General features: G+C 42.8%; 1 protein-coding gene across 1 annotated transcript; it reads left to right on the top strand.

Moving 5' to 3' along the window:
* Positions 1-59,293: 59,293 nt before the first annotated feature.
* LOC137383007 (solute carrier family 2, facilitated glucose transporter member 11-like) lies at positions 59,294-142,546 on the top strand. The gene is made up of 12 exons (XM_068055595.1): positions 59,294-59,603; positions 77,204-77,302; positions 77,406-77,566; positions 81,514-81,638; positions 83,045-83,174; positions 92,664-92,812; positions 95,809-95,996; positions 97,511-97,621; positions 108,970-109,071; positions 129,972-130,047; positions 132,288-132,415; positions 140,451-142,546. The coding sequence occupies exons 1-12, from the start codon at positions 59,589-59,591 to the stop codon at positions 140,598-140,600; spliced, it is 1,434 nt and encodes a 477-aa protein (XP_067911696.1). The 5' UTR covers positions 59,294-59,588; the 3' UTR covers positions 140,601-142,546.
* Positions 142,547-142,960: the final 414 nt, after the last annotated feature.

Genomic DNA, 142,960 nt, shown 5'->3' with positions numbered 1-142,960 from the left:
TGATTTCCTGTTCGGGGTTCAGTGATTTTGTAAAGTGATTTCCCGTTCGGGGTTCAGTGATTTTGTAAAGTGATTTCCCATTCAAGGTTTGGTGATTTTATAAAGTGATTTCCTGTTCAGGGTTCGGTGAGTTGGTAAAGTGATTTCCTGTTCAAAGTTTGGTGATTTTGTAAAGTGATTACCTGTTCGGGATTCGGTGATTTTGTAAATTGATTTCCCGTTCAAGGTTCGGTGATTTTATAAAGTGATTTCCTGTTCGGGGTTGGGTGATTTTGTAAAATGATTTTCTGTTGATGGTTCAGTGATTTTGTGAAATGATTTCCCATTCGGGGTTCGGTGAGTTTGTAAAGTGTTTTCCTGTTCAGCGTTCGGTGATTTTGTAAAATGATTTTCTGTTGATGGTTCAGTGATTTTGTAGAATGATTTTCTGTTGATGGTTCAGTGATTTTGTAAAGTGATTTCCTGTTCGGGGTTCTGTGATTTTGTAAAGTGATATCCTGTTCGGGGTTCGGTGATTTTGTAAAATGATTTTCTGTTGATGGTTCGGTGATTTTGTAAAGGGTTTTCCTGTTCAAGGTACAGTGATTTTGAAAAGTGATTTTCTGTTCGAGGTTCAATGATTTTGTAAAGAGATTTCCTGTTCGGGGTTTGGTGATTTTGTTAAGTGATTTCCCATTTGGGGTTTCGTGATATTGTAAAGTGATTTCCTGTTTGGCGTTCAGTGATTTTGTAAAGTGATTTCCTGATCAAGGTTTGGTGATATTATAAAGTGATTTTCTGGTCAGGGTTCGGTGAGTTTGTAAAGTGATTTCCTGTTCGTGGTACGGTGATTTTGTAAAGTGATTTTCTGTTAGGAGTTCGATTATTTTGTAAAGTGATTTTCTGTTAGGAGTTCGATTATTTTGTAAACTGATTTTCTGTTCGGGGTTCAGTGATTTTGTAAAGTGATTTCCTGTTCAAGGTTCGGTGATTTTGTAAAGTGATTTCCTGTACGGGGTTTGGTGATTTTGTAAAGTGATATCCTGTTCGGGGCTCGGTGAGTTTGTAAAGTGATTTCCTGTTCAAGGTACAGTGATTTTGTAAAGTGATTTTCTGTTCGGGGTTCAATGATTTTGTAAAGTGATTTCCTGTTCAGGGTTCTGTGATTTTGTAAAGTGATTTCCTGTTCGGGGTTCAGTGATTTTGTAAAGTGATTTCCTCTTCGGGGTTTAGTGATTTTGTAAAGTGATTTTCCGTTCGGTGTTCGATTATTTTGTAAACTGATTTTCTGTTCGGGGTTCGGTGATTTTGTAAAGTGATTTCCTGTTCAGGGTTCGGTGAGTTGGTAAAGTGATTTCATGTTCAAGGTTCGGTGATTTTGTAAAGTGATTTCCTGTACGGGGTTTGGTGATTTTGTAAAGTGATATCCTGTTCAGGGTTCGGTCAGTTTGTAAAGTGATTTCCCGTTCAAGGTTCGGTGAGTTGGTAAAGTGATTTCCTGTTCAGGGTTCGGTGAGTTGGTAAAGTGATTTCCTGTTCAAAGTTCCGTGATTTTGTAAAGTGATTACCTGTTCGGGATTCGGTGATTTTGTAAATTGATTTCCCGTTCCAGGTTCGGTGATTTTATAAAGTGATTTCCCGTCCGGGGTTCGGTGATTTTGTAAAGTGATTTCCTGTTCAGGGTTCGGTGAGTTGGTAAAGTGATTTCCTGTTCAAAGTTCGGTGATTTTGTAAAGTGATTTCCCGTTCGGGGTTCGGTGATTTTGTAAAGTGATTTCCCGCTCAAGGTTCGGTGATTTTATAAAGTGATTTCCTGTTCAGGGTTCGGTGAGTTGGAAAAGTGATTTCCTGTTCAATGTTCGGTGATTTTGTAAAGTGATTACCTGTTCGGAATTCGGTAATTTTGTAAAGTGATTTCCTGTTCAAGATTCAGTGATTTTGTAAAGTGATTACCTGTTCGGGATTCGGTGATTTTGTAATGTTATTTCCTGTTCAAGGTTCAATGATTTTGTAAAGTGATTTCCTCTTCGGGGTTTAGTGATTTTGGAAAGTGATTTTCCGTTCGGTGTTCGATTATTTTGTAAACTGATTTTCTGTTCGGGGTTCGGTGATTTTGTAAAGTGATTTCCTGTTCAGGGTTCGGTGAGTTGGTGAAGTGATTTCATGTTCAAGGTTCGGTGATTTTGTAAAGTGATTTCCTGTACGGGGTTTGGTGATTTTGTCAAGTGATTTCCTGTTCAGGGTTCGGTCAGTTTGTAAAGTGATTTCCCGTTCAAGGTTCAGTGAGTTGGTAAAGTGATTTCCTGTTCAGGGTTCGGTGAGTTGGTAAAGTGATTTCCTGTTCAAAGTTCGGTGATTTTGTAAAGTGATTACCTGTTCGGGATTCGGTGATTTTGTAAATTGATTTCCCGTTCAAGGTTCGGTGATTTTATAAAGTGATTTCCCATTCGGGGTTCGGTGATTTTGTAAAGTGATTTCCTGTTCAGGGTTCGGTGAGTTGGTAAAGTGATTTCCTGTTCAAAGTTCGGTGATTTTGTAAAGTGATTACCTGTTCGGGATTCGGTAATTTTGTAAAGTGATTTCCTGTTGAAGGTTCAGTGATTTTGTAAAGTGATTACCTGTTCGGGATTCGGTGATTTTGTAAAGTGATTTCCTGTTCAAGGTTCAATGATTTTGTAAAGTGATTTCCTGTTCGGGGTTCGGTGATTTTGCAATTTGATTTCCTGTTCGGGATTAGGTGATTTTGTATCGTGATTTTCTATTCGGGGTTCGGTGAGTTGGTAAAGTGATTTCCTGTTCAAGGTTCAGTGATTTTGTAAAGTGATTTCCTGTTCGGGGTTCGGTGATTTTGAAAAGTGATATCCTGTTCGGGGTTTGGTGAGTTTGTAAAGTGATTTCCTGTTCAAGGTACAGTGATTTTGAAAAGTGATTTTCTGTTCGAGGTTCAATGATTTTGTAAAGTGATTTCCTGTTTGGGGTTTGGTGATTTTGTAAAGTGATTTCCTGTTCGGGCTTCATTGATTTTGTAAAGTGATTTCCTGTTCAAGATTCAGTGATTTTGTTAAGTGATTTCTTGTTCGACGTTCAGTGATTTTGTTTCGTGATTTCCTGTTCTAGGTTCAGTGATTTTGTAAAGTGAGTTCCTGTTCGGGGTTCAGTGTCTTTGTAAAGTGATTTCCTGTTCAGGGTTCAATGATTTTGGAAAGTGATTTCCTGCTCAGGGTTCTGTGAGTTTGTAAAGTGATTTCCTCATCAAGGTTCAGTGATTTTGTAAAGTGATTTCCTGTTCGGGGTTCAGTGATTTTGGAAAGTGATTTCCTGTTCGGGATTCGGTGACTTTGTAAAGTGATTTCCTCTTCGGGGTTCAGTGATTTTGTAAAGAGATTTCCCGTTCGGTGTTCGGTGATTTTATTCAGTGATTTCCCATTCGGGGTTTAGTGATTTTGTGAAGTGATTTCCCGTTCGGCGTTCAGTAATTTTGTAAAGTGATTTCCTGGTGAAGGTTTGGTGATTTTGTAAAGTGATTTCCTGGTGAAGGTTTGGTGATTTTGTAAAGTGATTTTCTGTTTGGGATCGATGATTTTGTAAAGTGATTTCCTGTTCGGGGTTCGGTGATTTTGGAAAGTGATTTCCTGGTCGGGGTACAATGATTTTGTAAAGTGATTTCCTGTCCAAGGTTCGGTGATATTGCAAAGTGATTTTCTGTTGATGGTTCAGTGATTTTGAAATTATTTCCCATTCGGTGTTCGGTGAGTTTGTAAAGTGATTTCCTCTTCGGGGTTCATTGATTTTGTGAAGTGATTTCCTGGTGAAGGTTTGGTGAGTTTATAAAGTGATTTTTTGTTCAGGGTTCAGTGAGTTTGTAAAGTGATTTCCTGTTCATGGTTCGGTGATTTTGTAAAGTGGTTTTCTGTTCGGGGTTCGATGATTTTGTAAAGTGATTTTCTGTTCGGGGTTCGATGATTTAGTAAAGTGATTTCCTCTTCAAGGTTCGGTGATTTTGTAATGTGATTTCCTGTTCGGGGTTCAGTGATTTTGTAAAGTGATTTCCTGCTCAGGGTTCTGTGAGTTTGTTAAGTGATTTCCCATTCGGGGTTCGGTGATTTTGTTCAATGATTTCCCGTTCGCGGTTGAGTGATTTTGTAAAGTGATTTCCCGTTCGGCGTTCAGTAATTTTGTAAAGTGATTTCCTGGTCGGGGTTCGGTGATTTTGTAAGGTGATTTCCTGTTCGGGCTTCAATAATTTTGTAAAGTGATTGACTGTTCAATGATCAGTGATTTTGTAAAGTGATTTTCTGTCGATGGTTCAGTGATTTTGTAAAGTGATTTCCTGTTCGGTGTTCAGTGAGTTTGTGAAGTGATTTCCTGGTGAAGGTTTGGTGATTTTATAGTGATTTTTTGTTCAGGGTTCAGTGAGTTTGTAAAGTGATTTGTTGTTCGTGGTTCGGTGATTTTGTAATGTGATTTCCTGTTCAAGGTTCATTGATGTTGTAAAATGATTTCCTGTTCAAGGTTCAGTGATTTTGTAAAGTGATTTCCTGGTCAAGGTTTGGTCATATTCTAAAGTGATTTTCTGGTCAGGGTTCGGTGAGTTTGTAAAGTGATTTCCTGTTCGTGGTTCGGTGATTTTGTAAAGTGATTTTCTGTTAGGAGTTCGATTATTTTGTAAAGTGATTTTCTGTTAGGAGTTCGATTATTTGGTAAACTGATTTTCTGTTCGGGGTTCGGTGATTTTGTAAAGTGATTTCCTGTTCAAGGTTCAGTGATTTTGTAATGTGATTTCCTGTACGGGGTTTGGTGATTTTGTAAAGTGATATCCTGTTCGGGGTTCGGTGAGTTTGTAAAGTGATTTCCTGTTCAAGGTACAGTGATTTTGTAAAGTGATTTTCTGTTCAGGGTTCAATGATTTTGTAAAGTGATTACCTGTTCAGGGTTCTGTGATCTTGTAAAGTGATTTCCTGTTCGGGGTTCAGTGATTTTGTAAAGTGATTTCCTCTTCGGGGTTTAGTGATTTTGTAAAGTGATTTTCCGTTCGGAGTTCGATTATTTTGTAAACTGATTTTCTGTTCGGGGTTCGGTGATTTTGTAAAGTGATTTCCTGTTCAGGGTTCGGTGAGTTGGTAAAGTGATTTCCTGTTCAAGGTTCGGTGATTTTGTAAAGTGATTTCCTGTACGGGGTTTGGTGATTTTGTAAAGTGATATCCTGTTCAGGGTTCGGTCAGTTTGTAAAGTGATTTACCGTTCAAGGTTCGGTGAGTTGGTAAAGTGATTTCCTGTTCAGGGTTCGGTCAGTTTGTAAAGTGATTTACCGTTCAAGGTTCGGTGAGTTGGTAAAGTGATTTCCTGTTCAAAGTTTGGTGATTTTGTAAAGTGATTACCTGTTCGGGATTCGGTGATTTTGTAAATTGATTTCCCGTTCAAGGTTCGGTGATTTTATAAAGTGATTTCCCGTTCGGGGTTCAGTGATTTTGTAAAGTGATTTCCCGTTCAGGGTTCGGTGAGTTGGTAAAGTGATTTCCTGTTCAAGGTTCAGTTATTTTGTAATGTGATTTCCTGTACGGGGTTTGGTGATTTTGTAAAGTGATATCCTGTTCAGGGTTCGGTGAGTTGGTAAAGTGATTTCCTGTTCAAAGTTCGGTGATTTTGTAAAGTGATTTCCTGTTCAGGGTTCGGTGAGTTGGAAAAGTGATTTCCTGTTCAATGTTCGGTGATTTTGTAAAGTGATTACCTGTTCGGGATTCGGTGATTTTGTAAATTGATTTCCCGTTCAAGGTTCGGTGATTTTATAAAGTGATTTCCCGTTCGGGGTTCGGTGATTTTGTAAAGTGATTTCCTGTTCAAGGTTCAGTGATTTTGTAAAGTGATTACCTGTTTGGGATTCGGTGATTTTGCAATTTGATTTCCTGTTCGGGATTAGGTGATTTTGTAAAGTGATTTCCTGTTCAAGGTTCAGTGATTTTGTAAAGTGATTTCCTGTTCGGGGTTCGGTGATTTTGCAATTTGATTTCTTGTTCGGGATTAGGTGATTTTGTATCGTGATTTTCTATTCGGGGTTCGGTGAGTTGGTAAAGTGATTTCCTGTTCAAGGTTCAGTGATTTTGTAAAGTGATTTCCTGTTCGGTGTTCGGTGATTTTGAAAAGTGATATCCTGTTCGGGGTTTGGTGAGTTTGTAAAGTGATTTCCTGTTCAAGGTACAGTGATTTTGAAAAGTGATTTTCTGTTCGAGGTTCAATGATTTTGTAAAGTGATTTCCTGTTTGGGGTTTGGTGATTTTGTAAAGTGATTTCCTGTTCGGGCTTCATTGATTTTGTAAAGTGATTTCCTGTTCAAGATTCAGTGATTTTGTTAAGTGATTTCTTGTTCGACGTTCAGTGATTTTGTTTCGTGATTTCCTGTTCAAGGTTCAGTGATTTTGTAAAGTGAGTTCCTGTTCGGGGTTCAGTGTCTTTGTAAAGTGATTTCCTGTTCAGGGTTCAATGATTTTGGAAAGTGATTTCCTGCTCAGGGTTCTGTGAGTTTGTAAAGTGATTTCCTCATCAAGGTTCAGTGATTTTGGAAAATGATTTCCTGTTCGGGATTCGGTGACTTTGTAAAGTGATTTCCTCTTCGGGGTTCAGTGATTTTGTAAAGAGATTTCCCGTTCGGTGTTCGGTGATTTTATTCAGTGATTTCCCATTCGGGGTTTAGTGATTTTGTAAAGTGATTTCCCGTTCGGCGTTCAGTAATTTTGTAAAGTGATTTCCTGGTGAAGGTTTGGTGATTTTGTAAAGTGATTTCCTGGTGAAGGTTTGGTGATTTTGCAAAGTGATTTTCTGTTTGGGATCGATGATTTTGTAAAGTGATTTCCTGTTCGGGGTTCGGTGATTTTGGAAAGTGATTTCCTGGTCGGGGTACAATGATTTTGTAAAGTGATTTCCTGTCCAAGGTTCGGTGATATTGCAAAGTGATTTTCTGTTGATGGTTCAGTGATTTTGAAAATTATTTCCCATTCGGGGTTCGGTGAGTTTGTAAAGTGATTTCCTCTTCGGGGTTCATTGATTTTGTGAAGTGATTTCCTGGTGAAGGTTTGGTGAGTTTATAAAGTGATTTTTTGTTCAGGGTTCAGTGAGTTTGTAAAGTGATTTCCTGTTCATGGTTCGGTGATTTTGTAAAGTGGTTTTCTGTTCGGGGTTCGATGATTTTGTAAAGTGATTTTCTGTTCGGGGTTCGATGATTTAGTAAAGTGATTTCCTCTTCAAGGTTCGGTGATTTTGTAATGTGATTTCCTGTTCGGGGTTCAGTGATTTTGTAAAGTGATTTCCTGCTCAGGGTTCTGTGAGTTTGTTAAGTGATTTCCTCTTCAAGGTTCGGTCATTTTGTAAAGTGATTTCCTGTTCGGGGTTCAGTGATTTTGTCAAGTGATTTCCCGTTCGGGATTCGGTGATTTTGTTCAATGATTTCCCATTCGCGGTTGAGTGATTTTGTAAAGTGATTTCCCGTTCGGCGTTCAGTAATTTTGTAAAGTGATTTCCTGGTCGGGGTTCGGTGATATTGCAAAGTGATTTTCTGTTGATGGTTCAGTGATTTTATTCAGTGATTTCCCATTCGGGGTTTGGTGATTTTGTAAAGTGATTTCCTGGTGAAGGTTTGGTGATTTTGTAAAGTGATTTTCTGTTTGGGATCGATGATTTTGTAAAGTGATTTCCTGTTCGGGGTTCGGTGATTTTGGAAAGTGATTTCCTGGTCGGGGTACAATGATTTTGTAAAGTGATTTCCTGTCCAAGGTTCGGTGATATTGCAAAGTGATTTTCTGTTGATGGTTCAGTGATTTTGAAAATTATTTCCCATTCGGGGTTCGGTGAGTTTGTAAAGTGATTTCCTCTTCGGGGTTCATTGATTTTGTGAAGTGATTTCCTGGTGAAGGTTTGGTGAGTTTATAAAGTGATTTTTTGTTCATGGTTCGGTGATTTTGTAAAGTGGTTTTCTGTTCGGGGTTCGATGATTTTGTAAAGTGATTTTCTGTTCGGGGTTTGATGATTTAGTAAAGTGATTTCCTCTTCAAGGTTCGGTGATTTTGTAATGTGATTTCCTGTTCGGGGTTCAGTGATTTTGTAAAGTGATTTCCTGCTCAGGGTTCTGTGAGTTTGTTAAGTGATTTCCTCTTCAAGGTTCGGTGATTTTGTAAAGTGATTTCCTGTTCGGGGTTCAGTGATTTTGTAAAGTGATTTCACGTTCGGGGTTCGGTGATTTTGTTCAATGATTTCCCGTTCGCGGTTGAGTGATTTTGTAAAGTGATTTCCCGTTCGGCGTTCAGTAATTTTGTAAAGTGATTTCCTGGTCGGGGTTCGGTGATTTTGTAAGGTGATTTCCTGTTCGGGGTTCAATGATTTTGTAAAGTGATTGACTGTTCAATGATCAGTGATTTTGTAAAGTGATTTTCTGTCGATGGTTCAGTGATTTTGTAAAGTGATTTCCTGTTTGGTGTTCAGTGAGTTTGTGAAGTGATTTCCTAGTGAAGGTTTGGTGATTTTATAAAGTGATTTTTTGTTCAGGGTTCAGTGAGTTTGTAAAGTGATTTGTTGTTCGTGGTTCCGTGATTTTGTAATGTGATTTCCTGTTCAAGGTTCATTGATGTTGTGAAATGATTTCCTGTTCAAGGTTCAGTGATTTTGTAAAGTGATTTCCTGGTCAAGGTTTGGTCATATTCTAAAGTGATTTTCTGGTCAGGGTTCGGTGAGTTTGTAAAGTGATTTCCTGTTCGTGGTTCGGTGATTTTGTAAAGTGTTTTTCTGTTCAGGGATCGGTGATTTGGTAAAGTGATTTTCTGTTCAGGGTTCGGTGATTTTGTAATGTGATTTCCTGTTTGGGATTCAGTGATTTTGTAAAGTGATTTCCTGCTCAGGGTTCTGTGAGTTTGTTAAGTGATTTCCTCTTCAAGGTTCGGTGATTTTGTAAAGTGATTTCCTGTTCGGTGTTCAGTGATTTTGTAAAGTGATTTCCCGTTCGGGGTTCGGTGATTTTGTTCAATGATTTCCCGTTAGCGGTTTAGTGATTTTGAAAAGTGATTTCCCGTTCGGCGTTCAGTAATTTTGTAAAGTGATTTCCTGGTCGGGGTTCAGTGATTTTGTAAAGTGATTTCCTGTTCGGGGTTCAATGATTTTGTCAAGTGATTGACTGTTCAATGATCGGTGATTTTGTAAAGTGATTTTCTGTCGATGGTTCAGTGATTTTGTAAAGTGATTTCCTTTTCGGGGTTCGGTGATTTTGGAAAGTGATTTCCTGGTCGGGGTACAATGATTTTGTAAAGTGATTTCCTGTCCAAGGTTCGGTGATATTGCAAAGTGATTTTCTGTTGATGGTTCAGTGATTTTGAAAATTATTTCCCATTCGGGGTTCGGTGAGTTTGTAAAGTGATTTCCTCTTCGGGGTTCATTGATTTTGTGAAGTGATTTCCTGGTGAAGGTTTGGTGAGTTTATAAAGTGATTTTTTGTTCAGGGTTCAGTGAGTTTGTAAAGTGATTTCCTGTTCATGGTTCGGTGATTTTGTAAAGTGGTTTTCTGTTCGGGGTTCGATGATTTTGTAATGTGATTTTCTGTTCAGGGTTCGGTGATTTTGTAATGTGATTTCCTGTTCGGGATTCAGTGATTTTGTAAAGTGATTTCCTGCTCAGGGTTCTGTGAGTTTGTTAAGTGATTTCCTCTTCAAGGTTCGGTGATTTTGTAAAGTGATTTCCTGTTCGGGGTTCAGTGATTTTGTCAAGTGATTTCCCATTCGGGGTTCGGTGATTTTGTTCAATGATTTCCCGTTCGCGGTTGAGTGATTTTGTAAAGTGATTTCCCGTTCGGCGTTCAGTAATTTTGTAAAGTGATTTCCTGGTCGGGGTTCGGTGATTTTGTAAGGTGATTTCCTGTTCGGGGTTCAATGATTTTGTAAAGTGATTGACTGTTCAATGATCAGTGATTTTGTAAAGTGATTTTCTGTCGATGGTTCAGTGATTTTGTAAAGTGATTTCCTGTTCGGTGTTCAGTGAGTTTGTGAAGTGATTTCCTGGTGAAGGTTTGGTGATTTTATAAAGTGATTTTTTGTTCAGGGTTCAGTGAGTTTGTAAAGTGATTTGTTGTTCGTGGTTCGGTGATTTTGTAATGTGATTTCCTGGTCAAGGTTTGGTCATATTCTAAAGTGATTTTCTGGTCAGGGTTCGGTGAGTTTGTAAAGTGATTTCCTGTTCGTGGTTCGGTGATTTTGTAAAGTGTTTTTCTGTTCGGGGTTCGATGATTTTGTAAAGTGATTTTCTGTTCAGGGATCGGTGATTTGGTAAAGTGATTTTCTGTTCAGGGTTCGGTGATTTTGTAATGTGATTTCCTGTTCGGGATTCAGTGATTTTGTAAAGTGATTTCCTGCTCAGGGTTCTGTGAGTTTGTTAAGTGATTTCCTCTTCAAGGTTCGGTGATTTTGTAAAGTGATTTCCTGTTCGGGGTTCAGTGATTTTGTAAAGTGATTTCCCGTTCGGGGTTCGGTGATTTTGTTCAATGATTTCCCGTTTGCGGTTTAGTGATTTTGAAAAGTGATTTCCTGTTCGGCGTTCAGTGATTTTGTGAAGTGATTTCCTGGTCGGGGTTCAGTGATTTTGTAAAGTGATTTCCTGTTCGGGGTTCAATGATTTTGTCAAGTGATTGACTGTTCAATGATCGGTGATTTTGTAAAGTAATTTTCTGTCGATGGTTCAGTGATTTTGTAAAGTGATTTCCTGTTCGGGGTTCAGTGATTTTGTGAAGTGATTTCCTGGTGAAGGTTTGGTGATTTTATAAAGTGATTTTTTGTTCAGTGTTCAGTGAGTTTGTAAAGTGATTTCCTGTTCAAGGTTCGTTGATTTTGTAATGTGATTTCCTGTTCAAGGTGCATTGATGTTGTAAAATGATTTCCTGTTCAAGGTTCAGTGATTTTGTAAAGTGATTTCCTGGTCAAGGTTTGGTCATATTATAAAGTGATGTTCTGGTCAGGGTTCGGTGAGTTTGTAAAGTGATTTCCTGTTCGTGGTTCGGTGATTTTGTAAAGTGATTTTCTGTTCGTGGTTCGATGATTTTGTAAAGTGATTTTCTGTTCGGGGTTCGGTGAGTTGGTAAAGTGATTTCCTGTTCAGGGTTCGGTGATTTTGTTCAGTGATTTCCCGTTCGGGTTTTAGTGATTTTGTAAAGTGATTTCCCGTTTGGCATTCGGTGATTTTGTAAAGTGATTTCCTGTACGGGGGTCAGTGGATTTGTGAAGTGATTTCCTGGTGAAGGTTTGGTGATTTTGTAAAGTGATTTTTTGTTCAGGGTTCAGTGAGTTTGTAAAGTGATATCCTGTTCAGGTTTTGGTGATTTTGTAAAGTGATTTCCTGTTCAAGTTTCAGTGATTTTGTGAAGTGATTTCCTGATCAAGGTTCAGTGATTTTGTAAAGTGATTTCCTGGTGAAGGTTTGGTGATTTTGTAAAGTGATTTTCTGTTTGGGATCGATGATTTTGTAAAGTGATTTCCTGTTCGGGGTTCGGTGATTTTGGAAAGTGATTTCCTGGTCGGGGTACAATGATTTTGTAAAGTGATTTCCTGTCCAAGGTTCGGTGATATTGCAAAGTGATTTTCTGTTGATGGTTCAGTGATTTTGAAAATTATTTCCCATTCGGGGTTCGGTGAGTTTGTAAAGTGATTTCCTCTTCGGGGTTCATTGATTTTGTGAAGTGATTTCCTGGTGAAGGTTTGGTGAGTTTATAAAGTGATTTTTTGTTCATGGTTCGGTGAATTTGTAAAGTGGTTTTCTGTTCGGGGTTCGATGATTTTGTAAAGTGATTTTCTGTTCGGGGTTCGATGATTTAGTAAAGTGATTTCCTCTTCAAGGTTCGGTGATTTTGTAATGTGATTTCCTGTTCGGGGTTCAGTGATTTTGAAAAGTGATTTCCTGTTCGGCGTTCAGTAATTTTGTAAAGTGATTTCCTGGTCGGGGTACAGTGATTTTGTAAAGTGATTTCCTGATCGGGGTTCAATGATTTTGTCAAGTGATTGACTGTTCAATGATCGGTGAATTTGTAAAGTGATTTTCTGTCGATGGTTCAGTGATTTTGTAAAGTGATTTCCTGTTCGGGGTTCGGTGATTTTGGAAAGTGATTTCCTGGTCGGGGTACAATGATTTTGTAAAGTGATTTCCTGTCCAAGGTTCGGTGATATTGCAAAGTGATTTTCTGTTGATGGTTCAGTGATTTTGAAAATTATTTCCCATTCGGGGTTCGGTGAGTTTGTAAAGTGATTTCCTCTTCGGGGTTCATTGATTTTGTGAAGTGATTTCCTGGTGAAGGTTTGGTGAGTTTATAAAGTGATTTTTTGTTCAGGGTTCAGTGAGTTTGTAAAGTGATTTCCTGTTCATGGTTCGGTGATTTTGTAAAGTGGTTTTCTGTTCGGGGTTCGATGATTTTGTAAAGTGATTTTCTGTTCGGGGTTCGATGATTTAGTAAAGTGATTTCCTCTTCAAGGTTCGGTGATTTTGTAATGTGATTTCCTGTTCGGGGTTCAGTGATTTTGTAAAGTGATTTCCTGCTCAGGGTTCTGTGAGTTTGTTAAGTGATTTCCTCTTCAAGGTTCGGTGATTTTGTAAAGTGATTTCCTGTTCGGGGTTCAGTGATTTTGTCAAGTGATTTCCCATTCGGGGTTCGGTGATTTTGTTCAATGATTTCCCGTTCGCGGTTGAGTGATTTTGTAAAGTGATTTCCCGTTCGGCGTTCAGTAATTTTGTAAAGTGATTTCCTGGTCGGGGTTCGGTGATTTTGTAAGGTGATTTCCTGTTCGGGGTTCAATGATTTTGTAAAGTGATTGACTGTTCAATGATCAGTGATTTTGTAAAGTGATTTTCTGTCGATGGTTCAGTGATTTTGTAAAGTGATTTCCTGTTCGGCGTTCAGTAATTTTGTAAAGTGATTTCCTGGTCGGGGTTCAGTGATTTTGTAAAGTGATTTCCTTTTCGGGGTTCAATGATTTTGTCAAGTGATTGACTGTTCAATGATCGGTGAATTTGTAAAGTGATTTTCTGTCGATGGTTCAGTGATTTTGTAAAGTGATTTCCTGTTCGGGGTTCGGTGATTTTGGAAAGTGATTTCCTGGTCGGGGTACAATGATTTTGTAAAGTGATTTCCTGTCCAAGGTTCGGTGATATTGCAAAGTGATTTTCTGTTGATGGTTCAGTGATTTTGAAAATTATTTCCCATTCGGGGTTCGGTGAGTTTGTAAAGTGATTTCCTCTTCGGGGTTCATTGATTTTGTGAAGTGATTTCCTGGTGAAGGTTTGGTGAGTTTATAAAGTGATTTTTTGTTCAGGGTTCAGTGAGTTTGTAAAGTGATTTCCTGTTCATGGTTCGGTGATTTTGTAAAGTGGTTTTCTGTTCGGGGTTCGATGATTTTGTAAAGTGATTTTCTGTTCGGGGTTCGATGATTTAGTAAAGTGATTTCCTCTTCAAGGTTCGGTGATTTTGTAATGTGATTTCCTGTTCGGGGTTCAGTGATTTTGTAAAGTGATTTCCTGCTCAGGGTTCTGTGAGTTTGTTAAGTGATTTCCTCTTCAAGGTTCGATGATTTTGTAAAGTGATTTCCTGTTCGGGGTTCAGTGATTTTGTCAAGTGATTTCCCATTCGGGGTTCGGTGATTTTGGAAAGTGATTTCCTGGTCGGGGTACAATGATTTTGTAAAGTGATTTCCTGTCCAAGGTTCGGTGATATTGCAAAGTGATTTTCTGTTGATGGTTCAGTGATTTTGAAATTATTTCCCATTCGGGGTTCGGTGAGTTTGTAAAGTGATTTCCTCTTCGGGGTTCATTGATTTTGTGAAGTGATTTCCTGGTGAAGGTTTGGTGAGTTTATAAAGTGATTTTTTGTTCAGGGTTCAGTGAGTTTGTAAAGTGATTTCCTGTTCATGGTTCGGTGATTTTGTAAAGTGGTTTTCTGTTCGGGGTTCGATGATTTTGTAAAGTGATTTTCTGTTCGGGGTTCGATGATTTAGTAAAGTGATTTCCTCTTCAAGGTTCGGTGATTTTGTAAAGTGATTTCCTGTTCGGGGTTCAGTGATTTTGTAAAGTGATTTCCCGTTCGGGGTTCGGTGATTTTGTTCAATGATTTCCCGTTCGCGGTTTAGTGATTTTGAAAAGTGATTTCCCGTTCGGCGTTCAGTAATTTTGTAAAGTGATTTCCTGGTCGGGGTACAGTGATTTTGTAAAGTGATTACCTGATCGGGGTTCAATGATTTTGTCAAGTGATTGACTGTTCAATGATCGGTGAATTTGTAAAGTGATTTTCTGTCGATGGTTCAGTGATTTTGTAAACTGATTTCCTGTTCGGGGTTCGGTGATTTTGGAAAGTGATTTCCTGGTCGGGGTACAATGATTTTGTAAAGTGATTTCCTGTCCAAGGTTCGGTGATATTGCAAAGTGATTTTCTGTTGATGGTTCAGTGATTTTGAAAATTATTTCCCATTCGGGGTTCGGTGAGTTTGTAAAGTGATTTCCTCTTCGGGGTTCATTGATTTTGTGAAGTGATTTCCTGGTGAAGGTTTGGTGAGTTTATAAAGTGATTTTTTGTTCAGGGTTCAGTGAGTTTGTAAAGTGATTTCCTGTTCATGGTTCGGTGATTTTGTAAAGTGGTTTTCTGTTCGGGGTTCGATGATTTTGTAAAGTGATTTTCTGTTCGGGGTTCGATGATTTAGTAAAGTGATTTCCTCTTCAAGGTTCGGTGATTTTGTAATGTGATTTCCTGTTCGGGGTTCAGTGATTTTGTAAAGTGATTTCCTGCTCAGGGTTCTGTGAGTTTGTTAAGTGATTTCCTCTTCAAGGTTCGGTGATTTTGTAAAGTGATTTCCTGTTCGGGGTTCAGTGATTTTGTCAAGTGATTTCCCATTCGGGGTTCGGTGATTTTGTTCAATGATTTCCCGTTCGCGGTTGAGTGATTTTGTAAAGTGATTTCCCGTTCGGCGTTCAGTAATTTTGTAAAGTGATTTCCTGGTCGGGGTTCGGTGATTTTGTAAGGTGATTTCCTGTTCGGGGTTCAATGATTTTGTAAAGTGATTGACTGTTCAATGATCAGTGATTTTGTAAAGTGATTTTCTGTCGATGGTTCAGTGATTTTGTAAAGTGATTTCCTGTTCGGTGTTCAGTGAGTTTGTGAAGTGATTTCCTGGTGAAGGTTTGGTGATTTTGTAAACTGATTTCCTGTTCGGGGTTCGGTGATTTTGGAAAGTGATTTCCTGGTCGGGGTACAATGATTTTGTAAAGTGATTTCCTGTCCAAGGTTCGGTGATATTGCAAAGTGATTTTCTGTTGATGGTTCAGTGATTTTGAAAATTATTTCCCATTCGGGGTTCGGTGAGTTTGTAAAGTGATTTCCTCTTCGGGGTTCATTGATTTTGTGAAGTGATTTCCTGGTGAAGGTTTGGTGAGTTTATAAAGTGATTTTTTGTTCAGGGTTCAGTGAGTTTGTAAAGTGATTTCCTGTTCATGGTTCGGTGATTTTGTAAAGTGGTTTTCTGTTCGGGGTTCGATGATTTTGTAAAGTGATTTTCTGTTCGGGGTTCGATGATTTAGTAAAGTGATTTCCTCTTCAAGGTTCGATGATTTTGTAATGTGATTTCCTGTTCGGGGTTCAGTGATTTTGTAAAGTGATTTCCTGCTCAGGGTTCTGTGAGTTTGTTAAGTGATTTCCTCTTCAAGGTTCGGTGATTTTGTAAAGTGATTTCCTGTTCGGGGTTCAGTGATTTTGTCAAGTGATTTCCCATTCGGGGTTCGGTGATTTTGTTCAATGATTTCCCGTTCGCGGTTGAGTGATTTTGTAAAGTGATTTCCCGTTCGGCGTTCAGTAATTTTGTAAAGTGATTTCCTGGTCGGGGTTCGGTGATTTTGTAAGGTGATTTCCTGTTCGGTGTTCAATGATTTTGTAAAGTGATTGACTGTTCAATGATCAGTGATTTTGTAAAGTGATTTTCTGTCGATGGTTCAGTGATTTTGTAAAGTGATTTCCTGTTCGGCGTTCAGTAATTTTGTAAAGTGATTTCCTGGTCGGGGTTCAGTGATTTTGTAAAGTGATTTCCTGTTCGGGGTTCAATGGTTTTGTCAAGTGATTGACTGTTCAATGATCGGTGAATTTGTAAAGTGATTTTCTGTCGATGGTTCAGTGATTTTGTAAAGTGATTTCCTGTTCGGGGTTCGGTGATTTTGGAAAGTGATTTCCTGGTCGGGGTACAATGATTTTGTAAACTGATTTCCTGTCCAAGGTTCGGTGATATTGCAAAGTGATTTTCTGTTGATGGTTCAGTGATTTTGAAAATTATTTCCCATTCGGGGTTCGGTGAGTTTGTAAAGTGATTTCCTCTTCGGGGTTCATTGATTTTGTGAAGTGATTTCCTGGTGAAGGTTTGGTGAGTTTATAAAGTGATTTTTTGTTCAGGGTTCAGTGAGTTTGTAAAGTGATTTCCTGTTCATGGTTCGGTGATTTTGTAAAGTGGTTTTCTGTTCGGGGTTTGATGATTTTGTAAAGTGATTTTCTGTTCGGGGTTCGATGATTTAGTAAAGTGATTTCCTCTTCAAGGTTCGGTGATTTTGTAATGTGATTTCCTGTTCGGGGTTCAGTGATTTTGTAAAGTGATTTCCTGCTCAGGGTTCTGTGAGTTTGTTAAGTGATTTCCTCTTCAGGGTTCGATGATTTTGTAAAGTGATTTTCTGTTCGGGGTTCGATGATTTAGTAAAGTGATTTCCTCTTCAAGGTTCGGTGATTTTGTAATGTGATTTCCTGTTCGGGGTTCAGTGATTTTGTAAAGTGATTTCCTGCTCAGGGTTCTGTGAGTTTGTTAAGTGATTTCCTCTTCAAGGTTCGATGATTTTGTAAAGTGATTTCCTGTTCGGGGTTCAGTGATTTTGTCAAGTGATTTCCCATTCGGGGTTCGGTGATTTTGTTCAATGATTTCCCGTTCGCGGTTGAGTGATTTTGTAAAGTGATTTCCCGTTCGGCGTTCAGTAATTTTGTAAAGTGATTTCCTGGTCGGGGTTCGGTGATTTTGTAAGGTGATTTCCTGTTCGGGGTTCAATGATTTTGTAAAGTGATTGACTGTTCAATGATCAGTGATTTTGTAAAGTGATTTTCTGTCGATGGTTCAGTGATTTTGTAAAGTGATTTCCTGTTCGGCGTTCAGTAATTTTGTAAAGTGATTTCCTGGTCGGGGTTCAGTGATTTTGTAAAGTGATTTCCTGCTCAGGGTTCTGTGAGTTTGTTAAGTGATTTCCTCTTCAGGGTTCGATGATTTTGTAAAGTGATTTTCTGTTCAGGGTTCGATGATTTAGTAAAGTGATTTCCTCTTCAAGGTTCGGTGATTTTGTAATGTGATTTCCTGTTCGGGGTTCGGTGATTTTGTAAAGTGATTTCCTGCTCAGGGTTCTGTGAGTTTGTTAAGTGATTTCCTCTTCAAGGTTCGGTGATTTTGTAATGTGATTTCCTGTTCGGGGTTCAGTGATTTTGTAAAGTGATTTCCTGCTCAGGGTTCTGTGAGTTTGTTAAGTGATTTCCTCTTCAAGGTTCGGTCATTTTGTAAAGTGATTTCCTGTTCGGGGTTCAGTGATTTTGTCAAGTGATTTCCCATTCGGGGTTCGGTGATTTTGTTCAATGATTTCCCGTTCGCGGTAGAGTGATTTTGTAAAGTGATTTCCCGTTCGACGTTCAGTAATTTTGTAAAGTGATTTCCTGGTCGGGGTTCGGTGATTTTGTAAGGTGATTTCCTGTTCGGGGTTCAATGATTTTGTAAAGTGATTGACTGTTCAATGATCAGTGATTTTGTAAAGTGATTTTCTGTCGATGGTTCAGTGATTTTGTAAAGTGATTTCCTGTTCGGTGTTCAGTGAGTTTGTGAAGTGATTTCCTGGTGAAGGTTTGGTGATTTTATAAAGTGATTTTTTGTTCAGGGTTCAGTGAGTTTGTAAAGTGATTTGTTGTTCGTGGTTCGGTGATTTTGTAATGTGATTTCCTGGTCAAGGTTTGGTCATATTCTAAAGTGATTTTCTGGTCAGGGTTCGGTGAGTTTGTAAAGTGATTTCCTGTTCGTGGTTCGGTGATTTTGTAAAGTGTTTTTCTGTTCGGGGTTCGATGATTTTGTAAAGTGATTTTCTGTTCAGGGATCGGTGATTTGGTAAAGTGATTTTCTGTTCAGGGTTCGGTGATTTTGTAATGTGATTTCCTGTTCGGGATTCAGTGATTTTGTAAAGTGATTTCCTGCTCAGGGTTCTGTGAGTTTGTTAAGTGATTTCCTCTTCAAGGTTCGGTGATTTTGTAAAGTGATTTCCTGTTCGGGGTTCAGTGATTTTGTAAAGTGATTTCCCATTCGGGGTTCGGTGATTTTGTTCAATGATTTCCCGTTCACGGTTTAGTGATTTTGAAAAGTGATTTCCCGTTCGGCGTTCAGTGATTTTGTGAAGTGATTTCCTGGTCGGGGTTCAGTGATTTTGTAAAGTGATTTCCTGTTCAAGGTTCAGTGATTTTGTAAAGTGATTTCTTGGTCAAGGTTTGGTCATATTATAAAGTGATGTTCTGGTCAGGGTTCGGTGAGTTTGTAAAGTGATTTCCTGTTCGTGGTTCGGTGATTTTGTGAAGTGTTTTTCTGTTCGGGGTTCGATGATTTTGTAAAGTGATTTTCTGTTCAGCGATCGGTGATTTGGTAAAGTGATTTTCTGTTCGGGGTTCGGTGAGTTGGTAAAGTGATTTCCTGTTCAGGGTTCGGTGATTTTGTTCAGTGATTTCCCGTTCAGGTTTTAGTGATTTTGTAAAGTGATTTCCCGTTCGGCATTCGGTGATTTTGTAAAGTGATTTTCTGTTCGGGGGTCAGTGGATTTGTGAAGTGATTGCCTGGCGAAGGTTTGGTGATTTTGTAAAGTGATTTCCTGTCCAAGGTTCGGTGATATTGCAAAGTGATTTTCTGTTGATGGTTCAGTGATTTTGAAAATTATTTCCCATTCGGGGTTCGGTGAGTTTGTAAAGTGATTTCCTCTTCGGGGTTCATTGATTTTGTGAAGTGATTTCCTGGTGAAGGTTTGGTGAGTTTATAAAGTGATTTTTTGTTCAGGGTTCAGTGAGTTTGTAAAGTGATTTCCTGTTCATGGTTCGGTGATTTTGTAAAGTGGTTTTCTGTTCGGGGTTCGATGATTTTGTAAAGTGATTTTCTGTTCGGGGTTCGATGATTTAGTAAAGTGATTTCCTCTTCAAGGTTCGGTGATTTTGTAATGTGATTTCCTGTTCGGGGTTCAGTGATTTTGTAAAGTGATTTCCTGCTCAGGGTTCTGTGAGTTTGTTAAGTGATTTCCTCTTCAAGGTTCGATGATTTTGTAAAGTGATTTCCTGTTCGGGGTTCAGTGATTTTGTCAAGTGATTTCCCATTCGGGGTTCGGTGATTTTGGAAAGTGATTTCCTGGTCGGGGTACAATGATTTTGTAAAGTGATTTCCTGTCCAAGGTTCGGTGATATTGCAAAGTGATTTTCTGTTGATGGTTCAGTGATTTTGAAATTATTTCCCATTCGGGGTTCGGTGAGTTTGTAAAGTGATTTCCTCTTCGGGGTTCATTGATTTTGTGAAGTGATTTCCTGGTGAAGGTTTGGTGATTTTATAAAGTGATTTTTTGTTCAGGGTTCAGTGAGTTTGTAAAGTGATTTCCTGTTCATGGTTCGGTGATTTTGTAAAGTGGTTTTCTGTTCGGGGTTCGATGATTTTGTAAAGTGATTTTCTGTTCGGGGTTCGATGATTTAGTAAAGTGATTTCCTCTTCAAGGTTCGGTGATTTTGTAAAGTGATTTCCTGTTCGGGGTTCAGTGATTTTGTAAAGTGATTTCCCGTTCGGGGTTCGGTGATTTTGTTCAATGATTTCCCGTTCGCGGTTTAGTGATTTTGAAAAGTGATTTCCCGTTCGGCGTTCAGTAATTTTGTAAAGTGATTTCCTGGTCGGGGTACAGTGATTTTGTAAAGTGATTTCCTGATCGGGGTTCAATGATTTTGTCAAGTGATTGACTGTTCAATGATCGGTGAATTTGTAAAGTGATTTTCTGTCGATGGTTCAGTGATTTTGTAAACTGATTTCCTGTTCGGGGTTCGGTGATTTTGGAAAGTGATTTCCTGGTCGGGGTACAATGATTTTGTAAAGTGATTTCCTGTCCAAGGTTCGGTGATATTGCAAAGTGATTTTCTGTTGATGGTTCAGTGATTTTGAAAATTATTTCCCATTCGGGGTTCGGTGAGTTTGTAAAGTGATTTCCTCTTCGGGGTTCATTGATTTTGTGAAGTGATTTCCTGGTGAAGGTTTGGTGAGTTTATAAAGTGATTTTTTGTTCAGGGTTCAGTGAGTTTGTAAAGTGATTTCCTGTTCATGGTTCGGTGATTTTGTAAAGTGGTTTTCTGTTCGGGGTTCGATGATTTTGTAAAGTGATTTTCTGTTCGGGGTTCGATGATTTAGTAAAGTGATTTCCTCTTCAAGGTTTGGTGATTTTGTAATGTGATTTCCTGTTCGGGGTTCAGTGATTTTGTAAAGTGATTTCCTGCTCAGGGTTCTGTGAGTTTGTTAAGTGATTTCCTCTTCAAGGTTCGGTGATTTTGTAAAGTGATTTCCTGTTCGGGGTTCAGTGATTTTGTCAATGATTTCCCATTCGGGGTTCGGTGATTTTGTTCAATGATTTCCCGTTCGCGGTTGAGTGATTTTGTAAAGTGATTTCCCGTTCGGCGTTCAGTAATTTTGTAAAGTGATTTCCTGGTCGGGGTTCGGTGATTTTGTAAGGTGATTTCCTGTTCGGGGTTCAATGATTTTGTAAAGTGATTGACTGTTCAATGATCAGTGATTTTGTAAAGTGATTTTCTGTCGATGGTTCAGTGATTTTGTAAAGTGATTTCCTGTTCGGTGTTCAGTGAGTTTGTGAAGTGATTTCCTGGTGAAGGTTTGGTGATTTTGTAAACTGATTTCCTGTTCGGGGTTCGGTGATTTTGGAAAGTGATTTCCTGGTCGGGGTACAATGATTTTGTAAAGTGATTTCCTGTCCAAGGTTCGGTGATATTGCAAAGTGATTTTCTGTTGATGGTTCAGTGATTTTGAAAATTATTTCCCATTCGGGGTTCGGTGAGTTTGTAAAGTGATTTCCTCTTCGGGGTTCATTGATTTTGTGAAGTGATTTCCTGGTGAAGGTTTGGTGAGTTTATAAAGTGATTTTTTGTTCAGGGTTCAGTGAGTTTGTAAAGTGATTTCCTGTTCATGGTTCGGTGATTTTGTAAAGTGGTTTTCTGTTCGGGGTTCGATGATTTTGTAAAGTGATTTTCTGTTCGGGGTTCGATGATTTAGTAAAGTGATTTCCTCTTCAAGGTTCGGTGATTTTGTAATGTGATTTCCTGTTCGGGGTTCAGTGATTTTGTAAAGTGATTTCCTGCTCAGGGTTCTGTGAGTTTGTTAAGTGATTTCCTCTTCAAGGTTCGGTGATTTTGTAAAGTGATTTCCTGTTCGGGGTTCAGTGATTTTGTCAAGTGATTTCCCATTCGGGGTTCGGTGATTTTGTTCAATGATTTCCCGTTCGCGGTTGAGTGATTTTGTAAAGTGATTTCCCGTTCGGCGTTCAGTAATTTTGTAAAGTGATTTCCTGGTCGGGGTTCGGTGATTTTGTAAGGTGATTTCCTGTTCGGTGTTCAATGATTTTGTAAAGTGATTGACTGTTCAATGATCAGTGATTTTGTAAAGTGATTTTCTGTCGATGGTTCAGTGATTTTGTAAAGTGATTTCCTGTTCGGCGTTCAGTAATTTTGTAAAGTGATTTCCTGGTCGGGGTTCAGTGATTTTATAAAGTGATTTCCTGTTCGGGGTTCAATGATTTTGTCAAGTGATTGACTGTTCAATGATCGGTGAATTTGTAAAGTGATTTTCTGTCGATGGTTCAGTGATTTTGTAAAGTGATTTCCTGTTCGGGGTTCGGTGATTTTGGAAAGTGATTTCCTGGTCGGGGTACAATGATTTTGTAAAGTGATTTCCTGTCCAAGGTTCGGTGATATTGCAAAGTGATTTTCTGTTGATGGTTCAGTGATTTTGAAAATTATTTCCCATTCGGGGTTCGGTGAGTTTGTAAAGTGATTTCCTCTTCGGGGTTCATTGATTTTGTGAAGTGATTTCCTGGTGAAGGTTTGGTGAGTTTATAAAGTGATTTTTTGTTCAGGGTTCAGTGAGTTTGTAAAGTGATTTCCTGTTCATGGTTCGGTGATTTTGTAAAGTGGTTTTCTGTTCGGGGTTTGATGATTTTGTAAAGTGATTTTCTGTTCGGGGTTCGATGATTTAGTAAAGTGATTTCCTCTTCAAGGTTCGGTGATTTTGTAATGTGATTTCCTGTTCGGGGTTCAGTGATTTTGTAAAGTGATTTCCTGCTCAGGGTTCTGTGAGTTTGTTAAGTGATTTCCTCTTCAGGGTTCGATGATTTTGTAAAGTGATTTTCTGTTCGGGGTTCGATGATTTAGTAAAGTGATTTCCTCTTCAAGGTTCGGTGATTTTGTAATGTGATTTCCTGTTCGGGGTTCAGTGATTTTGTAAAGTGATTTCCTGCTCAGGGTTCTGTGAGTTTGTTAAGTGATTTCCTCTTCAAGGTTCGATGATTTTGTAAAGTGATTTCCTGTTCGGGGTTCAGTGATTTTGTCAAGTGATTTCCCATTCGGGGTTCGGTGATTTTGTTCAATGATTTCCCGTTCGCGGTTGAGTGATTTTGTAAAGTGATTTCCCGTTCGGCGTTCAGTAATTTTGTAAAGTGATTTCCTGGTCGGGGTTCGGTGATTTTGTAAGGTGATTTCCTGTTCGGGGTTCAATGATTTTGTAAAGTGATTGACTGTTCAATGATCAGTGATTTTGTAAAGTGATTTTCTGTCGATGGTTCAGTGATTTTGTAAAGTGATTTCCTGTTCGGCGTTCAGTAATTTTGTAAAGTGATTTCCTGGTCGGGGTTCAGTGATTTTGTAAAGTGATTTCCTGCTCAGGGTTCTGTGAGTTTGTTAAGTGATTTCCTCTTCAGGGTTCGATGATTTTGTAAAGTGATTTTCTGTTCAGGGTTCGATGATTTAGTAAAGTGATTTCCTCTTCAAGGTTCGGTGATTTTGTAATGTGATTTCCTGTTCGGGGTTCGGTGATTTTGTAAAGTGATTTCCTGCTCAGGGTTCTGTGAGTTTGTTAAGTGATTTCCTCTTCAAGGTTCGGTGATTTTGTAATGTGATTTCCTGTTCGGGGTTCAGTGATTTTGTAAAGTGATTTCCTGCTCAGGGTTCTGTGAGTTTGTTAAGTGATTTCCTCTTCAAGGTTCGGTCATTTTGTAAAGTGATTTCCTGTTCGGGGTTCAGTGATTTTGTCAAGTGATTTCCCATTCGGGGTTCGGTGATTTTGTTCAATGATTTCCCGTTCGCGGTTGAGTGATTTTGTAAAGTGATTTCCCGTTCGACGTTCAGTAATTTTGTAAAGTGATTTCCTGGTCGGGGTTCGGTGATTTTGTAAGGTGATTTCCTGTTCGGGGTTCAATGATTTTGTAAAGTGATTGACTGTTCAATGATCAGTGATTTTGTAAAGTGATTTTCTGTCGATGGTTCAGTGATTTTGTAAAGTGATTTCCTGTTCGGTGTTCAGTGAGTTTGTGAAGTGATTTCCTGGTGAAGGTTTGGTGATTTTATAAAGTGATTTTTTGTTCAGGGTTCAGTGAGTTTGTAAAGTGATTTGTTGTTCGTGGTTCGGTGATTTTGTAATGTGATTTCCTGGTCAAGGTTTGGTCATATTCTAAAGTGATTTTCTGGTCAGGGTTCGGTGAGTTTGTAAAGTGATTTCCTGTTCGTGGTTCGGTGATTTTGTAAAGTGTTTTTCTGTTCGGGGATCGGTGATTTGGTAAAGTGATTTTCTGTTCAGGGTTCGGTGATTTTGTAATGTGATTTCCTGTTCGGGATTCAGTGATTTTGTAAAGTGATTTCCTGCTCAGGGTTCTGTGAGTTTGTTAAGTGATTTCCTCTTCAAGGTTCGGTGATTTTGTAAAGTGATTTCCTGTTCGGGGTTCAGTGATTTTGTAAAGTGATTTCCCATTCGGGGTTCGGTGATTTTGTTCAATGATTTCCCGTTCACGGTTTAGTGATTTTGAAAAGTGATTTCCCGTTCGGCGTTCAGTGATTTTGTGAAGTGATTTCCTGGTCGGGGTTCAGTGATTTTGTAAAGTGATTTCCTGTTCAAGGTTCAGTGATTTTGTAAAGTGATTTCTTGGTCAAGGTTTGGTCATATTATAAAGTGATGTTCTGGTCAGGGTTCGGTGAGTTTGTAAAGTGATTTCCTGTTCGTGGTTCGGTGATTTTGTGAAGTGTTTTTCTGTTCGGGGTTCGATGATTTTGTAAAGTGATTTTCTGTTCAGCGATCGGTGATTTGGTAAAGTGATTTTCTGTTCGGGGTTCGGTGAGTTGGTAAAGTGATTTCCTGTTCAGGGTTCGGTGATTTTGTTCAGTGATTTCCCGTTCAGGTTTTAGTGATTTTGTAAAGTGATTTCCCGTTCGGCATTCGGTGATTTTGTAAAGTGATTTTCTGTTCGGGGGTCAGTGGATTTGTGAAGTGATTGCCTGGCGAAGGTTTGGTGATTTTGTAAAGTGATTTTTTTGTTCAGGGTTCAGTGAGTTTGTAAAGTGATATCCTGTTCAGGTTTTGGTGATTTTGTAAAGTGATTTCCTGTTCAAGTTTCAGTGATTTTGTGAAGTGATTTCCTGATCAAGGTTCAGTGATTTTGTAAAGTGATTTCCTGCTCGGGGTTCTGTGATTTTGTAAAGTGATTTCCTGCTCGGGGTTCTGTGATTTTGTAATGTGATTTCCTGCTCGGGGTTCAATGATTTTGTAAAGTGATTGACTGTTCAATCATCGGTGATTTTGTAAAGTGATTTTGTGCTGATGGTACAGTGATTTTGCAAAATGATTTCCTGTTCGGTGTTCGGTGACTTGGTAAAGTGATTTCCTCTTCGGGGTTCAGTGATTTTGTAAAGAGATTTCCCGTTTGGGGTTCGGTGATTTTGTAAAGTGATTTCCCGTTCGGCATTCGGTGATTTTGTAAAGTGATTTCCCTTTCTGGGTTCGGTGATTTTGTCAAGTGACTTCCTGTTCAAGGTTTGGTGATTTTATAAAGTGATTTCCTGTTCAGGGTTCGGTGAGTTGGTAAAGTGATTTCCTGTTCAAGGTTCAGTGATTTTGTAAAGTGATTACCTGTTCAGTGTTCGGTGACTTTGTAAAGTGAGTTCCTGTTCGGGGTTCAGTGATTTTGTAAAGAGATTTCCTGTTCGGGGTTCGGTGATTTTGTTAAGTGATTTCCCATTCGGGGTTTCGTAATATTGTGAAGTGATTTCCCGTTTGGCGTTCGGAGATTTTGTCAAGTGATTTCCTGTTCGGAGTTCAGTGATTTTGTAAAGTGATTTCCTGTTCGGTGTTCAGTGAGTTTGTGAAGTGATTTCCTGGTGAAGGTTTGGTGATTTTATAAAGTGATTTTTTGTTCAGGGTTCAGTGAGTTTGTAAAGTGATTTCCTGCTCGGGGTTCTGTGATTTTGTAAAGTGATTTCCTGCTCGGGGTTCTGTGATTTTGTAATGTGATTTCCTGGTCAAGGTTTGGTCATATTCTAAAGTGATTTTCTGGTCAGGGTTCGGTGAGTTTGTAAAGTGATTTCCTGTTCGTGGTTCGGTGATTTTGTAAAGTGTTTTTCTGTTCGGGGGTCAGTGGATTTGTGAAGTGATTGCCTGGCGAAGGTTTGGTGATTTTGTAAAGTGATTTTTTTGTTCAGGGTTCAGTGAGTTTGTAAAGTGATATCCTGTTCAGGTTTTGGTGATTTTGTAAAGTGATTTCCTGTTCAAGTTTCAGTGATTTTGTGAAGTGATTTCCTGATCAAGGTTCAGTGATTTTGTAAAGTGATTTCCTGCTCGGGGTTCTGTGATTTTGTAAAGTGATTTCCTGCTCGGGGTTCTGTGATTTTGTAATGTGATTTCCTGCTCGGGGTTCAATGATTTTGTAAAGTGATTGACTGTTCAATCATCGGTGATTTTGTAAAGTGATTTTGTGCTGATGGTACAGTGATTTTGCAAAATGATTTCCTGTTCGGTGTTCGGTGACTTGGTAAAGTGATTTCCTCTTCGGGGTTCAGTGATTTTGTAAAGAGATTTCCCGTTTGGGTTTCGGTGATTTTGTAAAGTGATTTCCCGTTCGGCATTCGGTGATTTTGTAAAGTGATTTCCCTTTCTGGGTTCGGTGATTTTGTCAAGTGACTTCCTGTTCAAGGTTTGGTGATTTTATAAAGTGATTTCCTGTTCAGGGTTCGGTGAGTTGGTAAAGTGATTTCCTGTTCAAGGTTCAGTGATTTTGTAAAGTGATTACCTGTTCAGTGTTCGGTGACTTTGTAAAGTGAGTTCCTGTTCGGGGTTCAGTGATTTTGTAAAGAGATTTCCTGTTCGTGGTTCGGTGATTTTGTTAAGTGATTTCCCATTCGGGGTTTCGTGATATTGTGAAGTGATTTCCCGTTTGGCGTTCGGAGATTTTGTCAAGTGATTTCCTGTTCGGAGTTCAGTGATTTTGTAAAGTGATTTCCTGTTCGGTGTTCAGTGAGTTTGTGAAGTGATTTCCTGGTGAAGGTTTGGTGATTTTATAAAGTGATTTTTTGTTCAGGGTTCAGTGAGTTTGTAAAGTGATTTCCTGCTCGGGGTTCTGTGATTTTGTAAAGTGATTTCCTGCTCGGGGTTCTGTGATTTTGTAATGTGATTTCCTGGTCAAGGTTTGGTCATATTCTAAAGTGATTTTCTGGTCAGGGTTCGGTGAGTTTGTAAAGTGATTTCCTGTTCGTGGTTCGGTGATTTTGTAAAGTGTTTTTCTGTTCGGGGTTCGATGATTTTGTAAAGTGATTTTCTGTTCAGGGATCGGTGATTTGGTAAAGTGATTTTCTGTTCAGGGTTCGGTGATTTTGTAATGTGATTTCCTGTTCGGGATTCAGTGATTTTGTAAAGTGATTTCCTGCTCAGGGTTCTGTGAGTTTGTTAAGTGATTTCCTCTTCAAGGTTCGGTGATTTTGTAAAGTGATTTCCTGTTCGGGGTTCAGTGATTTTGTAAAGTGATTTCCCGTTCGGGGTTCGGTGATTTTGTTCAATGATTTCCCGTTTGCGGTTTAGTGATTTTGAAAAGTGATTTCCCGTTCGGCGTTCAGTGATTTTTGTGAAGTGATTTCCTGGTCGGGGTTCAGTGATTTTGTAAAGTGATTTCCTGTTCGGGGTTCAATGATTTTGTCAAGTGATTGACTGTTCAATGATCGGTGATTTTGTAAAGTAATTTTCTGTCGATGGTTCAGTGATTTTGTAAAGTGATTTCCTGTTCGGGGTTCAGTGATTTTGTGAAGTGATTTCCTGGTGAAGGTTTGGTGATTTTATAAAGTGATTTTTTGTTCAGTGTTCAGTGAGTTTGTAAAGTGATTTCCTGTTCAAGGTTCGGTGATTTTGTAATGTGATTTCCTGTTCAAGGTGCATTGATGTTGTAAAATGATTTCCTGTTCAAGGTTCAGTGATTTTGTAAAGTGATTTCCTGGTCAAGGTTTGGTCATATTATAAAGTGATGTTCTGGTCAGGGTTTGGTGAGTTTGTAAAGTGATTTCCTGTTCGTGGTTCGGTGATTTTGTAAAGTGTTTTTCTGTTCGGGGTTCGATGATTTTGTAAAGTGATTTTCTGTTCGGGGTTCGGTGAGTTGGTAAAGTGATTTCCTGTTCAGGGTTCGGTGATTTTGTTCAGTGATTTCCCGTTCGGGTTTTAGTGATTTTGTAAAGTGATTTCCCGTTCGGCATTCGGTGATTTTGTAAAGTGATTTCCTGTACGGGGGTCAGTGGATTTGTGAAGTGATTTCCTGGTGAAGGTTTGGTGATTTTGTAAAGTGATTTTTTGTTCAGGGTTCAGTGAGTTTGTAAAGTGATATCCTGTTCAGGTTTTGGTGATTTTGTAAAGTGATTTCCTGTTCAAGTTTCAGTGATTTTGTGAAGTGATTTCCTGATCAAGGTTCAGTGATTTTGTAAAGTGATTTCCTGGTGAAGGTTTGGTGATTTTGCAAAGTGATTTTCTGTTTGGGATCGATGATTTTGTAAAGTGATTTCCTGTTCGGGGTTCGGTGATTTTGGAAAGTGATTTCCTGGTCGGGGTACAATGATTTTGTAAAGTGATTTCCTGTCCAAGGTTCGGTGATATTGCAAAGTGATTTTCTGTTGATGGTTCAGTGATTTTGAAAATTATTTCCCATTCGGGGTTCGGTGAGTTTGTAAAGTGATTTCCTCTTCGGGGTTCATTGATTTTGTGAAGTGATTTCCTGGTGAAGGTTTGGTGAGTTTATAAAGTGATTTTTTGTTCATGGTTCGGTGATTTTGTAAAGTGGTTTTCTGTTCGGGGTTCGATGATTTTATAAAGTGATTTTCTGTTCGGGGTTCGATGATTTAGTAAAGTGATTTCCTCTTCAAGGTTCGGTGATTTTGTAATGTGATTTCCTGTTCGGGGTTCAGTGATTTTGTAAAGTGATTTCCCGTTCGGGGTTCGGTGATTTTGTTCAATGATTTCCTGGTCGGGGTTCAGTGATTTTGTAAAGTGATTTCCTGATCGGGGTTCAATGATTTTGTCAAGTTATTGACTGTTCAATGATCGGTGATTTTGTAAAGTGATTTCCTGTTCGGGGTTCGGTGATTTTGGAAAGTGATTTCCTGGTCGGGGTACAATGATTTTGTAAAGTGATTTCCTGTCCAAGGTTCGGTGATATTGCAAAGTGATTTTCTGTTGATGGTTCAGTGATTTTGAAAATTATTTCCCATTCGGGGTTCGGTGAGTTTGTAAAGTGATTTCCTCTTCGGGGTTCATTGATTTTGTGAAGTGATTTCCTGGTGAAGGTTTGGTGAGTTTATAAAGTGATTTTTTGTTCAGGGTTCAGTGAGTTTGTAAAGTGATTTCCTGTTCATGGTTCGGTGATTTTGTAAAGTGGTTTTCTGTTCGGGGTTCGATGATTTTGTAAAGTGATTTTCTGTTCGGGGTTCGATGATTTAGTAAAGTGATTTCCTCTTCAAGGTTCGGTGATTTTGTAATGTGATTTCCTGTTCGGGGTTCAGTGATTTTGTAAAGTGATTTCCTGCTCAGGGTTCTGTGAGTTTGTTAAGTGATTTCCTCTTCAAGGTTCGATGATTTTGTAAAGTGATTTCCTGTTCGGGGTTCAGTGATTTTGTCAAGTGATTTCCCATTCGGGGTTCGGTGATTTTGGAAAGTGATTTCCTGGTCGGGGTACAATGATTTTGTAAAGTGATTTCCTGTCCAAGGTTCGGTGATATTGCAAAGTGATTTTCTGTTGATGGTTCAGTGATTTTGAAATTATTTCCCATTCGGGGTTCGGTGAGTTTGTAAAGTGATTTCCTCTTCAGGGTTCATTGATTTTGTGAAGTGATTTCCTGGTGAAGGTTTGGTGAGTTTATAAAGTGATTTTTTGTTCAGGGTTCAGTGAGTTTGTAAAGTGATTTCCTGTTCATGGTTCGGTGATTTTGTAAAGTGGTTTTCTGTTCGGGGTTCGATGATTTTGTAAAGTGATTTTCTGTTCGGGGTTCGATGATTTAGTAAAGTGATTTCCTCTTCAAGGTTCGGTGATTTTGTAAAGTGATTTCCTGTTCGGGGTTCAGTGATTTTGTAAAGTGATTTCCCGTTCGGGGTTCGGTGATTTTGTTCAATGATTTCCCGTTCGCGGTTTAGTGATTTTGAAAAGTGATTTCCCGTTCGGCGTTCAGTAATTTTGTAAAGTGATTTCCTGGTCGGGGTACAGTGATTTTGTAAAGTGATTTCCTGATCGGGGTTCAATGATTTTGTCAAGTGATTGACTGTTCAATGATCGGTGAATTTGTAAAGTGATTTTCTGTCGATGGTTCAGTGATTTTGTAAACTGATTTCCTGTTCGGGGTTCGGTGATTTTGGAAAGTGATTTCCTGGTCGGGGTACAATGATTTTGTAAAGTGATTTCCTGTCCAAGGTTCGGTGATATTGCAAAGTGATTTTCTGTTGATGGTTCAGTGATTTTGAAAATTATTTCCCATTCGGGGTTCGGTGAGTTTGTAAAGTGATTTCCTCTTCGGGGTTCATTGATTTTGTGAAGTGATTTCCTGGTGAAGGTTTGGTGAGTTTATAAAGTGATTTTTTGTTCAGGGTTCAGTGAGTTTGTAAAGTGATTTCCTGTTCATGGTTCGGTGATTTTGTAAAGTGGTTTTCTGTTCGGGGTTCGATGATTTTGTAAAGTGATTTTCTGTTCGGGGTTCGATGATTTAGTAAAGTGATTTCCTCTTCAAGGTTCGGTGATTTTGTAATGTGATTTCCTGTTCGGGGTTCAGTGATTTTGTAAAGTGATTTCCTGCTCAGGGTTCTGTGAGTTTGTTAAGTGATTTCCTCTTCAAGGTTTGGTGATTTTGTAAAGTGATTTCCTGTTCGGGGTTCAGTGATTTTGTCAAGTGATTTCCCATTCGGGGTTCGGTGATTTTGTTCAATGATTTCCCGTTCGCGGTTGAGTGATTTTGTAAAGTGATTTCCCGTTCGGCGTTCAGTAATTTTGTAAAGTGATTTCCTGGTCGGGGTTCGGTGATTTTGTAAGGTGATTTCCTGTTCGGGGTTCAATGATTTTGTAAAGTGATTGACTGTTCAATGATCAGTGATTTTGTAAAGTGATTTTCTGTCGATGGTTCAGTGATTTTGTAAAGTGATTTCCTGTTCGGTGTTCAGTGAGTTTGTGAAGTGATTTCCTGGTGAAGGTTTGGTGATTTTATAAAGTGATTTTTTGTTCAGGGTTCAGTGAGTTTGCAAAGTGATTTGTTGTTCGTGGTTCGGTGATTTTGTAATGTGATTTCCTGGTCAAGGTTTGGTTATATTCTAAAGTGATTTTCTGGTCAGGGTTCGGTGAGTTTGTAAAGTGATTTCCTGTTCGTGGTTCGGTGATTTTGTAAAGTGTTTTTCTGTTCGGGGTTCGATGATTTTGTAAAGTGATTTTCTGTTCAGCGATCGGTGATTTGGTAAAGTGATTTTCTGTTCAGGGTTCGGTGATTTTGTAATGTGATTTCCTGTTCGGGATTCAGTGATTTTGTAGAGTGATTTCCTGCTCAGGGTTCTGTGAGTTTGTTAAGTGATTTCCTCTTCAAGGTTCGGTGATTTTGTAAAGTGATTTCCTGTTCGGGGTTCAGTGATTTTGTAAAGTGATTTCCCGTTCGGGGTTCGGTGATTTTGTTCAATGATTTCCCGTTCGCGATTTAGTGATTTTGAAAAGTGATTTCCCGTTCGGCGTTCAGTGATTTTGTGAAGTGATTTCCTGGTCGGGGTTCAGTGATTTTGTAAAGTGATTTCCTGTTCGGGGTTCAATGATTTTGTCAAGTGATTGACTGTTCAATGATCGGTGATTTTGTAAAGTGATTTTCTGTCGATGGTTCAGTGATTTTGTAAAGTGATTTCCTGTTCGGGGTTCAGTGATTTTGTGAAGTGATTTCCTGGTGAAGGTTTGGTGATTTTATAAAGTGATTTTTTGTTCAGTGTTCAGTGAGTTTGTAAAGTGATTTCCTGTTCAAGGTTCGGTGATTTTGTAATGTGATTTCCTGTTCAAGGTTCATTGATGTTGTAAAATGATTTCCTGTTCAAGGTTCAGTGATTTTGTAAAGTGATTTCCTGGTCAAGGTTTGGTCATATTATGAAGTGATGTTCTGGTCAGGGTTCGGTGAGTTTGTAAAGTGATTTCCTGTTCGTGGTTCGGTGATTTTGTAAAGTGTTTTTCTGTTCGGGGTTCGATGATTTTGTAAAGTGATTTTCTGTTCGGGGTTCGGTGAGTTGGTAAAGTGATTTCCTGTTCAGGGTTCGGTGATTTTGTTCAGTGATTTCCCGTTCGGGTTTTAGTGATTTTGTAAAGTGATTTCCCGTTCGGCATTCGGTGATTTTGTAAAGTGATTTCCTGTTCGGGGGTCAGTGGATTTGTGAAGTGATTGCCTGGTGAAGGTTTGGTGATTTTGTAAAGTGATTTTTTGTTCAGGGTTCAGTGAGTTTGTAAAGTGATAGCCTGTTCAGGTTTTGGTGATTTTATAAAGTGATTTCCTGTTCAAGTTTCAGTGATTTTGTGAAGTGATTTCCTGATCAAGGTTCAGTGATTTTGTAATGTGATTTCCTGTTCGGGGTTCAGTGATTTTGTAAAGTGATTTCCTGCTCAGGGTTCTGTGAGTTTGTTAAGTGATTTCCTCTTCAAGGTTCGATGATTTTGTAAAGTGATTTCCTGATCGGGGTTCAGTGATTTTGTCAAGTGAGTTCCCATTCGGGGTTCGGTGATTTTGTTCAATGATTTCCCGTTCGCGGTTGAGTGATTTTGTAAAGTGATTTCCCGTTCGGCGTTCAGTAATTTTGTAAAGTGATTTCCTGGTCGGGGTTCGGTGATTTTGTAAGGTGATTTCCTGTTCGGGGTTCAATGATTTTGTAAAGTGATTGACTGTTCAATGATCAGTGATTTTGTAAAGTGATTTTCTGTCGATGGTTCAGTGATTTTGTAAAGCGATTTCCTGTTCGGTGTTCAGTGAGTTTGTGAAGTGATTTCCTGGTGAAGGTTTGGTGATTTTATAAAGTGATTTTTTGTTCAGGGTTCAGTGAGTTTGTAAAGTGATTTGTTGTTCGTGGTTCGGTGATTTTGTAAAGTGGTTTTCTGTTCGGGGTTCGATGATTTTGTAAAGTGATTTTCTGTTCGGGGTTCGATGATTTAGTAAAGTGATTTCCTCTTCAAGGTTCGGTGATTTTGTAATGTGATTTCCTGTTCGGGGTTCAGTGATTTTGTAAAGTGATTTCCTGCTCAGGGTTCTGTGAGTTTGTTAAGTGATTTCCTCTTCAAGGTTCGGTGATTTTGTAAAGTGATTTCCTGTTCGGGGTTCAGTGATTTTGTCAAGTGATTTCCCATTCGGGGTTCGGTGATTTTGTTCAATGATTTCCCGTTCGCGGTTGAGTGATTTTGTAAAGTGATTTCCCGTTCGGCGTTCAGTAATTTTGTAAAGTGATTTCCTGGTCGGGGTTCGGTGATTTTGTAAGGTGATTTCCTGTTCGGGGTTCAATGATTTTGTAAAGTGATTGACTGTTCAATGATCAGTGATTTTGTAAAGTGATTTTCTGTCGATGGTTCAGTGATTTTGTAAAGTGATTTCCTGTTCGGTGTTCAGTGAGTTTGTGAAGTGATTTCCTGGTGAAGGTTTGGTGATTTTATAAAGTGATTTTTTGTTCAGGGTTCAGTGAGTTTGCAAAGTGATTTGTTGTTCGTGGTTCGGTGATTTTGTAATGTGATTTCCTGGTCAAGGTTTGGTCATATTCTAAAGTGATTTTCTGGTCAGGGTTCGGTGAGTTTGTAAAGTGATTTTCTGTTCGTGGTTCGGTGATTTTGTAAAGTGTTTTTCTGTTCGGGGTTCGATGATTTTGTAAAGTGATTTTCTGTTCAGCGATCGGTGATTTGGTAAAGTGATTTTCTGTTCAGGGTTCGGTGATTTTGTAATGTGATTTCCTGTTCGGGATTCAGTGATTTTGTAAAGTGATTTCCTGCTCAGGGTTCTGTGAGTTTGTTAAGTGATTTCCTCTTCAAGGTTCGGTGATTTTGTAAAGTGATTTCCTGTTCGGGGTTCAGTGATTTTGTAAAGTGATTTCCCGTTCGGGGTTCGGTGATTTTGTTCAATGATTTCCCGTTCGCGATTTAGTGATTTTGAAAAGTGATTTCCCGTTCGGCGTTCAGTGATTTTGTGAAGTGATTTCCTGGTCGGGGTTCAGTGATTTTGTAAAGTGATTTCCTGTTCGGGGTTCAATGATTTTGTCAAGTGATTGACTGTTCAATGATCGGTGATTTTGTAAAGTGATTTTCTGTCGATGGTTCAGTGATTTTGTAAAGTGATTTCCTGTTTGGGGTTCAGTGATTTTGTGAAGTGATTTCCTGGTGAAGGTTTGGTGATTTTATAAAGTGATTTTTTGTTCAGTGTTCAGTGAGTTTGTAAAGTGATTTCCTGTTCAAGGTTCGGTGATTTTGTAATGTGATTTCCTGTTCAAGGTTCATTGATGTTGTAAAATGATTTCCTGTTCAAGGTTCAGTGATTTTGTAAAGTGATTTCCTGGTCAAGGTTTGGTCATATTATGAAGTGATGTTCTGGTCAGGGTTCGGTGAGTTTGTAAAGTGATTTCCTGTTCGTGGTTCGGTGATTTTGTAAAGTGTTTTTCTGTTCGGGGTTCGATGATTTTGTAAAGTGATTTTCTGTTCGGGGTTCGGTGAGTTGGTAAAGTGATTTCCTGTTCAGGGTTCGGTGATTTTGTTCAGTGATTTCCCGTTCGGGTTTTAGTGATTTTGTAAAGTGATTTCCCGTTCGGCATTCGGTGATTTTGTAAAGTGATTTCCTGTTCGGGGGTCAGTGGATTTGTGAAGTGATTGCCTGGTGAAGGTTTGGTGATTTTGTAAAGTGATTTTTTGTTCAGGGTTCAGTGAGTTTGTAAAGTGATATCCTGTTCAGGTTTTGGTGATTATATAAAGTGATTTCCTGTTCAAGTTTCAGTGATTTTGTGAAGTGATTTCCTGATCAAGGTTCAGTGATTTTGTAATGTGATTTCCTGTTCGGGGTTCAGTGATTTTGTAAAGTGATTTCCTGCTCAGGGTTCTGTGAGTTTGTTAAGTGATTTCCTCTTCAAGGTTCGGTGATTTTGTAAAGTGATTTCCTGATCGGGGTTCAGTGATTTTGTCAAGTGATTTCCCATTCGGGGTTCGGTGATTTTGTTCAATGATTTCCCGTTCGCGGTTGAGTGATTTTGTAAAGTGATTTCCCGTTCGGCGTTCAGTAATTTTGTAAAGTGATTTCCTGGTCGGGGTTCGGTGATTTTGTAAGGTGATTTCCTGTTCGGGGTTCAATGATTTTGTAAAGTGATTGACTGTTCAATGATCAGTGATTTTGTAAAGTGATTTTCTGTCGATGGTTCAGTGATTTTGTAAAGTGATTTCCTGTTCGGTGTTCAGTGAGTTTGTGAAGTGATTTCCTGGTGAAGGTTTGGTGATTTTATAAAGTGATTTTTTGTTCAGGGTTCAGTGAGTTTGCAAAGTGATTTGTTGTTCGTGGTTCGGTGATTTTGTAATGTGATTTCCTGGTCAAGGTTTGGTTATATTCTAAAGTGATTTTCTGGTCAGGGTTCGGTGAGTTTGTAAAGTGATTTCCTGTTCGTGGTTCGGTGATTTTGTAAAGTGTTTTTCTGTTCGGGGTTCGATGATTTTGTAAAGTGATTTTCTGTTCAGCGATCGGTGATTTGGTAAAGTGATTTTCTGTTCAGGGTTCGGTGATTTTGTAATGTGATTTCCTGTTCGGGATTCAGTGATTTTGTAGAGTGATTTCCTGCTCAGGGTTCTGTGAGTTTGTTAAGTGATTTCCTCTTCAAGGTTCGGTGATTTTGTAAAGTGATTTCCTGTTCGGGGTTCAGTGATTTTGTAAAGTGATTTCCCGTTCGGGGTTCGGTGATTTTGTTCAATGATTTCCCGTTCGCGATTTAGTGATTTTGAAAAGTGATTTCCCGTTCGGCGTTCAGTGATTTTGTGAAGTGATTTCCTGGTCGGGGTTCAGTGATTTTGTAAAGTGATTTCCTGTTCGGGGTTCAATGATTTTGTCAAGTGATTGACTGTTCAATGATCGGTGATTTTGTAAAGTGATTTTCTGTCGATGGTTCAGTGATTTTGTAAAGTGATTTCCTGTTCGGGGTTCAGTGATTTTGTGAAGTGATTTCCTGGTGAAGGTTTGGTGATTTTATAAAGTGATTTTTTGTTCAGTGTTCAGTGAGTTTGTAAAGTGATTTCCTGTTCAAGGTTCGGTGATTTTGTAATGTGATTTCCTGTTCAAGGTTCATTGATGTTGTAAAATGATTTCCTGTTCAAGGTTCAGTGATTTTGTAAAGTGATTTCCTGGTCAAGGTTTGGTCATATTATAAAGTGATGTTCTGGTCAGGGTTCGGTGAGTTTGTAAAGTGATTTCCTGTTCGTGGTTCGGTGATTTTGTAAAGTGTTTTTCTGTTCGGGGTTCGATGATTTTGTAAAGTGATTTTCTGTTCGGGGTTCGGTGAGTTGGTAAAGTGATTTCCTGTTCAGGGTTCGGTGATTTTGTTCAGTGATTTCCCGTTCGGGTTTTAGTGATTTTGTAAAGTGATTTCCCGTTCGGCATTCGGTGATTTTGTAAAGTGATTTCCTGTTCGGGGGTCAGTGGATTTGTGAAGTGATTGCCTGGTGAAGGTTTGGTGATTTTGTAAAGTGATTTTTTGTTCAGGGTTCAGTGAGTTTGTAAAGTGATATCCTGTTCAGGTTTTGGTGATTTTATAAAGTGATTTCCTGTTCAAGTTTCAGTGATTTTGTGAAGTGATTTCCTGATCAAGGTTCAGTGATTTTGTAATGTGATTTCCTGTTCGGGGTTCAGTGATTTTGTAAAGTGATTTCCTGCTCAGGGTTCTGTGAGTTTGTTAAGTGATTTCCTCTTCAAGGTTCGGTGATTTTGTAAAGTGATTTCCTGATCGGGGTTCAGTGATTTTGTCAAGTGATTTCCCATTCGGGGTTCGGTGATTTTGTTCAATGATTTCCCGTTCGCGGTTGAGTGATTTTGTAAAGTGATTTCCCGTTCGGCGTTCAGTAATTTTGTAAAGTGATTTCCTGGTCGGGGTTCGGTGATTTTGTAAGGTGATTTCCTGTTCGGGGTTCAATGATTTTGTAAAGTGATTGACTGTTCAATGATCAGTGATTTTGTAAAGTGATTTTCTGTCGATGGTTCAGTGATTTTGTAAAGCGATTTCCTGTTCGGTGTTCAGTGAGTTTGTGAAGTGATTTCCTGGTGAAGGTTTGGTGATTTTATAAAGTGATTTTTTGTTCAGGGTTCAGTGAGTTTGTAAAGTGATTTGTTGTTCGTGGTTCGGTGATTTTGTAAAGTGGTTTTCTGTTCGGGGTTCGATGATTTTGTAAAGTGATTTTCTGTTCGGGGTTCGATGATTTAGTAAAGTGATTTCCTCTTCAAGGTTCGGTGATTTTGTAATGTGATTTCCTGTTCGGGGTTCAGTGATTTTGTAAAGTGATTTCCTGCTCAGGGTTCTGTGAGTTTGTTAAGTGATTTCCTCTTCAAGGTTCGGTGATTTTGTAAAGTGATTTCCTGTTCGGGGTTCAGTGATTTTGTCAAGTGATTTCCCATTCGGGGTTCGGTGATTTTGTTCAATGATTTCCCGTTCGCGGTTGAGTGATTTTGTAAAGTGATTTCCCGTTCGGCGTTCAGTAATTTTGTAAAGTGATTTCCTGGTCGGGGTTCGGTGATTTTGTAAGGTGATTTCCTGTTCGGGGTTCAATGATTTTGTAAAGTGATTGACTGTTCAACGATCAGTGATTTTGTAAAGTGATTTTCTGTCGATGGTTCAGTGATTTTGTAAAGTGATTTCCTGTTCGGTGTTCAGTGAGTTTGTGAAGTGATTTCCTGGTGAAGGTTTGGTGATTTTATAAAGTGATTTTTTGTTCAGGGTTCAGTGAGTTTGCAAAGTGATTTGTTGTTCGTGGTTCGGTGATTTTGTAATGTGATTTCCTGGTCAAGGTTTGGTCATATTCTAAAGTGATTTTCTGGTCAGGGTTCGGTGAGTTTGTAAAGTGATTTTCTGTTCGTGGTTCGGTGATTTTGTAAAGTGTTTTTCTGTTCGGGGTTCGATGATTTTGTAAAGTGATTTTCTGTTCAGCGATCGGTGATTTGGTAAAGTGATTTTCTGTTCAGGGTTCGGTGATTTTGTAATGTGATTTCCTGTTCGGGATTCAGTGATTTTGTAAAGTGATTTCCTGCTCAGGGTTCTGTGAGTTTGTTAAGTGATTTCCTCTTCAAGGTTCGGTGATTTTGTAAAGTGATTTCCTGTTCGGGGTTCAGTGATTTTGTAAAGTGATTTCCCGTTCGGGGTTCGGTGATTTTGTTCAATGATTTCCCGTTCGCGATTTAGTGATTTTGAAAAGTGATTTCCCGTTCGGCGTTCAGTGATTTTGTGAAGTGATTTCCTGGTCGGGGTTCAGTGATTTTGTAAAGTGATTTCCTGTTCGGGGTTCAATGATTTTGTCAAGTGATTGACTGTTCAATGATCGGTGATTTTGTAAAGTGATTTTCTGTCGATGGTTCAGTGATTTTGTAAAGTGATTTCCTGTTTGGGGTTCAGTGATTTTGTGAAGTGATTTCCTGGTGAAGGTTTGGTGATTTTATAAAGTGATTTTTTGTTCAGTGTTCAGTGAGTTTGTAAAGTGATTTCCTGTTCAAGGTTCGGTGATTTTGTAATGTGATTTCCTGTTCAAGGTTCATTGATGTTGTAAAATGATTTCCTGTTCAAGGTTCAGTGATTTTGTAAAGTGATTTCCTGGTCAAGGTTTGGTCATATTATAAAGTGATGTTCTGGTCAGGGTTCGGTGAGTTTGTAAAGTGATTTCCTGTTCGTGGTTCGGTGATTTTGTAAAGTGTTTTTCTGTTCGGGGTTCGATGATTTTGTAAAGTGATTTTCTGTTCGGGGTTCGGTGAGTTGGTAAAGTGATTTCCTGTTCAGGGTTCGGTGATTTTGTTCAGTGATTTCCCGTTCGGGTTTTAGTGATTTTGTAAAGTGATTTCCCGTTCGGCATTCGGTGATTTTGTAAAGTGATTTCCTGTTCGGGGGTCAGTGGATTTGTGAAGTGATTGCCTGGTGAAGGTTTGGTGATTTTGTAAAGTGATTTTTTGTTCAGGGTTCAGTGAGTTTGTAAAGTGATATCCTGTTCAGGTTTTGGTGATTTTATAAAGTGATTTCCTGTTCAAGTTTCAGTGATTTTGTGAAGTGATTTCCTGATCAAGGTTCAGTGATTTTGTAATGTGATTTCCTGTTCGGGGTTCAGTGATTTTGTAAAGTGATTTCCTGCTCAGGGTTCTGTGAGTTTGTTAAGTGATTTCCTCTTCAAGGTTCGGTGATTTTGTAAAGTGATTTCCTGATCGGGGTTCAGTGGTTTTGTCAAGTGATTTCCCATTCGGGGTTCGGTGATTTTGTTCAATGATTTCCCGTTCGCGGTTGAGTGATTTTGTAAAGTGATTTCCCGTTCGGCGTTCAGTAATTTTGTAAAGTGATTTCCTGGTCGGGGTTCGGTGATTTTGTAAGGTGATTTCCTGTTCGGGGTTCAATGATTTTGTAAAGTGATTGACTGTTCAATGATCAGTGATTTTGTAAAGTGATTTTCTGTCGATGGTTCAGTGATTTTGTAAAGTGATTTCCTGTTCGGTGTTCAGTGAGTTTGTGAAGTGATTTCCTGGTGAAGGTTTGGTGATTTTATAAAGTGATTTTTTGTTCAGGGTTCAGTGAGTTTGTAAAGTGATTTGTTGTTCGTGGTTCGGTGATTTTGTAATGTGATTTCCTGGTCAAGGTTTGGTCATATTCTAAAGTGATTTTCTGGTCAGGGTTCGGTGAGTTTGTAAAGTGATTTCCTGTTCGTGGTTCGGTGATTTTGTAAAGTATTTTTCTGTTCGGGGTTCGATGATTTTGTAAAGTGATTTTCTGTTCAGGGATCGGTGATTTGGTAAAGTGATTTTCTGTTCAGGGTTCGGTGATTTTGTAATGTGATTTCCTGTTCGGGATTCAGTGATTTTGTAAAGTGATTTCCTGCTCAGGGTTCTGTGAGTTTGTTAAGTGATTTCCTCTTCAAGGTTCGGTGATTTTGTAAAGTGATTTCCTGTTCGGGGTTCAGTGATTTTGTAAAGTGATTTCCCGTTCGGGGTTCGGTGATTTTGTTCAATGATTTCCCGTTCGCGATTTAGTGATTTTGAAAAGTGATTTCCCGTTCGGCGTTCAGTGATTTTGTGAAGTGATTTCCTGGTCGGGGTTCAGTGATTTTGTAAAGTGATTTCCTGTTCGGGGTTCAATGATTTTGTCAAGTGATTGACTGTTCAATGATCGGTGATTTTGTAAAGTGATTTTCTGTCGATGGTTCAGTGATTTTGTAAAGTGATTTCCTGTTCGGGGTTCAGTGATTTTGTGAAGTGATTTCCTGGTGAAGGTTTGGTGATTTTATAAAGTGATTTTTTGTTCAGTGTTCAGTGAGTTTGTAAAGTGATTTCCTGTTCAAGGTTCGGTGATTTTGTAATGTGATTTCCTGTTCAAGGTTCATTGATGTTGTAAAATGATTTCCTGTTCAAGGTTCAGTGATTTTGTAAAGTGATTTCCTGGTCAAGGTTTGGTCATATTATAAAGTGATGTTCTGGTCAGGGTTCGGTGAGTTTGTAAAGTGATTTCCTGTTCGTGGTTCGGTGATTTTGTAAAGTGTTTTTCTGTTCGGGGTTCGATGATTTTGTAAAGTGATTTTCTGTTCGGGGTTCGGTGAGTTGGTAAAGTGATTTCCTGTTCAGGGTTCGGTGATTTTGTTCAGTGATTTCCCGTTCGGGTTTTAGTGATTTTGTAAAGTGATTTCCCGTTCGGCATTCGGTGATTTTGTAAAGTGATTTCCTGTTCGGGGGTCAGTGGATTTGTGAAGTGATTGCCTGGTGAAGGTTTGGTGATTTTGTAAAGTGATTTTTTGTTCAGGGTTCAGTGAGTTTGTAAAGTGATTTCCTGTTCAAGTTTCAGTGATTTTGTGAAGTGATTTCCTGATCAAGGTTCAGTGATTTTGTAATGTGATTTCCTGTTCGGGGTTCAGTGATTTTGTAAAGTGATTTCCTGCTCAGGGTTCTGTGAGTTTGTTAAGTGATTTCCTCTTCAAGGTTCGGTGATTTTGTAAAGTGATTTCCTGATCGGGGTTCAGTGATTTTGTCAAGTGATTTCCCATTCGGGGTTCGGTGATTTTGTTCAATGATTTCCCGTTCGCGGTTGAGTGATTTTGTAAAGTGATTTCCCGTTCGGCGTTCAGTAATTTTGTAAAGTGATTTCCTGGTCGGGGTTCGGTGATTTTGTAAGGTGATTTCCTGTTCGGGGTTCAATGATTTTGTAAAGTGATTGACTGTTCAATGATCAGTGATTTTGTAAAGTGATTTTCTGTCGATGGTTCAGTGATTTTGTAAAGCGATTTCCTGTTCGGTGTTCAGTGAGTTTGTGAAGTGATTTCCTGGTGAAGGTTTGGTGATTTTATAAAGTGATTTTTTGTTCAGGGTTCAGTGAGTTTGTAAAGTGATTTGTTGTTCGTGGTTCGGTGATTTTGTAAAGTGGTTTTCTGTTCGGGGTTCGATGATTTTGTAAAGTGATTTTCTGTTCGGGGTTCGATGATTTAGTAAAGTGATTTCCTCTTCAAGGTTCGGTGATTTTGTAATGTGATTTCCTGTTCGGGGTTCAGTGATTTTGTAAAGTGATTTCCTGCTCAGGATTCTGTGAGTTTGTTAAGTGATTTCCTCTTCAAGGTTCGGTGATTTTGTAAAGTGATTTCCTGTTCGGGGTTCAGTGATTTTGTCAAGTGATTTCCCATTCGGGGTTCGGTGATTTTGTTCAATGATTTCCCGTTCGCGGTTGAGTGATTTTGTAAAGTGATTTCCCGTTCGGCGTTCAGTAATTTTGTAAAGTGATTTCCTGGTCGGGGTTCGGTGATTTTGTAAGGTGATTTCCTGTTCGGGGTTCAATGATTTTGTAAAGTGATTGACTGTTCAACGATCAGTGATTTTGTAAAGTGATTTTCTGTCGATGGTTCAGTGATTTTGTAAAGTGATTTCCTGTTCGGTGTTCAGTGAGTTTGTGAAGTGATTTCCTGGTGAAGGTTTGGTGATTTTATAAAGTGATTTTTTGTTCAGGGTTCAGTGAGTTTGCAAAGTGATTTGTTGTTCGTGGTTCGGTGATTTTGTAATGTGATTTCCTGGTCAAGGTTTGGTCATATTCTAAAGTGATTTTCTGGTCAGGGTTCGGTGAGTTTGTAAAGTGATTTTCTGTTCGTGGTTCGGTGATTTTGTAAAGTGTTTTTCTGTTCGGGGTTCGATGATTTTGTAAAGTGATTTTCTGTTCAGCGATCGGTGATTTGGTAAAGTGATTTTCTGTTCAGGGTTCGGTGATTTTGTAATGTGATTTCCTGTTCGGGATTCAGTGATTTTGTAAAGTGATTTCCTGCTCAGGGTTCTGTGAGTTTGTTAAGTGATTTCCTCTTCAAGGTTCGGTGATTTTGTAAAGTGATTTCCTGTTCGGGGTTCAGTGATTTTGTAAAGTGATTTCCCGTTCGGGGTTCGGTGATTTTGTTCAATGATTTCCCGTTCGCGATTTAGTGATTTTGAAAAGTGATTTCCCGTTCGGCGTTCAGTGATTTTGTGAAGTGATTTCCTGGTCGGGGTTCAGTGATTTTGTAAAGTGATTTCCTGTTCGGGGTTCAATGATTTTGTCAAGTGATTGACTGTTCAATGATCGGTGATTTTGTAAAGTGATTTTCTGTCGATGGTTCAGTGATTTTGTAAAGTGATTTCCTGTTTGGGGTTCAGTGATTTTGTGAAGTGATTTCCTGGTGAAGGTTTGGTGATTTTATAAAGTGATTTTTTGTTCAGTGTTCAGTGAGTTTGTAAAGTGATTTCCTGTTCAAGGTTCGGTGATTTTGTAATGTGATTTCCTGTTCAAGGTTCATTGATGTTGTAAAATGATTTCCTGTTCAAGGTTCAGTGATTTTGTAAAGTGATTTCCTGGTCAAGGTTTGGTCATATTATAAAGTGATGTTCTGGTCAGGGTTCGGTGAGTTTGTAAAGTGATTTCCTGTTCGTGGTTCGGTGATTTTGTAAAGTGTTTTTCTGTTCGGGGTTCGATGATTTTGTAAAGTGATTTTCTGTTCGGGGTTCGGTGAGTTGGTAAAGTGATTTCCTGTTCAGGGTTCGGTGATTTTGTTCAGTGATTTCCCGTTCGGGTTTTAGTGATTTTGTAAAGTGATTTCCCGTTCGGCATTCGGTGATTTTGTAAAGTGATTTCCTGTTCGGGGGTCAGTGGATTTGTGAAGTGATTGCCTGGTGAAGGTTTGGTGATTTTGTAAAGTGATTTTTTGTTCAGGGTTCAGTGAGTTTGTAAAGTGATATCCTGTTCAGGTTTTGGTGATTTTATAAAGTGATTTCCTGTTCAAGTTTCAGTGATTTTGTGAAGTGATTTCCTGATCAAGGTTCAGTGATTTTGTAATGTGATTTCCTGTTCGGGGTTCAGTGATTTTGTAAAGTGATTTCCTGCTCAGGGTTCTGTGAGTTTGTTAAGTGATTTCCTCTTCAAGGTTCGGTGATTTTGTAAAGTGATTTCCTGATCGGGGTTCAGTGATTTTGTCAAGTGATTTCCCATTCGGGGTTCGGTGATTTTGTTCAATGATTTCCCGTTCGCGGTTGAGTGATTTTGTAAAGTGATTTCCCGTTCGGCGTTCAGTAATTTTGTAAAGTGATTTCCTGGTCGGGGTTCGGTGATTTTGTAAGGTGATTTCCTGTTCGGGGTTCAATGATTTTGTAAAGTGATTGACTGTTCAATGATCAGTGATTTTGTAAAGTGATTTTCTGTCGATGGTTCAGTGATTTTGTAAAGTGATTTCCTGTTCGGTGTTCAGTGAGTTTGTGAAGTGATTTCCTGGTGAAGGTTTGGTGATTTTATAAAGTGATTTTTTGTTCAGGGTTCAGTGAGTTTGTAAAGTGATTTGTTGTTCGTGGTTCGGTGATTTTGTAATGTGATTTCCTGGTCAAGGTTTGGTCATATTCTAAAGTGATTTTCTGGTCAGGGTTCGGTGAGTTTGTAAAGTGATTTCCTGTTCGTGGTTCGGTGATTTTGTAAAGTGTTTTTCTGTTCGGGGTTCGATGATTTTGTAAAGTGATTTTCTGTTCGGGGTTCGGTGAGTTGGTAAAGTGATTTCCTGTTCAGGGTTCGGTGATTTTGTTCAGTGATTTCCCGTTCGGGTTTTAGTGATTTTGTAAAGTGATTTCCCGTTCGGCATTCGGTGATTTTGTAAAGTGATTTCCTGTTCGGGGGTCAGTGGATTTGTGAAGTGATTGCCTGGTGAAGGTTTGGTGATTTTGTAAAGTGATTTTTTGTTCAGGGTTCAGTGAGTTTGTAAAGTGATATCCTGTTCAGGTTTTGGTGATTTTATAAAGTGATTTCCTGTTCAAGTTTCAGTGATTTTGTGAAGTGATTTCCTGATCAAGGTTCAGTGATTTTGTAATGTGATTTCCTGTTCGGGGTTCAGTGATTTTGTAAAGTGATTTCCTGCTCAGGGTTCTGTGAGTTTGTTAAGTGATTTCCTCTTCAAGGTTCGGTGATTTTGTAAAGTGATTTCCTGATCGGGGTTCAGTGGTTTTGTCAAGTGATTTCCCATTCGGGGTTCGGTGATTTTGTTCAATGATTTCCCGTTCGCGGTTGAGTGATTTTGTAAAGTGATTTCCCGTTCGGCGTTCAGTAATTTTGTAAAGTGATTTCCTGGTCGGGGTTCGGTGATTTTGTAAGGTGATTTCCTGTTCGGGGTTCAATGATTTTGTAAAGTGATTGACTGTTCAATGATCAGTGATTTTGTAAAGTGATTTTCTGTCGATGGTTCAGTGATTTTGTAAAGTGATTTCCTGTTCGGTGTTCAGTGAGTTTGTGAAGTGATTTCCTGGTGAAGGTTTGGTGATTTTATAAAGTGATTTTTTGTTCAGGGTTCAGTGAGTTTGTAAAGTGATTTGTTGTTCGTGGTTCGGTGATTTTGTAATGTGATTTCCTGGTCAAGGTTTGGTCATATTCTAAAGTGATTTTCTGGTCAGGGTTCGGTGAGTTTGTAAAGTGATTTCCTGTTCGTGGTTCGGTGATTTTGTAAAGTATTTTTCTGTTCGGGGTTCGATGATTTTGTAAAGTGATTTTCTGTTCAGGGATCGGTGATTTGGTAAAGTGATTTTCTGTTCAGGGTTCGGTGATTTTGTAATGTGATTTCCTGTTCGGGATTCAGTGATTTTGTAAAGTGATTTCCTGCTCAGGGTTCTGTGAGTTTGTTAAGTGATTTCCTCTTCAAGGTTCGGTGATTTTGTAAAGTGATTTCCTGTTCGGGGTTCAGTGATTTTGTAAAGTGATTTCCCGTTCGGGGTTCGGTGATTTTGTTCAATGATTTCCCGTTCGCGATTTAGTGATTTTGAAAAGTGATTTCCCGTTCGGCGTTCAGTGATTTTGTGAAGTGATTTCCTGGTCGGGGTTCAGTGATTTTGTAAAGTGATTTCCTGTTCGGGGTTCAATGATTTTGTCAAGTGATTGACTGTTCAATGATCGGTGATTTTGTAAAGTGATTTTCTGTCGATGGTTCAGTGATTTTGTAAAGTGATTTCCTGTTCGGGGTTCAGTGATTTTGTGAAGTGATTTCCTGGTGAAGGTTTGGTGATTTTATAAAGTGATTTTTTGTTCAGTGTTCAGTGAGTTTGTAAAGTGATTTCCTGTTCAAGGTTCGGTGATTTTGTAATGTGATTTCCTGTTCAAGGTTCATTGATGTTGTAAAATGATTTCCTGTTCAAGGTTCAGTGATTTTGTAAAGTGATTTCCTGGTCAAGGTTTGGTCATATTATAAAGTGATGTTCTGGTCAGGGTTCGGTGAGTTTGTAAAGTGATTTCCTGTTCGTGGTTCGGTGATTTTGTAAAGTGTTTTTCTGTTCGGGGTTCGATGATTTTGTAAAGTGATTTTCTGTTCGGGGTTCGGTGAGTTGGTAAAGTGATTTCCTGTTCAGGGTTCGGTGATTTTGTTCAGTGATTTCCCGTTCGGGTTTTAGTGATTTTGTAAAGTGATTTCCCGTTCGGCATTCGGTGATTTTGTAAAGTGATTTCCTGTTCGGGGGTCAGTGGATTTGTGAAGTGATTGCCTGGTGAAGGTTTGGTGATTTTGTAAAGTGATTTTTTGTTCAGGGTTCAGTGAGTTTGTAAAGTGATTTCCTGTTCAAGTTTCAGTGATTTTGTGAAGTGATTTCCTGATCAAGGTTCAGTGATTTTGTAATGTGATTTCCTGTTCGGGGTTCAGTGATTTTGTAAAGTGATTTCCTGCTCAGGGTTCTGTGAGTTTGTTAAGTGATTTCCTCTTCAAGGTTCGGTGATTTTGTAAAGTGATTTCCTGATCGGGGTTCAGTGATTTTGTCAAGTGATTTCCCATTCGGGGTTCGGTGATTTTGTTCAATGATTTCCCGTTCGCGGTTGAGTGATTTTGTAAAGTGATTTCCCGTTCGGCGTTCAGTAATTTTGTAAAGTGATTTCCTGGTCGGGGTTCGGTGATTTTGTAAGGTGATTTCCTGTTCGGGGTTCAATGATTTTGTAAAGTGATTGACTGTTCAATGATCAGTGATTTTGTAAAGTGATTTTCTGTCGATGGTTCAGTGATTTTGTAAAGCGATTTCCTGTTCGGTGTTCAGTGAGTTTGTGAAGTGATTTCCTGGTGAAGGTTTGGTGATTTTATAAAGTGATTTTTTGTTCAGGGTTCAGTGAGTTTGTAAAGTGATTTGTTGTTCGTGGTTCGGTGATTTTGTAAAGTGGTTTTCTGTTCGGGGTTCGATGATTTTGTAAAGTGATTTTCTGTTCGGGGTTCGATGATTTAGTAAAGTGATTTCCTCTTCAAGGTTCGGTGATTTTGTAATGTGATTTCCTGTTCGGGGTTCAGTGATTTTGTAAAGTGATTTCCTGCTCAGGATTCTGTGAGTTTGTTAAGTGATTTCCTCTTCAAGGTTCGGTGATTTTGTAAAGTGATTTCCTGTTCGGGGTTCAGTGATTTTGTCAAGTGATTTCCCATTCGGGGTTCGGTGATTTTGTTCAATGATTTCCCGTTCGCGGTTGAGTGATTTTGTAAAGTGATTTCCCGTTCGGCGTTCAGTAATTTTGTAAAGTGATTTCCTGGTCGGGGTTCGGTGATTTTGTAAGGTGATTTCCTGTTCGGGGTTCAATGATTTTGTAAAGTGATTGACTGTTCAACGATCAGTGATTTTGTAAAGTGATTTTCTGTCGATGGTTCAGTGATTTTGTAAAGTGATTTCCTGTTCGGTGTTCAGTGAGTTTGTGAAGTGATTTCCTGGTGAAGGTTTGGTGATTTTATAAAGTGATTTTTTGTTCAGGGTTCAGTGAGTTTGCAAAGTGATTTGTTGTTCGTGGTTCGGTGATTTTGTAATGTGATTTCCTGGTCAAGGTTTGGTCATATTCTAAAGTGATTTTCTGGTCAGGGTTCGGTGAGTTTGTAAAGTGATTTTCTGTTCGTGGTTCGGTGATTTTGTAAAGTGTTTTTCTGTTCGGGGTTCGATGATTTTGTAAAGTGATTTTCTGTTCAGCGATCGGTGATTTGGTAAAGTGATTTTCTGTTCAGGGTTCGGTGATTTTGTAATGTGATTTCCTGTTCGGGATTCAGTGATTTTGTAAAGTGATTTCCTGCTCAGGGTTCTGTGAGTTTGTTAAGTGATTTCCTCTTCAAGGTTCGGTGATTTTGTAAAGTGATTTCCTGTTCGGGGTTCAGTGATTTTGTAAAGTGATTTCCCGTTCGGGGTTCGGTGATTTTGTTCAATGATTTCCCGTTCGCGATTTAGTGATTTTGAAAAGTGATTTCCCGTTCGGCGTTCAGTGATTTTGTGAAGTGATTTCCTGGTCGGGGTTCAATGATTTTGTAAAGTGATTTCCTGTTCGGGGTTCAATGATTTTGTCAAGTGATTGACTGTTCAATGATCGGTGATTTTGTAAAGTGATTTTCTGTCGATGGTTCAGTGATTTTGTAAAGTGATTTCCTGTTTGGGGTTCAGTGATTTTGTGAAGTGATTTCCTGGTGAAGGTTTGGTGATTTTATAAAGTGATTTTTTGTTCAGTGTTCAGTGAGTTTGTAAAGTGATTTCCTGTTCAAGGTTCGGTGATTTTGTAATGTGATTTCCTGTTCAAGGTTCATTGATGTTGTAAAATGATTTCCTGTTCAAGGTTCAGTGATTTTGTAAAGTGATTTCCTGGTCAAGGTTTGGTCATATTATAAAGTGATGTTCTGGTCAGGGTTCGGTGAGTTTGTAAAGTGATTTCCTGTTCGTGGTTCGGTGATTTTGTAAAGTGTTTTTCTGTTCGGGGTTCGATGATTTTGTAAAGTGATTTTCTGTTCGGGGTTCGGTGAGTTGGTAAAGTGATTTCCTGTTCAGGGTTCGGTGATTTTGTTCAGTGATTTCCCGTTCGGGTTTTAGTGATTTTGTAAAGTGATTTCCCGTTCGGCATTCGGTGATTTTGTAAAGTGATTTCCTGTTCGGGGGTCAGTGGATTTGTGAAGTGATTGCCTGGTGAAGGTTTGGTGATTTTGTAAAGTGATTTTTTGTTCAGGGTTCAGTGAGTTTGTAAAGTGATATCCTGTTCAGGTTTTGGTGATTTTATAAAGTGATTTCCTGTTCAAGTTTCAGTGATTTTGTGAAGTGATTTCCTGATCAAGGTTCAGTGATTTTGTAATGTGATTTCCTGTTCGGGGTTCAGTGATTTTGTAAAGTGATTTCCTGCTCAGGGTTCTGTGAGTTTGTTAAGTGATTTCCTCTTCAAGGTTCGGTGATTTTGTAAAGTGATTTCCTGATCGGGGTTCAGTGATTTTGTCAAGTGATTTCCCATTCGGGGTTCGGTGATTTTGTTCAATGATTTCCCGTTCGCGGTTGAGTGATTTTGTAAAGTGATTTCCCGTTCGGCGTTCAGTAATTTTGTAAAGTGATTTCCTGGTCGGGGTTCGGTGATTTTGTAAGGTGATTTCCTGTTCGGGGTTCAATGATTTTGTAAAGTGATTGACTGTTCAATGATCAGTGATTTTGTAAAGTGATTTTCTGTCGATGGTTCAGTGATTTTGTAAAGTGATTTCCTGTTCGGTGTTCAGTGAGTTTGTGAAGTGATTTCCTGGTGAAGGTTTGGTGATTTTATAAAGTGATTTTTTGTTCAGGGTTCAGTGAGTTTGTAAAGTGATTTGTTGTTCGTGGTTCGGTGATTTTGTAATGTGATTTCCTGGTCAAGGTTTGGTCATATTCTAAAGTGATTTTCTGGTCAGGGTTCGGTGAGTTTGTAAAGTGATTTCCTGTTCGTGGTTCGGTGATTTTGTAAAGTATTTTTCTGTTCGGGGTTCGATGATTTTGTAAAGTGATTTTCTGTTCAGGGATCGGTGATTTGGTAAAGTGATTTTCTGTTCAGGGTTCGGTGATTTTGTAATGTGATTTCCTGTTCGGGATTCAGTGATTTTGTAAAGTGATTTCCTGCTCAGGGTTCTGTGAGTTTGTTAAGTGATTTCCTCTTCAAGGTTCGGTGATTTTGTAAAGTGATTTCCTGTTCGGGGTTCAGTGATTTTGTAAAGTGATTTCCCGTTCGGGGTTCGGTGATTTTGTTCAATGATTTCCCGTTCGCGGTTTAGTGATTTTGAAAAGTGATTTCCCGTTCGGCGTTCAGTGATTTTGTGAAGTGATTTCCTGGTCGGGGTTCAGTGATTTTGTAAAGTGATTTCCTGTTCGGGGTTCAATGATTTTGTCAAGTGATTGACTGTTCAATGATCGGTGATTTTGTAAAGTGATTTTCTGTCGATGGTTCAGTGATTTTGTAAAGTGATTTCCTGTTCGGGGTTCAGTGATTTTGTGAAGTGATTTCCTGGTGAAGGTTTGGTGATTTTATAAAGTGATTTTTTGTTCAGTGTTCAGTGAGTTTGTAAAGTGATTTCCTGTTCAAGGTTCGGTGATTTTGTAATGTGATTTCCTGTTCAAGATTCATTTATGTTGTAAAATGATTTCCTGTTCAAGGTTCAGTGATTTTGTAAAGTGATTTCTTGGTCAAGGTTTGGTCATATTATAAAGTGATGTTCTGGTCAGGGTTCGGTGAGTTTGTAAAGTGATTTCCTGTTCGTGGTTCGGTGATTTTGTGAAGTGTTTTTCTGTTCGGGGTTCGATGATTTTGTCAAGTGATTTTCTGTTCGGGGTTCGGTGAGTTGGTAAAGTGATTTCCTGTTCAGGGTTCGGTGATTTTGTTCAGTGATTTCCCGTTCGGGTTTTAGTGATTTTGTAAAGTGATTTCCCGTTCGGCATTCGGTGATTTTGTAAAGTGATTTTCTGTTCGGGGGTCAGTGGATTTGTGAAGTGATTGCCTGGTGAAGGTTTGGTGATTTTGTAAAGTGATTTTTTTGTTCAGGGTTCAGTGAGTTTGTAAAGTGATATCCTGTTCAGGTTTTGGTGATTTTGTAAAGTGATTTCCTGTTCAAGTTTCAGTGATTTTGTGAAGTGATTTCCTGATCAAGGTTCAGTGATTTTGTAAAGTGATTTCCTGCTCGGGGTTCTGTGATTTTGTAAAGTGATTTCCTGCTCGGGGTTCTGTGATTTTGTAATGTGATTTCCTGCTCGGGGTTCAATGATTTTGTAAAGTGATTGACTGTTCAATCATCGGTGATTTTGTAAAGTGATTTTGTGCTGATGGTTCAGTGATTTTGCAAAATGATTTCCTGTTCGGTGTTCGGTGACTTGGTAAAGTGATTTCCTCTTCGGGGTTCAGTGATTTTGTAAAGAGATTTCCCGTTTGGGGTTCGGTGATTTTGTAAAGTGATTTCCCGTTCGGCATTCGGTGATTTTGTAAAGTGATTTCCCTTTCTGGGTTCGGTGATTTTGTCAAGTGACTTCCTGTTCAAGGTTTGGTGATTTTATAAAGTGATTTCCTGTTCAGGGTTCGGTGAGTTGGTAAAGTGATTTCCTGTTCAAGGTTCAGTGATTTTGTAAAGTGATTTCCTGTTCAGTGTTCGGTGACTTTGTAAAGTGAGTTCCTGTTCGGGGTTCAGTGATTTTGTAAAGAGATTTCCTGTTCGTGGTTCGGTGATTTTGTTAAGTGATTTCCCATTCGGGGTTTCGTGATATTGTGAAGTGATTTCCTGTTCAGTGTTCGGTGACTTTGTAAAGTGATTTCCTGTTCGGAGTTCAGTGATTTTGTAAAGTGATTTCCTGGTCAAGGTTTGGTGATATTATAAAGTGATTTTCTGGTCAGGGTTCGGTGAGTTTGTAAAGTGATTTCCTGTTCGTGGTTCTGTGATTTTGTAAAGTGATTTTCTGTTCGGAGTTCGATTATTTTGTAAAATGATTTTCTGTTCGGGGTTCGGTGATTTTGTAAAGTGATTTCCTGTTCAAGGTTCGGTGATTTTATAAAGTGATTTCCTGTTCAAGGTACAGTGATTTTGTAAAGTGATTTTCTGTTCGAGGTTCAATGATTTTGTAAAGTGATTTCCTCTTCGGGGTTTAGTGATTTTGTAAAGTGATTTCCTGTTCGGGGTTCGGTGATTTTGTGAAGTGATTTCCTCTTCGGGGTTTAGTGATTTTGTAAAGTGATTTCCCATTCAAGGTTCAGTGATTTAATAAAGTGATTTCCTGTTCAGGGTTCAGTGAGTTGGGAAAGTGAGTTCCTGTTCGGGGTTCGGTGATTTTGTAAAGTGATATCCTGTTTCGGGTTCGGTGAGTTTGTAAAGTGATTTCCTGTTCAAGGTACAGTGATTTTGTAAAGTGATTTTCTGTTCGAGGTTCAATGATTTTGTCAAGTGAATTTCCTGATAAGGGTTCTGTGATTTTGTAATGTGATTTTGGTGAAAGTTATCTCAGTATTTTATTCACACACTACATCATCACCTACAATCTCTCACTACTCGTACAATATCAAAACTCATCAAAGTCAAGCTCTCACTTCTTGTACTGTATACTACCCATCAAGACACGAGGTGATCAGTCTCGGACGTGTGGCTGCTCTTCTGTTCTCTGAGCCCCTGGCTCAGGGTATCTTATCGAGTGTTCTTCCCCGGGGTTCTCGTACCTTCCTCAGTTTCAGTCAGGGGTTAAATCTTGTTTCTAAGACCCACCCCTCTTACTTACTCATAGGGGTCTGGTATAATGACAATGATAATTCCTTATTTGTCTCAGTGAGAACCTGTTCAAAACTTCACTGTTTCCCATTGTCTGTTACGAGTTTAATCATATCTGGTGTCCATGACGACTCCTAGTTTCTGGGATCCTCCTCAAAGCATTTTCAATAATCATATCTACAATTCCTTGGCTATTAGTGTGCTGTGCCGCTTTGTACTCATGCCGCTTCAACATACTGTTCATTGTTGTGTTAGTGGCCCCTTTGTTTTAATTAAGTTCTTATATGTTTTTAATGCATGTGTTTTTGCTGGGTCTACAGATTTTGTCAAGTGATTTCCTGTTTGGGATTCGTTGATTTTGTAAAGTGATTTCCTGTTCGGGGTTCATTGATTTTGTAAAGTGATTTCCTGTTTGGGATTCGGTGATTTTGTAAAGTGATTTCCTGTTCGGGGTTCGGTGAGTTGGTAAAGTGATTTCCTGTTCAAAGTTCGGTGATTTTGTAAAGTGATTTCCTGTTCGGGATTCGGTGAGTTGGTAAAGTGATTTCCTGTTCAAAGTTCGTTGATTTTGTAAAGTGATTTCCTGTTCAAGGTTCAGTGATTTTCTAATGTGATTTCCTGTTCGGGGCTCAATGAGTTTGTCAAGTGATTTCCCGTTCGGGGTTCGGTGATTTTGTAAAGTGATTTCCTGTTTGGGGTTTAACCATTTTGTGAAGTGATTTCCTGTTCGGGGTTCAATAAGTTTGCAAAGTGATTTCACGTTCGGGCTTCAATGAGTTTGTAAAGTGATATCCCATTCGGGGTTCAATGAGTTTGTAAAGTGATTTCCTGTTCGGGGTTCAATGAGTTTGTAAAGTGATTTCCCGTTCGGGGTTCAATGAGTTTGTAAAGTGATTTCCCGTTCAGGGTTCAATGAGTTTGTAAAGTGATTTCCTGTTCGGGGTTTAATGATTTTGTAAAGTGATTTACCGTTCGGGGTTCAATGAGTTTGTAAAGTGATTTCCCGTTCGGGGGTCGGTGATTTTGTAAAGTGATTTCCTGTTCGGGGTTTCATGATTTTGTAAAGTGATTTCCCATTCGGGTTTCGGTGATTTTGTAAAGTGATTTCCCGTTCGGGGTTTAATGATTTTGTAAAGTGATTTCCCGTTCGGGGTTCAATGAGTTTGTAAAGTGATTTCCCGTTCGTGTTCGGTGATTTTGTTAACTGATTTCCTGTTCGGGGTTCAATGAGTTTGGAAAGCGATTTTCCGTTCGGGGGTTCAATGATTTTCTAAAGTGATTTCCTGTTCGGGGTTCGGTGAGTTTGTAAAGTGATTTCCTGTTCAGGGTTCAATAATTTTGTAAAGTGATTTCCTGTTCGGGGTTCAATGATTTTCTAAAGTGATTTCCTTATCGGGGTTCGGTGATTTTGTGAAGTGATTTCCTTTTTGGGGTTCAATGATTTTGTAAAGTGATTTCCTGATCTGGGTTCGGTGATGTAGGAAAGTGATTTCCTTTTCAAGGTTCGGTAATTTTGGAAAGTGATTTCCTGTTTGGGATTCGGTGATTTTGTAAAGTGATTTCCTGTTTGGGGTTCGGTGATTTTGTAAAGTGATTTCCTGTTCAAGATTCAGTGATTTTGTTAAGTGATTTCTTGTTCGACGTTCAGTGATTTTGTAAAGTGAGTTCCTGTTCGGGGTTCAGTGTCTTTGTAAAGTGATTTCCTGTTCAGGGTTCAATGATTTTGGAAAGTGATTTCCTGCTCAGGGGTCTGTGTGTTTGTAAAGTGATTTCCTCATCAAGGTTCGGTGATTTTGTAAAGTGATTTCCTGTTTGGGGTTCAGTGATTTTGTAAAGTGATTTCCTGTTCGGGATTAGGTGATTTTGTATCGTGATTTTCTATTCGGGGTTCAGTGATTCTTTTGAGGTGATTTCCTGTTCGGGCTTCAATGATTTTGTAAAGTGATTTCCTGTTCTGGGTTCGGTGATTTTGTAACGTGATTTCCTGTTCGTGGTTCTGTGATTTTGTAAAATGATTTCCTGTTCAAGGTTCGGTGATTTTGTAAAGTGAATTCCTGTTCGGGGTTCGGTGATTTTGTAAAGTGATATCCTGTTTCGGGTTCGGTGAGTTTGTAAAGTGATTTCCTGTTCAAGGTACAGTGATTTTGTAAAGTGATTTTCTGTTCGAGGTTCAGTGAGTTGGGAAAGTGAGTTCCTGTTCGGGATTCGGTGATTTTCTAAAGTGATATCCTGTTTGGGGTTCGGTGAGTTTGTAAAGTGATTTCCTGTTCAAGGTACAGTGATTTTGAAAAATGATTTTCTGTTCGAGGTTCAATGATTTTGTCAAGTGATTTCCTGTTCATGGTTCTGTGATTTTGTAATGTGATTTTGGTGAAAGTTATCTCAGTATTTTATTCACACACTACATCATCACCTACAATCTCTCACTACTCGTACAATATCAAAACTCATCAAAGTACAAGCTCTCACTTCTTGCACAGTATACTACCCATCAAGACACGAGGTGATCAGTCTCGGACGTGTGGCTGCTATTCTGTTCTCTGAGCCCCTGGCTCAGGGTATCTTATCGAGTGTTCTTCCCCGGGGTTCTCGTACCTTCCTCAGTTTCAGTCAGGTGTTAAATCTTGTTTCTAAGACCCACCCCTCTTACCTGCTCATAGGGGTCTGGTTTAATGACAATGATAATTCCTTATTTGGCTCAGTGAGAACCTGTTCAAAACTTCACTGTTTCCCATTGTCTGTTACAAGTTTAATCATATCTGGTGTCCATGACGACTCCTAGTTTCTGGGATCCTCCTCAATACATTTTCAATAATCATATCTACAATTCCTCGGCCATTAGTGTGCTGTGCCGCTTTGTACTCATGCCGCTTCAACATACTGTTCATTGTTGTGTTAGTGGCCCCTTTGTTTTAATTAAGTTCTTATATGTTTTTAATGCATGTGTTTTTGCTGGGTCTACAGATTTTGTAAAGTGATTTCCTGTTTGGGATTCGTTGATTTTGTAAAGTGATTTCCTGTTTGGGATTCGGTGATTTTGTAAAGTGATTTCCTGTTCGGGTTCAATGATTTTGGAAAGTGATTTCCTGTTCAAAGTTCATTGATTTTCTGAAGTGATTTCCTGTTCGGGGTTCAGTGATTTTGTAAAGTGATTTCCCGTTCGGGGTTCGGTGATTTTGTAAAGTGATTTCCCGTTCAAGGTTCGGTGATTTTATAAAGTGATTTCCTGTTCAGGGTTCGGTGAGTTGGTAACGTGATTTCCTGTTCAAAGTTCGGTGATTTTGTAAAGTGATTTCCTGTTCGGGATGCGGTGATTTTATAAAGTGATTTCCTGTTCAATATTCAGTGATTTTGTAAAGTGATTTCCTGTTCGGGATTAGGTGATTTTGTATCGTGATTTTCTATTCGGGGTTCAGTGATTCTTTTGAGGTGATTTCCTGTTCGGGCTTCAATGATTTTGTAAAGTGATTTCCTGTTCAGGGTTCGGTGATTTTGTAAAGTGATTTCCTGTTCGTGGTTCTGTGATTTTGTAAAATGATTTCCTGTTCAAGGTTCGGTGATTTTGTAAAGTGAATTCCTGTTCGGGAGTCGGTGATTTTGTAAAGTGATTCCTGTTCAAGGTTCAGTGATTTTGTAAAGTGATTTCCTGTTCGGGGTTCGGTGATTTTGTAAAGTGATTTCCTGTTCGGGGCTCAATGAGTTTGTCAAGTGATTTCCCGTTCGGGGTTCGGTGATTTTCTAAAGTGATTTCCTGTTCGGGGTTTAACCATTTTGTGAAGTGATTTCCTGTTCGGGGTTCAATAAGTTTGCAAAGTGATTTCACGTTCGGGGTTCAATAAGTTTGTAAAGTGATTTCCCATTCGGGGTTCAATGAGTTTGTAAAGTGATTTCCCGTTCGGGGTTCAATGAGTTTGTAAAGTGATTTCCCGTTCGGGTTTCAGTGATTTTGTAAAGTGATTTCCTGTTCGGAGTTCAATGATTGTGTAAAGTGATTTCCCGTTCGGGGTTCAATGATTTTGTAAAGTGATTTCCCGTTCGGGGGTCGGTGATTTTGTAAAGTGATTTCCTGTTCGGGGTTCAATGATTTTGTAAAGTGATTTCCCGTTCGGGGGTCGGTGATTTTGTAAAGTGATTTCCTGTTCGGGGTTTAATGATTTTGTAAAGTGATTTCCCGTTCGGGGTTTAATGATTTTGTAAAGTGATTTCCCGTTCGGGGTTCAATGAGTTTGTAAAGTGATTTCCTGTTCGGGGTTTAATGATTTTGTAAAGTGATTTCCCGTTCAGGTTTCAGTGATTTAGTAAAATGATTTCTTGTTCGGGGTTTAATGATTTTGTAAAGTGATTTCCCGTTCGGGTTCGGTGATTTTGTAAACTGATTTCCTGTTCGGGGTTCAATGAGTTTGGAAAGCGATTTTCCGTTCGGGGTTCAATGATTTTCTAAAGTGATTTCCTGTTCGGGGTTTAATGATTTTGTAAAGTGATTTCCCGTTCGGGGTTCAATTAGTTTGTAAAGTGATTTCCCATTCGGGTTCGGTGATTTTGTTAACTGATTTCCTGTTCGGGGTTCAATGAGTTTGGAAAGCGATTTTCCGTTCGGGGTTCAATGATTTTCTAAAGTGATTTCCTGTTCGGGGTTCGGTGAGTTTGTAAAGTGATTTCCTGTTCAGGGTTCAATAATTTTGTAAAGTGATTTCCTGTTCGGGGTTCAATGATTTTCTAAAGTGATTTCCTGATCAGGGTACGGTGATGTTGGAAAGTGATTTCCTGTTTGGGATTCAGTGATTTTGTAAAATGATTTCCTTATCGGGGTTCGGTGATTTTGTGAAGTGATTTCCTTTTTGGGGTTCAATGATTTTGTAAAGTGATTTCCTGATCAGGGTTCGGTGATGTAGGAAAGTGATTTCCTTTTCAAGGTTCGGTAATTTTGGAAAGTAATTTCCTGTTTGGGATTCGGTGATTTTGTAAAGTGATTTCCTGTTTGGGGTTCGGTGATTTTGTTCAGTGATTTCCCGTTCGGGGTTTAGTGATTTTGTAAAGAGATTTCCCGTTCGGTGTTCGGTGATTTTGTTCAGTGATTTCCCGTTCGGGGTTTAGTGATTTTGTAAAGTGATTTCCCGTTCGGCGTTCAGTGATTTTGTAAAGTGGTTTCCTGGTGAAGGTTTGGTGATTTTGTAAAGTGATTTTCTGTTTGGGGTTCGGTGATTTTGGAAAGTGATTTCCTGGTTGGGGTGCAATGATTTTGTAAAGTGATTTCCTGTTCTGGTTTCGGTGATTTTGGAAAGTGATTTCCTGGTTGGGGTGCAATGATTTTGTAAAGTGATTTCCTGTTCGGGGTTCAATGATTTTCTAAAGTGATTTCCTGATCAGGGTACGGTGATGTTGGAAAGTGATTTCCTGTTTGGGATTCAGTGATTTTGTAAAATGATTTCCTTATCGGGGTTCGGTGATTTTGTGAAGTGATTTCCTTTTTGGGGTTCAATGATTTTGTAAAGTGATTTCCTGATCAGGGTTCGGTGATGTAGGAAAGTGATTTCCTTTTCAAGGTTCGGTAATTTTGGAAAGTGATTTCCTGTTTGGGATTCGGTGATTTTGTAAAGTGATTTCCTGTTCGGTGTTCGGTGATTTTGTTCAGTGATTTCCCGTTCGGGGTTTAGTGATTTTGTAAAGTGATTTCCCGTTCGGCGTTCAGTGATTTTGTAAAGTGATTTCCTGGTGAAGGTTTGGTGATTTTGTAAAGTGATTTTCTGTTTGGGATCGATGATTTTGTAAAGTGATTTCCTGTTCGGGGTTCGGTGATTTTGGAAAGTGATTTCCTGGTTGGGGTGCAATGATTTTGTAAAGTGATTTCCTGTCCAAGGTTCGGTGATTTTGCAAAGTGATTTTCTGTTGATGGTTCAGTGATTTTGTAAAATGATTTCCCATTCGGGGTTCGGTGAGTTTGTAAAGTGATTTCCTCTTTGGGGTTCGGTGATTTTATAAAGTGATTTCCTGTTCAAGGTTCGGTGATTTTGTAAAGTGATTTCCCGTTCGGGGTTCGGTGATTTTGTAAAGTGATTTCCTGTTCAAGGTACAGTGATTTTGTAAAGTGATTTCCCGTTCGCGGTTCGGTGAGTTTGTAAAGTGATTTCCCGTTCGGGGTTCGGTGATTTTGTAAAGTGATTTCCTGTTCGGGGTACAGTGATTTTGTAAAGTGATTTTCCGTTCGCGGTTCGGTGAGTTTGTAAAGTGATTTCCCGTTCGGGGTTCGGTGATTTTGTAAAGTGATTTCCCGTTCGGGGTTCGGTGATTTTGTAAAATGATTTCCCGTTCGGGGTTCGGTGATTTTGTAAAATGATTTCCTGTTCGGGGTTCAGTGATTTTGGAAAGTGATTTCCTGTTCGGGGTTCAGTGATTTTGGAAAGTGATTTCCCGTTCGGGGATCGGTGATTTTGGAAAATGATTTCCTGCTCGGGGTTCGGTGATTTTGTAAAATGATTTCCCGTTCGGGGTCTGGTGATTTCGTGAAGTGAGTTCCTGTTTTTTGCATCTGTTCAATCAACATCTACACTTCACAATGCAGCACTCCTTCTGTATGATGCAGAGTGGAGCCATTCCCCCGTCACAAGGAATATTTGTAACAATTCATATAATATGCGTACAATCATGCTATTTCGGAGGTCTCTTCATTTACATAATTCTGCTGTGTTCCCAGCCTTGATTGGATTATGAACTGGACGCCTGGAGGCTTGAAACAGGAGAATGCCGATGGATCTTCTGGAGAAAACACTTCCGGTCACTGCTAAAAATGTTTGAATTCTTCTGCGTTTTCTCTTACCCGTTGCTGAATTTTGCTTCATAATTTAGTTGGTTTTACCACATTTTCTGTGTTTTTCCCTGCTGATATTTACCCACCCCATTGCAGCAGGATAAAGACACACGGACCATTTATTGTTTTGTCTTTATGGAACAGGTAATTCACCTCTTGCTTGAGTAAGGAAGCTTGATTTACCTCATTCTCTCTCCTCTTTTCAACCTTGGTGCTGTCCGCTTTCCGAAAGTGTGGTGTCCAGAGCTGGATGCAATCCTCTGGTTGCAGCCTAACCAGAGCTTTATAAAGGTTCAGAATAACTTCCTGGTTTTTGTACTCAATACCTCTATATATGAAGCCCTAAATCCCAATACTCTGCTCACTACTCTCTCATGTCCTGCTACCTTTAAAGATCTATGCACATGTACCCCCAGGTCCCTCTATCCCGGCACACACTTTAGAACAGTGCCATTGAGGCTATATTGCTTCACCCTGTCCCTTCTGCCAAAATACATTCCTGGTATCAAACTTACTATGGGGCAATTTTGTTTATTATTACTTATTTACAGAATGTGGGCACTGTTAGCTCGGCCTGCATTGATTGCCCATCCCAAGTTACCCATGAGAACTTGGTGATAAGAGGAACTAGGTCAGATGATGGATTTCATCCATTCGTATAATATTTGCATACACTTCCTTTTTTGGGTGTTTTTAAAGGCGAGGCGAGGACTGTGCCAGCGGAGAGACGCACACCCAATCTTCCACTGTTAACCTCATGCCAGAATATTATACTTGTAAACGTGTAACTTTAGCGTTACCACACAGAAGAAGTAGCCAGTGAAAAATAATTCATGAATTAACCGTCTGTGAAATGCTGAATTGCAGCTCAATCCATCGTTGAGTTGGGCTTTTGGTCCTGTAACCCTAGACTGTGTAGACATATAATATTTAGAACAACACCTGAGGAGATTGGCCAATAACAACGATCACAGCAGTAACTGGCTGGCTGAAGACTCCAACAGCACAGATGTTGGGCAAGTTGGTAAGTGTTTCAATGTCTTTTTCTTCACCTGAAAGAAAAAAATCACAAAAGGTTTTTAATGGAATCGGCAAATTTTCTTCTGGAATATGGGCTCCAAATGTTCCGAGAGTAACTCAGTCCCTTTTTGGGAGTGGGTTAGCTCATTCGCTGTATATTAGTGAGTCAAAAACAGGGACTGAGTATTTGTGAATTGTTTCCTTTAGATTTATTTTCCCAATTCTGATCAAGGAAGGTTAAATAACCAGGTGGTTGATTCTGGTTAGTGCATCTTTGAAATACCACAGAACTTGTATAACCTGAATTTTGAGGGTGATGGTAACTGTGGATAATGTGTAGTGTCACAATAGGAAATGATACAGGTTTTCAGAGATAAGTTAAAATGGTGTCGAATCTAACGACTATCAATAACTCAAATAAACTGATTGTTAGAAGCAAAGCAGTATTTTATTCAAGCATGCTTGGGAGTAGGCTGCTCGGGATACCACACTTGGTTCCTGGTCAGACTGACTCCCCGAACAGAATTTCAGTACGTCTTTTTATACATATAAAAAGGGGTAGTTGCTTATTCCTAAAATATCAGGCGGTTTTGTAACCCTTCAAATCTGCACGTACACAACTCGAGGTTAATACATAGTTTCTTTCTTTATGTCGCATAAGCAAGTTTTAAAAGAAGTACCATTGCTCTTACATGATAACAGAATGCACCTTTAACCTCAGACTGTTCTAGTTCAGCATTATCTCATCAATCTAGACAGGCAAGCTTCTTTTTCTTGTTTTATATATATATTAGTCTATATTAGTTCCTTAAAAAGCATGACCAGCACTTTTTAAGAGTTAGTTAATTCATTGCGATATGTTAAAATACAGAAATCCACAATGGAGCAAAGCTACACTACAAGTGGATTGAAGAATTTGAAAACCAGGGATTCTGGAAATCTAAAGGAAGAACAGGTCATGCTTTTACAAGCTAAAGGCACTATTTAAATGCAACTAGTTGTTGTTGGAAAACAAGAAATGCTGGATTCACTCAGCAGGTCTGGCAGCATCTGTGGAAAGAGAAGCAGAGTTAACGTTTCGGGTCAGTGACCCTTCTTCGGAACTGACAAATATTAGAAAAGTCACAGATTATAAACAAGTGAGGTGGGGGTTGGGCAAGAGATAACAAAGGAGAAGGTGCAGATTGGACCAGGCCACATAGCTGACCAAAAGGTCACGGAGCAAAAGCAAACAATATGTTAATGGTGTGTTGAAAGACAAAGCATTAGTACAGATTAGGTGTGAATATACTGAATATTGAACATCAGCAAGTGCAAACCTGAAGAAAAACAACCTGAAAAAAACAGTGGGTAAGCAAACTGAACAAACTAAGATGAAATGAAATAAATGCAAAAAAAGATTGTAAAAAATGTAAAAAGGAATGCAAAAAAAAAAGGAAGAAAAAATAACTAAAAATGACTAAAAATGAAAGTAAAGTGGGGGGCTGTCATGCTCTGAAATTATTGAACTCAATGTTCAGTCCGGCAGGCTGTAGTGTGCCTAATCGGTAGATGAGATGCTGTTCCTCGAGCTTGCGTTGATGTTCACTGGAACACTGCAGCAATCCCAGGACAGAGATGTGAGCATGAGAGCAGGGGGGAGTGTTGAAATGGCAAGCAACCGGAAGCTCAGGGTCCTGCTTGCGGACTGAGCGGAGATGTTCCGCAAAGCGGTCACCCAGTCTGCGCTTGGTCTCCCCAATGTAGAGGAGACCACACTGTGAGCAGCGAATACAGTATACTACATTGAAAGAAGTACAAGTAAATCGCTGCTTCACCTGAAAGGAGTGTTTGGGGCCTGGGATAGTGAGAAGAGAGGAGGTAAATGGGCAGGTATTACACCTCCTGCGATTGCAAGGGAAGGTGCCCTGGGACGGTGACGAGGTGGTGGGGGTAATGGAGGAGTGGACCAGGGTGTCGCGGAGGGAACGATCCCTTCGGAATGCTGACAGGGGAAGGGAGGGGAAGATGCGACTGGTAGTGGCATCACGCTGGAGGTGGCGAAAATGGCGGAGGATAATCCTTTGGATATGGAGGCTGGTGGGATGAAAAGTGAGGATAAGGGGAACCCTGTCACGGTTCTGGGAGGGAGGGGAAGGGGTGAGGGTAGAGGTGCGGGGAATGGGTCGGACACGGTTGAGGGCCCTGTCAACCACAATGGGGGGAAATCCTCGGTTGAGGAAAAAGGAGGTCATATCAGAAGCACCGTCATGGAAGGTAGCATCATCAGAGCAGATGCGTCGGAGACGGAGAAACTGGGAGAATGGAATGGAGTCCTTACAGGAGGTAGGGTGTGAAGAAGTGTAGTCGAGGTAGCTGTGGGAGTCAGTGGGCTTATAATGGATATTGGTAGACAACCTATCCCCAGAGATGGAGACAGAGAAGTCGAGGAAGGGAAGGGAAGTGTCAGAGATGGACCATGTAAAGGTGAGAGAAGGGTGGAAATTGGAAGCAAAGTTGATAAAGTTTTCTAGTTCGGGGCGGGAGCAGGAAACGGCACCGATACAGTCATCAATGTACTGGAAAAAGAGTTGGGGGAGGGGGCCTGAGTAGGACTGGAACAAAGAATGCTCGACATATCCCACAAAAAGACAGGCATAACTAGGACCCATGCGGGTACCCATAGCGACACCTTTTACTTGAAGGAAGTGCGTGGAGTTGAAGGAGAAGTTGTTCAATGTGAGAACAAGTTCAGCCAGGCGGAGGAGGGTGGTGGTGGATGGGGACTGGTTGGGCCTCTGTTCCAGGAAGAAGCAGAGAGCCCTCAAACCATCCTGGTGGGGGATGGAGGTGTAGAGCGATTGGACGTCCAATCGCTCTACACCTCCATCCCCCACCAGGATGGTTTGAGGGCTCTCCGCTTCTTCCTGGAACAGAGGCCCAACCAGTCCCCATCCACCACCACCCTCCTCCGCCTGGCTGAACTTGTTCTCACATTGAACAACTTCTCCTTCAACTCCACGCACTTCCTTCATGTAAAAGGTGTCGCTATGGGTACCCGCATGGGTCCTAGTTATGCCTGTCTTTTTGTGGGATATGTCGAGCATTCTTTGTTCCAGTCCTACTCAGGCCCCCTCCCCCAACTCTTTTTCCGGTACATTGATGACTGTATCGGTGCCGTTTCCTGCTCCCGCCCCGAACTAGAAAACTTTATCAACTTTGCTTCCAATTTCCACCCTTCTCTCACCTTTACATGGTCCATCTCTGACACTTCCCTTCCCTTCCTCGACTTCTCTGTCTCCATCTCTGGGGATAGGTTGTCTACCAATATCCATTATAAGCCCACTGACTCCCACAGCTACCTCGACTACACTTCTTCACACCCTACCTCCTGTAAGGACTCCATTCCATTCTCCCAGTTTCTCCGTCTCCGACGCATCTGCTCTGATGATGCTACCTTCCATGACGGTGCTTCTGATATGACCTCCTTTTTCCTCAACCGAGGATTTCCCCCCACTGTGGTTGACAGGGCCCTCAACCGTGTCCGACCCATTCCCCGCACCTCTACCCTCACCCCTTCCCCTCCCTCCCAGAACCGTGACAGGGTTCCCCTTGTCCTCACTTTTCATCCCACCAGCCTCCATATCCAAAGGATCATCCTACGCCATTTTCGCCACCTCCAGCGTGATGCCACTACCAGTCGCATCTTCCCCTCCCTTCCCCTGTCAGCATTCCGAAGGGATCGTTCCCTCCGCGACACCCTGGTCCACTCCTCCATTACCCCCACCACCTCGTCACCGTCCCAGGGCACCTTCCCTTGCAATCGCAGGAGGTGTAATACCTGCCCATTTACCTCCTCTCTCCTCACTATCCCAGGCCCCAAACACTCCTTTCAGGTGAAGCAGCGATTTACTTGTACTTCTTTCAATGTAGTATACTGTATTCGCTGCTCACAATGTGGTCTCCTCTACATTGGGGAGACCAAGCGCAGACTGGATGACCGCTTTGCGGAACATCTCCGCTCAGTCCGCAAGCAGGACCCTGAGCTTCCGGTTGCTTGCCATTTCAACACTCCCCCCTGCTCTCATGCTCACATCTCTGTCCTGGGATTGCTGCAGTGTTCCAGTGAACATCAACGCAAGCTCGAGGAACAGCATCTCATCTACCGATTAGGCACACTACAGCCTGCCGGACTGAACATTGAGTTCAATAATTTCAGAGCATGACAGCCCCCCACTTTACTTTCATTTTTAGTCATTTTTAGTTATTTTTTCTTCCTTTTTTTTTGCATTCCTTTTTACATTTTTTACAATCTTTTTTTGCATTTATTTCATTTCATCTTAGTTTGTTCAGTTTGCTTACCCACTGTTTTTTTCAGGTTGTTTTTCTTCAGGTTTGCACTTGCTGATGTTCAATATTCAGTATATTCACACCTAATCTGTACTAATGCTTTGTCTTTCAACACACCATTAACATATTGTTTGCCTTTGCTCCGTGACCTTTTGGTCAGCTATGTGGCCTGGTCCAATCTGCACCTTCTCCTTTGTTATCTCTTGCCCAACCCCCACCTCACTTGTTTATAATCTGTGACTTTTCTAATATTTGTCAGTTCCGAAGAAGGGTCACTGACCCGAAACGTTAACTCTGCTTCTCTTTCCACAGATGCTGCCAGACCTGCTGAGTGAATCCAGCATTTCTTGTTTTTGTTTCAGATTTCCAGCATCCGCAGTATTTTGCTTTTATTTTAGTTGTTGTTGGATCTGTTTGTGTTGTATGTTTTGGCCATGAATAGGTTTGATGACAAAATTTCATAAAATCTTTATTACCTGAGGTGTGGGCTTTGATACTGTGGTTTGATGTCAGACAGGAAAGAGATGATAAAGTAGCCTGCTTGATTGGCACCCCATCTGTTGCATTGTTGGGTTTGTATGAGTAGCGATGTAGGGCTTGTATGAATAGTGATGTAGGGCATTCCAGACAAAGTTTTAGGCTCAGGTAAAGGTTAAATAACAACTCTTTATTATTTACAGTTTCTATGTACACTCTCCCAAACCATATCAGCTGGCATCTTTCGTGCTGCTATACCTGTTTCTTCTCAAGCCTACCTCATGCGACTGTTACATCCTTGCTTGTACAGTGGGAGGAGTATCTCTCACTCTCTTCGGTATTATCTCTTTACATCCTTATACTACATCTGCCCCCTAGTCTTTATCCAATATTTTTGCTAAACATATATTGCTCTAGCCATAGTCCCAAAAGGCCATCAGCATCTTTTGCTATTAGAGAGTTGGTGATGTATATCTTGAGGGTCACCACTCCTCAAGCATGGGGTAAGGCAAGGAAGCAGGCCTCCATGAGCTACCACAGCCGACATGGGGATTGAACCCGCGTTGTTGGTGCTTTTCCAGTATCATACTCTAGTCATCGAATCTAACCGACCGCCAAGTGATTTCCTGTTTGAGGTTCAATGATTTTGTAAAGTGACTTCCTGTTCAATGTTCAGCGATTTTGTAAAGTCATTTCCCGTTTGCGGTTCGGTGAGTTTGTAAAGTGATTTCCCATTCGCGGTTCGGTGAGTTTGTAAAATGATTTCCCGTTCGGGTTCGGTGATTTTGTAAAATGATTTCCTGTTCGGGGTTCAGTGATTTTGTAAAATGATTTCCTGTTCGGGGTTCAGTGATTTTGTAAAATGATTTCCCGTTCGGGGTTCGGTGATTTTGTAAAATGATTTCCTGTTCGGGGTTCAGTGATTTTGGAAAGTGATTTCCTGTTCGGGGTTCAGTGATTTTGGAAAATGATTTCCTGCTCGGGGTTCGGTGATTTTGGAAAATGATTTCCCGTTCGGGGTCTGGTGATTTCGTGAAGTGATTTCCTGTTTTTTGCATCTGTTCAATCAACATCTACACTTCACAATGCAGCACTCCTTCTGTATGATGCAGAGTGGAGCCATTCCCCCGTCACAAGGAATATTTGTAACAATTCATATAATATGCGTACAATCATGCTATTTCGGAGGTCTCTTCATTTACATAATTCTGCTGTGTTCCCAGCCTTGATTGGATTATGAACTGGACGCCTGGAGGCTTGAAACAGGAGAATGCCGATGGATCTTCTGGAGAAAACACTTTCGGTCACTGCTAAAAATGTTTGAATTCTTCTGCGTTTTCTATTACCCGTTGCTGAATTTTGCTTCATAATTTAGTTGGTTTTACCACATTTTCTGTGTTTTTCCCTGCTGATATTTACCCACCCCATTGCAGCAGGATAAAGACACACGGACCATTTATTGTTTTGTCTTTATGGAACAGGTAATTCACCTCTTGCTTGAGTAAGGAAGCTTGATTTACCTCATTCTCTCTCCTCTTTGCAACCTTGGTGCTATCCTCTTTCCTAAAGTATGGTGTCCAGAGCTGGATGCAATCCTCTGGTTGCAGCCTAACCAGAGCTTTATAAAGGTTCAGAATAACTTCCTGGTTTTTGTACTCAATACGTCTATTTATGAAGCCCTAAATCCCAATACTCTGCTCACTACTCTCTCATGTCCTGCTACCTTTAAAGATCTATGCACATGTACCCCCAGGTCCCTCTATCCCGGCACACACTTTAGAACAGTGCCATTGAGGCTATATTGCTTCACCCTGTCCCTTCTGCCAAAATACATTCCTGGTATCAAACTTACTATGGGGCAATTTTGTTTATTATTACTTATTTACAGAATGTGGGCACTGTTATCTCAGCCTGCATTGATTGCCCATCCCAAGTTACCCATGAGAACTTGGTGATAAGAGGAACTAGGTCAGATGATGGATTTCATCCATTCGTATAATATTTGCATACACTTCCTTTTTTGGGTGTTTTTAATGGCGAGGCGAGGACTGTGCCAGCGGAGAGACGCACACCCAATCTTCCACTGTTAACCTCATGCCAGAATATTATACTTGTAAACGTGTAACTTTAGCGTTACCACACAGAAGAAGTAGCCAGTGAAAAATAATTCATGAATTAACCGTCTGTGAAATGCTGAATTGCAGCTCAATCCATCATTGAGTTGGGCTTTTGGTCCTGTGACCCTAGACTGTGTAGACATATAATATTTAGAACAACACCTGAGGAGATTGGCCAATATCAACGATCACTGCAGTAACTGGCTGGCTGAAGACTCCAACAACACAGATGTTGGGCAAGTTGGTAAGTGTTTCAATGTCTTTTTCTTCAGCTGAAAGAGAAAATGACAAAAGGTTTTTAATGGAATCAACAAATTTTCTTCTGGAATATGGGCTCCAAATGTTCCGAGAGTAACTCAGTCCCTTTTTGGGGGTGGGTTAGCTCATTCACTGTATATTAGTGAGTCAAAAACAGGGACTGAGTATTTGTGAATTGTTTCCTTTTGATTTATTTTCCCAATTCTGATCAAGGAAGTTTAAATAGCATGGCAGCTAATTCTGGTTAGTGCATCTTTGAACTACCACAAAACTTGTATAAACTGAATTTTGAGGGTGATGGTAACTGTGGATAATGTGTAGTGTCACAATAGGAAATGATACAGGTTTTCAGAGATAAGTTAAAATGGAGAAAAGCTACACTACAAGTGGACTAAAGAATCCAGCCCGCAGGTGTAAACTGTACCCGGGGCCGTTCTGTACCCTCGCCAGGGGTCCGTGGAAATTTCCCTTTCTCTTCTTGCAGACCAACCTTTTTTAAAAATCACACTGTCAGTTTCACAGCTGCGTTTTCTGACTTTTTTAAAAAGCCCACCGGAAAACCCTGAATCTGTCTGAAGTTTGGGGAAGCATGTTCCTGCTTCAGCAGCTGTGAAACTGACAGTGGGATATTTTTAAATAAACTGACCAACCACAAAACTGCTTTGTTGAGCGCTCCCACTCCCTGCAACTGTCAGAGAGAGGTTGGGGGGAGGGGGGGGAAACAAAGAGAGGGGGGGACACAGAAAGATGGTGGGACAGAGATAGAAAGGGGTGCAGAGGTAGGGGACAGATGGAGGGGGGGCACTGAGAGAGAAAGTGGGGTCGGGGGACACAGAGTGAGGACGACACAGAAATGCTGAAAACAACACAGAGAGGGGGGAGCACGGGGAGAGAGAGAGGAGAGAGAGAGAGAGATCAAGATCACTCCTGACAGATGGATATCTCTCCGGAATACTCAGCATCGCTTCAAGTGTGCGGGCAGGCATTGATTACTTGTGCAAGCAATAAAATGTCAGGTATCGCACGTAATGAGAAAATAAGTCAATAAATTAATCTTCTTATTTAAAGCTTCTTCATAAAAATGCACCTTTGTTATTGTTTTGGTTAATAGTAAGATATCTTTTTAATGCCTTTATCTTTCCGACATTGTCTCACCGGCCCCCCCATATGACAAAAATTGTAATATGGCCCCTCACGGGAAAAGATTGGACAACCCTGGTGTAGGGGATGGTGGGAAGGGATGAACTTTTAACTTTCTGCATTCTCGGGGAGGGTCAGAATTCAAAGCTAAGTGTTTTGGGGTGAAAGGGCAAATACTGTAATTTTTATTGGGGCATTGAAAAGGGGCGTTAGAATTTTATTTTGTAAATTTTTGATAGTGGGGTCACTTTAAAAATTCAAATTTGCCGGCAGGGCTGGCTGCGCTTTAAAAATGGCACCACTGTCCGCACACAGGCAGCTGACCCCATTGCCGGTGGCAGACAGCCCGCCTCTTCCACATGATTGGTGGGTCAGGCTGGCTATTTAAATGAGCTACCACACGGGAGATTGTGGTGGCTCTTCAGCATGCGGCCCACACGTGTGGGCTGCCATTTTTTGAGCTCGCCACTGGGAGCGACCGTGCGCTCTTAAAATCCAGCCCTAGGCGTGAGATAGGAAGATCTTCATGACAGTTGCTGATCATGGTCTCAATATCCTTAGATATCCCAGGCCACCATACCATCGATTGTGCCCTCGCTCTGCACTTTGTTTTACCCAAATGGCCTTGGTGTAGTCAATCTAAGATATCAGATCTCATTGAAGTAGGAATAACAATTCTGTCATTGTAAACTAATAAGTGGTGAATTATGGTAAAGTATTTCCTCTACTCATGTCACGTCTTCATTGTTTATTTTAAGCAGTGCTGGTGTGACACAACCTGGCTGGGCAAAACTCCATGGGTTTCTGTTTAACACGTGATCAAACTGACTCTGTGGCTCTAATCTTCATCCTTTTAAACAACCTTTCAAATCCAATTACAGTTTTTGTTGCTTATTTGCACAAAGTGAAAAAGTGAAAATCGGAAGTTAGGTAAAGTGAACATTCCAGTGGTCGGGTCGGGCTCGGGTCTGATGTGGTTCTGTCAGGTTCGGGCTCGGGTTTTTTTTCCTGACCTGAGCAGGCCTTTACTGTGCAACAAACAACAGTGGCTGACTGTGGGAGACAATGAGCATCCAGGTTTTCCAATGCTGCAATGGAGGTCTTGGCAGAGGAGGTGGAAAGGAGGAGAGATGTCCTGAATCTGCAGGGTGCCAGGAGTCCCTCCAGAAACACAGTGAGATGGCAGTGGGAGCAGATTGCGACAGAGCTCACCCTCAGGAATGCAGTCCCAAGGACCTGGATGCAGTATCGTAAGAAGTTTAGTGACCTCACATGAGTGGTCAAGGTCAGTCAATGCACCTTCTAACCAACTGCACCACTAGGTTCAACCACTGCTGAGCTCAGCACTCCTCCCAACACTCCCCTATCAACAAGCTCCATCAATCAGGACTCATATCTAACATTCTTATGCTACACGACACCCTCATATACTTAACACTGTAGCTAGCCTCACACCCATATCTCCCAGCTTGAACACATTTTTGAAATTAATTCATGGGATGTGGGTGTTGCTGGCTCGGTCAGCATTTATTTCCCATCCCTAATTGCCCTTGAGAAGGTGGTGGTGAGCTGCCTTCTTGAACCCTGCCTGTGGGGCAGTTACACCAACGGTGCTGTTAGGAAGGGAGTTCCAGGATTTTGACCCAGTGAAGGACTGGCGATATAGTTCCAAGTCAGGATAGTTGTGTAACTTGGAAGGGAACTTGCAGGCGGTGGTGTTCCCAGGCATCTGCTTCTCTTGTCCTTCTAGTTGGTAGGGGCCTTGGGTTTGGAAGGTGCTTTGGTGCATTGCTGCAGTGCATCTTGTAGATGGTACACACTTCTGCCACTGTGCGTCAGTGGTGGAGGGAGTGAATGTTTGTGGATGGTGTGCCAATCAAGTGGGCTGCTTTATCCTGGATTGTGTTGAACTTCTTGAGTGTTGTTGGAGCTGCACCCATCCAGGCAAGTGGAGAGTATTCCATCACACTCCTGACTTGTGCCTTCTAGATGATGGACAGGCTTTGGGGAGTCAGGAGGTCAGTTACTCGCTTGCGGGATTCCTAGCCTCTGACCTGCTCTTGTAGCCATGGTATTTATATTGCTACTCTAGTTCAGTTTCTGGTCAATGGTAACCCCGCAGGATGTTGATGGTGGGGGATTCAGCAATCGTAATGCCATTGACTGTCAAGGGGAGATGGTTAGCTTCTCTCTTGTTGGAGATGGCCATTGCCTGTCACTTGTGTGGCATAAATGTTACTTGCCACTTATCAGTCCAAGTCTGGATATTGTCCAGGTCTTGCTGCATTTCTACACGGACTGCTTCAGTATCTGAGGAGTCGTGAATGGTGCTGAACATTGTGCAATCATCAGCGAACATCCACACTTCTGACCTTATGATTGAAGGAAGGTCAATGATGAAGCAGCTGAAGATGGTTGGGCCTAGAACACTACCTTGAGGAACTCCTGTAGTGATGTCCTGGATCTGAGATGATTGACCTCCAACAACCACAACCATCTTCCTTTGCACAAGTATGTCTCCAACCAGCAGAGAGTTTTCCCCCTGATTCCCATTGACTTCAGTTTTGCTAGGGCTCCTTGATGCCATACTCGGTCAAATGCTGCCTCGATGTCAAGGGCAGTCACTTCTCGAGTTCCGCTCTTTTTGCCATGTTTGAACCAAGGCTGTAATGAGGTCAGGAGCTGAGTGGCCTTGGCAGAACCCAAACTGAGCGTCACTGAGCTGGTTATTGCTAAGCAAGTGCCACTTGATAGCACTGTCGACGACACCTTCCATCGCTTTACTGATGATTGAGAGTAGACTGATGGGGCGGTAATTGGCCGGGTTGGATTTGTCCAGCTTTTTGGGTACAGGACATACCTGGGCAATTTTCCACATTGCCGGGTAGATGCCAATGTTGTCGCTATACTGGAACAGGTTGACTAGGGGTGCAGCAAGTTCTGGAGCACAGGTCTTCAATACTATTGCTAGAATGTTGTCAGGGCCCATAGCCTTTGCAGTATAAAGTGCCTTCAGTCATTTCTTGCTATCATGTGGAGTGAATCGAATTGGCTAAAGATTGGCATCTGTGATACTGGGGACTTCTGGAGGAGGCTGAGATAGATCATCAAATCGGCACTTCTGGCTGAAGATTGTTGCAAATGCTTCAGCCTTATCTTTCGCAGTGATTTGCGGGGTTCCCCCATCATTGAGGATGGGGATGTTTGTGGAGCCACCTCCTCCAGTTAGTTGTTTAATTGTCCACCACCATTCATGGCTGGATGTGGCAGGACTGCAGAGCTTCGATCTGATCCGTTGGTTATGGATCCATCTGTTGCATGCTGCCTACGCAGTTTGGCACTCAGTAGTCCTGGGTTGTAGCTTCACCGGGTTGACATCTCATTTTGAGGTATGCCTGGTGCTAGTTCTGGCATGCCCTCCTGCACTCGTCATTGAACCAGGGTTGGTCCCCCAGCTTGATGGTAATGGTAGAGTGGAGGATATACCGTGTCATGAGGTTACAGATTGTGGTTGAGTACAATTCTGCTACTGCTGATGGCCCACAGCGCCTCACGGATGCCCAGTTTTGCATTGCTAGATCTGTTTGAAATCTATCCCATTTAGCACAGTGATAGTGCCACACAACATGGTGGACCGTATCCTCAATGTGAAGACGGGACGTTGTCTCCACATGGACTGTGAGGTGGTCACTCCTACCAATACTGTCATGGACAGATAAATTTGCGGCAGGCTAATTGGTGAGGATGAGGTCAAGTATATTTTTCCCTCTTGTGGTTCCCTCACCACCTGCTGCAGATCCAGTCTAGTAGCTACGTCCTTTACTACTCGGCCAGCTCAGTCAGTAGTGGTGCTACCGAGCCACTCTTGGTGATGGACATTGAAGTCCCCTTCGCAGAGTACATTCTGTGCCCTTGCCACCCTCAGTGCTTCCTCCAAGTGCTGTTCAACATGGAAGAGCACTGATTCATCAGCTGAGGGTGGGCAGGAGGTTTCCTTGCCCATATTTGACCTGATGCCATGAGACTCCATGTGATCTGGAGTTGATGTTGAGGACACCCAGGGCAATTCATTCCTACTGTACACCACTGTGCCACCACCTCTGCTGGGTCTGCCCTGCCGCTGGGACAGGACATACCCAGGGATGGTAATGGCACTATCTGGGGACATTGTCTGTAAGGTATGATTCCATGGGTATGACTATGTCAGGCTGTTGCTTGAATAGTCTGTGGGACACCTCTCCCAACTTTGGCATAAGCCCCCAGATGTTAGTAAGGAGGACTTTGCAGGGTCAACAGGGCTGGGTTTGCCATTGTCGTTTCCGATGCCTAGGTCGATGCCAGGTGGTCAGGCCGGTTTCATTCTTTTTCTTCGACTTTGTAGCGGTTTGATACAACTGAGTGGCTTGCTAGGCCATTTCAGAGGGTATGTAAGAGTCAACCACATTGCTGTGGGTCTGGAGTCACATGTAGGTCAGACCAGGTAAGGGCAGCAGATTTCCTTTCTTAAAGAACATTATTGAACCAGATGGGTTTTTACAACAAGACAATGGTTTCATGGCCATCATTAGACTAGCTTTAATTCCAGATTTTTATTAATTGAATTCAAATTCCACCTTCTGCTGTGGTGGAATTTTGAACCCATGTTCCTAGAGCAATTCCCTGGGTCTCTGGGTTACTAGTCCAGTGACAATATCCCTATGCCACCGCCTCCCCCTCCTGTGAGCTGTGATCTATTCAACCATGACATAATACTCGTTGGTGCTCTCTTTGCTCGGCATCTCTCTTGGTTTGGATGAGGAATGGGAGAAGAACAGGCTGCTGCAGGAGAAAGGGACAGGAAGGCGAGAAGTGTAAGGTCACATCCTTCTGCCCTACAGGTACGGGAGTTTTCTCCTCCCCTGGACCTCCAGTGCCACATCTGAGAATGTGTGCAGCCTCTACCTTGGTCCCTCACCATCCTGCAATGTGCTGCTGTGCACCAACCAGAACAGTCCCCACCTTCAGCGGAGGTGGCCTGAGGACCACACATATGCTGCTCCATGAAAACTGAGACTAATCAGCACTTGAGTTCTAAATCTGCAAGTTGCTTATTTAGCCCTTCCAGGCAAGTTCACATTATGGTAATCAGCAATTAGAATCAAGATGGTGAGTTATATCCAGACTTACAAACAGGGAGCTAGAAATTCGATCATGTAGCGCCCCTTTAAGCAGCATTATGGCGGGAGAAGAATGCACCCAGGTGCTTTCACTGTGTACGCCGGAAGGCTTTGGATCATTGTTATTCTGATATCACACAGCCCGACTGGCTGATGTGACACCAGAATTCCATATTTGGAAAGCATAGGTCCTATGTACGTATTCTTCATCACTCATCAAAGATCTGGCATGAGGTTGCAAGATGGGCCCCACACTAGCCTTCCTTAAAACACCAGGTATCTATATTGGAAATTTTTGACAACTTTTTCTATTTCAAACTGTCTGGAAGTACTCTGGAGGTCTTTTGTGTTGAGCTTGTGAATCTGCAGCAGAATGTTCCTGCATCCTCATAGGGAGAGCAGAGGAGGAAGTGACCGGTCCACACAAAGGCTGCAACAGGGGATGGTACCTCTGGGTCTGCAGGATGACAGGGAGATGGAGCAGAAGCTGCAGAGAGGGAAAGCTCTGTACGATGCTTTCTGCCAAGTTAGACTCCTTCATAACAGCAACAGGAGGCTGTTTGGCAAGCCAGTCAATGCATCCAACATCTCAGTGTGCATTTCCATCAGCGTTCTCCTGTGGTCAGAACTACACCTAGTTTGACAAGAGGTGCAGCCAGGTTCAACATCAGTTCAGCAGATGGATATTTATGAACTCTTAGGAATCCTAGTATCTGGGAAACCTGCTATGCTCTGTTGAGCTGATGACGCCTTTCCACAGGGAGAAAGCAACGATCATATTGAGCCCGGAATTTTGTAGGGGCTCGCCTCATTTCCCATCGTAACTTCAGCTGAAAATGACCATTTACACCATTTCCTTGGCAATGCTGCTAGTCTACTGCCAATTTTCTGGCCTAAGAGTCATTTGCACTTTACAGGTGGATCCTCCCTCCCAGTATTTGCCACAAAGTCTGTCTGGGGGAGGGGGTGTTTCATCGATTGGCTGTGTCAGGTGTTGGAGTCCGATATCGGATGGCAGATGGCCTCTGCTGTTGCTTTAAATTCATTATATTTTTCAAATGTTTGGAACTGTTTCCTAACTACAATTGATCACATAATTTTTTTTAACTATATCATTTAAGAACATAAGAAATAGGAGAAGGAATGGGCCATTCAGCCCTTCGAGCCTACTCCATCATTGATGTTTTTAATATGTAGAAATCTATCTATCTCAATGACTGAGCCTCCACAGCCCTTTGGGGCAGAGAATTCCAAAGAATCACCACCCTCTGAGTGAAGAAATTCCTCCTCATCTCAGTCCTAAATGGCCTGCCCCTTATTCTGAGACTGGTTCTAGGCTCTCTAGCCAGGGGAAGCATCTCTCCTGCAGCAACCCTGTCGAGCCCTGTAAGAATTTTGCATGTTTGAATAAAGCTCCGGGCTATTTAATCTTTCTTCATTGGACAATCCCTCCATCCCAGGAATTAGTTTGGTGAATCTTTGTTGCACTCCCTCTATGGCAAGTATATCTTTCCTTAGGTAAGGAGACCAAAACTGCACACAGTACTCCAGGTGTGGTCTCACCAAGGCTCTATATAATTGCAGTAAAACATCTTTACTTCTATACTCAAATCCCCTTGTAAAAAAGGCCAACATACCACCTTAATTTGCCACCTTAATTGCTTGCTGTGCCTGCATGTTAGCTTTTAGTGACTTACGAACAAGGACATCCAAGTTCCTTTGAAGTTCAACACTTCCCAGCCTCTCATCATTTAAGAAATACTCTGTATTTCTGTTTTCCCTACAGAAGTGGATAACCTCATGTTTTCCACATTGTATTCCATCTGCCAAATTTTTGCCCACTCGCTTAGCCTCTCCATATCCCCATGAAGCATCTTTGCATCCTCCTCACAACTCACACTTCCACATAGTTTTGTGTCATCTGCAAATTTGGAAATATTACATTTAATCCCCACATCCAAATCATTGATATAGATTGTGAATAGCTGGGACCCAAGCACTGATGCATGTGGTACCTCATTAATTACAGTCTGCCAACCTGAAAGTTACCTACTTACTTCTACTCTCTGTTTTCTGTCCATTAACTAGTTCTCAATCCATGCCAGTATATTTCCAATCCCATGTGCTTTAGTTTGGTTTACTAACCTCTTGTGTGGGACCTTATCAAAAGCTTTCTGAAAATCTAAATATACCACATCCACCAGTTCCCCCTTATGTATTCTGCTAGTTACATCCACAAAAAACTCCAACAGGTTTGTTAAACATGATTTCCCTTTCATAAATCCATGATGACTCTGCCCAATCCTACCATTATTTTCAAAGTGTCCGGTTATCACATCCTTTATTATAGATTCTAGCATTTTCCCCATGACTGATGTTAGGACTGTAGTTCCCCATTTTCGCTCTCCCTCCTTTATTAAATAGTGGTGTTACATTTGCCACCTTCCAATCTGCAGGAACCATTCCAGAGTCTTTAGAATTTTGAAAGATGACCACCAATGCATCTGCTATCTCTACCGCCAACTGGGATGTAAATTATTCAACATTCTGGGATGTGGATCATTTAAAAGATTCTTTCAGCTCTTCCATCTCCTCAGATTGGGGGGATGTTCTAGCGGGAGCAGCCCGTACTGCTTGGGGGCCCTCTGTAGGGCACAGAGTGTTTGATCAGGTGGGCACCCCTCCCCCCCCCCCAGCCTGCAGGGAGGCCACCCCAGCTGGCGAAGTGCCCATCCGCCAGTGGTAAAATACCAGCACTGGCAGGAAGATGCCCTTAAATGGCCATTAATTGGCCACTTAAGGGCCTCAATTGGCCTAACGGCAGACAGGCCACCTGCCACTTCCCCCCCCCCCCTCCCCCTCTGGTAAAGTACCAGCGGGGCTGGGTAGGCAATGGGTCACATTTGCCTTTCCTGTTCCTGGAAAAAAAAGAGTTGAAAATAAGTGTCTTGCAAAGCCAAAAAAAAATCAGTCACGAAGGAATGGTTACAGTGCAGAAGGAGGCCATTTGGCGCTTCACGTCCGTGCCGGCTCTCTGCAAGAGCAACTCACCTAGTCTCACTCCCCTGCCTTTTCCCCATAGCCCTGCAAATTTTTTCTCTTCAGATAATTATCCCATTCCCTCTTGAAAGCCACGATTGTGTCTACCTGCACCACAGTCTCAGGCAGTGCACTGCAGATTCTAACCACTTGCTGCGTAAATAAAATGTTTCCTCATATCACCACTGGTTCTTTTGCCAATCACCTTAAATCAGTGACCTCTGGTTCTCGAGCCTTCAATCAATGGAAACAGTTTCTGTTCCTCATGATATTGAACACCTCTATCAAATCTCCTCTCAACCTTCTCTAAGGAGAATAATCCCAACCTTTCCAGTCTGTCCTCATAACTGAAGTCCCTCATCCCTGCAACCATTCTTGTGAATCTTTTCTACACCCTCCCGAATGCCTTCACATCCTTCCTAAAGTGTTGTGGCTAGAATTGGACAAAATACTCCAGTTGAGGCCAAACCAGTGTTTGATAAAGGTTCACCATAACTTCCTTGCTTTTGTACTCTATGCCTCTATTTATAAAGCCCAGGATCCCTTATGCCTTCCTTATTAACCGCTTTCTCAACCTGCCCTGCCATCTTCAACAATTTGTGCACCTATATCCCCAGGTCCCTCTGTTCCTGCACCCCTTTTAGAATTGTAGCCTTTATTTTATGTTGCCTTGTCTCATTCTTCCTACCAAAATGTATCACTTCACATTTTTCTGTATGAAATTTCATCTGCCACATGTCTGCCCATTCCACCAACCTCTCTTGAAGTCTATCAATATACCCCTCTCAATTCACAATGCTTCCAAGTTTGTGTCATCTGCAAGAACACAATCAAAATAATGTAATAACCAAAAAGGAAACGTTCTATCCAAAATTGACAAGTGATACTTATTTTCAATAAGCCCACAAGCCAATGTACAAATTGGTCACCGACCTGCATTTAAAACCCTTCAAAAAATGGCTGTGAAGCACTTTGGGACATTCTGAGAATCTGAAACACTCTGTGAATATTCAAGCTCTTTTTTTTCTTTCAATATAAGTAAGCTTTGCTGGAAAGTAATCATTTTTATTTCCTTTGTGTCCCTGGAGCTGCAGATCAGATTTCTCCTTCTGACTATCTTTGCTGCCAGTATTGGTGGCACCTTCCAATATGGGTTTAACCTGACAATCATCAATGCACCAACAACTGTGAGTCCAGATGCAATGATCAATTTTAAAAGGGCAGTTGGTCTCCATATTTGTAAAGGCATAATTAAACTAAATCTGTATTTTTTTCCCCTCAAAATGACAGTTCATCCAAAACTTTATCAATGAAACCTGGACTGAGCGCTATGGCACACAACTGGAGAGCTGGGTCATCACACTGCTCTGGAGCTTTATTGTGGCCACTTATTCTGTTGGAGGATTGGTTGGGGCACTTATTGCTGGACCCATGGCCGTAAGGTTTGGAAGGTATGAACTAACAATCAAACTTTTCACTGCCAAGAAATCTAGGTCAGGACTTGTATAAACAGCAGGGGAAAAAAACTCAATCGGGTAGATCTTGGCTTTGGATGCCAGTGTCAATTTGGAGATAGCGAGTTGGCAGCCTGGTTTCCAGCTCTCCCATTTTAATTTCCATTGACCTGAACAGAAGGGAAAATTGGGCAGGGTGTCAATATCACCCATTTCAAACCATCATCTGAAGTGAAAATAAAACTTCAGCACTTTGCTAACATGACACTTACAATCTGTCTCATCATTTACCAACAGTTCAGTGGATACCGAACACAAACAGATTTTGGTCTTTATGGTTTCAGTAAAGTGTCACCTTCCTAAGAAAAATTGAGGAAGTCATTGTGAAACACGTATCAATGTGAATGAAAGGAATAAAACATGGGATCTGGTACATCAGGAAGTAATAACTGAGAAGTTAAAAGTTCCGATGCTCACTTGTCAGGTGTGAAAATCAGCGAGTCTGATACCAAAGTGTGTATTGAATAGCTCGAGGATTGTAAGAGGAAGGGACGATTCGGGAGCGAAGGAGGTAGTTCACTAGTTCAAGGTTCCTGGGAAAGAAAGTTTAGTAGGAGACTGTGCAATGAATTTTGATTCCAATATGATGAGGATGAAAAGCTATATTTGGAGTTTGGAAGAAATAAAGAAAAGTTCAGGACAGTACTGACTATAGTGCTGTTGATAATGGAAGGAAATAGGAAAGGATGAGAATAAGCAAGCAAGAGAAATAGGCTGCAGTCTAGGGGTAAGAGACACTTATTTTATCCTGTCCAGGATTGTGAGCAAGCAGGTAGAGGAGACTCCCCAGGTATGGAAGAGCTTCCAAGGTTTGTTTGGAGTTGTGTTTATTAGGAGTTAAGGGTTGCTGAGGGTAGCCAGACTCCATTGCACAAACATTCCAAGCCCTTAACATTAAGAAAAATTCAATCTTTCTCCCATTTCCGACCATTCTCAACCCCATCCTTTTCCTTCCATTCACACCCCATTCATTCCCTTCCCTTCTCATCTCCACCCTCCTCCTCCATTCTCACCCTATCAATTCCTTCCATTCTCACCACCATCTTCACCTATTTTTCTATCTGTATCCTCACTCCCATCCTGTCCCTGTACTCTCTCCCTCCGTCCTCACTCCCATCCTCTCCCTGTACTCTCTCCCTCCATCGTCATTCCCATTGTTCCCCTGCATTGTCTTCCTCCATCTTTTCTCTCCATCCTCACTTCTGCCCTCTCCCTCCATCCTAACTCTCACTCTCTCTCTTCACTTTCACACCCATTGTCTCTCCCCATCCTCATTCCCATCCTTTCCCTCCATCCTCACCTCTAACCTTCTGTCTCATCCTTCTAATTGGTCTAAGTTTGAAAGCCAGTTAGACTGAGCTACAGCTCTTTTAGCTCCAGAGACTGGAGACTGATTGTGGCCACAAGTCTGTTCCCCGATTTGACTAAATCCACCAATGAGGGAACAGTCTTTTTAATCCTGCAGCCCTGGAGAGTTTAGAGTGGCTGCACCGAGTTTTCACTTCTAATATTTAAGTGTAAAATGCCAGATTCGATTATGGTCTGTTGGAGCTCCTGGTGAAACTACCTGTATTTGAAATGAGCTTTGTGTGTTTCATACAAGAAGTAGGGGACAGATGAGAGGAAGTTATGGGTCATATTTGTCCTCTGGGTCCACTTGTTTGGACACTGCTGTGTCAAAGCACACTTGCTATTTCAATAAACCCAGTCACAACACTGTTCTGAGATACTTCTGATTCTGCAAGTTTAAATCCCGTTCAGATTGATGGTATGAAGGACTGATTGCTGGTTACAAGATTTCTGAGTGAAATAAGCTTCTGCACTGTCAGGCAGTGTCTTGTGGCCTCATAACTTGATGCAGTGGCATTGTTTCAGAGGATCAAGGCAGTTCTGGTGAATCAGACTACAACTACAAATTGTACTGTAGCAGAACTACTTGGTGGTGGTTCAAAGGCAGAACTTCAATCTAGCTGCCCAGATAATGGGCTGGATTTTGTTCTGCTGTGGAGGGCAACCACTTAGAATATTGACGGTGGCCGCCCTCCCCACCCCCTCAACCCCCCGCCAAATTGCGTAGCAGGGGTGGCATTGGCGATGTTGTTCACTGCATCACCTGATGCAGTGAACATGTGTTGGCCTCATTTTTAAAAGGCTGCCAGCTCTACAGACAGTTCCACAAAATGCAGGTTTGACCTCTTCCCCGCCTTCCCGATATAAACAGTACATGTTTGACCTTTTCTCTATACAAATAGTACAGAGTTGACCCTTTCCCCACTTCTCAGCGTTGACCCCCACCCCACCTCGGTGGTGCCAGTTTTCCCTGAAGATCAGCAACTAAAGGTAAGATTGTTGCAGGTTACATTTTGATTAATACAAAGATCTAATTAGCATATGGAAAGCAGGATCCTGTCATAGAGCAGCGGGGTGGGGGGGCTGCTACCATAAAGCTTCTCCACCACTGGGGTGATTGGGCCCGGCAATCCCAGCATCAGGTTCTGTGGTGGCTGTTGTCACTCCGATTCTCCGGGCCCCAACCCCACCACGGAACCTGATGTCAGACTGGGAACAAATTCCAGCCCAATGTGTGTAAATCTCTCGTGTCTTTTCTCCCTAGTTTCTGATGTTATTAAATCCCTGTGTGATATCTTGTATCCAGAGAAAAGTGTATTCACAGTCGGTTGAGATTCACAGCAACTCATTTTTCAAGGAAGTAAAGCAATCCACTTGCAATGATCCTGACTTCTCCTCTAACCAGTTACTGACTAATGAACCAGTCCGTGTTCACATGTAACATGTCCTGGACAATATTCAGACTTGAGCTAATAAATGATAATTAACATTCGTGCCACACAGGTGCCAGGCAATGACCATCTCCAACAAGAGAGAATCTAACAATCTCCTCTTGACATTCAACGGCATTACCATCGTTGTATCCCCCACCATTAACATCCTGGGGGTTACCATTGAACGAAAACTTAACTGGTCCAGCCTCATAAATGCTGTGGCTACAAGAGCAGGTCGGAAGCTGGGAATTCTACGTCAAGTAACCAATTCCCTGCCTCCCTAGAGCCTGACCACCATCTACAAGGCACAAGTCAGGGTTGTGATGGAATACTCTCCACTTGCCTGGGTGAGTGCAGCTCCAACAAAACTCAAAAAGCTCAGCACCATCTAGAACAAAGTAGCTTGCTTGATCGGCACCCTATCACCACCTTAAACAGCCACTCCTTCCACCACCAGCATACAGTGGTAGCAGTGTATATCATCTACAAGATGAACTGCAGCAATTTGTCAAGGCTCCTTTAACAGCATCTCCCAAACCTGCGAGGACAAGGGCAGTAGGCGCATGGGAACATCACCACCTGCATGTTCCCCTCCCAAGTCACACACCATCCTGACTTGGAAATATATTGTCATTCCTTTAATGTCGCTGGGTCAAAATCCTGAAGCTCCCTACCTAACAGCACTGTTGGAATACCTACACCACATAGACTGCAACGGTTCGAGAGGCAACTCATCACTGCCACTTCAAGGGCAAAAAGGGTTAGGCAACAAATGTTGGCCTTGCCAGTGACACCCACAAACGATGGACAAATAACAAAAATACCCCAGAGATGATTCATGTGAATGAATGGTTTCTAATTCCACATTTTAAATAGAGAAAACTGTAAGTTTCGAACATAAATGTCTGCTCTGAGGATGCAGGCATCTTTACTTTTAGAGGAATTGTAAGCAGTTCTGAAGAGTTCAGTTCCATTGATATGACTGAGAAAAATCTAGTGAAAGTTTTCAGAGAGGAATTTGCTGCTATTGCAATTAGCATGATATAGAGGCGCTTGCAGCACATTTTACTGACTAACTTTCATGACTTTGTTTTCTCCCAGGAGAAATTCGCTGTTGCTAAGCAACATTTTTGTACTCACTGGTGCTTTGCTAATGGGGCTGAGCAAAACAATGAAATCCTTTGAGTTGATCATAATCGGGAGATTCCTTTCTGGAATAAACTCAGGTAACTTTTACTAACAAATCAGGGGGTAGAAATTGGCCTTGGGCAGGAGTACATAATGGAAGATATAGTATTAGCCTCCTGTTATATTCTCGTCTAGTATAACCGTTGCCCGATGCACACCCCGCCCGATGCACACCCCGCCCGATACACACCCTGCCCGATATTCTCTTCGACAAAGCTTTTGGTTATCTGACCTAATAATTCCTTAAATGGCTCATTGTCAAATATAGTTTGATAATGCTCCTGTAAAATGGCTTGGGATGTTTAATTACATTAAAGGTGCTCTATAAAAGCAAGTTGTTGTTGCTGAGGTTCAACATGTTTGTGTGATGTGCCTGTCTTAATTTAATAGCTGGCACTGTGTGTAAGCTGTGAGATTTGAGTGTGAAACTTGTAGCAATGCTAAGTGTGTGAGGGTGAGGTGAGGCAAGGGATATGGCTGCTTGATTAAGACTGGTGCTTGGTTAGTGAAGCGGGGTTGATGAATGGAGGAGTGTGTGAGACAAGTGATTCATTTGTAAGGATACAGCATGTGAAGATGCATTCACTAAGCTTGACCACTCGCAAGGTCATTGAACTCTTTTGTGGAACTGTATCCAAATCCTCGGAACTAGACTGCTGGCATTAATTGCAAAGGCTATTTGCTCCTACTGCCTTTGGTAATGTCCATCTGGAGGACCTCCTGGCCCCCTGAGGGATGAGGACCTCGCTCCTCTTGACCCCTCTTGCATGAAGACCTCCAGTGCTATATTGGAGAACCTGGGGGCATGCTCTCTGGCCTGTTGCACCATTTCCATTCCTCTTTCTGTTCACAAACGTTCTGGTCATCCACTCCTCTTTAACCAGTTCCAGCAGCTTGTGCAGCAAGAATGCAGCTCATATTTAAGAGGTGCAGTCTGGCTTTAAGTAGGGCAGGCTAGCTTTAAGTGAAATAAAATCAGAAAATGCTTGAAATACTCAGCAAATCTGGCAGCATCAGTGGAGAGAAAAACAGAGTTTCATCAGAACTGGTGGTGCTAGCCTTGAGTAAGCTTGGATCCCCTGCTGAGGCATATAGTCACTCAGAAATGCTCTTATGCTGGGCTCCATGCCATATCATTTAATTTAGCAAGCAGAACAAAGTTTGTGAGTTGCCTTAATCACTATGCCTTTGAGTGGATTAATCATGCATCGTAATCCCTGCCCCTAATTACCAGCCAAATACAATTTTTCCCACTATGATTCTATACAGCTAATATCCAAGCAAAATACTAGTGCATCATAAAGTACTTTGGAATCAAATTTAAAGATTGAATAAGTCAGCAGTGTTGCGAATAGGCACGAGGAGTAAATTAGAAACAACAGTGGACAAGAATGGCCGGATCTGTAATCGTGCCTCATATAACTTAATTTTTCCTTTGCTTAAGGTATAGGATTGAATGTTAACCCCATGTATCTCGGTGAGATTGCACACAAAGAAATCCGAGGCACGGTGGCCCTGTCATTTGCGCCGTTCACTGCAGCTGGATTAGTGATGGGTCAGACCATCGGTCTTAGGTAAGTCCTCAGTTTTACTTATTTTACAAGATCTGTGGAGTTTTACACTGCTAGGTGTGTTTCTGACAAAATGGTGCAGAAAGATACAGGGCAAAAAATTCTGCTTTTTATTTTTGATGCTGAAGTGGTTTAGATCTGGAGTGGGGGGAGCAGATTTAAATGTGTAACTGTTATGACCAGATGAGAAAGGGGTCTAGGGGTTCCTCTCAGCCTTTGCCTGGATGACCATAACAGGGTTTAATTGTTAAACTCTAGTTCGGGTAAAAGCTACGAATAAGCAACACGACCACGAAAGCTTGCATAGGCGATAAACACACACGCAGATAGAGACAGAAGAAGTAGAAAAGAATAAAGGGGAAAAGTTTGAGGCCATAGATGGATTGTAGTTACAGTCCTTTGAATTTGATGTTGAGTCTTTGGTTGTCGGTAAGTCTTGCTGTTTGTTGGGGCCCAGTGCACGCTTTAACTTGTTTCTATGTAGGAATCTTTTCTCTCTTGAGGTTTACATGTCTTCAGTGGGTCCAGAGGCTTGAGAGAAAGCGCGAGAGAGAGCCAGCCAGGAGAGAGGCTGTCTTGTTCCAGGTTCAGTTACAATCTGCAGTCTGACCCCAAATTGTCCTGTGAGCACAATTCAAAATTCCAAGTTGGCCAGCAGGTTAGTCATGTGACCAACTGTTTACACAAACTCCTGCATTTGTAGACTTCAGAGCTTTCGGTGTTGTGGGGGGGGGGGGGGGCGGGTGGGGGGTGGTGGGTGGGGGTGTAGTGCTATCTCCCACCCCAACAAGATATGGATCACCATTGCCCAGCCCAATCTCTGTTAATTGAATCAGTGAGAAATGTTTTTGTCTCTGAAAACACTGTATCTTAGTATGCAAATGTTCTCCAGCCAAGTGTCTGGTGATCTCTTGTAAAACAAGTCATTTCTTCACTCCACCAACAGTTTAAAAATTAATGTTTATATGACGAAATTAATATGCTTTATTCTTGGCATTTGGGGGTCTTCATGACACATCAAACTTGTTAATATTCACACTGGCAATTATTATCCACACAAACAACTTCACCAGAGCAGGCTGGGTAATCTACCTGCTCCTGTCAACCTTTCCTTAAATGTGTGACACTCCTTCATTCATTAGCCTGGCAATGCCAGAGATGGAAATGGGATCTTGACACTGGGGAGAGGAAGGTTCACAGAAGTCAGCGCCGGGCTCGTGAGCCCCGGCTTCAAAGAGAAGGATATTGGATGAGCAGAAGCTTTGAGGACCATCCAGAGATGTTTTCGTACATTAAAGGTGCCATTTAAATGCTTGTAAAGGTAGTTATTGAGGCAGATAACAGGTTGACAGCCACTTTTAATGCTAATATTAAAGAACAATTTCACACAATGTCCTGTTACCTGGAGTAGATGATGACACCATGAACATCTTCACCCACCCTGCTGACAGAGACACCTCCAGACCAGTCAGTGTATCCAGCAAGGGCACTGTGACCATGACCCTGGGGAACCTTTTGGACTAAACGGTGGAAAATAACTTCTCAAAGCCTCAGTGCAACATCTTTCAGTGTCCACAGGATCTATCTGATACCATCAGGCCTGCCCTCTTGCTGGTCAGTGTACAATCAGATCCAGCACCCAACACCTATGGTATAACTAGGGTTTTTGTTTTGTTCATGGGATGGTGGCATTGCTGGCAAGGCCAGCATTTATTACCCATCCCTAATTGCTCTTAGGAAGCTGGTGGTGAGCCGCCTTCTTGAACCACTGCAGTCCATGTGGTGTAGGTACACCCAGAGTGCCGTTAGGCAGGGAGTTCCAGGATTTTGACCCAGTGATAGTGAAGGAACCATGATATATTTCCAAGTGAGGAGCTGTTTGATTTGGAAGGGAAGTTGCAGGTAGTGGTTTTCCCATGCACCTTCTGACCTTGTTCTTCTAGGTGATAGAGGTCACAGGTTTGAAAGGAGCCTTGGTCAAAGAAGCCTTGGCGAGTTGGAAGGTATTTGGAAAAAAATCTATGGGAGGTGAATTCAGAGACAATGATGTGAATGATTTCTTTTGCTTGATTGCTGGAGAACGAATAGCATCTTCTTTATCCTTAACTTGTATATGATACACACTGCTGCCACTGTGCACCAGTGGTGGAGGGAGTGAATCTTGTACACCAGTCACTGAAAGCAAGCATTCAGTTGCAACAAGCAATTAGGAAGGCGAATGGTATGTTGGCCTTCATTGCAAGAGGATTTGAGTACAGGAGCAAGGATGTCTCACTGCAGTTATACAGGGCCTTGGTGAGACCACATCTGGAGTATTGTGTGCAGTTTTGGTCTCCTTATCTTAGGAAGGATATTCTTGCCTTGGAGGGAGTGCAAAAAAGATTCACTGGGCTGATTCCTGGGATGGCAGGATTGACGTATGAGAAGAGATTGGGTAGACTAGGCCAAAATTCACTAGAGTTTAGAAGAACAAGAGGGGATTTCATAGAAACCTATAAAATTCTAACAGGACTAGACAGGCTAGATACAGGGAGGATGTCACCGATGGCTGGAGAGTCCAGAACCAGGGGTCACAGTCTCAGAATATGGGGTATGCCATTTAGAACCAAGATGAATTGAAATTTCTTCACTCAGAGGGTGGTGAACCTGCAGAATTCTCTACCACAGAAGGGAGTGGAGGCCAAATCATTAAATATATTCAAGAAGGAGAGCGAGATATTTCTTAATGCCAAAGGGATCAAGGGATATTGGGAGAAAGCGGGAACAGGGTACTGAATTAGATGATCAGCCATGATCTTTATTTGAATGGTGGAGCAAGCCTGAAGGGCCAAATGGCCAACTCCTGCTCCTATTTTTTATGTTTCTATGTTTCTTTTGTTTAAGGTGGTGGATAGGGTGCCAATCAAACAGACTGCTTTGTCCTGGATGGTTTAGATTAGAGATACAGCACTGAAACAGGCCCTTCGGCCCACCGAGTCTGTGCCGACCATCAACCACCCATTTATACTAATCCTACACTAATTCCATATTCCTACCACATCCCCATCTGTCCCCGATATTTCCCTACCACCTACCTATACTAGGGGCAATTTATAATGGCCAATTTACCTATCAACCTGCAAGTCTTTGGCATGTGGGAGGAAACCGGAGCACCCGGAGGAAACCCACGCAGACACAGGGAGAACTTGCAAACTCCGCACAGGCAGTACCCAGAATTGAACCCGGGTCGCTGGAGCTGTGAGGCTGCGGTGCTAACCACTGTGCCACTGTGCCGCCCTTCTTCGAGCTTCTTGAGTGTTTTTGGCATTGCCCCCATCCAGGAATGTGGAGCATATTCCATCACATTCCTTGCTTGTGCCTTGTGGGACAGGCTATTGGGAGTCAGACATTGAGTTACTCGCCATCTCTTGTTGACACGTTATTTATGTCGCTGGTCTAGTTAAGTTTCCGGTCAATGGTAACCCCCGCCCCCCCCCAATGATAGCGGGATTCATTCAGTGCCATTGAATGGCAAAGGCAGGTGATTATATTCTATCTTGTTGGGGATGGTCACTGCCTGGTACTTTTTTTTTTAGAACATTACAGCGCAGTACAGGCCCTTCGGCCCTCGATGTTGCGCCGACCTGTGAAACCATCTGACCTACACTATTCCATTTTCATCCATATGTCTATCCAATGACCACTTAAATGCCCTTAAAGTTGGCGAGTCTACTACTGTTGCAGGCAGGGCGTTCCACGCCCCTACTACTCTCTGAGTAAAGAAACTACCTCTGACATCTGTCCTATATCTATCACCCCTCAACTTAAAGCTATGTCCCCTCGTGTTTGCCATCACCATCCGAGCAAAAAGACTCTCACTATCCACCCTATCTAACCCTCTGATTATCTTATCTGTCTCTATTAAGTCACCTCTCCTCCTCCTTCTCTCCAACGAAAACAACCTCAAGTCCCTCAGCCTTTCCTCGTAAGACCTTCCCTCCATACCAGGCAACATCCTAGTAAATCTCCTCTGCACCCTTTCCAAAGCTTCCACATCCTTCCTATAATGCGGTGACCAGAACTGCACGCAATACTCCAGGTGCGGCCTCACCAGAGTTTTGTACAGCTGCAGCATGACCTCGTGGCCCCGAAACTCGATCCCCCTACTAATAAAAGCTAACACACCATATGCCTTCTTAACAGCCCTATTAACCTGGGTAGCAACTTTCAGGGATTTATGTACCTGGACACCAAGATCTCTCTGTTCATCTACACTACCAAGAATCTTCCCATTAGCCCAGTACTCTGCATTCCTGTTACTCCTTCCAAAGTGAATCACCTCACCCTTTTCCGCATTAAACTCCATTTGCCATCTCTCAGCCCAGCTCTGCAGCCTATCTATGTCCCTCTGTACCCTACAACATCCTTCGGCACTATCCACAACTCCACCGACCTTCGTGTCATCCGCAAATTTACTAACCCACCCTTCTACACCCTCATCCAAGTCATTTATAAAAATGACAAACAGCAGTGACCCCAAAACAGATCCTTGCGGTACACCACTAGTAACTAAACTCCAGGATGAACATTTGCCATCAACCACCACCCTCTGTCTTCTTTCAGCTAGCCAATTTCTGATCCAAAGCTCTAAATCACCTTCAACCCCATACTTCCGTATTTTCTGCAATAGCCTACCGTGGGGAACCTTATCAAACGTCTTACTGAAATCCACATACACCACATCCACTGCTTTACCCTCATCCACCTGTTTGGTCACCTTCTCAAAAAACTCAATAAGGTTTGTGAGGCACGACCTACCCTTCACAAAACCATGCTGACTATCGCTAATGAACTTATTCTTTTCAAGATGATTATAAATCCTATCTCTTATAACCTTTTCCAACATTTTACCCACAACCGAAGTAAGGCTCACAGGTCTATAATTATCAGGGCTGTCTCTACTCCCCTTCTTGAACAAGGGGACAACATTTGCTATCCTCCAGTCTTCCGGCACTATTCCTGTCGACAATGACGACATAAAGATCAAGGACAAAGGCTCTGCAATCTCCTCCCTGACTTCCCAGAGAATCCTAGGATAAATCCCATCTTGCCCAGGGGACTTATCTATTTTCACACTTTCCAAAATTGCTAACACTTCCTCCTTGTGAACCTCAATCCCATCTAGCCTAGTAGTCTGAATCTCAGTATTCTCCTCAACAACATTTTCTTTCTCTACTAACGAAAAATATTCATTTAACGCTTCCCCTATCTCCTCTGATTCCACACACAACTTCCCACTACTATCCTTGATTGGCCCTAATCTAACTCTAGTCATTCTTTTATTCCTGATATACCTATAGAAAGCCTTAGGGTTTTCCTTGATCCTATCCGCCAATGACTTCTCGTGTCCTCTCCTCGCTCTTCTTAGCTCTCCCTTTAGATCCTTCCTGGCTAGCTTGTAACTCTCAAGCGCCCTAACTGAGCCTTCACGTCTCATCCTAACATAAGCCTTCTTCTTCCTCTTGACAAGCGCTTCAACTTCTTTAGTAAACCACGGCTCCCTCGCTCGACAACTTCCTCCCTGCCTGACAGGTACATACTTATCAAGGACACGCAGTAGCTGCTCCTTGAATAAGCTCCACATTTCGATTGTGCCCATCCCCTGCAGTTTCCTTCCCCATCCTACGCATCCTAAATCTTGCCTAATTGCATCATAATTTCCTTTCCCCCAGCTATAATTCTTGCCCTGCGGTATATACCTGTCCCTGCCCATCGCTCAGGTAAACCTAACTGAATTGTGATCACTATCACCAAAGTGCTCACCTACATCTAAATCTAACACCTGGCCGGGTTCATTACCCAGTACCAAATCCAATGTGGCATCGCCCCTGGTTGGCCTGTCTACATACTGTGTCAGAAAACCCTCCTGCACACACTGGACAAAAACTGACCCATCTAAAGTACTCGAACTATCGTATTTCCAGTCAATATTTGGAAAGTTAAAGTCCCCCATAACAACTACCCTGTTACTCTCGCTCCTGTCGAGAATCATCTTCGCTATCCTTTCCTCTACATCTCTGGAACTATTCGGAAGTCTATAGAAAACTCCCAACAGGGTGACCTCTTCTCTCCTGTTTCTAACCTCGGCCCATACTACCTCAGTAGACGAGTCCTCAAACGTCCTTTCTGTCGCTGTAATACTCTCCTTGATTAACAATGCCACATCCCCCCCTCTTTTACCATCTTCTCTGTTCTTAATGAAACATCTAAATTCCAGAACCTGCAACATCCATTCCTGCCCCTGCTCTACCCATGTCTCCGAAATGTCCACAACATCGAGATCCCAGGTACCAACCCATGCTGCAAGCTCACCCACCTTATTCCAGATGCTCCTGGCGTTGAAGTAGACACACTTTAAACCAAGTTCTTGCTTGCCAGTGCCCTCTTGCGTCCTTGTAACCTTATCCCTGACCTCACTACTGTCAACATCCTGTACACTGGAACTACAATTTAGGTTCCCATTCCCCTGCTGAGTTACTTTAAACCCCCCCGAAGAGCACTAGCAAATCTCCCCCCCAGGATATTGGTACCCCTCTGGTTCAGGTGAAGACCATCCTGTTTGTAGAGGTCCCACCTACCCCAGAAAGAGCCCCAATTATCCAGGAAACCAAAACCCTCCCTCCTACACCATCCCTGCAGCCACGTGTTCAACTCCTCTATCTCCCTATTCCTCGCTTCGCTAGCACGTGGCACGGGCAACAACCCAGAGATAACAACTCTGTTTGTTCTCGCTCTAAGCTTCCACCCTAGCTCCCTGAATTTCTGCCTTAAATCCCCATCTCTCTTCCTACCTATGTCGTTAGTGCTTATGTGGACCACGACTTGGGGCTGCTCCCCTTCCCCCTTAAGGATCCCAAAAACACGATCCGAGACATCACGAACCCTGGCACCTGGGAGGCAACACACCAACCGTGAGTCTCTCTCGTTCCCACAGAACCTCCTATCTGTTCCCCTAACTATGGAGTCCCCAATGACTAATGCTCTGCTCCTCTTCCTCCTTCCCTTCTGTGCAACAGGGACAGACTCTGTGCCACAGACCTGTACCCCATTGCTTACCCCTGGTAAGTCGTCCCCCGCAACAGTATCCAAAACGGTATACCTGTTGTTGAGGGAAACGGCCACAGGGGATCCCTGCACTGCCTGCTGGTTCCCTCTCCTTCCCCTGACGGTAACCCATCTACCTACTTCTTTTACCTGAGGTGTGACTACCTCCCCATAACTCCTCTCAATAACCCCCTCCGCCTCCCGAATGATCCGAAGTTCATCCAGCTCCAGCTCCAGTTCCCTAACACGGTTCTCGAGGAGCTGGAGTTGGGTGCACTTCCCGCAGATGCAGTCAGCAGGGACACTCTTGGCGACCCTTACCTCCCACATTCTGCAGGAGGAACATACAACTGCCTTAACCTCCATTCCCACTATTCTAAATTCCCAACAAATCTACTGAAAAACCAAAAAAAAAAGTCAAAACTTGTTAGCTTAGCAATCCGACGGACAGAACCTTTTAAATAAAAAGCTTACCTTATCAACACACCAGAGTCCTTTTTTTTGGTTAGAGGAGGAGGGTGGGTGGGAGACACTACATGTGTAGTGTCTCAGGTATAGCCACCGCCCAAATATATAGTTTTTACTTACCCAGCAGTCCCCTGGTTCTCCGAAAACAAAAGGGAATTAACTTTAACTTACACTGAAACTGACCTCCCAGCTGCAAGTTCGCTCCGCACCTCCACTTCTGTCAAAGCTGCTGCACCATTTGCGGTGCAAATGTTGCTTGCCTCTCATCAGCTGAAGCCTGAATGTTGTCCAGCAGCATGTGGGCACAGACTGCTTGTTTGGCTGTGGAATTAGAAATGAAATACCAGTAGCAGCAGGCAGAAGCTTTTAATTGGACACTTAAGGGTCTCAATTGGCCTCTGGACAGGAAGTCTACGCTCAACCTTCCCCGCTTCTGTCAGAATTCAATAACATCAGGAAGGCGACAAGCACTCTAACGCCTACCTTCCTTCGCTATTTTATGGGCCACCCCCACCTCTCTGCCTAGCCCTAGAAGGCTGATAAAATTCAGCCCTATATGTTGGAATGGCCATGGTGAACTTTATTGCCAGGGCTCAACAACGGAAGGGTGGGAAAAGGGAGAGGGCCCATCTTTCAAAAGCATTCAGTTCTACTGAAATTTAACATGTATTTTAGAATGGATGTATCTTAGTTACTGTCATGAAGACCCCACCTGCCAAGAATGAGGCCTATTAATTTCATCATATGAAACATTAATTTTAAACTGTTGCTGGACTGAAGAGATGAATTGTTGAAAGAGATCAACAGTGGCTGGAAAAATTTGCATACTAAGAGACAGTTGCCTGGAGAGACAACAGAACAGCTCCCTGATCCAGTTCGCTCCAATGGATTCTGATCACCAGACATTGAATGTGGTATAAGCCAGCATTCCATTTCCCCCTGCACCTCTGCCCCCCACCCCCCCCCCACCCTACACCCACCCCCATCAACTGCAGGTGTCTAGTAAAATGAAAGGAGGAGTTTGTTTTAAAAAAACAACTAACCTGCTGGCCCAGGTTTGTTTTTGAACTGCTCACAGAAAAGTTTGGGTCAGACTGAAACTGAACTTGAAGAGTCTCTCTCCCACCTGGCTCTCTCTCTCTCTCTCTCTCTCTCTCATATGAATTTCCAGATCCACTGAAGCCACTTAAACCTCAAGAGAGAAGACTCCTACATCGAAACAAGTTTGAAAGCGTGCATTAGGCCCCAACGAAACAGCAGGAGTTAACTGCAATCAAAGACTCTACATCGAACTCAAAGGACAGTAAATAAACCCCAGCTATTGCTTCAAACTTTTCCCCTTTATTCTTTCTACTTTTCTGTCTCTATCTGCATGTGTGTTTATTGCAGACGCATGCTAACGTGGTCGCATCGCGTATTCGTAGTAGTTTTAACCGAATTCGAGTTTTAAGGTTAATAAACTTACACCTTTCTTGTTTAAATCTAAGAAAACCTGTCAGGTTGATTTCTTTGCCTTACAATTGGAGAGCAGTGAACAAGGATTCACTGAGACGGAACTAAAACACGGTGGTTTTAAAAATTAAACACTGTCACGGTTAGACCGGGCAAAGACAGAGAGGGAACCCCTAGACCCCTATCTCAACTGGTCGTAACAGATGCCTTTACTGCAAATATACCTATCAATAAATGTTAGTTTGTAACTGGGAAATGTTTGTTCCATATATAGTTACATATTTATATATATTCTACATCATTATAATTTTTAACTTAATTCTTTGGGATGTGAGCATCACCGGCCGGAACAGTATTTCAATATTGTCCCACCACAGATCTTTGCTCACTGCTGATCCTTTGTCCCTATTGTGATTATGTTGGTTGGCCGTGCTGCTAACGCAAGTGTATCCATAAGGAAATGAAACCATTTTATAATACTAATTGCAGGGAGATTTTGGGCAGTGAAGAATTGTGGCCTCTACTGTTGGCGTCCTGTGCAGTGCCAGCTCTGATCCAGCTCATCACCCTGCCATGGTGCCCGGAGAGTCCCAGGTACCTGTTGATTGACAGGGAGAACACGAACTTGTGCATGAAGGGTAAGTGGTGGAGACAGGAGAGAATAATTATTGCCCATTGGCTCAGGGACCTTGGACAAAGCTGGAATAGAAGTGACGCCAAGCTGCTCTTTTCCTCTATAAGCAAACCTTTCCTCATCTTAGTTGCAGAGTTTTATTTATTTTTATAACTATAGTTTGTGAAGGGAACAAATTTATTTCTTTGATTATCTACCTGTAATGGATAAGGAAGATGCTATTTGTTTTCCAGCAATCAAGCAAAATAAATCATTGACTTCATTGTCTCTGAATGCATCTGTCGTAGGCTTCTTTCCAAATTCCTTCATTGGAAATGTGCTCTCCTCTTCCATCCCTCTTGCCACAGTATAACCTCCAAATCTTTGTGATCAACACCATAGGATATTTGCTAATGCAGATAAAACAATGGGGAAAATCAGTTGATGGGGACTGTGAGAAAACTGAGGTGTTTTTATCCAAGATTTAACTTGATATTGGCTTTTATCATTCTATGAAGAAGTTAAAAACACAGTTCGACTCACAGAAATCATAACCCAGTTTCATCCAACACAATGTTGCAACAATAGTTTAGTTGCTTTCCGGGTGGTTTGCTTGAGGGAAACGCCAAGTCACTCAATTCAAATGCAAGTATGCTGCATCATTGTTTAGGTGTGCCTCTGGCTGGCAGCTTTCTGAGTTAAACATACAGTCTTCCCTCTACAGCTTCCAACCTCATAGTCCCGCAACCCCGGACAGCCCGCTTCTATCTCCTTCCCAAAATCCACAAACGGGACTGTCCCGGCAGACCCATTGTGTCAGCCTGCTCCGGCCCAACTGAACTTATTTCTTCCTATCTAGACTCTATCTTTTCTCCGCTGGTCCAGTCTCTTCCCACCTACATCCGTGACTCTTCTGACGCCCTACGTCATTTTGACAATTTCCAGTTTCCTGGTCCCAACCGCCTCCTCTTCACTATGGACGTCCAATCGCTCTACACCTCCATCCCCCACCAGGATGGTTTGAGGGCTCTCCGCTTCTTCCTGGAACAGAGGCCCAACCAGTCCCCATCCACCACCACCCTCCTCCGCCTGGCTGAACTTGTTCTCACATTGAACAACTTCTCCTTCAACTCCACGCACTTCCTTCAAGTAAAAGGTGTCGCTATGGGTACCCGCATGGGTCCTAGTTATGCCTGTCTTTTTGTGGGATATGTCGAGCATTCTTTGTTCCAGTCCTACTCAGGCCCCCTCCCCCAACTCTTTTTCCGGTACATTGATGACTGTATCGGTGCCGTTTCCTGCTCCCGCCCCGAACTCGAAAACTTTATCAACTTTGCTTCCAATTTCCACCCTTCTCTCACCTTTACATGGTCCATCTCTGACACTTCCCTTCCCTTCCTCGACTTCTCTGTCTCCATCTCTGGGGATAGGTTGTCTACCAATATCCATTATAAGCCCACCGACTCCCACAGCTACCTCGACTACACTTCTTCACACCCTACCTCCTGTAAGGACTCCATTCCATTCTCCCAGTTTCTCCGTCTCCGACGCATCTGCTCTGATGATGCTACCTTCCATGACGGTGCTTCTGATATGACCTCCTTTTTCCTCAACCGAGGATTTCCCCCCACTGTGGTTGACAGGGCCCTCAACCGTGTCCGACCCATTCCCCGCACCTCTACCCTCACCCCTTCCCCTCCCTCCCAGAACCGTGACAGGGTTCCCCTTGTCCTCACTTTTCATCCCACCAGCCTCCATATCCAAAGGATCATCCTCCGCCATTTTCGCCACCTCCAGCGTGATGCCACTACCAGTCGCATCTTCCCCTCCCTTCCCCTGTCAGCATTCCGAAGGGATCGTTCCCTCCGCGACACCCTGGTCCACTCCTCCATTACCCCCACCACCTCGTCCCCGTCCCAGGGCACCTTCCCTTGCAATCGCAGGAGGTGTAACACCTGCCCATTTACCTCCTCTCTCCTCACTATCCCAGGCCCCAAACACTCCTTTCAGGTGAAGCAGCGATTTACTTGTACTTCTTTCAATGTAGTATACTGTATTCGCTGCTCACAGTGTGGTCTCCTCTACATTGGGGAGACCAAGCGCAGACTGGGTGACCGCTTTGCGGAACATCTCCGCTCAGTCCGCAAGCAGGACCCTGAGCTTCCGGTTGCTTGCCATTTCAACACTCCCCCCTGCTCTCATGCTCACATCTCTGTCCTGGGATTGCTGCAGTGTTCCAGTGAACATCAACGCAAGCTCGAGGAACAGCATCTCATCTACCGATTAGGCACACTACAGCCTGCCGGACTGAACATTGAGTTCAATAATTTCAGAGCATGACAGCCCCCCACTTTACTTTCATTTTTAGTCATTTTTAGTTAATTTTTCTTCCTTTTTTTTGCATTCCTTTTTACATTTTTTGCATTTATTTCATTTCATCTTAGTTTGTTCAGTTTGCTTACCCACTGTTTTTTTCAGGTTGTTTTTCTTCAGGTTTGCACTTGCTGATGTTCTATATTCAGTATATTCACACCTAATCTGTACTAATGCTTTGTCTTTCAACACACCATTAACATATTGTTTGCCTTTGCTCCGTGACCTTTTGGTCAGCTATGTGGCCTGGTCCAATCTGCACCTTCTCCTTTGTTATCTCTTGCCCAACCCCCACCTCACTTGTTTATAATCTGTGACTTTTCTAATATTTGTCAGTTCCGAAGAAGGGTCACTGACCCGAAACGTTAACTCTGCTTCTCTTTCCACAGATGCTGCCAGACCTGCTGAGTGAATCCAGCATTTCTTGTTTTTGTTTCAGTTATGTAAATCCTGGCAGGCTCCAGTTACTGTCTCAACAACCAAATTCTTTTGAGACAGACCTGGAGCCTTCAAAGAAATGTTATCTAAATGGAACTTAACTGAAGAGAATAGAATAAGAAAGACAACTTCCATAGTTGGTAGGGAAAGGATTAATAAGGTCTGATTGCCCCTCTGGTCACCAAAATATCACTCTTTCCATTTCTGTAGCATTGAGGAAATTACGTGGCGAGGGTGATCTCACCGCCGAAATTGATGAAATGCTGGAGGAGCAAACTGCGCTTGAAGGTCAAAGGGCAAAGAAACTATGGGATCTGTTCCGAGACCGCTCTGTCCGAAGGCAGTTGATCATCACTTTTGTGCTGGGTAGTGCCATTCAGTTGTGTGGGAACGATGCCGTAAGTAAGACTGAGGTCCACTGGTAGCCTAGCTCCTAATAATGGAAAATAAATCCACTGGGGCCAGTGTAAACCTGCAGCAGAGTAGGCGGTGACTCGGTTCTCAGTTTGGTAATCTTGAGCTGGTTGCCAAAACGTGGCGTTGTTCTTGTAGCCTTGTATCTGCATTCCATCATCAGCCACAAAGCCACCATTATGCCAGGCTAGCAGTGTACTGAGGGTAACAGCCAGGTGCTGCTCATGAGGTAGTAGGAAATACTAGATCCCCGTACCTATTTTATAATGCACTTCAAGCCACAAGATGGCAGACTTTGTCTGTATCGAATCTTTCTATAGATGTTCTCCTTGTTTCAAATGTCCATCTTTAACCCCCTTCCCCATCCCACCCCCACCGCTCCTTGGTAGTTCCTGCCATATCTTGCTGCTCTCACCCCCAGCATTTTCCCCATTGCCAAGCCCCCATTCACAAATAAAAACACTACTTCTGTGTACTTGAGAGTGGCCAAGAGAGTGTGGGAAAATGGCGCACTGACACGGAACACAAAAGTCCGAGTGTATCAGGCCTGTGTCCTCAGTACCTTGCTCTACGGCAGCGAGGCCTGGACAACGTATGCCAGCCAAGAGCGACGTCTCAATTCATTCCATCTTCGCTGCCTTCGGAGAATACTTGGCATCAGGTGGCAGGACTATATCTCCAACACAGAAGTCCTTGAAGCGGCCAACATCCCCAGCTTATACACACTACTGAGTCAGCGGCGCTTGAGATGGCTTGGCCATGTGAGCCGCATGGAAGATGGCAGGATCCCCAAAGACACATTGTACAGCGAGCTCGCCACTGGTATCAGACCCACCGGCCGTCCATGTCTCCGTTATAAAGACGTCTGCAAACGCGACATGAAATCGTGTGACATTGATCACAAGTCGTGGGAGTCAGTTGCCAGCATTCGCCAGAGCTGGCGGGCAGCCATAAAGACAGGGCTAAATTGTGGCGAGTCGAAGAGACTTAGTAGTTGGCAGGAAAAAAGACAGAGGCGCAAGGGGAGAGCCAACTGTGCAACAGCCCCAACAAACAAATTTCTCTGCAGCACCTGTGGAAGAGCCTGTCACTCCAGAATTGGCCTTTATAGCCACTCCAGGCGCTGCTTCACAAACCACTGACCACCTCCAGGCGCGTATCCATTGTCTCTCGAGATAAGGAGGCCCAAAAGAAGAAAGAAAGACTTCTGTGTACTTGAGCAGTACCTGTGAAATGGCTTTACGTTCTTTAAGTCTTGCTGTGAGCAATGCCATGGGGTATCCACTAATTTAATATGTACAAACAGCCACCACATAGCAGGAAATAACAGACCTTGTATATTGTTTTAGGATAAGATAATGGAATAGCAGACACTTGTGTATATTATAGTTAGATTCCGAATTGTATATATATTTTATCTACTCTCTGCACATCCTCTGTATTAACAGAGCCATTGTGTACTTCGTTGGACTCAGTTTAATGCCTTTTTCCCCACCAGACATATGCATATTCTGTGTATGTATTTCGTGCAGCTGGAATTCCCATTGAAAATATTCAGTATGTCACTGTTGGAACTGGGTGCTGTGAGTTCACTACTTCACTAACAAGTGTACGTATTGTTTTAATTCTGCTTTGTTTCACGGTGAATTAATGTTTGCTTTGATTTATTTGTTATGTTTAATTGATATTTTATTATTTTGAACTCATAAACTCCCTTCTTTTCCCACACGAATCACAGGTGAGCAGGACTGCACCAGTGTTGACTGTCTCACCATCTTTAATTTTGGCTCATGATCAGTCGGTGAACGTAATAACTTCAAGTTACTCAGTCGCCCTCACCTTCTCAGGGTCAAAAGGATAATGCACAAAATGCACCATGTTATCTAAAAGATAATGCACAGGCTAAAACAGTGGTTCTCATAGTAGGGTCCACCAACTTCTGGGGGGTCCATACAGAATTTCCAGGAGGCCCACGAAATAATGTGAACTGTGAGCTGAGATGCAGGAGCGGAATGCGGCCGCCATACGAACAGCACAGACTAAGGCTGGGATTTCACCAGGAGGTGGTGGCATGGCCCACTGGCTGTTAAGTCAGGGGGTGAGCCCGCCTCTGCTGGCCCTGGAAGCTGCAACTGTACTTAACGATCCTCAGGCAATTAACTGCCTGCAGTCATGGATTCTGCCCTCTGGGGCAGGATGTTGATGGCCATTACTGGGACTGCAGCAGTTCCCAAACCCAGCTGGCGATGGAAGCCGGAGAATAAGGTAAGTGGGGTCAGGCTCTGGAGCTAATCAGTCAGGCCCTAGCGATTGGGAGGGGGGAGGGGGGGGGGGGTGGTGTCGATCGCAAGGGCGGGGTGTGTTCCACCAGGGGCAGCCCGTGCTGCTCAGGGGGGGGGGACCCTTTTGTGGGGCCCAATCATGAGGGACCCCCACCCCAGCCTGCAAGGAGGCTGCCAAGTTTATCTGGGCGGCCTCCTCAGTTGGCGAAGTGCCCATCCGCCGCAGGTAAAATACCAGCAGCAGCAGGAAGAGGCTGTGGCCATTAATTGGCTACTTAAGGGCCTTAATGGGTCTAAGGGTGGGTGGGCTGTCTGCCACCTCCCCCGCTGCTGTTAAAGTACCAGCGGAGGAGGGTAATTGACGGGTATGGCAAACACCCCCCACCACCTCAGCTTTCCCATCTGATTTTATGGCCTCAAGTGTGGGTGGTGGGGGCGGGGGGTCAAATCCCAACCTGAATAATTCCTTCATCATCCTTTTCATAGATTCTAAAAGCTACAAAAAGTACTATCTCTGAAAATTAACTTAATTTATCATTGTTTCAAAACATTAATTTTAAAACTCCATACAGAGCATTACACATTAGCTTTATGCCAAAAACTTGCATGCAGAGAACTTTGCAGCAATTATGTGCATGGCTTACCCAAGCCTGTTCATGTTATTTTGCTTTGAAGACAGTCAAAAATTCCTACTGAGTGAAACATTGGGCTGGATTTTATTTGCGGTGGCGCGCTTTCAACTTGGCGGTCTTCCAACATGGAAGGGCCACCGCACAGCCCCTGCGATATTAAGCAAGATGCCTGATTTAAATAGAGGGGCGGCTGCCATGGCCCCGGCAACACCATCCGCCCCGCCACTGCACAGGCGCTGGTGCCATTTTTAAAAGGCTTCAAGCCCTTAGCAAAAATTACAATTCTTAAAGGTGTATCAGTATTCATTTTTATTAAATAAAAACTTATGTGATGAAGGCCCTTCCCCAACTCCCCCCAATGGTCATTTCATTGCTCTCGATAACCAAAACATGCCTTTTTCCCTACCTGAACTTTAACCCCCCCCCAACCTTCAAACTTTTGCCCTTCAACCCCTTCCCACCATCCCCACATCCAATCAAAATTGTTTTCCCCTCCATTCCCCCACCCCTCCCGCCCTGAAAATTGTATTCCTCCTCCCTTCCCACCAGGTTCCCGCCTCAGAACTCTATATGGAGTTCCAAAGGAGCGCGAAGGACGAATGGCGGCTGTAAAATTGGCGTGGGATGGCCGCCGCCAGCAGGTATGTCAATCTGCATCTAATTTAGTATAATTTGAATATGTATATGAAGGCCCGCTGCTTAGCAGCAGGGGGGCTGCAGCGAGGTCCCCCTGCATCCGCTAATATGCAGCAGACCCTTCTCAACATCACGGGTCAAGGCGGCCTCTCCCTGCTGAATTTTACAGGCCTCCCCCCCCCACCCCCCGCTGTGACCCACAACGTCGAGGGGCTCATAAAATTCAGCCCATTTTATCGCTATTCATATCATTTTCTTTCACTGTCTCAACCTCACTGGGTGTTTTATGACCCTAGGATCTTTGAACAAATTACTGGACAACTCTGGGGTGGCTTTATGTCCACTTATATTGTACTTTACTTCATATCTTTGCTCTTCCTGAATTATAGCCTTTGTTGTATGAGATCTTGATGTCTTAGCTCTTGTGATCTCTATAGTAAAAGGAATCTATTCCCTTACTTAGCTTGCAATAATTCCTTCTTTTACACTCCCTCTCCTGTGATCAAAATCCTGTTTTTTTTTAAGTCTCTATGTGTTTAAGCCGAAACACACTTTTAGTTCCATATTATATCATTAATGCGAACTGGCTTATTATTGAATATTCTATGTGCGCCTATCCTTGCGGTACAAATTCTTTGGCCCTGAAATTTATCCTTATCCAATGTTAACGGTGACATCAGTGTAAAAAATACAATTTGCAAGCACACAGTTTAAATGATTTCTGTCTTCAGTAGCTGTTCTCTATTATTTTGTATTGGAGTAATGTAAAAATATATCTTGTGTTTTACCCCTCGGTATATGCAGGATAACACACAATCTGCAGACACCACTGTCAGCCAGGGAGTTGGAGGCAGGGCAGGACTTACAGCAGGATGCACAACAATGTACTTTACAGCAAACCAAGTCTATTTATTCAGAAAACAGCAAAACCTCAAAACTTAAACCATGCAAAACAACAAAAAAATCTACAGATTCTAGTTAAGAAAAATCTCTACAAACTATAGGAAATGGAATTCATGACCGAAACAGCAACTTCTCCTGATTAAAAGTAGGGTGGTTTCCCCAGCAAATTGCAGTGAGTGGAGGATAGTTACATAATGCCAATTATGTGCGTAACATCAATCCCAGTCAGTTACAGCAGTGCAGTGTGATTGATGGGTCAACAATATAGGGAGGAGAAGGCACGAGATTCTTTTTGGAGAGGACCAGGAACTAGGAGAGAAATTAAAGAACAGGACCTCAAGGGTTATAATCTCTGGATTATTAGTCAAACCATCTGTGAAAATTGGTGTAGGGATAAACAGATTAGGGAGGTGAACATGTGCTGAAGGTGTGGGAAAGAGGTGTTCCATTTCATGGGACACTGGCACCAGTATTGGGAGATAAAGGAACTGTACCATTGAGATGGGCACCACTTGAACCGGGCTGGAACAGGACGGTCACAAGGACTTTAAACTAGTAAACTAGGGGCGATGGAGGGCTCATGTGGAAAAGGTAGTCTAAATATTTGTTCAAAAACAAACAAAAGGGAAGAGATCAGCGTAACAGTCAGAAATTGTGCTTTAGGTAATTTAGGCAAAGGGAAAATTAAAAGATATTAAGTGATTAAACCAGGAGGGAGAAATAAGAAATGTGTGAGTAAATCATTAGAACTGAAGGACAGGTTAGGGTGTGTGGCCCAAGTAGATGTTCTTTATACAAATGTACAGACTATAAGGAACAAATTGAATGAATTGCAGGTGCAAATTCAACTTAGAGGGTATGGCATGGTGGCTATTCCTGAAACATAGCTGCAAGATGGTCAGGACTGGGAACTAAATATACCAGGTTATAAGGTCTATAGGAAAGATAGGGAAAATGGCAGAGGAGGAGGAGTAGCCTTCGTGATTAAGGATGAAATCACTTAGATGGTAAGAGGATATAGCTTCCAACAGAGGTAAACAGGTAGTGGAGATTTTATGGGTAGAATTAAGAAATAGAAAAGGATTTAAGACTGGAGTGGGAGTTGTGTATGGCCCCCTGGTGGCAGTGGTGAAGTGGTAGATTGCATAAATACAGAGATTAAACAAGTATGTAGTAAAGGCAGAGTGGTTTTAATGGGGGATTTTAACTTTCATATAGAATGGGACAAGCAGACTAGCACATGTTAGAAAGGTAGTGAAATTCACGGGATATTTTGCAAGGGATATCAAAATCACCACAAAATATTTTTCCCATTACATTAGGAAAAAGGGGGTGGTCAGGAGCACTGTGGACCTCTTGACAACTGATAACGATGATATTATCAATGTAAATAAGGAAATGGTGGGCATCTTGAATAATTACTTAGCGTCAGTATTTATGGTAGAGGAAGAGGTCAGCATGCTGGAAATCCCAAGGAAACTAATATTGAATTCGGGACAGGGGCTCACTGAAATTAGCATAAGGGAAATAACAGTAATGAAGAAAATAATGGTACCTAAGTGTGACAAATCCCTAGGAGTGTTTTGAAGGAAGTAAGCGAGAACATTGCAGATGCCCTAATTATAATCTTCCAAAGTTTTCTTGATTCCGGAACCATTCCTTTAGATTGGAAGATTATGCATGTTACTCTGCTATTTAAGGAAGGTGAGAGAGGAAAACCAGGGAATTATAGATCAGTTAGCCTAACACCTGCCGTTGAGAAACTATTAGGTTCTATAATTAAGGATACAGTGACTGAACACCTTGAAAATTTTCAACAGATCGGAGAGAACCAGGATGGACTTGTAAAGGGTTGGTCATGCCTGATGAACCTGATTCAGTGTTTTAAGAGGTGAATAAAGTAGTGGACAGGGGAACGTCTACAGATATTATTTATTTGGGCTTCCAGAAGGCATTGAAAAAAATACCTCAGTAGAGTGTTAGCTAAAGTTGAAGTTCATGGTTAGGAAATTGACTCAATGGAAGGAGACAGTGAATAGGGATAATGGGCAGGTACTCTAATTGGCAGAGTCATGCATAGAAAGAACCATGATGAAATAAACAATGAAATGGAAGAATTATTAAATAAAAAAGTCAACTGTCAAACAAAACCACAAGAACATGGACACTTGTACCACAGTCAAAATGGAGTGATGGTCACTTGACCCCTCCTGTACTGTAAGTCAATAGCCTGTTGCAAAGATGACACTTGTTAACCTTGTCTGAAATAGCTCTGGGGAGAACCCCTTTAAAATCGAAAGGAGCACTATTGCATATTGATGACTCCTATCAACATGAATTAACCTACAAAGGGCTCTCGAGACAGACTGACTCACAATGCAAACCAAAATGAATAGTTGTTAAGTAGCACCGTGTTAACAAATTGGTCCCAATTCAGACATCAATCGATAGCCACGGTCATACCAGGGAAGAGGGCCATGTGTCTCCTAACAGAAACTCTAATGTGATGGATTTTTACCTTAAAAAGGTAGACCACTGGAGAGAGAGGGAGATCAAGCCCAAATCTCAGAAAGCCAGTTCAGCCAGAGACTGTGCAAGAGATCCAGCCAAGCATGAAGAACCCTGCTGAACAACTGAACAGCCACTATAGCAGAGACATCACAATATGACTTTGAGACTCTCCATCTGTGAAGTTAACAAAATCCACACCACTAGCTTTGTGCTAAGTTGTAACCAATAGAACTCTACAACACCTCCAAACATTCAGGCCTGCACCTTAAAAAAGACTGTCATCCGGAGAAGATTCAACAGGTTTGCTGTTAACTACAAACACTTACCTCGCCTTGGACTTTAAACTACATCCTACCCTTTTCTCTTTATCTATCTGTTCTTGTGAATGTGTGTATGGGTGAATGTGTGTGTGGGCGAGGTTGCAATCATTTTGGGAATTGTGTAAATTTATCTTTTGTTTAACCTACGAGAAAACCTGTCATTTGTCTGTTTATTTGACGCAAAATTCACTCTGGGGCTAATGCTTCATTTCTAACAAAACACGATTGCAGTCAGTTGAGAGGTGAACAGTGGGAACCACTCACACCCCTTTCCATCTGTCCATAACAGCAGTATGTGATGACAGGTGACTTGCAGAGATCTGTGTTGGGGCCTCAACTAGTCATCATATTTATTAACAACTTGAATGATTAGATAGAAAGCCTCATATCCAAATTTGCTGATGACACAAAGAGAGACGGCATTGTAAGTAGTGTAGATGGAAGCGTAAAATGACAAGATATTGATAGATTAAGTGGAGGGGCAAAATTGTGGCAAATGGGTTTCAATGTCGGAAAATGTGAGGTCATCCACCTTGAACCTAAAAGGGATAGAACAGGGCTCTTCCTAAATGTGGAAAAGCTAGAAACAGTGGAGGTCCAAAGAGACCTGGGGGTCCAGGTACACAGATCATTAAAAAGGAACAGGTACAGAAAATATTCAAAAAGGTATTAGAATGCTAGCCTTTATACATAGAGACCTAGAATATTTGGGAGTAGAAGTTATGTTTCAGCAATACAAAGCCCTGGTTAAACCACACCTGGAGAACTGTGGCCAGTTCTGGGTACCACACCTTTGGAAGGATATATTGACCTAGGAGGGAGTGCAGCATTGATTTACAGAATGATACCTGAACTCCAAGAATTTCATAAGAACCTAAGAAATAGGAGCAGGAGTAGGCCACAGGAGCCCTCAAACCTGCTACTCCGTTCAGTAAGATCATGGCTGATCTGATTTTGGCTTCAGCTCCACTTTCTTGCCTGTTGCCCATAACCCTTGACTCCCCAGTTGGGGACAGTAGCAGCTTGGATACAAAGTCGGTTGAGTGACAGGAAACAGAGAGTAGTGGTGAATGGTTGTTTTTCAGACTGGAGGAAGGTATACAGTGGGGTTCCCCAGGGGCCGGTGATAGGACCACTACTTTTCTTGATATATATTAATGACCTAGACTTGGGTATACAGGGAACAATTTCAAAATTTGTGGATGATGCAAAACTTGGAAGTACTGTGAACTTTGAGGAGGATAGCAATACATTTCAAGAGGTGGAATGGGCAGACAAGTGACAGATAAAATTTAATGCAGAAAAATGTGAAGTGATTCATTTTGGTAGGAAGAATGAGGAACTTAAAGCATACAATCCTAAAGTGGGTGCAGGAGCAGAGGGACCTGGGAGTATATGTTCACAAATCATTGAAGGTTGCAGGGCAGGTTGAGAAAGCAGTTAATAAAACATACAGGATCCTGGGATTTATAAATAGGGGCATAGAGTACAAAAGCAAGGAAATTATAATAAACCTGCATAAAACATTGGTTTGGGCTCAAATGGATCATTGTGTCCAGTTCTGGGCACCACACTTTGGGAAAGACCTTAAGCCATTAGAGAAAATGCAGAAAAGATTTGTGAGAATAGTTCCAGGGATGAGGAACATCAGTTATGTAGATAGGTTGGAGAAGCTGGGCCTGTTCCTCTTGGAGAAGAGAAGATTAAGAGGAGGTTTGATAGAAGTGTTCAAAAGCATGAGCAGTCTGGACAGATTAGATAAGGAGAAATTTTTACCATTGGCAAAGGATCCAGAACCAGAGGACACAGACAGGTTTAAGGTGATTGGCAAAAGAACCAGAGGTGACATGAAGAAAAACTTTTTTACACAGGGAGTGGTTAGCATCTGGAATGCTGTGCCTGGAAGTGTGGTGGCGGCAGATTCAATCGAGGCCTTCAAAAGAGATAGTGATCTGAAGAGAAATAATTTGTAGGGCTATGGGGAAAAGGCTAGGAAGGGGGATGAGATGAGTGACTGTTGCAGAGAGCCAGCACTGACACAATGTGCCAAATGGCCTCCTTCTGTTCTGTAGGCATTCTTTGATTCTAGGAACAGATATTTAATTGGAGGCGTGCAGGGGTGCCATTCCCACCCTCCCGTTCTCCCATTAAAAATGACGCTCTGTCCAGGAGGTGCCGGGACCCAGTGCCAACTTCCAAGAACACAATCTTCAAATCGCGCTCGCACCTGCCCTCGCACCCGACGTGCTTTAAACATATAGCCCCATATCCTTTAAAACCATTGTCTAGCACACAGGAGAACATAGAAAAATTTTACATACAGGATAATACAGTGTTAAACTTGCTACTCAGATAATATCAGGGCAGCACGGTGGCACAGTGGTTAGCAGGGTGGTGCAGTGGTTAGCACCACAGCCTCACAGCTCCAGCGACCCGGGTTCGATTCTGGGTAATGCCTGTGCTGAGTTTGCAAGTTCTCCCTGTGACCGTGTGGGTTTCCGCTGGGTGCTCTGGTTTCCTCCCACAGCCAAAGACTTACAGGTTGATAGGTAAATTGGCCATTATAAATTGCCCCTAGTGTAGGTAGGTGGTAGGGGAATTGAGGGGATGTGGTGGGAATGTAGGATTAGTATAAATGGGTGGTTGATGGTTGGCACAGACTCAGTGGGCCGAAGGGCCTGTTTCAGTGTTGTATCTCTAAATAAATACCTGAAATCCCCTCTAAAATATTACATAATTAGACAATAAACCAGTCATTATTAAAAACTCTGTTATCACAGATAGCTTATTATGTAGGAATGACACATCCCAAGTGAAAGCTTTCACACTTCAGTGCAATGCATTCTTCATAATGCTTGGCCAGTCTACATCAGGCTGCAATATTATGCTTAATATTGTGATTGGATTACTATGCTATTTGGGCCAGGCTGTGATTAGATTACTGTACTGGTTTTGGCCAAATCATGATTGAATTACTGTACTGTACTGGGCCAAATAGTTAATGGATTACTGGACTATACAGGGTTAAACTGTGATTGGAGTACCATATTGTTCTGGGTTAGACAGTAATTAGATTACTGAGCTAGGGTAGCCTGGGATTACTTGCAACCATGCAATGACATCATGGCTGATCTGCAACCTAACTCCATATACCCGCTTTAGCCCCATATCCATGGATCTCAAAAATCTATCAACTCAAATTTAAAATTAATAATTGATCTAACATTAGTTGCCATTCGCGGAAGAGAGCTCCAAACCTTCTACCACACTTTTTTGTGTAGAATCGTTTCCTAATTTCACTCCTGAAAGGCCTAACTCTAATTTTTGGACTGCGCCCCCAGTCTCACACTCCCAAAATAGTTTTTCTGTAGTTACCCTATCTGTTCCCTTTAATATCTTGCAAACTTTGATTAAATCACTCCTTAACCTTCTAAATTCCAAGGAATACAACCCCAGTTTGTACAATCACTCCTTGTAACTTAACCCTTGGAGTTCAGGTATTATTCTGATAAATTTTTGCGGCACTCCCTCCAAGGTCAATGTATCCTTCCTAGGGTGGGCTGCCCAGAACTGCTCACAGTTCTCCAGGTGTGGTCAGGCCAGGACTTTGTGTAGCTGAAGGATGACTTCTACCCCCTTTATTCTAGTCCTCTAGATATAAACACCAGCATCCCATTAGCCTTTTTGGTTATTTTCTATATGCATTCATCACATTTTAATGATCTATGCACCTGGACGCTCAAGTCACTTTGGACTTCCACTGTTTCTAGCTTTGCACGAATAAGTAAGTACCCTGTTCTATCCATTTTAGGTCAATCGTTGATGACCTCACATTTGTCTATACTGAAATCTATTTGCCACAGTTTTGCTCATTCACTTAATCTATCAATATCTGTTTATTTATTAACATTATGTAATGCTTCCATCCACACTGCTTACAATGCCACCTATCTTTGTGTCATCAGCAAATTTGCATCCGTGGCTTTCTATTCCATCATCTAAGTCGTTAATAAATATACAAATAGTTGAAGCCACAACAAAGATCCTTGCAGGATACCACTGGTCATATCCTGCCAATTAGAGAATGTGTCCATTATCCATACTCCCTGTCTTCTACCACTCAACCAACTTCCTAATCTGGTCAATAATTTGCAATCAATTCCCCGAATGCCAACTTTAGCTAAGTCTCTAAAGCAGGGTTGTCCAATCTTTTTGGGCAGAGGGCCGCATGGCAATTTTTGCTCGACCTGGGGGGCAGGTGAGCAAATTTCAAAAGATAAAGGCATTAAAGATTTATCTTACTAATAAAAACAACAACAAATGTGCATTTTTATGAAGAAGCTTTAAATGAGAAGACTAATCTATTGACTGACTTTCTCATCACTATATTGAAAACTGATTTAGTGACATTCCTGGCATTGCTTTTGCTTGCATAAGTAGTCAGTCTCTGCCTGCACACTTGATGTAGCAATGCAGAGTATTCTGGATAGATATCCATCTGTCAGGAGTGATCTTGACCTCTCTCTCTCTGTCTCTGTCTCTCCCTGTGTTCCCCCCTCTCTGTGTTCCTCCCCCCTCTCTGTGTCGTCCTCGCTCTCTGTGTTTTCCCCCCCATCCCCCCTCTCTCTATCCCCCTCTCTCTATCCCCCTCTCTCTACCCACCTCTCTCTACCCTCTCTCTGTTCCTCTGTCTCTGTTCCTCCTCTCACTCTCTGTTTCCCCTCTCTCTCTCTGTTTCCTCGCTCTCTGTTTTCCCTTCTCTCTCTGTTTCCCCCTCTCTCTGTCCCTCCTCTCTCTTTGTTCCCCCCACCCGTTCCCCTCTCTCTGTTTGTTCCTCTCTCTCTCCTTGTTTCCCCTCTCTCCCTGTGTTTCTCCCCCCTCTCTCTATTCACCCCCCCCCCCCCCACCCCGACAGTTGCACTGAGCGGGAGTGCTCAGCACACCAGCTTTTGCTTTGTCAGTTTGTATAAAAACATCATGTTGAGTTTCACAGCTGATAGCTGCTGAAGCAGAAACGCACTTCCCAAAATTGGACTGATTCAGGGTTTTCCAGCAGGCTTTTAAAAAAAAGTCGAAATCTGCAAGAAGAAGATAATGGGAAATTTCCCATCTCCAGTCACGGAACTCTGCGAGGATGAGGATCAGCCCTGGGTACAGTTTACACCCATGGGCCGGATGGAAACCTTTGGCAGGCCGGATTCTGGCCTGTGGGCCGTATGTTGGACAACACTGCTCTGACGAGAAACTTTTATCAAATGCCTTCTGGAAGTCCATTCCCCTGGGCACTATTTTAAGTCAACTCTTCAAAAAATTCAGTCAGGTTCATCAGGCATGGCCTACCTTTACAAATCCATGCTGGTTGTCTCTGATCAATAAATCATATGAATGGGCCAGACTGTAACTTAATATTGAGAAGATGGCCCAGACCGGATAGGCTGAAGATCAAATAACATTATAGATCACACAAAACTTCAGAATCAGGGCTCAGCTGCATCATGAGATTGCATTTATGCTGAGTTCTGTCCTCTGCTATTGTCTGAACAGCGTAGGAGTTTCCAACAGATTTGGATTGTACTGTACCAGACCTGGGAATGTTTATTACTTTCACTGGGATAGGATGTTGAAGGAGCAGTGATTAATTAACCTGTTCTAACAGCTATTTCCATCCATTAGAACCTGTTTATTGACCGTATTGGGCGCAGAGTGCTGCTTATGGGAGGTTATAGTTTGATGGTTGGTTGTGGAATATTATTCACCATCTCATTGACTCTCCAGGTAAGTTACAACCTCTTTCTCACAATTAAACCGAAGGAGTTAGGTTGGAATGAGTGCACTTTCAGGATAATATTCCAAATTCCAGGAACATGCATGTCTGGTGCAGTTGTGTAGGATGGGAAATTGTAAACTTCATAAGATTTTGGAAGTAATATTCGTATTGGGACTTTAAATAGAGGAGAGTGATATTTTTGAGAGTATGGGGTAGCAGATAGTTACTCTAATTCCCTGCTGTATTTGTACGAGCAGATATTCCACAGTCCACAATACACTGAGACTGAACCTGCTGGTGTCCTCCAGATTATGTGGGTGATGTGAAGGGCACCAAAAAGCATGGGATTGGTCGGCCCTTGTGTCACTACAGCTGCATGTCAGACATTCCTACCTTGGGCAGCCACAAAATGGAGCATTACTTGCTGCGCCAGGATCTTGTTGGGAGTGGGGTGGGGGAATGGAAACTTGGCACTGTTTACTCGTCAACCCTCTTGCAAAAATGACCCCTTTACTGGGGGCCCAGGGCACATCCAATCCCAAACTCCCAATGTGAACCCCACTTCCCCAATTCATGATGCCAGAATATCTCTTCCTTCTGGATGTCCCATGAAGGCATACCTCAGAATCAGGCTTTGTGAACTCCGAGCCATAGGAATGCCCCAGTCCTGGTACTTCCTAAACCCTATTCATAAGGAGTAGGCTGAGGTCTTGCTGAAGTACCCCCTGCAAGGCTGGGTCGCAGTATATCCAGGTCCTGGCAGCTTGCATTTTGGTGGACTCCTGCCAGACTTATATATCGGGTGTCCAACAAAATAGCCGAGGAATTTCAGGCCCATCATTTTCTATTTTTAAAAAGGTCGGTGAAAGTTAAGTTATCAAGGTAAGTTATAAACAAGTTATAAATGTGTTTGTGGAACGATTTGCTAGTGCTATTGAGGAGGGTTTAAACCATGGTTGTCCAACAACAACAGAGAGGTAGGGGGAGAGAGAGAGAGACAGAGAGCCTGTGGGCCAGAGTCCAGCCCTCCAAAGGTTTCCAGCTGGCCCATGGGTGTAAACTGCCAGAATGTCATGCACCTCAGTGGGCAGCTATAAGTTTGTTAGAACCCTGCTCCCACATAACATGGCTGCGCCCAGCGAAGAGGCCGTGTTAACAGCCTGCCTTTATTATCCACATTTATGGTGAGTGCGCAGACGGAAAGTGGGGAGCCGGCAGGGGCAGCGGAGAGCGGGGAGTGGGGATTGGGCAGTGGAGAGCGGGGAAATGAGAGTGGGGAGCGGGCAGTGGCGAGCAGAGAGTGGGCAGTGGAGAGTGGAGTGTGTGGAGCAGAGAGCAGGGAGGGGGAAACGGGGAGTGGGATGCGAGCAGTGGAGAGCAGGGAGTGGGGAGTGAGAGACACTCACAGAAAGAGAGCAGGGAGAGAGAGTCAGAGAAGGTGAGGAGACAGCAATGAGAGAGAGAGAGGGGAGAGAAAGACAAAGAGAGGGGGAGAGAAACAAAGAAAGGGAGGGGAAGGGAGAGAGACAGAGAGGTAGGGGGAGCGAGAGAGAGACAGAGAGAGGGAGGGGGGAGAGAGACAGAGAGAAGGAGGGGGAGAGGGAGGGAGGGAGAGAAAGTTGGAGGGGATAGAATGGAAGAGAGCGAGTTGGAGGGAATAGATAGGGGGGAGAGAGAGACGCAGAGAGGGGAGAGAGAGAGAGCGGGGAAAGAAAGAGATCAAGATTACTCCTGACAGATGGACATTTATCTGGAATCCATATCGCTACATCATGCCAGATATGTCACTAGATCAGTGTTCAACATAGTGACAAGTAAGTTAAGTTAATAAATTAGTTTTCATATTTAAAGCTTCTTCACAAAAATGCATGTTTCTGGTTGTTTTGACAGTAAGATAAATTTTTAATGACTTTATCTTGCTGAAATTTTCTCATCAGTTCCCTATGTAGGACAAAAATTGTAATGTGGTCCCCCCATGCGAAAAGGTTGGACATGCCTGGTTTAAACTAACTTAGCAGGAGGATGGGAACCAGGATGTAACATTGAAAGGAAAAACAAGGTGTACAAAGGACTAGGAGAGATAAATAGCACTAGATTAAGAAATAGTAAGGCATTAAGTAGGGTCAGAGTAAGAGGGAATACAAAAAGGTCTAAATTAGCTTTAAAAATGTTTTTATTCATTCATGGATGTGGGCATCGCTGGCTAGGCCAGCATTTATTGCCCATCCCTAATTGACCTTGAGATGGTGGTGGTGAGCTGCCTTCTTGAACCGCTGCAGTCCATGAGTGGTAGGTATACCCACAGTGCTATTAGGAAGGGAGTTCCAGAATTTTGGCCCAGCGACAGTGAAGGAATGGAGATATAGTTCCAAGTCAGGATGGTGTGTGTTACTTGGAGGGGACCTTGCAATGTGGTGGTGTTCCCATGCATTTGCTGCCTTAGTCCTTCTAGTTGGTAGAAGTCACGGGTTTGGAAGGTGCTGTTTATGGAGCCATAGTGCATTCCTGCAGTGCATCTTATAGATGGTACACACTATTGCCTGTGTGCGTCGGTGGTGGAGGGAGTGACTGTTTGCGGATGGGGTGCCAATCAAGTGGGCTGCTTTGTCCTGGATGGTGTTGAGCTTCTTGAGTGTTGTTGGAGCTGCACCCATCAGGCAAGTGGAGAATATTCCATAACACTCGTGACTTGTGCCTTGTAGATGGTGGACAGGCTTTGGGGAGTTAAGAGGCGAATTACTCACCACAGGATTCCTAGCCTCTGATCTGCTCTTGTAGCCACGGTATTTATATTGCTACTCCAGTTCAGTTTCTGGTCAATGGTAACCCCGCAGGATGTTGATACTGGGGTATTCAGCGATCGTAATGCCATTGAATGTAAAGGGGAGATGGTTAGATTCTCTCTTGTTGGAGATGGTCATTGCCTGGCACTTGTGTGGCGCCAATGTTACTTGCCACTTATTAGCCCAAGTCTGGATGTTATCCAGGTCTTGCTGCATTTCTACACGGACTGCTTCAGTACCTGAGGAGTCGCGAATGCTGCTGAACATTGTGCAATTATCAGCGAACGTCCCCACTTCTGACCTTATGATTGAAGGAAGGTCATTGATGAAGCAGCTGAAGATGGTTGGGCCTAGGACACTACCCTGAGGAACTCCTGCAGTGATGTCCTGGAGCTCAGATGATTGACCTCCAACAACCACAACCATCTTCCTTTGCACAAGGTAAGTCTCCAACCAGCTGAGTGTTTTCCCTCTGATTCCCATTGACTTCAGTTTTGCTAGGGCTCCTTGAAGCCATACTCAGTCAAATGCTGCCTTGATGTCAAGGGCAGTCACTCTCACTTCACCTCCTGAGTTCAGCTCTTTTGTCCATGTTTGAACTCAGGCTGTAATGAGGTCAGGAGCTGAGTGGCCCTGGCAGAACCCAAACTGAGCATCACTGAGCAGGTTATTGCGAAGCAAGTGCTGCTTGATTGCACTGTCAATGACACCTCCCATCACTTTACTGATGATTGAGAGTAGACTGATGGGGCGGTAATTGGCCGGGTTGGATTTGTCCTGCTTTTTGTGTACAGGACATACCTGGGCAATTTTCCACATTGCAGGGTAGATGCCAGTGTTGTAGCTGTACTTGAACAGCTTGGCTAGGGGCGCAGCAAGTTCTGGAGCACAGGTCTTCAGTACTATTGCCAGAATATTCTCAGAGCCCATAGCCTTTGCAGTAGCCAGTGTTTCTTGATATCACACGGTAAATAAGGTTGGTGAGCTGCCGGTGCAGATAGACATGAGGGAATATGCAGTTGTGGCGATAATGGAGACCTGGCTCAACAAAGGGCAGGACTGGGTACTAAATATTCCTGGATGCAAGATGTTGAGGAAAGATAGGGAAGAAAAGAAAGGCGGAGGAGTGGCAGTATTGATTAAGGAGAATTTAAGAGTGCTGGAGATTATGTCCTAGAGTGATCAAGGACGGAATCTATTTGGTTAGAGTTAAGAAATAATAAAGGTGCTATTACACTACAGGGTGTATTCTAACCAAACAGTGGGAAAAATATAGAAGAAATTTGCAAGGAAATTGAGAAGTGCAAAAGCTACAGAAAAGTTATAATGGGGGGGGCTTTAGTTATGCTAATATAGACTGGAATAATATTAGTGTCATGGGAAGAGTTTCTGAAGTGTGGTCAGGGGAATTTTCTTGATCAGTACATTTCTGGCCCAGTAAGAAAGGAAGTATTGTTGGATCTGGTTCTGGGGAATGAGGTAGGTCAAATGAATCAAGTGGCAGCAGGTGAACATATCGGGAGTAGCGATCAAAACGGAAAAGGAGCAATTCAGAGCAAAAATAATTACTGGGGGAGGGCCAATTTCAGTGGGGTGAGAAGAGGTCTGGTCCAGGTAAATAGGAATCAAAGATTGGCAAGCAAGACTGTAACAGACAATGGGCTGCCTTTAAAGAGGAGATGATTCAGGTACAGCTGAGGTAAATTCCCATGAGGGGGAAAGGTAGGACAAACAAAGTCAGAGTTCCCTGGATGATGAAACCGATAGACTGTAAGATGAAGGAGAAAATGGGTGTGTAAGACAGATGTCACGTTGATAATACAAATGAGAATGTTCAGTGGGGAAGTGAAAAAGGAAATAAGAAAGGCAAAGAGAGAGTACAAGAAGAAACTGGCAGCTAACATAAAAGGGAATCCAAAAGACTTCTATAGGCATATAAATAGTAAACTGGTAGTAAAAGGTGGGGGGGCTGATTAGGGAACAAAAAGGAGAGTTACACATGGAGGTAGAAGGCTTGGCTGAGGTACTAAATGAGTACTTTGCATCAGTCTTTACCAAGGGAGAAGATGCTGCAAAAGTCATAGTGAAAGAGAAGGTAGCTGAGATACTGGATGGCCTAAAAATTGATAAAGAGGAGGTATTAGAAAGGCTGGCTGTACTTAAAGTTGATAAGTCACCAGGGCCAGATGAGATGCATCTGAGGGTACTGAGGGAAGTAAGGGTGGAAATTGCAGAAGCACTGGCCATAAACTTCCAATCTTCCTCAGATTCACGGGTGGTGCCAGAGGACTGGAAAATTACAAATATTAGACCTTTGTTCAAAAAGGGATATCAGGATAAGCCCAGCAACTATAAACCAGTCAGTTTGACCTCAGTGAAAGCTTTAAGAAATGATAATCTGGGAGAAAATTAACAGTCACTCAGACAAATGTGAATTAATTAAGGAAAGCCAGGATTTGTTAAAGGCAAATAGTGCGATTGAGTTTTTTGATGAGGTAACAGAGAGGGTTGATGAGGGTAATGCCGTTGATATGGTGTAGACGTACTTCCAAAAGGCATTTGATAAAGTGCCACATAACAGGCTTGCCAGCAAAGTCAAAGCAAATGGAATAAAAGGCACAGTGGCAGCATGGTTAAGAAGTCGGCTGAGTGACAAGAAACAGAAGGTTTGTTTTTCAGATTAGAGGAACATATACAGTGGGATTCCCCGGGTGTTGGTATGTTGGTATTTCCTTGATCTATGTTAATGACCTAGACTTGGGCGTGTATGACAGAATTTGCAGATGATATAACACTGTGAACTGTGAGGAGGATAGTAATGGACTTCGAGAGGACATTGGCAGGCTGATTGAATGAGCCGACACATGGCAGATGAAATGTAATGCAGAGAAGTGTGAAAGTGATACAGTTTGGTAAGAAGAACGAGGCGACGCAATGTAAAATAAAGGATGCAATTCTAAAAGGAGTGCAAGAGCAGATGAACCTAGGGTTGTATGTGCACTAATTGTTGAAGGTGGCAGGGCAGGCTCAGAAAGTGCTGATTAGGCATACAGGATCCTGGGCTTCTGTGCTATAAGTATACTATGACTGTCTGACTCTCTATAGAGGCATAGAGTATAAAAGCAAGCAAGTTATGGTGAACCTTTATAAAACCCTGGTTCGGCAACAACTAGAGTATAATGTCCAATTCTGGGCACCACAGATCTGAAAGCATTGGAGACGTGCAGAAAAGTTTTCTGAGAATTGTTCCAGGGCGTGAGACCAGCAGTGGGGAGGATAAAAGAACAGTCCCCGAGAGCGAGAGCACAGCAAGACCGGCAGTGGGAAGGATGAAAGAACAACCCCGAGAGCACAGCGAGACCAGTGCGGAGGATAAAAGAACCGAGAGCGAGAGCACAGTGAGACTGGCGCCAAGGATAAAAGAGCCCTGGGGAGGGTTGTGAGCAGACCCACCACACTCAAAGTGTAATGTCACTGCAAAGCAGAGAAATGATTGGTTGGTGATTATTGCTCTTTTTCTCTCTCGACGCTAGAGCATTCTTTCAAATTAGGAGCTGAGAAATTAATAACTTCAATCAGGGTGTGAATTAATAATAGTACCGCAGAGCAGGTCTAGAGGCGTTAATTAAAATTAATAGTTTAAACAAGTTTCTAAAAGAGGAAATAGAGACTTTTTTTAGATCAAGGATGGGCAGCTGCAATCTGTTGCTTGCAATTACTGCGCCATGTGGAACTTCAGGACACTTAAGGGCTGAATTTAGTCAATGGGTCATGGGTCCCGGTGGCAGATTCAGAAGTGGGCGCCATGGCCATTCATCACCTGTGCAGCTGGCCCACCATGATCATGTGGCAGCGGCCAATTATCATAATGTAGGCCAGTCCAGTTACATGATGGAGCGGATGGTGAGGCGCTGATGGCACCGTCAGAGATGACGCAGGTGCTGGTGCCATTTTTAAACGCTGCCAGTTCTTCTTAAACTGCTGCTTCTCTTACTGGCTTTGCTGCTGCTCTACTGCTGTGCTGCAGATCAACCCCCTCTGCCCCTGCCTGGAACCCCTCTGCTTCTGTACTGCTGTGCTGCAAACCAGTGCCCCTGCCCCTACCTGGAGACCCTCTGCTGCTGAACTGCCTGCTGTAGATCAACACCCCTCCCTCCACCCCCACCTCCCCTGCAGCGCCCCTGCCTGGAACCCCTCTGCTGCTGTGCTGCTGACCCTCCCCCTGCCTGGAGGCTCTCTGCTGCTGAACTGCTGACCAAGGCCTCAAAAGGCCTCCTGGCTCTCCGGAAGCTAAGAGGGCCAATGTCAGGATCAAGACATCGGGTGGCCCCACCGTTCACCGATGCTTCCCTGGAGATTCTCCTCCAGGCTGCAAGGAAAAGGCGTTAGGTTTTCTTTCCAGTGTTGGCAAGAAGAGGTCCTCCCACCTTACCAAGCAAACCTGGATGGAAATTGCTGAGGAGGTCAGCATCAGGTAAAGTGCTGCAAGAGGGTCAATGACCTCTTCATTCTGCCAAGGTGACTGCTCCGTACCCCTCCTTTTTAGGGATAGCAAGTGATTACGCAGGAGGAAGCGGGATATGGGGAGGGAGGCACTGTAACTGCACTGGCAGAGCGGGTTAGGCATCCAGGTCCGGATGGGATTTATCACAGGTTACTGAGGGAAGCGAGAGAGGAAATAGCTGGGGCCTTAACAGATATCTTTGCAGCATCCTTAAACACGGGTGAGGTCCCGGAGGACTGGAGAATTGCTAATGTTGTCCCCTTGTTTAAGAAGGGTAGCAGGGATAATCCAGGTAATTATAATTATAATCCAGGTGCGCCTGACGTCAGTGGTAGGGAGGCTGCTGGAGAAGATACTGAGGGATAGGATCTATTCCCATTTGGAAGAAAATGGGCTTATCAGTGATAGGCAACATGGTTTTGTGCAGGGAAGGTCATGTCTTACCAACTTAATAGAATTCTTTGAGGAAGTGACAAAGTTGATTGATGAGGGAAGGGCTGTAGATGTCATATACATGGACTTCAGTAAGGCGTTTGATAAGGTTCCCCATGGTAGGCTGATGGAGAAAGTGAAGTCGCATGGGGTCCAGGGTGTACTAGCTAGATGGATAAAGAACTGGCTGGGCAACAGGAGACAGAGAGTAGCAGTGGAAGGGAGTTTCTCAAAATGGAGACGTGTGACCAGTGGTGTTCCACAGGGATCCGTGCTGGGACCACTGTTGTTTGTGATATACATAAATGATTTGGAGGAAAGTATAGGTGGTCTGATTAGCAAGTTTGCAGACGACACTAAGATTGGTGGAGTAGCAGATAGTGAAGGGGACTGTCAGAGAATACAGCAGAATATAGATAGATTGGAGAGTTGGGCAGAGAAATGGCAGATGGAGTTCAATCAGGGCAAATGCGAGGTGATGCATTTTGGAAGATCCAATTCAAGAGTGAACTATACAGTAAATGGAAAAGTCCTGGGGAAAATTGATGTACAGAGAGAGTTGGGTGTTCAGGTCCATTGTTCCCTGAAGTTGGCAACGCAGGTCAATAGCGTGGTCAAGAAGGCATACGGCATGCTTTACTTCATCGGACGGGGTATTGAGTACAAGGGTTGGCAGGTCATGTTACAGTTGTATAGGACTTTGGTTCGGCCACATTTGGAATACTGCGTGCAGTTCTGGTCGCCACATACCAAAAGGATGTAGATGCTTTGGAGAGGGTGCAGAGGAGGTTCACCAGGATGTTGCCTGGTATGGAGGGCGCTAGCTATGAAGAGAGGTTGAGTAGATTAGGATTATTTTCATTAGAAAGACGGAGGTTGAGGGGAGACTTGATTGAGGTGTACAAAATCATGAGAGGTATAGACAGGGTGGATAGCAAGAAGCTTTTTCCCAGAGTGGGGGATTCAATTACTAGGGGTCACGAGTTCAAAGTGAGAGGGGAGAAGTTTAGGGGGGATATGCGTGGAAAGTTCTTTACGCAGAGGGTGGTGGGTGCCTGGAACGCATTGCCAGCGGAGGTGGTAGACGCGGGCACGATAGCGTCTTTTAAGATGTATCTAGACAGATACATGAATGGGCAGGAAGCAAAGAGATACAGACCCTTAGAAAATAGGCGACATGTTTAGATAGAGGATCTGGATCGGCGCAGGCTTGGAGGGCCGAAGGGCCTGTTCCTGTGCTGTAATTTTCTTTGTTCTTTGTTCTATCACCTCATCCTGTCGGATGCATAGCTGTATCTTGGCCACAGGCCACCCTCTTTCACAGCTCACCCCCATTAACTCCTCTGAGAGTGGATGGAGCATGAGCTATATAGGATACCCTAGGAAGGAACGAGGGGCTGACACTAGCAGAACTGTCATACTGATGTCTCAGCAAAGTATGACTATCTCCCTCAATCCACTTGCAGGACAAGAAGGCCCATGACAGGAGGGAGACAGCCCTGAATGACGGAGGCATCCAAGATCTTCAGCCCTCTACAGCTGAGGAAGAGGCAGTAGAATTAGCGGGGACTCAGGGCGGCCACTCAATATCTGATGGAGAGACTGGAGTCTCCACGCAAGAGAGTGAGGATTGTCTGCCATCGACATGCAGTTCACGTCTAGAGACCCACATCATGTATGGTTGGCATGACGAGATCTGCACAGCCTAACCCACACAAATGTGTTCTCTCATGCAGGTCAGCTTCCGTAGGAGACTCAAGCAGAAGGGGGACTGTCAGAGCATTGTGAGTCTTTGGAACTCCCTTCCTCAAAAGGCAGTGGAAGCAAAGTCTTTAGATATTTTTAAGGCAGAGGTAGATGGATTCCTGATAAGCAAAGGGGTGAAAGGTTATAAGGGGTAGGTGGGAATGTGGAGTTGAGGTTACAATGGTGGAGCAGGCTCGAGGGGCCGAATGGCCTACTCCTGCTCCTAATTCGTATGTTCATATTAGCTGATGGTACAAGGACTAGTGGGCACAGATTCAACGTTTTGGGCAAGAGGAAGATCTTTTTGACGCGACGAGTGATAATGACCTAGAATTCACTGCCTACAAGGGTGGTGGAGGCAGAGCCAAACAATGACTACAAAAGGAAATTGGATGGGCACTTGAGGGAAATAAACTTGCAGGGCTACAGGGATACTGATTGGATTACTGTACAGAGAATTGGCATGTAGTCGATGGGCTGATTGGCTTCCTTCTGTGCCATAAATGACTCTATGGATGAGGGATTTCTGTTATGTGGTTAGATTGGCAAAGCTGGGCCTGTTCTCCTTAGAGAAAAGAAGGTCGAGAAGAGATAGATATGTACAAAATCATGAGGGGTCTAGACAGAGCAGATAAAGAGAAACTGTTCCCATTGGCAGAAGGGTAGAGAACCAGAAGACACCGATTTAAGGTGAATGGCAAAAGAACCAAAGGTAACATGAGGAAAAACTTCTTTATGCAGCGGGTGGTTAGGGCCACCATGGAGGAACTGCTTAGGCTGGGCAAGAGACAAATAAAGGAACTTAGTGAGAAAGTCTTTGCTCGAGTTGCGCTGAACAGGCTCCAGAAGCTGGCCGAGCGCGTCTACCCTGAGGCACAGTGCGGCTTTTGTGCAGAGTGATCGACCGTTGACATGCTGTTCTCCCTTCGTCAGATACAGGAGAAATGCCGCAAACAACAGATGCCCCTCTACATTGCTTTCATTGATCTCACCAAAGCCTTTGACCTCATCAGCAGACGTGGTCTCTTCAGACGACTAGAAAAGATTGGATGTCCACCGAAGCTACTAAGTATCATGACCTCATTCCATGACAATATGAAAGGCACAATTCAACATGGTGGCTCCTCATCAGAGCCCTTTCCTATCCTGAGTGGTGTGAAACAGGGCTGTGTTCTCGCACCCACACTTTTTGGGATTTTCTTCTCCCTGCTGCTTTTACGTGCGTTCAAGTCCTCTGAAGAAGGAACTTTCCTCCACACAAGATCAGGGGGCAGGTTGTTCAACCTTGCCCATCTAAGAGCGAAGTCCAAAGCATGGAAAGTCCTCATCAGGGAACTCCTCTTTGCTGACGATGCTGCTTTAACATCTCACACTGAAGAGTGCCTGCAGAGTCTCATCGACAGGTTTGCGGCTGCCTGCAATGAATTTGGCCTAACCATCAGCCTCAAGAAAACGAACATCATGGGGCAGGACGTCAGAAATGCTCCATCCATCAATATTGGCGACCACGCTCTGGAAGTGGTTCAAGAGTTCACCTACCTAGGCTCAACTATCACCAGTAACCTGTCTCTAGATGCAGAAATCAACAAGCGCATGGGAAAGGCTTCCACTGCTATGTCCAGACTGGCCAAGAGAGTGTGGGAAAATGGCGCACTGACACGGAACACAAAAGTCCGAGTGTATCAGGCCTGTGTCCTCAGTACCTTGCTCTATGGCAGCGAGGCCTGGACAACGTATGCCAGCCAAGAGCGACATCTCAATTCATTCCATCTTCGCTGCCTCCGGAGAATACTTGGCATCAGGTGGCAGGACCGTATCTCCAACACAGAAGTCCTCGAGGCGGCCAACATCCCCAGCTTGTACACACTACTGAGTCAGCGGCGCTTGAGATGGCTTGGCCATGTGAGCCGCATGGAAGATGGCAGGATCCCCAAAGACACATTGTACAGCGAGCTCGCCACTGGTATCAGACCCACCGGCCGTCCACGCCTCCGCTTTAAAGCCGTCTGCAAACGCGACATGAAATCGTGTGACATTGATCACAAGTCGTGGGAGTCAGTTGCCAGCGTTCGCCAGAGCTGGCGGGCAGCCATAAAGACAGGGCTAAAATGTGGCGAGTCGAAGAGACTTAGTAGTTGGCAGGAAAAAAGACAGAGGCGCAAGGGGAGAGCCAACTGTGCAACAGCCCCGACAAACAAATTTCTCTGCAGCACCTGTGGAAGAGCCTGTCACTCTAGAATTGGCCTTTATAGCCACTCCAGGCGCTGCTTCACAAACCACTGACCACCTCCAGGCGCGTATCCATTGTCTCTCGAGATAAGGAGGCCCAAAAGAAGGTTAGGGTTTGGAATGCACTGCATGAAAGTGTGGTGGAGGCAGATTCACTCGTGGCTTTCTAAAGGGAATTGGATAGTTATCTGAAGAGAAAAAAATTGCGGGGCTATGGGGAAAGGGCACGGGAGTGGGACTAGCTGTGTTGGTCTCGTAAAGAGTCAGCATGGCTATGAAGGGCCGAATGGCTTTCTTCTGTGCTGTAACCATTCTATGACAAATTTGGATGTTTAAAGATTATTAAACCGTGTTGAATCTTTTGAAGAGATTAAATATAACAAAAAAAGATGCATATGGTAGCCATAGTTTGTGTATATAGGCACATTGTCCACCACAGAGGTATTCAGACAGAATGCTGCTGTGAATGTTGTTTGCTACACACGGAGATGAAGGAAAGGACAGTAGAATTAAATACTAGGGTAGAAGTGCTCGTAGAGGTTGGTGAATGATGCAGGCTCTTAGAGAGTTCATGTACAATAAGGAGCAGGTAGAAGGCAAGGATGGAGGAACTGATTAGGCTGGGCAAGAGACAAATAAAGGACCTTAGTGAGAAAGCAGTAATGGAAAAGGGAGGAGTGTGTTGCATTTGCAAAGGGTAAGGGCAACATAAGAAGTGAAAGTAACAGATAGGATACCACTGGAGTAAGATACATAAGAAAAGGAAGGGGAATGGAATCTGGCTAGTGTAGCTGAACAAGCACAGGAGCAATGTGTGGGGAAAGGGGGGGCTATTGCGCTGGAACATTCAATGGTGAGATTTATAAATTCTTCCTTTTATGGCAGGGATAAATTTAATAATTCAGTGATTAGTGCCCCAGATGCTAATGTTTCAAATGTAGAGGAGAGAGCAGTGGAGATGCAAGAAAGGAGTCAGTGGTAGCTGTCTATGCAGAAATAAGTGACAGAGAAGGAGACCCTCAAAAGTTAACCGAGACACATTGGGCTAGAAATCCGGATACCTCAATTTTCAGGTGTGGATGCCATGATTTGCGACATGCCCTTGCCCGTTCAAATCGAGGTGGGCAGCACGCAGAATTGGTGTACTCACTTCATCTGAATGATGATGTCTGGTTGAGTGGTTCCCACACTGCTGTCTTCTTCCTGACTGAGCCGACTTCCTCTGAACTCAGGGAGCCCAGTAGCGTTGTTCCCAAACCACGTGGTGCAACCAGCATGCTCTTCTTAAAGGCAGGCTGTCCCTCTTAAAGAGAAGCTGCGCTGAAGAATATTGCTGTAATTTAAATGATGGCAAAGTTAACACCAGGGCAGAGAGAAGGTTCCAGGGTGACAGGTATGATGGTGGAGGCATCAGTGGTGCAGGTGGGCAGGAGGAGAGATGCCATGGTTCCATGGGAGGGCCAGGAGTCCTCAAGGACCACCCGAAGTAGGGAGTGGGAGCAGGTAGCCAGGAAGGTCAATTCCCGGAGTCGGGACCCGAGGACCGGCAGCAGTCTAATGACTTCACGCAGGTGGTCAAAGTCGGTGAATGCATCTTAACATGAGATCTTTTACCCATCACACCACCAAACTCTCACAATGTTCAATGCCCCACACTCCCATCATACACCCAGCGCCACTCCCTACCACTCAGGACTCAGGCCTGACATCCAGATACTTCACTGCACCCTCATACACTCACCAATGCTACGAGCCTCACACCCACCTCTTGCTGCCTACAAATATGACCAATATGTCCAGCTATACAGTCATAGCAGGAACATCACCCATACACGTTGGTACATGGTCACTGACATTTTCCCTCTCTCTTGCAGGACATAGTGGCACACAATAGAAGGGAGTAGAGCAGAAGTGGTGAGAGACAAGGACACCTGCATCTCCTGAGTCCTACAGCAGAGGTGGTTGTCTGCATCATGGGGCCGGTGTGACAAGGCCCTTGGCATCTGACATTGCTGAGAGCATTATGAATGATACAATGGCTCTTCTCAACTCGTAGCTCATCTTCATCCTGCTATCTGGCATGATGAGCAAGCTACTGATGGTGTGACCATGGACCTCTTGTTGCCCATCCCAACAACAACTTGTATTTATATAGCACATTTATCATAATAAAACACCCCAAGGCACTACACAGAGGCATTACAAAGCAAAATTTGACACTGAACCACATATTAGGGCAGATGGCCAGACATTTGGTCAAAGAAGTAGTTTTTAAGGGGTATCTTAAAGAAGGAAAGTGAGGTAGAGAGGCCGAGAGGTTTAAGGATGGAATTCTAGGCTTAGGGCCGAGGCAGCTGAAAGCACGGCCATCAATGGTGAAGCAATTAAAGTCAGGGATGGTCAAGAGGCCAGAATTACGAATGCAGATATCTCAGTGGATTGTTAAGCTGGAGGAGATCACAGAGACAGGAAGGAGCGAGGCCATGGAGGGATTTGAAAACAAGGATGAGAATTTTTAAATCCAGGTGTTGCTTGACTGGGAGCCAATGTAGCCCAGAGAGCACTGGGACGATGGGTGAATGGGATTTGGTGTGAATTAGGACCTGGATGGCAGAGTTTTGGATAACCTCAGGTTTATGGTGGGTAGAATGTGGGAGGCCTGCCAGCAGTACATTAGAATAATCAAGTCTGGTGGTAACAAAGACATGAATGAGATTTTCAGCAGCAGGCGAGCTGAGGCAGGTGCAGAGTTGGTCGATGTTATGGAGATGGAAATAGGTGGTGTTAATGTCAGTGCAGATATGTGGTTGAAAACTCATCTTGGGGTCAAATATGACACTGAGATTTTGAACAGTCTGGGTTTTTTTAATTCATTCATGGGATGTGGGCATCGCTGGCTAGGCCAGCATTAATTTTCCATTGCTATTTGCCCTTGAGAAGGTGGTGGTGAGCTGAATTCTTGAACCGCTGCAGTCCATGTGAGGTAGCTATACCCACAGTGCTGTTAGGAATGAAGTTCCAGGATTTTGACCCAGTGACAGTGAAGGAACAGCGATATAGTTCCAAGTCAAGATGATGTGTGGCTTGGAGGGGAACTTGCAGTTGGTGGTGTTCCCATGCATCTGCTGCCCTTATCCTTCTAGGTGGTAGAGGTCGCAGGTTTGGAAGGTGCTGCCTGAGTAGCCTTGATGCGTTGCTGCAGTGCATCTTGTAGATGGTACACACTGCTGCCACTGTGCGTCGGTGGTGGAGGGAGTGAATGTTTGTAGATGGGGTGCCAATCAAGCAGGCTGCTTTGTCCTGGATGGTGTAGAGCTTCTTGGGTGTTGTTGGAGCTGCACCCATCCAGGCAAGTGGAGAGTATTCCATCACACTCCTGACTTGTGCCTTGTAGATGGTGGACATGCTTTGGGGAGTAAGGAGGTGAGTTACTCGCCACAGGATTCCTAGCTTCTGACCTGCTCTTACAGCCACGGTATTTATATGGTTACTCCAATTCAGTTTCTGATCAATGGTAGCCCCCAGGATGTTGACAATGGAGGATTCAGCGATGGTATTGCCATTGAATGTCAAGGGGAGATGGTTCGCTTCTCTCTTGTTGGAGATGGCCATTGCCTGGCACTTGTGTGGCACGAATGTTACTTGCCACTTATCAGCCCAAGTCTGGATATTATCCAGGTCTTGCTGCATTTCTACACGGATTGCGTCAGCATCTGAGGAGTCGCGAGTGGTGCTGAACATTGTGCAATCATCAGCGAACGTCCCCACTTCTGACCTTATGATTGAAGAAAGGTCATTGATGAAGCAGCTGAAGATGGTTGAGCCTAGGACACTACCCTGAGGAACTCCTGCAGTGATGTCCTGGAGCTCAGATGATTGACTTCCAACAACCTTTGTGCTACATACGACTCCAACCAGCAGAGAGTTTTCCACCTAATTCCCATTGACTCCAGTTTTGCTAGGACTCCTTGATGCCATATTTGGTCAAATGCTGCATTGATGTCAAGGACAGTCACTCTCGCCTCACCTCTTGAGTTCAGCTCTTTTGACCATGTTTGAACCAAGGCTGTAATGAGGTCAGGAGCTGAGTGGCCCTGGCAGAACCCAAACTGAGCGTCACTGAGCAGGTTATCACTTGATCGCACTGTTGATGACACGCAAGGTGAATCGAATTGGCTGAAGACTGGCATCTGTGGCAACGCAGGTCAATAGAGTGGTCAAGAAGGCATACGGCATGCTTTCCTTCATCGGACGGGGTATTGAGTACAAGAGTTGGCAGGTCATGTTACAGTTGTATAGGACTTTGGTTCGGCCACATTTGGAATACTGCGTGCAGTTCTGGTCGCCACATTACCAAAAGGATGTGGATGCTTTGGAGAGGGTGCAGAGGAGGTTCACCAGGATGTTGCCTGGTATGAAGGGCGCTAGCTATGAAGAGAGGTTGAGTAGATTAGGATTATCTTCATTAGAAAGACGGAGGTTGAGGGGGGACCTGATTGAGGTGTACAAAATCATGAGAGGTATAGACAGGGTGGATAGCAAGAAGCTTCTTCCCAGAGTGGGGGATTCAATTACAAGGGGACACGAGTTCAAAGTGAAAGGGGAAAAGTTTAGGGGGGATATGCGTGGAAAGTTCTTTACGCAGAGGGTGGTGGGTGCATGGAACGCATTGCCAGCGGAGGTGGTAGACGCGGGCACGATAGCGTCTTTTAAGATGTATCTAGACAGATACATGAATGGGCAGGAAGTAAAGAGATACAGACCCTTAGAAAATAGGCGACAGGTTTAGATAGAGGATTTGGATCGGCGTAGGCTTAGAGGGCCGAAGGGCCTGTTCCTGTGCTGTAATTTTCTTTGTTCTGTGATGCTGGGGACTTCAGGAGGAGGCCGAGATGGATCATCCACTCGGCACTTCAGGCTGAAGATTGTTGCAAGTGCTTCAGCCTTATCTTTTGTACTGATGTGCTGGCCTCCTCCATCATTAAGGATGAGGATAATTGTGAAGCCACCTCCATCAGTTAGTTGTTTAATTGTCCACCACCGTTCGGGACTGGATGTGGCTGGACTGCAGAGCTTAGATCTGATCTGTTGGTTTTGGGATCACTTAGCTCTATCGCATGCTTCTTATGCAGTTTGGCATGCAAGTAGTCCTGGGTTGTAGTTTCACCAGTTTGACACCTCATTTTGAGGTATGCCTGGTGCTGCTCCTGGCATGTCCTCCTGCACTCTTCATTGAACCAGAGTTGGTCCCCTGGCTTGATGGTAATGGTAGAGTGGGGGATATGCCGGGCCATGAGGTTATAGATTGTGGTTGAGTACAGTTCTGCTGCTGCTGATGGCCCACAGCACCTCATAGTTGCCTAATTTTGCATTGCTAGATCTGTTTGAAATCTATCCCATTTAGCACGGTGGTAGTGCCACACAACACGATGGAGGGTATCCTCAATGTGAAGACAGGACTTTGTCTCCCCAAGGACTGTGCGGTGGTCACTCCTACTAGTACTGTCATGGACAGATGCATCTGCGGCAGGCATATTGGCGGGGACGAGGTCAAGTATATTTTTCCCTCTTTGTTGGTTCCCTCACCACCTGCTGTAGACCCAGTCCAGCAACTATGTCCTTTGGGACTCGGCCTGCTCAGTCAGTTGTGGTGCTACCGAGCCACTCTTGGTGATGGACATTGAAGTCCTCCACCCAGAGTACATTCTGCACCCTTGCCACCCTCAGTGCCTCATCCAATTGGTGTTCAACATGGAGAAGCATTGATTCGTCAGCTGTGGGGGGGCAGTAGATGGTAGTCAGCAGGAGTTTCCTTGCCCATGTTTGACCAAATGCCATGAGACTTCTTGGGGCCCGGAATCGATGTTGAGAACTCCTCGGGAAACTCCCTCCTCAGCTGTATACCACTGTGCCGCCACCTCTTCTGGGTCTGTCCTGCCAGTGGGACAGGACATGCCCAGGGATGGTGATGGCAGTGTCTGGGACATTGTCTGTCAGTTATGATTCCGTGAGTATGACTATGTCAGGCTGTTGCTTGACTAGTTTGTGGGACAGCTCTCCCATCTTTGGCACAAGCCCCCAGATGTTAGTAAGGAGGACTTTGCAGGGTCAACAGGGCTGGGTTTGCTGTTATCGTTTCTGGTGTCTCGGTCGATGTCGGGTGGTCCATCTGGTTTCATTCCTTATTGACTTTGTAGCGGTTAGATGCAACTGAGTGGCTTGCTAGGCCATTTCAGGGGGCATTTAAGAGTCAGCCACATTGCTGTGGGTCTGGAGTCACCTGTAGGATAGACCAGGTAAGGACGGCAGATTTCCTTCCCTAAAGGACATTCGTGAACCAGATGGATTTTTACAACAATCATCAATGGTTCATGGCCACCAATTGACTAGCTTTTAAATCCAGATTTGTTAACTGAATTCAAATTCCGCCTTCTGCCGTAGTGGAATTCGAACCCCTGTCCCCAGAGCAATACCCTCAGCCTCAGGCAGTTGTCAGGGTGAGAAATGGGGTCAGTGGCTAGGGAGCGGAGTTTGTGGCGGCAACCAAAGACAATGGCTTCAGTCTTCTCAATATTTAATTGGAGGAAATTTCTGCTCATCCAATACTGGATGTTGAGCAAGCGGTCTGACAATTTCGAGACAGCGGAGGGGCCGAGAGAGCTGGTGGTGAGGTAAAGCTGGATGTTGTCAGTGTACATGTGGATATTGGCATTATGCTTTCAGATGATGTTGCTGAGGGGCAGCATAGAGGAGGCCAAGGATAGGTTCTTGGGGGACACCAGAGATAACGCTGTGGCAACAGGAAGAGAAACCATTGCAAGTGATACTCTGGCTATGATAAGATGATAATAATGGAACCACGTGAGTGTAGTACCACCCAGCTGGAAGATGGTTGAGAGGCGTTGGAGAAGGATGGTGTGAGCAACTGTGCCAAAGGTTGCAGACAGGTTGAGAAGAACCCTAGAACCTTACTCTCCTCTCACCCCTGCTTTCAGACACCCAAGACCTGCCACCTGCACAGCCACAGCATCCCAAGGAGGAAGAGAGGGAGAGCAACAGCACAGCACTGATGAAGAGGTTCCCATCACTTGGTATGAAACTTGTAGCCACCAGCTCAGATACTGGCACTGTATGTACCTTGGAGGCCAGTATAGAGGGGGGGCCAGCATGTGGTGAGATGCAGCCAGGCCGGGGTAAAGGTTAGCTTTATTGCCAGCTTGTAGGAGGGCAAGGGCACAGACGCATTCTGTTGGAAAGGACTGAGATAAGGTCCTCCGGGATGGCATACAAGTGAGTGCTGATGGGCATGTACACCCGAGATGCTGGGTGTATTGGCTAGCCTGCCACTGTGAAATAGCACTGAGAAGTCCAGCTCCAAGTTGAAAGAGGGCATGGCGCAGAGCTTGCCCTCTTTGAAGCCTCTGGTCCATCTCCCTGTTGTGCCACAGACCCAGAGGTACTGCCACTGCTGCTTCCATACTTACTGCTGCCTTTGCTTGAACAGATCACCTATTCCTCTGGCCCCCGCCCCCACTTCGTGAGGATGCAGCAAAACTCCCTGGCAAATCGAAGAACTCACCACAGCACCTTCAGAAACATTCCAGAGTAATTACCGACACTTGACAGTAGAAAATGTTCTTAAAAATCACCTTACCCGCGCATTTAAATAACACTAGCACAGGGCCCATCTTGCAGCAGGACGCTTGTTGTTTGAGTGATCTACAGAGATGCTACCTGAGTCTGTGGTGCCCAAATTTGGAATTCTGGGATCACATCAGCCAGTTAGGCTGTGGGATATCAGGACAGCATTGATTCTAAGTCTTCCGATCCATGCTGGGGACACTCCACGTGCACCTTTTTCCTTACAGAATGCCATGCAGTACATGCAGGAAGCAGCTGGCAGTGCAGGGCACCTCAATAAAGTGGTGCTAGGCAAGGGATTTTCTAGTTCATTGTCTGGAAGTTGAAGGACAAGGGCTGTAAAATGGGTTTTAGGGCTACCTCTACATTACAAAAGTAACCACACTGTGGAACTACTTCTTTGGCTGTAAAGTACTGTGCGACATCCTAAGGGTGTGAAAGGTGCTATATAAATGCAAGTCAGTTTTCTATTGCCAGTCAGTAGAAGAGTGAATTCATGAGTACAGTCAGAGGGCCTAATCAATTCACTGAGTACCTGGGGCAAAATAGCTTTTACTTGAAGGGTGATGAACACTGATACTAATCTACCAAGGAGGCAGCAGAATGAAAGATAAACAGAGAAATTGCTGGAGATACTCAGCAGGCCAGGTACCATCTGTGGAAAGAGAAACAGAGTGAATGTTTCAGATCCATGATCTATTATCAGAACTGGAAAAAGTTAGAGATTTTAAGCAAATACCGAGGCAGGCAAAGGGAAGATGGGGGGGTGGGCGTGGACGGACGAAAGTGAAGGTCCTGTGATAAGGTGGAAGATAGGAGCGTTTGTGTGACAAGAGAGATGATGGTGCAAGGCAAAAGTGGGTGGTAATGGGACAAGTAAAGAAAGAAAAGATGTGTCTAGAGGATTTGTAAATGGGAAAAACAGTCATTACCAACAGCTGCCATCCAAAAAAAACCCAGAAAAATAACACAAAAAAGGGACATTTATTATGATCTGAAATTGTTGAACTCTATGTTGAATTCAAAAGGCTGTAAAATGCCTAATCAAGAGATGAGGTGCTATCCCTCATGCTTACATTGAACTTCATTGGAACACTACTGGAGGCCGAGGCCAGGAGGTCATGATGGGGATGGAGCGGAGAATTAAAATGACGGACGACTGAAAGCTTGGGGACATGCTTGCAGACTGAACGGAGATGTTCTGCAAAGCAGTCAGCCATTCTGCAATTGATCTCCCCAGTGTACAGGAGACCACATCAGACGGTGTCTATAACAGGCAGACCATCCACTGTGCCAGTTTTACACAGGTCAGCAAGTTGAAAATCTACCCAAAGGAACACATTAGATTGTTGTCATGAGGGTGATAGCACAGTACCCCCTCAGTAATGTGCTGCAGTGCCAGCCCCAGCTTTGCAATCTGGCCCTGAAGTGGTACTTGAAGCATAACCTACTGAGTCCGGTAACTGTTACCAACTGAGCCTTGCTGACATTGATTGGTAATTTAACTAGGAAGTGATGAGAGGAAGGGCTAAGCCCTGCATGCTTTACTGATACTCTCTGTCTGTTGACCTAGGACAAGATCAGCTGGATGCCATACCTGAGCATGGCCTGCATCTTTGCATCCATCTTGAGCTTTGGAATTGGGCCAGGTAGGTTGTCTGCTATAAATCATTCCTATAATATAGAAAGAAACAATTCCTCATTGAAAACCATCTCATGTGGAGCACCCTGACTACATGAGGAGTTAGTGTGCTCAGCTGTTCACCTACTGACTGCGACTGTCTGGGATTTACATCTAACATTGTCCAGAACTCAAAATTACAGTGAATTATTTTTTAAATTCTTTCATAAGATGTGGGCGTCACTGGAAAGGCCAGCATTTGTTGCCCATCACAACTGTGTGGCTTGTTAGGCCATTTTAGAGGTCAGTTAAGAGTCAACCACATTGCTGTGGGTCTGGAGACACTTGTAGGTCAGACCAGGTAAGGATGGCAGATTTCCTTCTTGAAAGGACATCAGTGAACCAGGTGGGTTTTTACAACAATCAACAATGGTTTCATGGTCACCATTACTGAGACTAGCTTTCAGTTCCAAATTTTAATTAATTGAATTTAAATTCCACCAGCTGTCATGGTGGGAATTGAATTCGTGTCCCCAGAATTAGCCTGGGCCTCTAGATTACTAGTGCAGTGACATTACCACTGCGCCACTGCCTTCCTTCAATTGCATAGTATCTACAGCACAAAAACAGGCCTTTTAGCCCAACTGATCTGTGCAGGTATTTATGCCTCACGTGAGCCTCCTCCATTCTACTTCATCTAACCCTATCAGCTTATCCATCTATTCCTTTCTTCCTCATATTTTATCTGGCTTGCCCTTAAATACATCTTTGCTATTCATCTCAAGTACTCTATATAATAGCACATTCCACATGCATGCAAACCATTTTCTCAATTTTGTCTGAATTCCTTATTGGATTCATTAGTGGTTATCTTATATTTATGGCACCTGGTTTTAGACCCCCTACAAGTGGAAACATTTTCTCTACATTTACCCAATCAAAACCGTTCATTATTTTGAAGACCTGTATCAGGTCACCACTTGTCTTCTCTTTTCGAGATGAAAGAGTCCCAGCCTATCCAGTCCTTTCCTGATAGTTATAACTTCTCAGTTCTGGTATCATCCTTGTAAATCTTGAATTAGTCTGTGGACAGGAGTAGCTGGACTTTCTTCACCTTGATGTGTCATTGGGCTCTCCAGCTGACACAGCTTGGGTTCTAGCAGAGGGGAATCTGTGCTTTCATTCTATAAATCAGTTGATTGTCCTGACCTTTCACCCACATTTGTCATTAGGAGATTCTCTTTCTTTTACAGTTTTCCCCTCCAGCTTTGTCTCCTTCCCTTGAGCTGCTGACTCCTGCCATGGTGCAGTTTCACAGGCTACTCAACTGGAAGTGGTTTCACAGACACACCTGATTCTGTCATTGTTCTCAGCAGTGGCAACTCCGCTCGTGTTTTCTGTCCATTGCTGAGCTAAGGGGAGTTAAAAGGGATGAAAACCAGCATTGGCAGGGGCAGGGTGCACAGAATGGGTGGTAGTACCTTGAAGAACAACATCACCAAAGATTTGGGACCCTGAAATTCCATCAGGGTTATAAAGGTCTCAGTGTAACTTGAGTGAGAGACAGACAAAACCTCCAAGGAAATGTTGGGTCTCTGTTGTTTCTGTGATTTTCTGGATTTATCTGTAAGGAATGGGGCTTCTGTGAGTCCTTAACAAGGCAAATGATGAAGGTGTGGGGTGGAGCCAAAGGTAGAGAATCCCCGAGGAGGAACTTCGTGATCCTGACTTTCTATCTTTAACTGACATTAGCAGTGGTAACTGCTGTTGGAGAGACATAAGGTTAACAACTTCCATAAGGTTGCATGTGGGTTCCACCAGTGAGGTCTGGACCTGAAAAACTGCCTAAACCATCACCGCCCCCCTCCCCCACCCCCAAAGCCCAGATTAAAATGATCTGGATTGGCCCTTTTGCCCAGACACAAATCAGAACAGTGACAGCGCGGGGAGGGTGGACAGTCGGGCAACCCCTGCCCACCCCAGGCAGGTGTTCATGTTTCTGGCCACATGGAGCAGATGAATGCCAAGGATGTAGATGAAATGGTACTTGCACCCACCTGCCCAGTGCTAAGGAGGAGCCTTCGCACTGACTTCACAAACTCTGGCAGAGCTCAGTGTTGGGGAGCACAATCCTGATGCAACTGTCAGGATTGCAGCCCATAGAATTTCAGGAATGTAACCGTTTGCTTCAGTGTCACTTCCTACACCGGTACTCTCTGTTGTGTCTCTATTACAATGACCACTCTCCAATACTGCATTTGCCCTTAGCCGGAGTGACTGGGATCATACCGATGGAGATCTTTGACCAAACTGCACGGCCCGCAGCCTACATGATCAATGGCTCCCTGTTCTGGATAAACCTTATTTTTGTTGGGATGACTTTCCCATTCATCGTTGTAAGTATTTTGAATGCAGATTGAATTTAACTTGATATTGTGACCCAGACTATGCTTGTGCTATAAAATACTCTCTGATAAAACACCCCCTTTGTTGTGTGGTGTATCCTTTCCAGCTCCCTCTTTTTAATACCCTTCATAACTCTTCCCCTTTTAAAATGTATTTTTTCTGCCTGCCCTAATCCCATCTTTGGTTTCTTGAGATCTACATCTATCAAGCTCTGTTCTTCAGTCAGCCACTAGTAGGTGTTGACAGATGTTGGTATCCTGAGGATTTGCCATCTCAGATAGGGTTTGGTTCACCTCTTCTTGCCTAGGGCACAGCTGAGATCTGGAACTCACCCTGTGAATACTCTCTGGCACATTGGAGCACCAATGTATCACATCGACACCCCTCCATTTCTGCGTCTAACAGAAACAAATCAAAACTTGCTAACATCAGCGGTAGGGAAACTATTGGAAAAAATTCTAAGGAACAGATTAATCTCCACTTGGAGAGGCAGGGATTAATCATGGACAGTCAGCATGGCTTTGTCAGGGGGAGATTGTGTTTAACTAACTTAATTGAATTTTTTGAGGTGGTGACTAGCTGTGTAGATGAGGGTAAAGCAGTTGATGTTCTCTACATGGACTTCAGTAAGGCTTTTGATAAGGTCCCGCATGGGAGGTTGGCTAAGAAGGTAAGAGCCCATGGGATCCAGGGCAATTTGGCAAATTGGATCCAAAGTTGGCTTAGCGGCAGGAGGCAGAGGGTGATGGTTGAGGGTTGTTTTTGCGATTGGAAGCCTGTGACCAGTGGTGTACCGCAGGGATCGATGCTGGGACCCTTGCTGTTTGTAGTGTACATTAATGATTTAGACATGAATATAGGAGGTATGATCAGTAAGTTTGTAGATATCACGAAAATTGGTGGTGTTGTAAATAGTGAGGAGGAAAGCCTTAGATTACAGGACGATATAGATGTGCTGGTAAGATGGGCGGAGCAGTGGCACATGGAATTTAATCCTGAGAAGTCTGAGGTGATGCATTTTGGGAGGACTAACAAGGCAAGGAATATACAATGGAAGGTAGGACCCTAGGAAGTACAGAGGGTCAGAGGGACCTTAGTGTACTTGTCCATAGATCACTGAAGGCAACAGCACAGGTAGATAAGGTGGTTAGGAAAGCATATGGGATACTTGCCTTTATTAGCTGAGGCATAGAATATAAGAGCAGGGAGGTTATGATGGAGCTGTATAAAATGCTAGTTAGGCCACAGCTGGAGTACTGTGTACAGTTCTGGGCACCACACGATAGGAAGGATGTGATTGCACTGGAGAGGGTGCAGAGGAGATTCACCAGGATGTTGCCTGGGCTGGAGCATTCAGCTACGAAGAGAGACTGAAAAGGCTAGGGTTGTTTTCCTTAGAGCAGAGAAGGCTGAGGGGAGATATGATTTAGATATACAAAATTATGAGGGGCATTGATAGGTTAGATATGAAGAAACTTCTTCCCTTAGCGGAGGGTTCAATAACCAGGGGGTATAGATTTAAGGTATGGTGCAGGAGATTTAGAGGGGATTTGAGGAAAAATGTTTTCATCCAGAGGGTGGTTGAATCTGGAACGTACTGCCTGAAGAGGTGGTGGAGGCAAGAGCCCTCACAACATTTACGAAGTATTTAGATGAACACTTGAAACGCCATAGTATACAAGGCTATGGGCCAATTGCTGGAAAATGGGATTAGAATAGTTAGGTGCTTGATGGCCGGCACAGCCACAATGGGCTGAAGGTCCTATTTCTGTGCTGTATAACTCTATGACTCTATGACCCCAGTGAAGCCAAAACTGTAATTTTTTGTCTATGTTGAGGTGGTGCGGTGGTGCTGTTGGGACTGAGGAGCTGCTGACCCGCTGATTGGCCGAAAGCTCAGAGGCGGGACTTCCTGCCTCGGGGTGGAAGTCCCGCCCGAGGCCTATTAAGGGCCTGAGCCACGTAAAATTATGGCATGGCTTCCAGGCCCTACAGAGGCAGGCTTGCTCCCAACCTTTTGGCCGGTGGGCAGGGCCTTCACCCCAATACAAAATTCCAGCCTTTGTGTCTTCCTTATAGCTTGCTTTCCTACCTATCTATGTATCAACCGCAAATATGGCTACAATACACTTGGTCCCTTCATCTAAGTCATTAATATAGAGTGTAAGTAGTTGAGGCTCCAGCACCTGTGGCACTTCATGAGTTACTATTTGCCTACCTGCAAATGCACCATTTATCCCTGTTAGTTAGCCAACCCTCTATCCATGCTAATATATTAACCCCAACACCATGATCTCTTATCTTGTGTAGTAATCTTTTATGTGGCACCGTATCGAATGCCTTTTGGAAATTCAAATACACTACATCTACTGGTTCCCCTTTATCCACCTTGCTTGTTACATCCTCAAAGAAGTAATACATTTATCAAACATGATTTCCCTTTCATAAAACCATGTTGACTCTGCCTGATTGCATTATGATTTTCTAAATGTCCTGCTACTACTACCTTAATAATGGATTCTAGCATGTTCCCAATGATAGATGTTAGGCTAACTGGCCTATAGTTTCCTGTTTTCTGTCTCCTTCCTTTCTTGAATAGAGGTATCACATTTGCAGTTTTCCAATCCACTGGGACCTTTCCAGAATCTCGGGAATTTTGGAAGATTACAACTGGCCCATCCACTATCTCTGCAGCCGCTTCTTTTAAGACCCTAGGATGCAGCCCATCAGGACCAGGGGACTTGTCAGCCTTTTACCACGCTCACAGGAAATGCAGCAATGGAAATACAAAAAATAAACTGAAGAGTTATTGAAAAAAAGAGCAATTTGAAAAGACTGGTACACTTGTCTTCAACAAGATGGAGGACAAAGTCACATGACACATACCTTGTCCTGCACTGAAATATACATCCATGTCTGATAGGACTCAAACTCATTAACCCCGTCTACATTAAACTAAACAACTCATCACACATGGATGTGAGCTGTCCACAAAGTAAGATAAAACAAAGGCATTAGCAGATGTTCCGTCTCCAGCTATAATCACTACAATAAAGTGTGAACAGCCTTCATCTTATCAAAATGGGCTGAGATCAGAAGCCATTGTATAGCCCCTCAGGAACCCAATGCCTAAAATAAAATGTGCAAAACTAACACTTTATGGGCTGAAGTGCCGCCGCAATATTATGCGCGCGGGCGCATTTAAATGGAGATGGTGGAGCAGCGGCCCCCGATGATGTAGAGGGGGTGGCTGCCGCGTCCCAGGCAACGCCATCCGGCACAGGCGGCGGCACCATTTTTAAAGGGTTTCAAGCCCTTCATGAGAGATTTGAATCTTTAAAGGCAAATTATCTTTTAAATTTTTTAAATAAAAATCAAAAACAGGAGGCCCTTTCCCAACACCGCCCCCCACCCCCCACAATGGTTGTTTTATATGCCAATCTGATAGTCATTAATTTTATTCCCACCTTGAACTTCCCCCACGACCTCGTCACTTTTGCCCTTCAAACCCTTTCCACCATCCCCACAGCCAATAAAAAACGTTTTCCCTGCTCCCCCCTCCCCCTCCCTGATAATTTTAGTCCTCCCCCCTGCCCACCAGTTTCTCGCCTAGTTCCGATGGCGCGCGAGGTGCGATCGGAAGCCATAAAATCGGCATGGGACGGCCGCCCGCAGCAGGTAAGTTCATTTGCATTTTAAGTAACCTCATTTCCATATTTTAATGAAGGCCCCACTGCTAAGTGGCCGGGGTGGGGGCCCACACTGGGGCTTCGCCACCGCTGCAAATATCCAGCGGGGCCTTCTCGGTGTTGTGGGTCGTGGCAGGTCGCTCCCGTAAGCATTTTATGGGCCTCGCCGCCACAATCCACGACGCAGAGGGGCTGGTAAAATCCAGCCCTATGAATCTACCTTTAAAGGTAACTTTTTTGGAGAACAACGGGAGTCATCAGACATCAAGATCATTACTCTGGGATCTCCGGCCACAGAACGAACACTGAAATCCATCTTTAACTTCAGCACAAGGCTGAGAGAGAGATCAATTCCAGGTAAGATATTTGAACTCGGCTGAGACAAGTTGGCAACTAATTACAGCAGAGAAATAATAGAGTGCCTTTTGAACAATTCCTCCACCTGTGAAAATTGAACTAAGAAATACTAGCACCATCTTCAAACTGAAATGTTGACTGCCAAGAGACTTCAGCAACCCAGCAAGGGCAAGATGACCAGCAAACAGGCCTGCTACTTTAAAACCTTCCAAGAGGATCCCACAGGTTTTTCCTGAAAACAGCAGACTTTTACACCTTGAACTCTTACCACCTCTTAAGCTTTACCTTCTATCTATCTTTAGTGTACATGAGAGAGTGAATGTGTGCGTGGGTGGTGATGTGAACATTTCGGGTGATTATTGTTCAATAAATAGTTGTCTGTTTTAAACTTGAAAACCTGTCACAGTCTGTTATTTGGACAACAAAACACAGGGGCTGAAACACTAATTTAAACAAAGCATTACCGGTGGTCAGTTGGCCATAACACTTCAGTCCCATTAGTTTTCCTGGTACTTTTTTTCTAATGATAGTGATTGTTTTAAGTTCTTCTCCCCCTTTTGCCTCGATGTTCTGCTATTCTTGGGATGCTTTTTATGTCTTCCACTGTGAAGACAGATACAAAATACTTGTTTAAAATCTCTGCCATTTCCTTGTTTCCCATTATTAATTCCCCAATTTCATCCTCTAAGGGACCAACACTTACTTTAACTAATCTCTTCCTTTCTATATATTTGTAGAAGTTTTTACTGTCTGTTTTTATATTTCTTGCTAGTTTACTCTCATACTCTAATTTCTGCCTCTTTTTTTAGTCATCGTCTGCTAGTTTCTTAAATTTTCCAATCTTCTGGCTTACCACTAATCTTTGCAGCATTGTTTGCCTTTTCTTGCAATTTGATACCATCCTTAACCTCCTTAGTTGGTCATGGATGGTGCATCCTTCTCATCGAGGCTTTCTCAATGGAATATATATTTGTTGAGAGTTATGAAATATCTCCTTAACTGTCTGCAACTGCTTCTCTACTGTCTTACCTTTTAACTTATTTTTCCAGTCCACTTTAGCCAACATTGTCTTCATACCCTTGTAATTGCATTTATTTAAGTTTAAGAGACTATGTTCAGATCCAAACTTCTCACCCTCAAACTGATAGAATTTCACTATCATGTTATGATCACTCTTGCCTAAAAGATCCTTTACTATGAGATCATTTATTAATCCTGTCCCATTACACATTACACTCATTAAAACAGCCTGCTCCCAGGTTGGTTCCAGAATGAATTATTCAAAGAAACTTTCCCTAATACACTCTATGAACTGATCTTCCAGGCTACCTTTTCTAATTTGATTAGTCCAATCTATATGAAGATTAAAATTACCCACTATTATTGCAGAACCTTTCCTACAAGCCCTCATTATTTCTTGATTTATATTCTGTCCTATAAAGTAGTTACTGTTTGGGGGCCTATGAACTACTCCCACCAGTGACTTCTTTTCTTTGCAATTTCTTATCTCCACCCAAACTGATTCTACATCTTGATTTTCTTCCTATCTAGACTCTATCTTTTCTCCGCTGGTCCAGTCTCTTCCCACCTACATCCGTGACTCTTCTGACGCCCTACGTCATTTTGACAATTTCCAGTTTCCTGGTCCCAACCGCCTCCTCTTCACTATGGACGTCCAATCGCTCTACACCTCCATCCCCCACCAGGATAGTTTGAGGGCACTCCGCTTCTTCCTGGAACAGAGGCCCAACCAGTCCCCATCCACCACCACCCTCCTCCGCCTGGCTGAACTTGTTCTCACATTGAACAACTTCTCCTTCAACTCCACGCACTTCCTTCAAGTAAAAGGTGTTGCTATGGGTACCCGCATGGGTCCTAGTTATGCCTGTCTTTTTGTGGGATATGTCGAGCATTCTTTGTTCCAGTCCTACTCAGGCCCCCTCCCCCAACTCTTTTTCCGGTACATTGATGACTGTATTGGTGCCGTTTCCTGCTCCCGCCCCAAACTGGAAAACTTTATCAACTTTGCTTCCAATTTCCACCCTTCTCTCACCTTTACATGGTCCATCTCTGACACTTCCCTTCCCTTCCTCGACTTCTCTGTCTCCATCTCTGGGGATAGGTTGTCTACTAATACCCATTATAAGCCCACCGACTCCCACAGCTACCTCGACTACACTTCTTCACACCCTACCTCCTGTAAAGACTCCATTCCATTCTCCCAGTTTCTCCGTCTCCGACGCATCTGCTCTGATGATGCTACCTTCCATGATGGTGCTTCTGATATGACCTCCTTTTTCCTCAACCGAGGATTTCCCCCCACTGTGGTTGACAGGGCCCTCAACCGTGTCCGGCCCATTCCCCGCACCTCTACCCTCACCTCTTCCCCTCCCTCCCAGAACCGTGACAGGGTTCCCCTTGTCCTCACTTTTCACCCCACCAGCCTCCATATCCAAAGGATCATCCTCCGCCATTTCCGCCACCTCCAGCGTGATGCCACTACCAGTCGCATCTTCCCCTCCCTTCCCCTGTCAGCATTCCGAAGGGATCGTTGCCTCTGCGACACCCTGGTCCACTCCTCCATTACCCCCACCACCTCGTCCCCATCCCATGGCACCTTCCCCTGCAATCGCAGGAGGTGTAATACCTGCCCATTTACCTCCTCTCTCCTCACTATCCCAGGCCCCAAACACTCCTTTCAGGTGAAGCAGCGATTTACTTGTACTTCTTTCAATGTAGTATACTGTATTCGCTGCTCACAGTGTGGTCTCCTCTACATTGGGGAGACTAAGCGCAGACTGGGTGACCGCTTTGTGGAACATCTCCGCTCAGTCCGCAAGCAGGACCCTGAGCGTCCGGTCGCTTGCCATTTCAACACTCCCCCCTGCTCTCATGCTCACATCTCTGTCCTGGGATTGCTGCAGTGTTCCAGTGAACATCAACGCAAGCTCGAGGAACGGCATCTCATCTACCGATTAGGCACACTACAGCCAGCCGGACTGAACATTGAGTTCAATAATTTCAGAGCATGACAGCCCCCCATTTTACTTTCATTCTTAGTTATTTTTTTTCTTCCTTTTTTTTACATTCTTTTTTACATTTTTTATAATTCTTTTTTTGCATTTTTTTCGTTTCATCTTAGTTTGTTCAGTTTGCTTACCCACTTTTTTTTCAGGTTTGCACTTGCTGCTGTTCAATATTCAGTGTATTAACAGCTAATCTGTACTAATGCTTTGTCTTTCAACACACCATTAACATATTGTTTGCCTTTGCTCTGTGACCTTTTGGTCAGCTATGTGGCCTGGTCCAATCTAGACCTCCTTTGTTATCTCTTGCCCCACCCCCACCTCACTTGCTTATAACCTGTGACTTTTCTAATATTTGTCAGTTCCAATGAAGGGTCACTGACCCGAAACGTTAACTCTGCTTCTCTTTCCACAGATGCTGCCAGACCTGCTGAGTGGTTCCAGCATTTCTTGTTTTTATTTCAGATTTCCAGCAGCCGCAGTATTTTGTTTTTATCTACAACTTGATCTTCTGAGCCAAGATCATTTCTCATTACTGTCCTAATCTCATTCTTTATTAACAGAGATATCCCACCTTCTTTTCCTTTCTTTCTTCTCATCCTTCCAAAATGTTAAATATTCTTGAATATTTAGTTCTCAGCCCAGAGAAACAGAGTTATCGTTTCATGCGATGATCTTTCCTCAGAACTGGAAAAGATGCGAGATGTAACAGGTTTAAAGCAGGTACAGAGACAGGGAAAGGAGTGAGGGGAGGAAAGAACATAAGGGAAGGCCTGCGATTGGGTGGAAGGTTGAGAGATTAAATGATAAAAGGGATGATGATGCAAGGCAAAAAGTGATGATAATAGGACAAGTAAAGCAACAAAAGATGGGTCTACAGGAGGTGTAAATGGCAATAGCAGAATCATTAAAATCTGATCTGTTTGCAGTCACCCTGTTTTTCTGTCTTTCAGGAGGGACTGGGCAGTTTCTTCTACGTGCCGTTCCTTTCCATTAGTTTCCTCACCGCATTATTCATTGGATTCTTTCTACCAGAAACAAAAGGAAAGGCCTTTCTGGAAATTTCTCAGGAGTTTCGTAAACGCAATTTCAAAGCTCAATGAGAACAAGCTGAAACAAAACTGTGAAAGAATCAAAAGAATGTGTTTCTGTCATGTTTCTGTAGCATTATCATGTTTCTTTCTGTCGATGGTCTAGTTTTTATCTTTAACAACTGTTTCTCTGCATTAAGAGCTAGTGGCAAGTGTAAGTTTAATTGGGTCGGCTGTTGAGCAGGGTATCTTCAAGTACCTTCAAACAGCTGTTGCCAAGATTTCTTGCTTTGTGTCATCTGTAAGCATGTAAATAGTAAATTCTTCTATAAGCATATACATAGTAAAAGGGTAGTAAGAGGAAGGATGTGGCCAGTTAGGAACCAAAAAGATCTATGTGTGGAGGCAGAGGACATGACTGAGGTACTAAATGATTACGTCACAGCTGTCTTTACCAAGGAAGAAGTTGCTGCCAAAGCTATAGTGAAAGAGGAAGTAACTGAGATACTTTATGGGCTAAGAACTGATAAAGAGTGGGTGTTCGAAAGGCTGTCTGTACTTAAAGCTGATAAGTTACTGGGACCGGATGGGATGCATCCGAGGATGCTGAGGGAAGTTGCAGAGGTACTGGCCATAATCTTCCAGTCCTCCTTAAATACAGGGGTGGAGCCAGAAAACTAGAGAATTGCAAATGTTACACCTTTATTCAAAAAAGGGTGCAAAGGTAAACCTAGCAACTACAGGCCAGTCAGTTTAGCCTTGGTGGTGGGAAAGAGATGATAATCTGGGATAAAATTAACAGTCACTTGGACAAGTGCGGATTAATTAGGGGAAGCCAGCATGGATATGTTAAAGGCAAATCAAGTTTAAATAACTTGATTTAGTTTTTTGATGAGGCGACAGAGATGGTTGATGAGGATAATGCCATTGATGTGGTGTACATGGACTTCCAAAAGGCATTTGACAAAATGCCACATAATAGACTTTCCAACAAAGTTGAAGTACATGGAATAAAAGGGAAAGTGTCAGCATGCATACGAAGTTGGCTGAGTGACAGGAAACAGAGAGTAGTGGTGAACGATTATCAGTCTGGAGGAAGATGTACGGTGGTGTTCCTCAGGGTTCAGTGTTAGGACATTGCTTTTCTTGATATATATTAATGACCTACACTTGGGTGTACTGGGCACAATTTCAGATTTGGCAAATTACACAAAATCTGGCAGTACTGTGAACTGTGAGGTGGATAGTGATAGACTTCAAGAGGACATAGACAGACTGGTGGAATGGACAGACAGGTGGCAGATGAAGTTTAATATAGAGAAGTGTGAAGTGGTATATTTTGGTAGGCTGAATAAGCAGAGGCAACATAAAATAAAGCTTGCAATTCTAAAGAGAGTGCAAGGAACAGAGAGACCTGATGGTATATGTGCACAAATAGTTGTATGTGGCAGGGCAGTTTAAGAGAGTGGTTTAAAAGGTATACGGGATCCTGGGCTTTATAAATAGAGGCATAGACTACAAAAAACAAGGAAGTTATGATGAACTTCATAAAGCTCTGGTTTGGCCTCAACTAGAGTATTGTGTCCAATTCTGAGCATTACACTTTAGGAAGGATGTGAACGCTTTAGAGAGGGCGAAGAAAAGATTTATGAGAATAATTCCAAGGATGAGGGATTTCAGTTATGTGGATAGATTAGATAAGCTGGAATTGTTCTCCTTAGAGAAGAGAAGATTACGAGGAGATTCAAAATCGTAAGGGATCTGTGTTTTAATCCAGAGAGCTAGTCGGTGAAGGATAGGACCGGAGTCAATCTTTACTCAGTCTAACATTTATTTACAGTGTGAAACATTACAAGCATACACCTCCTAAGTCTTACACACCACAGTTTCAGTAGGTGTGTCTTTATATGTGCTCAAGTGATATCCTAATTAATACCCTTGAATATAATTAAACATAATTGATATACAGTTAATAGATTCTCTTTTTTCTCTTTCATTAAAACTTAGAGTTAATATGCACAAACAAAATTTCAAAACAAATCAAATAAACCTCCACATTCTCCTCTAGGGTCCCTAACAATTTCTTCTTACAAGCCTTTTTTTAAAGCAGTCGGACGGTTGATGACTTGCATCGACCTATTTAATTTTAGAGATGTCCTTTCTCTCCAGAATTTGTTTCAAGCCAGCATGGTCAATCCGTAACCTTTTCTCACTCACACTTTTTGTACAATGTCCAGTATTGTACATTATCTACCTAACATTCAATGGGTATACTATCTTCAGTTACAAAGGATATAGATAGGTTAAGTGAGTGGGCAAAGACCTGGCAAATGGAGTATAATATGGGAAAGTGTGACATTGTCCACTTTGGCAGGAAGAATAAAGAAGAAGCATCTTCACCATCTAAATGGTGAGAGATTGTAGAGCCCTGA

The sequence above is a fragment of the Heterodontus francisci genome, chromosome 23 (genome assembly GCF_036365525.1).
Source record: "Heterodontus francisci isolate sHetFra1 chromosome 23, sHetFra1.hap1, whole genome shotgun sequence".
Classification (NCBI taxonomy): domain Eukaryota; kingdom Metazoa; phylum Chordata; class Chondrichthyes; order Heterodontiformes; family Heterodontidae; genus Heterodontus; species Heterodontus francisci.
The sequence above is the reverse complement of the archived record's forward strand: the minus strand, read 5'-3'. Positions and strand labels throughout refer to the sequence as shown.

Coding starts and splice junctions, on each gene's coding strand:
- LOC137383007 (XM_068055595.1), top strand. Junction 77,567..81,513: donor ATGGCCGTAAGGTTTGGAAG/GTATGAACTAAC, acceptor GTTTTCTCCCAG/GAGAAATTCGCTGTTGCTAA. Junction 81,639..83,044: donor CCTTTCTGGAATAAACTCAG/GTAACTTTTACT, acceptor CCTTTGCTTAAG/GTATAGGATTGAATGTTAAC.